Source organism: Aythya fuligula, chromosome 1, assembly GCF_009819795.1.
Source record: "Aythya fuligula isolate bAytFul2 chromosome 1, bAytFul2.pri, whole genome shotgun sequence".
In the NCBI taxonomy this organism is placed as follows: Eukaryota; Metazoa; Chordata; class Aves; order Anseriformes; family Anatidae; genus Aythya; species Aythya fuligula.
The window spans coordinates 43,496,924-43,641,102 of record NC_045559.1 but is presented as its reverse complement, the minus strand read 5'-3'; the positions used below and the strand labels follow the sequence as shown (position 1 = coordinate 43,641,102).

Here is a 144,179-nt window from a genome sequence, read left to right as displayed (position 1 = left end):
CACATCACTGCATCAGAGTACTTAGGACAAGCAAGCTTTAAAATAAGCCCTCTCTTAAAAGTTCCCTGCAGACACCAGTCTCAGGGAAATGCACTGGGATTTTGTGCACTAGCAAGCAGACCCCAGGCATTTAGCACAGCTGGTTTTCAGGTACCCTCTCATACAGTGTGCTTTATCAGTCTTGTCAAAGCAGATGATACGTATTTCTCTCTATATAAAGATTCCACAAAAGGAACAACCCAAAGATACCTGCATATACACCCTCCAAAAAAAAAAAAAAAAACAAACAACACAACAGAGCAGTAGCATTAATGATAATAATAAAAGTCACTCTGTGTGGCGGATCCTGATCCCAAGTTTGCATCTGCAGCACAATACAGCATGCAACAGTTGGGAAACATAGCCACATTCTCCTAAAGGACAATACTATCTTCAACAGTATTTTTTCTGTGAGATACAAGATCCAGAATGACCTTCTGTACATTCAGGTGAAGAACAGAGCTCAGACAACCTTCACTTCCTACCAGGTTATACAGGCTTGGCAAAATTCCTTCTGACAAGAAAGTCAAATTCCTCAGAGAAAACCCATGCTCCTGAAAGGCTGTACACTTTACAGGCATTTGCCAAAATATCTCTGACTCGTTCCCTAAAGCAAAAATCCCAGGAAAATTGTGTTCCTGAGGGTTACTGGGTCAGAAATCCACAATAAAAAAAAAAAAGAAAAAAAAAGAAAAAAAAAAAAAGATTGCTTTTAATGTGAAATGAACGCAACTGCTTTATAGAACAGTTTTAGGAGTCCAAGCCAAAAAGACCCCTGCCTTTGTAGTAAGACAAGCAGAGTAAGAAATCAAAGCACATTTTGCAATCATCAGCCAACACAATTTCATCAGAATCAAATGATCTTCTACAGCACATATTTCACTTTAAAAAGTTGCAGATTTGAGTGTTTGGCCATTTTTGAATTTGAAATTCCACCTTTAAAAATGTATGCAGTGCTTTGTTTTTTCATGATCACATTTCTTGGTGCTAATTTGAGCTGTTTGTTTGTTATTAAAAAACTAAAAAACTAACAAAAACAGCAAGAGTACATATTTCACCACTGAAATGTTAAGTACCAATAATTTCTAATATTCTTCCAGGAAACTTGAGAACACTACATGCTGCCTCATCTTCCCAAGGGTAATTTTAAATACTCTGGCTGGATATATTTCTGACACGTAAAATACACATTAAAAATACCTCCCTTTGCCAGTTTCTAGAGAAGCTGCAAGAGGGGGGGAAAAAAAACAAGGTTTGCTAACCCAGCATCAAAAAAGTCTCTACAATTTCAAATGGCTAGTGTTTGATAGTGTCTAGTAATGTTATTACAGTACAAGTCATACCATGGTACTAAACACAAGTGTTCAAAACCTCGTTATTACCAAACGTGTGAATGCTGTCAACAAGGTACTAAGTTCAACAGTTGAGATGGCTGTGCACTACACCAAGCAGAACTCAAAGCAGTGTGTTTGTGTGAGAGGTAGAAGAATATTTAACTAGTACTACTCTGAGCACTAGATGTGATTAGCCAACAGGAAAAAAAACAAACAAAAAAAAGAAAACAAAAACACCACCATGAGATGTTTAGGCTAGAAAATTGAACAAGGCATTTTGTCCTCCCCATGGCTAAAAGGATTAAGGTACGTTGAACCCAATGCTTGTTGAGGTATAGACCTTTTTACAGGCAAGATATCTGCAAGCCAGACAGTCCATGTCATCTTGAATACCTTTTCTTTTGGGAGGGGGATGAGACCTTACCTGGGTAACTGCTGAATGAGACACGGCCGGTCCTAGTGTATGGGTCAACTATATTGAAATTCCAATGCTTGTATATTCTCAGCGTGGCCGCATATGTAAACCAGCTGGAATGGGCAAAATATATGTTCTCATATCCAGGTAGAACCTGGAAAACAGAAGCATAATGATGAACCATTTCAGGCCCTACCATACTCTGCATGTTTTGTACTTGATAGAAACCAGGAGAACAATTTGTTTTAAGCAGTCTAACTGCATTGTTCAAGAGGGACCAGATTCTCGTGTTTTTTAGTTGTGTACTGAACTTTTTTAATTGTGTACTGAATTTTTGAAACCTTTGGAGATAGTTCTTGCCAATGTGTTGCTTTCAAATCTTTGTCATTGTTCAAAATGAAACAGTTTAGGGTTTTTTTTTGGAGCACCCGTGTACCAAGACATGTCTTGTTTCCCTCTTCCTCTTAAATGTTTGTAGTTATGCACTCAAATCATATCTCTACAAACATATCAAACATTAACTTAGAACATGCTCTTTCTGTGAAAACACCTTTGGGAAATTTTAAAGCACAGAAGCGAATGCAAGTAGGTATGTATTTTGAAAAGATACATATTGATAGTATGTCTTCTCAAAGCATTTCCCTGTTTCTAAGACTTATGGCCACCTCAAACATTTTGTTACAGTCAAATATTGAATGAATGCATCTCAGCTGAAGATAAATATGGTTGCTCTGGAATACCTGAATCTCCATACACTGACTAGATGTTTGACAATTTTAGTAGAAAAATTTAATTGCAGCCATGATGTATTAGAACCTTAGATTTTAAAAGGGTTTTCTTCCTGTCATTATCCCCATGGGAAAGCTAATCCAGAATATCACTGCTAACACTAAGAAAACTTTTTCTAATTTCTGGACTGTATTCATCCACCATCCACCAGCCTCACACACCCATTTGTTCTTATGCCAGCACTAAGTAACCTTTTCCCTACTTACATTCCCAGGGTATTTGTAAACATTCATGGTATCCCCTTCTGACCTTCACTTGGCAAGATGAAATAAGTTACTCTCATCCAGTTTCCTCTCCACAGTAGCTTCCCATTCCCCAGTAATTCTAATAGCTTTTCCACTGTCATTCTCTGTGGTTTTTATTTTTGTTGTTTCCCCTCCCTCCAAGCACCAGTGAGCAAAACTGGACCCAGAATGCCATGGAGGTACAAATGGTAACTACATAAAAGTGCCTTGATCAACAAGGGTCTCTTCAGGCACATGCAATATGAACAGTGAAGACTACAGAAACACAGACTCATGGCATTTTGAATCAACACAATCGCTGGAGCTGAATTTCTTAGTGCTCACCTTGATGAGTGCAGAGCAGTGACCCATATCCCACTGGTATTTCCCATGACCTCCTGCATCCACATTGCATTGTCCGCTCCTCGTAGAATACTCAAATAATGCAGGAATGAGGTCCAACAGGTCTCCAACTGCATTCAGAAACTGGACATCAAAGATGCTCAGGGGCTGAAGAAAGAGAGAAGAGACCACAACAAACACTTTCAGACAGAAGCATCAATCAATAGAACTCAGCTGTTAAGAACTTTTTCCTTCTCAAAGCAATCTTTTATACTTTCTGCAAAACACCTGTTCACAAGACCCAAATGCTAAAATTCAGCTTGGAATGAGACACTTATGTATCTTTAAGTGTCTGGCCCTTGTAGTGACATTACCAATGCTAACATTGCTGAGGACAAAAAGGAGATGCTATAGCAGTAATTTAGGAAACCTCGTGTGTCTTTGCCAACAGCATATTACATTTTTTTCCCCCTATTTATCTAGATGCCTTTGAAAAGCCTTACATTAGCACACATTCAGGTGAGCTCTTGGATTTTATTTTTTTTTAATAAAGACTGCAATTAAAGATCCTCATGTCTGAGAAGGAGGAAACGAAGGAAGCGAGATAGATACATTAACAGTACTAATCAAGCATGGAACAAGCTGAAGAGAGGAAGTCAGTCAAAAGGCATCCCACTACAGGATTTCAAAAAAACCCTTATGGTTAGAGAGAGCCATGGTTAATTATGCACAGATCATTTTGCAATCTTCAGCATCCTCTCTTTCAATGCCTCTTCAAACATAAAACCTTAACAGTGGTCTAACCTCAGCCTTCAAGGACCGTTTTCTAACTCTTTCCTGTTCTTGCTTGCACCATGCTTTTAGTTAAGGCAAGACTTAAGGAAAAGACAGAATACACATCATTGTAGCACTATGATTAGTAATTTTAGAATGGAATGTAATCATAGAGCAAAGAAATATGTTGCTTGCAATACAACTTGCTGTTATTAAACCATAAAGCTGAACAAACCCCAATAAAAGGGAGAAAAGGACAAGGAAAAAAAAATAAACAACTAAAACTACGTACCATGAAAGGCCCTAACAGCAACTCTAGTTTGAGGGAAAAAAGTCCGAAGCAAATTTGAACATACGTTACACTGTTCTAGCTCATCGTATTTTTGCTGTCATAAACAGGGACCAGCAGAGGCCACAACTGATAAAAATCAAGGGATGTACCTTTGGATAGTTTCAAGCAACTCAGTGGTATGAATCATTTGCAAACAAGTCCCAGCAAGTGCTATATTACTAGAATCCATACAGACAGACTTGCTGCAGTTTCAGCACTTTTTTCCCCCATCCAGCCATACTAAAAGGACTGCAAGCCAAACATACTGTGAGGCAAAGCTGTTTTCCAGTGTTTAATTTACAGCCATAACTGTTACAGAAAAGTCAGGCAGCAAAGTAATGAGTGAACATTACCACCACGAGGGGGAGGAAATAGGATTGCATGTGAGAATGCTCAGCCAGCCTTTAGACATTTTAATTGTTCTTTCTATCCATTTATTACCACTCCATATTCTCCTCCATAAAACCTGCCTTCATTGTAATATCTACTGACACTGCTACAGCATCACTTGGAATTGTCTATATACTTGAAAAGTTTCCTACTTATGTGCTATCTTGTGGTCATTACAAATTTAAAAAAAATAAAATCATTAAATACCAGGAAATCCATCCAAACCAGAACAAAGGTACTATGGAAGGAAGCTAACAGCATTATAACCACAGAAAGCTGGAAGGAAAGACCCTTTTGAACAAAACAGCAAAGATTATGTAAATTCTTAGTGTTCCACTGGGTGAAATTGTTTTCTCCCAAAGCCAGGCAAAACAAAAGAGGAACTAGGTTGCTAAGTACCCATCAGAGTTGTGTTTTCATTCCCCTTTTGAGAGGTAAACAAGATTAATTCCAATATATTTCCAAGAACTCATGACTTAGCTTTGCTAGGATAAATCTGGTTTTGTCTGATGCTAAGTGACATCAGAGAAGTCCGACATGCTCAGTGCACAGAGTTTCTCACTAAAACAATGCATTCAAACACAAGACTCAGGCATTAGCAGTGTATGCCAAATCTGATTATTTCAGGAGCAGCCTGATAAATCTTCCTCCCACTAGGCTGAGAGCCCCAGCTGAGGAACACGTACACCTGATTTTCCAGGGTATATGGAGAAGTCTTCCCTATGAGAAGATCATCTGAGGCCACCAGCAAGAATTACATGAGTGTACATCATAACAAGTACATAATATAGGGCATATTATAACCTCTTGTCATCCACGTTCTCTCATCTCACATAGCATTGTAAGGAAAACCCTGGTATGCATGGTTTACATCCCGAAGAAGAGCAAATGAATGCACTAAAATGACAAGCAATGAGGTGATATAGCCATGACATTAAAGTCCTTTAGCTAGAATATGTTGCATATCCTCTGAGATATTATCCTGAAAAGCGAGAAAGATCAAATTGAGTTTTCCTTTCCCACTGTAAACTTACCATCAGCTTGAAGGAGAAAAACTTAGAAAAGGCAGCAGATAAGAAAACAAGTCTTAAATGCGTGTCTACACGGTATAATAACATAGACTAGTCAGTCTGAAACAATTGCTTTCCAATGACCTCCCCATGCATGAGCATTCTCAATACAAAATAAGGAAGTACAAATAGAGAGCTGTCCTGGAATCATTGTAGTATTTAAAACTCTTACACCTCCTTATTCAAGAGTAATTTCCCTGTGTGGACAAGCCCAAGATTAATCACAGCGTTGGTAGAGCATTAGGCAGATGAAAAGCCTTAATGTTCTTTGAGTGCCCCTCCTTCAGAAATCATCCTGACAAAAGGGTTGGGTTTGTTTACTGGATATAAAATGTTGCTAAACCAGATGGAATAATTTCACACTTTAACATGAAAATGTATTCAGATTTTGACATCATTATTAATGATACCAGTAAACATCAAATTTAAAGTACAGAAATTTACACTACACATTGCCTTCATGCAGATCTTACTGGAAGTATCTACCTAGAACAGCCCTGCAAGATGTTGTTTAATGCAATTAAAAATTAATAATAATAAAAGAAAGAAAAGTCCACTATTATACATATGCTCCATAGATAAAAGAATAAAAGGTACATGCTAATGCTACTATTAAACAGTTCTGAGTCCAAAACAATTTTCTCTATAGTAAAGCCTGGTTATTCATGGCAGATAATGGTTCTACAATGTTCAGGTAAGGCAATCTTGAAGCTGGGGAGGAAAAGAGGACACGTTTCAGAGTGACTTTTATCTATACTCACACAATTCAACACTCATTTAAGCACTATGTGGATGTGGCATAGTTTCAACCTACCACACATTGTACAGGACAATGCAAAGACAGATCTTTTCACATGTCTTCACCACATAAGCACACACCAGTTAGTCCACCAAATGTAAGACTTCAAACACTTACAAGTTCAAAAAGTGTATATAGTGCAAATAAAAGTCCTTGGAACATGAGATGGGTAAGACTAAAAGCAGATTAGCTATTCATAGAACTCTTGTTCCCATTCTTCCAAAGAAAAAATAGTTTTGTTCAACTTCACCTAGTGCTCAGTGTAGAAATTCACATTCTTTGCAAATACAGACCCTTTTCTCCATCCAATTTAGATCTTTTGACCTATCCTTAAAGAAATCTTTAAGATCTTTATTTCCTGAAGGGGATCCAAAACAGTAGTAAATACATACACAAACAGCACTTATGTGGCTTACTCTCCTCAAAATATTCAAAAAGAAACATGATATGCAACAAGCGGAATTTCATGTACTTTTGCAGTGTTGTCAAGAATCACCTTGATGCCAAGGAAAACCAAACGTCTAGGTGAAAATACAGCTCTCCAAACCATACTCAGAAGTAAGAGACTGATGTTAACTTTCTAGCTCTGGCAAACAGACAAAACTTCAGTGCAAGTGACAAATATGCATGGAAAATTTTTGGTCCCGTATATTTTTATTCAAAGCAAACAAATTTAGCTTTGGGCACTATTATCTATGAAAGAAAAAGAAAGGAGTGGAAATAATTCCCACCATCTGCTCCAGGCACATCTGGGAAAAAGAAGTATTTTATATAATATATATGTGTATATGTACATGTGTCTGTGTATATATACAGACACATGCATAATATCCACTGCATATAACTGAAGAATAAAGGACACAGTTATTTCAGACCGAACCATGTCTGAATTTTCCTTAAATGTACCATTGTATAGGTGTGCTGGTGACATACGATATGCCCTGTCTGAAAGAGGATCAGAATGATTTGGTCGCTTCAGAGGGCAGTGATTTTTAATATCAAACACAGACATAAATGAAAACACACTGCAGGTAGGATGTTCCTGTCTATTTCAAGAAAATAGCTCAGATACAAGCTAGTTCTTTTCCCGTCCATCTGCATCTAAAGGATTCCAAAGCAGACAAAAAAAAATGATGAACCTTGCAGGGCTCTACAGTTATAGATGCTGTGAAAAGGAATGAATCAGTTATTTTCCTAGAAAGTCAAGGTTTCTTAATAAAATCCCTGTAATTCAGACTCAACAGGATGGACCTTTCCATCACAGTCTTCTCTTTCAGCATGAACTGGTTCCTGCTAAGGAAATGTCCAGAATGAGAACTATGCAAGAGATTTTTGCATTTTACCAAAACCTAATTGCTTACAATTCCTTACTGCCACCTTCTCTAAATTCTTGGTATGATGAAATCAAGACAAAAAAGGGTCAACTGCAATTACTCAAGTCTTCCCTCTCACAATGAGGAACCAATTAGACGTACTAGACTTATGGGGAAAGCACTATAATTACCGCAACTCTACTGGAGTAAAAGGAGCTCTGGTATTGCATACAAGCTGATGATCCTGGACACAATTCTATCCAAGTTTAAAAACAACAAGAAAAAATAATTTTCAGGAAAAAAAAAATAAAACAAAATATTACCCCATTTGGCCTTACACAACACTGACCATACAGTTTGCAACAGGAGACTTGGAAAACAGAAAGCAAGACACAATTTAGCAAAGAAAGATATCCTGCAAAATCTAGAAGCTTTGAAGCTCTAACGACTGGAAATAAGAACAAAAGCTTTAACACAGTTCCTATTTGCTGATTCATACTGTTGCAGCTACTCTTTATACCTACAGTCATATGCTCAATAACAATTGTAAAGTGAGGACAGCAAACACCTTAGAAGTGTCTGTCCTTCCAACATTCACACTGATACAAAAGCTAACCCCAGTCTAATCAGCAGGTGAGACGCCAAGAGTTCTAAGTCCAGTACAAAGACCTGGGGTGACATGACAGGAGTGCTCAATTACACTACCTGCACTGCACAACAACTGAAATTTTTGTTGAATGACATGCAGAATGAATACTTGTCACTAATCTTTAAACACACTTTTAAAAAAAATATCAGATTCCTTTTTCCCATCTTCATCTTCTGACATCCCACACCCAACTACTAAAAAAGAGATGTGGTAATCTTACTGTTTGTTTGTGCAGTTTAGCCCACTCGAGGGCTCCCATGTACAGACCATCCAACTGTGCAATAATATAGCCAGCATGCCTCCAAAAGGGGTCATCCTTATTATTTCTGATTTGTTGTCTTGTCCATTGATCTTGTTTCCTGCAGAGGAACAAACAGGTTGGGGTTTTCTTGCTTTTGTTTTAGAGTATAATTGCTATTGCAGGGAAGGGGCAAATGTTGGCCTGCATTATGACCAAGATGATCAAAACCTTCCTAGTGTTTTGAGGTAAATCATGTTCTGGAAATCCAGTAGACATGGATGAAGGTTGTATACTCTGGGTGCAAATATTCAGATCCATGCAATGTACCCTACAACCGTGTGCCTCTACCTCCATACATTGTTTCAGCACCAAAGAGATGGACTCTGCCTCTGTGGGAGACCCACCTATAGCAGATCTAGCATCCCCTTATAGTCAGTAAAGAGAAACAAGCATTTGATTGTTCACCTGACCTATTTCCTTTTAAATGCCTACTCTATAAAATAGACTGACTTTTAAAGTCCTTACTTCTCTCCCCTAGGTACAAGTGCAACCAAGGCTTTCTGCTGGCAGTGCTAAAACTTTGCTTAAGAACCACTGCTATTCTCCTCTGAGGAAAAGGTGGGAGGCCAAACAATAATTCTATGTGCCAAATCCAACCAAGAGGTTACTAGTCGAACAACCCAGGTTTACAGCACAAAACAGAAGCTGAACAGACCCAAGGGCAAGAGCAGTCAACATTAGAAGGAACTCGTAGAGTTCCCTCCTTTGCTGCACACAACGAGGAACCTGAATTTTTAGAGTAAGTCAAGACCAGATAAACACAGGACCAGAGACTGTAATCTATCTGGCATTATGTACAGCAAGAAAAAAAAAAAAAAAAAAAGAAGAAAAAAAAAGAAAAAAAGAAGTGAATGAATCTGGCAAGGAAACAAACTCTTCCAGCAGTATATGGCTGATAAAACCAGCCATATTTATCTACCTGAAAGTAAAAAGATACAAGACGTATGTCAGAGGAAACAGGAACATGATCAGAGCATTCACAGCTATGGCTTTCAACACAACACAGTAGCCCATATTGAGACTGCTATAAAATAAAGCAACACAGCAGGAGTCCAGAATACTGGCATTAGAAAAAAAAAAAATATACAAGGCCACCTACTATTGCCCCCTCCATCACAACAATGCATCTTGGGGAATACAGCCGCTGTTATGAGTTATACTGAGGAAAACAACACAAAAAACAGATATGATAGCTACCTCATCTTTCTCACAGAAAGGACAGCAATGCTGAAGGATACAATGATAGGAAGAGAGTGCTAAGAGTTTTTTTTTCTAATCTGTTTTGATACACTAAAAACAAACTAGATACAAATGCAATAAACAGAATTATTCAGATATGTAGCCCCCTTGCTTCAGGAAACAAAACAAGGTAAGATGTAAAAATTAGTCTGCAGACATGACCAAAGCTTCACAGAAGTATTCATAATAGAAGAAAATACAAGTCTAAGGAGACTAATGTAAGTGCTAAATACAGTTGAGTCTCCTAGTACCTGTCCCGGTTCTCCCACCTGTAGCTCCCCAACAGCGTAGCTGCAATATTTGAGCAGAATTACTGTTGATTTATACCGCTGAAGAAAAAAAAGGATTCAGGACTTTTGTGATTAGAACAGAATTCACATCAGTGGTATAGTAAACAAAATTCTAACAGTGGAATGAAAGAGTGTGTTAAAAAGACTAAGATGCCAAGAGACCACACTGTTCAGTGTAACATTCAAAATACCAGTTTTTAGAAAAGGATTTTCACTAGAATAAACTTCATAATTCATTGGTGTTATCCACACCCACTTGCAGTAATATCTTTAAATATTTCTTTGAAAGAATCAGAATTGGGGAAGGATATATGACCTTCTTAACAAGTTCAGAATTTTTCCTCACACACACTAATGCCATGCAGTCAGTGGAAAAGTAAACATATATTTTCTTTCACCTATGAGAGAATAAAATTGAAATATCCTTATATACATCAATCATAAGTCTTGAAGAATTTATTTTCTAAGAACTAAATACATACGCCATGAAATTCTGGACTCCACTTCGAACGGTGGGATTCTTAATTAACTGTGGATACATATTTGCAGCATGGTCATACATATGCCTGAAAGAAAAAAGGTAGTAGAAATCACTTTTTTGCACCTTCCCTTATTCCTCGCCATCCCATTTGTCAGCAGATACTGAGAGCCATGCACCACAAAGTCACATTTTTCTAATCATGAAATGGTATCGTATCTTTAAGGCATGTCAAATAGCAAAGTTAAAACAAGTATATTGTTTAAATTTAAGTCAAAATAAAAGTCCTTGCTAATGCTCGCTCAAACTGCTCTACAATGGAAAAAGAAGCAAAAGTGAGATGGTACAATTTCATAGCAAAACTTCACATTCAGGAAATCTCTGAAGATCAGAACCATCTTCAAAATTCTAGCACATTAATTTAAAGCATAACAGAAACGGTTTACTGGAGAGCTATTCAATTTGGAACCAAGAGAGCATGGAGATGAGAATATTTGCTGATTGAGTAGTGAGAGAATTTTAGCCTGGTATCTAGCTGAGTTTTTGCTTACCACTGACCATGATCCTTTCTTACATAAGCTAAAAGCCTCTAAGGTGTATGTTAATCCTATGCATTCCCACAGACTCATGACAGCCCTAAACAGATTCAGCTGCATGGAAACCAACATTGTTTCACCCCCACACCCCCCAAGCCTCCCACCTCCAAGCTGAGTTCAGTTAGCTGTTTCATCACCATTAACTAGAAGGAACAAAAGGTTGAGTTTCTGTTTGTTTTAGTTGACTGGTTCGCTTGTTTGTATTGAAGTAAAGCACTTTACATTTCATAACAAAATTAACTGACAAAAAGAGCTCAGGAGCCCAAAAGTTATCATCGCCCTTCAATTTTAGGTCAAATCTAATTCATGCATCTGATTCACAGAGCTTTTGAATTTTCTCAGTCCATTAATTTTTCCTCCCATCAACATTTCTTAATTTTCAAGTTCAAACTGAGCCAACACTTTTTCAGCTACAGAGTCAAAAAAAAAAAAAAAAAAAAAAAAAAACACAGGGGGAGGAATATTTAGTTCTAGGTGGAATTCAGCAGGAAATTATTTTGCTGAACTCTCGAGTAGGTAGAACTAGATCAGTCATAAGTAGAATTATCTCCTACCAAGTTCTGAGGGAAAGAAAGCCAAACTAAGAAGCAAATGCCAGCCTCAAGGAAAGAGCATGCTAGCAGGACAGGATTCCCTCTATTAAACAAGGGCAACTTCCTCTGGGAGGAATGCTCTTTCTCCCCAGTTTCTTTCAGAGTATAATTAGAGAATGCACCCAGAGATGACTGAATGGTTTGCTGATGATTAGAGATGCTGATCCACTGACCTTCTTCCTTCTCTTTTTGTCCCCTGCCCCAACCTCAGCTGTTTAAGCACAACTTGATTGCATGACCCTGCTGTTTCTTATGTCAGCTCTGGTAACCCTCTGGCTACCCAGTCTAATTGGCCTGCATACATTCAAGCAAAACCCTAACCCAACAAAAAAATGTAAATAGTAAAAAAATGTAAATTATTTTTCTGGCAGTTTGTAGCTTGAATTAGGTTTTTATGCTTGTTTAAGCAAGAGAGGTAGTATACAAATGCAACTTTCTGCTATGTTAGTAAGTGAATCAACATGAAAGTGCTTGATCAGTGCCTGGGCAGATATAAGTGAGAGGGGTTGGATCTGGGGAGTTCGGGCAAGAGAGGGGAGTGCTCAGTAGCTTCACACCATCACACCTTTCAGGAAACTCTAGCTACAGTACCAATTTTAGTTCTACAGTTAGCTGTTCTCCCATTTAACACAAGACTACACGCAATGATCATAACCTATTTCTTGAAGTAGACAAAGTTGAAGAAACTGATCAACATTCTGCACCCCTGCAGTCACAACAAATTTGGCAAATAAGAATTTTAAGTAATTTTAGGAAGGAAATTATAGCATAATTTATGCCATACTACAAGACAGAGTTCTGATGGCACTAGAAATGGGGAGGGAATAGCAGAAGACAGTCCATCTGGCAGATGGTCTTTCAGGGACAAGAACCAGATTAAGAGAATAAAAACAGCCAGGATACTACTCTGATCAGACTTCTAGGTTCAACTGTGTAGTGGGTTTACGTGGCAAGGTTTTGGTAGCAGGGAGCCATAGGGGTGGTTTCTGTGAGAAAGATCTAGAAGCTGCCCCATGTTTGGGAAGGGCCCCATTGTTTTCCAGATCCGAGCCAATAAGCGATGTTGTTTTGCGCCTCTGTGAGAGCATATTTAAGACAGGGAAAAAAACGCTGCGCCACACAGCAGCCGGGAGAGTCAAGGGAGTGAGAGAACAGCCTTGCAGGTGCCAAGGTCAGTGTAGAGGGAGGGGGAGAAGTGCTCCAGGCGCCGGAGCAGAAGTCCCCTGCGGCCTGTGGTGAGGACCATGGTGAAGCAGGATGTCCCCCTGCAGCCCATGGAGTACCACGGTGGAGCAGGGTTCCACGCTGCAGCCCGTGGAGGAGACCACGGTGGAGCAGGTGGCCCTGCACCGACGGAGGCTGCCGCCTGTGGAAGACCCCTGCCAGAGCAGATTCCAGGCCGGACCTGTAGCCTGTGGAGAGGAGCCCATGCAGGAGCAGGTGATCTGGCAGGAGCTGCTGCCCGTAGGGGAGCCAGGTTGGAGCAGTTTTCTCCTGAGGGATGGACCCCGTGGTACGGTCCCATATCTGGAGCAGTTCTGGAAGAGCTGCTGTCTGTGGGAAGCCCACGCCGGATCAGTTCATCAAGGACTGCATCCCGTGGGTGGGACCCCACAGCACAGGGGACGAGAGTGACCGAGAAGGAGCGGCAGAGAAGAAGTGCTATAGACTGACCATAACCCCCATTCCCCTGTTCCCCTGCGCCGCTCGGGGGGAGGAGGTGGAAGAGGGTGGATGGGGGGAAGGTGCTTTTGTTTTTTTTTTTCCTTTGTTTTCTCACTTCTCTCGCTTGTTAGTAATAGGCAATAAATCTTACTATCTCCTTATGCCGAGTCTGTTTTGCCCGTTAAAATAATTATTGCGTGATTTTCTCGTCCTTATCTCAACCCTTGAGCCCTTTTCACATATTTTCTCCCCATTCCTCTTTGAGGAGGGGGAGTGAGAGAGCGTCTGTGGTGGAGCTCGGCTGCCCACTCGAGCGGAACCACGACAAACTGTCAGCCATACTCTCTTCATTTGGTGCACTTGAAAGGTATGCAACACAAGGCAGATTTTATACTTGTATCATCTTTAAGCAGAGATAACCGGAGTAGAGAGTGGATTGGTTCAAAATCAGGGAACTGAAAGCAGCTTCTTTAATGGGCTTCCCTCTTGCATATACTAACAGAAGCCAGACAATTCCTCGGATTGACTGATTAATCTTTTAATGCCCAAGATTTTTTCCTCCTAAATTCCCTGTGACTTTTTTTTCCCTTTAACGTTTCCATGTACATGGCTTGCATATTTTGTAAGGTATAGGTATTATCCTCCAAAGTAAATTGGATCATTATAGTAAGGTAGTGCTTTGCAACTGTATCTAACAACAAAAACAAGGCAATTACAATACTGGGACAAGAATTCAAAGTCTAAAAACAGCAAAGCACAGCTATGTTCTTCAAATTAGAGAGGAAGATGACAGGACTCGGGTCAGCTGAGGTTGTATCAGAAAAGAGTACAATTAATGTTGCTTCAAATTTAAATACTGCTCTAAGGCACCAAGCACGTCCCAGTTGGGACTGACTAAAAGTATGTGCTTCACGTCACTGATCTGGATGTGTTCTGCTGTTGCCCAAGTACAGTGAGGCCTCAGTAACACTGCTTGTAATGGGGGAAGAGAATTCATAACCCAAGAAAACCAGAGCTAACAGCTTTGGCTGGATGTTAGGATTGGACCTTACAAAGAGGCCAAAGACTGGGGATAAAAACAAATGTCTGGCTCTCTAGATACTCAAATTAGATTTATCCTCCCCCTAAGTGTCTTCAAAACAGACAGCTGTTATCTGAATCAGGTACCTACACTAGAAAGATGAATTGTGCTCTAGAAAATGCCTGTTTCTGTCATCACTGGTAGATGGATCTGACTTGCTTAGATATTGCTTTTTATACCACGAACCTAAAAAAACTATAGCAGACATACATTCTTCCCCAGCAATCTGAGATAAGACAGTCCCAGCATGTCCCGTTTTGATATATATATATATATTTTTTTTTTAATCCATTTATCTTATATTCTGCTTGGGTTCCTACAAAGGACAAAACATAAGCTCTTAAGAAAGATTTTGACATTCTTATGCATACCATCAAAGGCTTGGCTGTGTCTAGAAACCTTAATTCACACCCTAGGTGCAATGAAAGAACTGAGCTAGCTGAGAATTCCTGAAGGTCTCCAAGTTGCAGGCACTGTCAATCCGGAGCTACTGCTCACCTGACAGCTTCTGCAGGAACCTGCACTTCAAACTGGGATTATATGAAGGAATGTATCCTTCCCATTAACACAACACGTGAGACCAGAGCACTCCCAGGACTTCAGGGTTTCTACAAAGAGATACCTTGGGTCATTTCGGCTTCATAGAGTCATGACCACAAATGGCATTGCCACAAATGGATGAGAGACAGCTGGAGACCTTGGAGTTGTCCAGGTTAAGGTAACAATGTACTGGAGGACACCTCAATTACCACACATACCTAGTGTATTCACCTTGGACAGCTGTACCAGAGCCACTTATGGTGGCAGTGCTCATACAGACAAGCAACATAAGCCTCATCACTCTGGTAGTTAAGTGGTTGTTGATGCAAATAAAGTCTAGAACACCATCAAACATGTCGTTACACTCTTCCTTGCTGTTACCAGGACAGATGAGTCCCTAAAAAGGAAGGTTGAGCTGCATGCAGCTACTGTGTGCACTGATGTGTGCAAAGGCAGAATGAGAGTGTTTAGAGACTCCTTCTCATATGGGAAGTCATGACGATGCTAGAGAGCTTCCCTGGAGACAAGCTGCCAGGCTGTCTGATAGCAACAGGTTTACAGTCTGAGAGATGCTGGTTACCTGTTTCACTGCAGGAGAATTGTGTAAACACCCCAAAGAAAAAAAAAATCTTCCTGCATGTGAGTTAGGATTCTGTGACCCTCCAGACAGGATAAAAGAGAAACGGAATTCTGAGAGTAATCTTTCAACATGTGCAGACTTAGTGAGTTTGCTTCTCTGTGCTTCAAAAAGTGTCAAATCCACTGTGTAAGAGAACTTTATTGACTTGCAGTTTACTGAATAAAAACACCAAGATTGTACACCGAAAAGCTGAAGTAATAGGTCCTCTGTCTTCTCAAGGGTCAGAGGATTCATTTTCGCTCCTTAGCTGGAGCATTTTCAATAGATATTCTTAGCTTCAAAGAGAAGTCCTTTTATCCAAAATAGCTTCACAAGACAGAAAATGCTTATATTCATAACCTCTGTGAGAAATATATTTCCACTGCATTTTCCATGGTACAATGGGGCAAAGATAGCCAAAAAAACAGATGGTACATATAATATATGATAGTCATTTTAGAGATGGGAAGCATTTTCAGGCTTTGCACTGTCAGAGAATTTCTCACTATGTTTTCTGAGGAGACCTTTTTGAGAAAATCAAGGCTTTGGCTACTTCTGGTTTTGCATCTTAACCCTTCAACTTCACACTTCAACTCCTTTAAAACAAGTTCAGTTAAGTTCCCCACTTCACTTAAAAGCCCAAGTCTCAAAACATACTTCTCCAACCTCTTCCTTGACAGAAACCCTTAAACTCTTTTCTGAAGACTTTAAGACCTCTGTTTGTTATTATTTCTGCTACATCTAACTCTCTATGATGGGCCATTTAGTGGCAGAGCTGATAGCCCTGCAGTAGCAATGGCTGGGGAAGGGAGGGGAAGGAGGAAGAAAATCACCTCTCCTAAACCTAAGCGTAGACTAAGACATCAGATTATGTCAGACACTGTTTCACATTCAAGCTATGTTTAAAGGAATGGGTATATAGTTAAGATTGTTTAAAAAGTCGGCAAGGAAGACTTACATATCTACTATGGAGGCGCTAGTAGACCAGAAGTGTGTTTTTTAAAACATAATTTGTCATCTGATTAGTCTTAGTATGGATTGGGCTGTCTACATACTATGACAAAACTTAAGTTTAATCACTTAAAGATGAGTACACAAAGACACTGAATAAAAATCTGTCAAGTAACACCCAGTTGTAAGGAAACTTGGAAGACTGAGGGGAGATCTAATTGAAGTATATAAATATCTGAGGGTAGGGTGTTGAGAGGATGGAGCCAGCCTCTTTTCAGTTGTGCCCACCAACAGGACAAGAGGCAACGGGTACAAACTGAAGCACAGGAAATTGCGTCTGAAATGAGGGGGCACTTTTTGACTGTGATGGTGACAAAGCACTGGCACAGGTTGCCCAGAGAAGTTGTGGAGTCTCCTTCTCTGGAGATATTCAAAACCCGCCTGGATGCCATCCTGTGCAATGTGCTCTAGGTGATCCCTGCTCGGCAGTGGGGTTGAAGTAGATGATCTTCAGAGGTCCCTTCCAACCTCAGCCATTCTGTGATTCTGCAACAATATTCTCATTTAATGCCATATGTAGTTTACATAAACTGTCTAAGTAGTCCATAGCAATAACCTCTCATGCAAATAATCTAAAAACACATATCCAGATCTCTCATGTACTTCATTCTCTTTCCTGCCTGGGATAAATGCTGTGCACTCAGAACTCTAAGATTCCCCTTCCCCCTCCCCCAAAGTGTTTTCTTGATCAACAAATTATGCTGTATTAGGCACACAACAGAACTTAGTCTTAGTAAAAGAAAAATTCTTAAGTTCATAGAGGAGAAATAGAGCCTTTGCCAACAATCCACATGTCATGTGCTTAGTCATATCACCAGCTATATCCCACCAATTCTGCCTTCCTGCTTAGTAACGGAAAGAACTTAAAAAGAACAGAAAAAGCTTGTCTGGATTCATAACATGCACAAAACAGTCAGTTTTCACAGATTTGCATTGTGGGAGTGTTTCAGTCCCTCATTCATTTTCCACAGGGCTTTCAGGAGTACAGTGACCCTTCTAGACATATACCAGTCTACCTCCTGGCCTTTCAGTGTATCAGCCTCTTTTTTTTTTTTTTTTCAAAAAAATTTTGTCCAGGAGGGATAAAACTCCCCATGTTATGAAGCTTCAGCATCTGTTCTCCCCAGTAGTTTCTTGACAGCGCTTGCTGAAAAAGACCCTTAAGGAAGCCCTGCAGCCTTTGCCTCTCCCTGACTGATCTGCTCTCAATTCTCTCATCTATTGGTCAGTCACCTACCTCCAGGCTGGGGAAATAACTATTCTTTCTGCTACCCCTTTTGTAATTATTTACAACACAAGGCTTACTCACATCATTACACATATGCTATTCTGTGATTACATTACTTAACCAGAAATATTGATGCAGTACTCATTGTTCTCACAAAGGTGAGAACAGAGCCTGCAGGATGAGAAGACAACACAAGGCAGAAACCACATCTTGATACTGTAAAGAAGATGCTGTATCTCATACTTGTTACGAATTAAAAGAACAGCACACAACCACAAAAGTGTATGGTTTAAGTGGATAGGAATGAAGGGAAAAGAAAAATAAACACACTCACAGAAATCCACTGGAAGTGTCATAAATTGAGTTGCTTCCTGAGGTACTTACGGAGCTGTGAGATAGCCTTCCAAAAAGCCAGCTGCATACATGATGTCTTCATTGCTTAAGGTCTTACGGCCATAGCCTGCTCTGATCTCCAGAACTCCCCAACCTGTTGTCTGTATAGTGTTGTTGTAGAAGCCATAGGCATCTCCGTTCCTGTCCAGTGTATTCCTGACCTGCAGTGTTTTTTGAGCTTTATTCCAGTACACAGTTGCGTAACGGATTTCTATGGCCAAGAAGAAAGAAGGCAAGGGAAACAAAAACAAAGACAAGGGAAATTAGTGTTGCAATAAACCTGAAAAGCAACAAGTACCATAGGAACTTCATTTTACTTAGACACTGATGACTGTTACAATGCCTGCCAACAGGAGCACTGTTACAGGGGTTGGAGAAGTAGTTGCAACAAGCACAGGTTTCACTTTAAGCCTGGTAGCTCTAACTCAGGTCTCAAAGAGCCCAGGCAGATATTATTGAACAGCCACATTAAGATTGATGCAATAGAGCAGAATGGGTTGGTCGACCACCCTTTTGGAAGTCTCACTCAGTCTCTGTAGACTGAGAACTACCAAAGTAGTTACTGCAAAGCAAGATTAAAACAAGGGAAGAATGCGTAGGTACTTCCTCTCCAATAGTGAAATGCTATGACAATATTTTGGCAATTTAAAAAAGTTAAATTTGGTAACTTTCCAACACATTTGATTCCACCACGCAAAGAAATACCGATGTTAACATACTGAGGAGTGGTATGAGAACCAACTAGAGTTTTACCAAAAAAGTTTACAGTTAAATATTCTCATGTTACTCTTTTGGAAATTATCTACGACTCTTTCAGTCTAAAGTTCCACCATAGCTGAGTTTTACATAAAATTCAAAAAAGTATTTCCTTACCTGGCCCAGAAGAAACCCTGGATGAATCTCACTGAAAGCAATTTTAAAAGATGGCATGCCTGACCAATTACTAATGATTATAGCTACTACCAACTTAATTTTCTGCTTAGAGATTCAGGAGACAAGTTGTTGTTGGTTTTTTAAGCTTTCTGGACAGCTGATCCTGGAGATGGTATTGCCCAACAGAAGCACTAGAACTTAGTGGATCACAGACTGAACACGCAAAGCACACAGGTATGCAAACCTTTCTATGGCACACAATACCTATCCCCCAACTGGAATAGAATCAATATCAAGTGGTAAAGGAACAAAAAAGAACGTCATTAGACTCTTCCAGAGATCTACCAGGGCTGCTGTTTAGCAAACATTCTTAATGATTTGGGTTTTAATCCCAGTGAACTGAAGAATTAAGAGCAAGAGTTAACAGCTTTCAGAAAAACCTCTAATCATAGAATCACAGAATGCTTTGGGTTGGAAGGGACCATAAAGACCACTCAGTTCCAAGCCCCTGCCATGGGCAGGGACACCTCCCACCAGACCAGGTTGCCCAAAGCCCCATCCAGCCCGGCCTTGAACATCTCCAGGGATGGGGCATCCACAGTGCCAGGGCCTCACCGCCCTCATTGTGAAGGATTTCTTCCTTACATCTAGCCTAAACCTACTCTCCTTTAGTTTAAAACCATTCCCCCCTTGTCCTATCACTGCACTCCCTGAGTCAAATCCCTCCCCAGCTTTCCTGTAGGCTGCTTTTAGGTAGTAGAAGGCCGCTGTAAGGTCTCCCTGGGGCCTTCTCTTCTCCTGGCTTCTCTTCTCTCTCACCCCCTTCTATGAAGAAGAGTTCTTACATGAGTCTATTTAGAGATGAAGTCATTTCAGGGACTTGGAACACAGTGTTTAAAAACATGTTTTATTATCTGCCAGGTACTGAGTCTATTTAAAGGACTGAGACATGACAGACCTTAGAAACCTCTTCAGGCTGCTGCAATAACCTCACTTTTCCGTTGCCTTCTTAACTATTTTTTAGTAATTTTTAGTAATACATGAGGTAATCCCTGATTTAGTTTAAGTGTAAACATGGGAATTGCTCACACTGAAAACTCCACAAAAAGGAAAGCAAGATGATGTGGCTTATCACTGGAAACAGACAAAGGCCATCTTAAAAGCTAAAACTCCTAAGAGCACAGAGGACAGGGAAAGTAAGGTCCTGTGAACAAGTGGTGCAGGGGGTCATGGCACAGAGCACAAAGAGCCTGTCCAGCAGTAAAGGGTGAAGCTGACTCCAAGCAAAGCAGTCTGCTGCATAGTAGAGAAGAAAAGACATGTTGTGCTCAGTACAGACATCTGAGGAACAGGTATAAAGAACAAGGACAAAACAGGGGAAGAGAAAGATGCTCTCCATAAGTGGGGGGGTACACAAGCAGTCAAGAGGAATCAGGGCAGGTAGGTGTTTCTATCAGTGCCCACAGACTAGGTAGGCATGCCAAAGAAAACTTCTGCCTAAAGCAAAATAGCTGTTGTTTTCTTTAAAAAAACAAAAAAAAATAAAAATACTGTTCAGTCTGTGTTGCACTGGCATCAGAGAGAGACGTACCCTGAACAGACGTACTGTAACACGGGAGGCTTGTTTCTTTGTTTCATTGTCTGCCACAGCATGAAGACTCAGAGCTGTTTTCAGAAGGCAGAACAAACTTCAAAATTACCCTTGGAGTTTGCCCTGACCCTAAATTCTCTACACAAAGAATTTAAACTGCAGAAAATCAGGACTGGAGGAGGATGTGAGAGAAATAACAGCATGAAAATACACAATGATTTGCAACAAAGGCAGAGGCCTTTAGAGGAACAGCAATGAGGTATGTGCTGTACATGTGGCAGGCACAAAAACAATGCTGGAAGACACCATCTTCCACTACTGATTTTTTTTTTTTTTTTGGCAGCTACTCATGTGATTTCACCTCATTCATTTTTGTGTCAGTTTCTGACAATCTAACAGGTCTGGTCTAACATGTCAAAATGCCTATAAATAGATGTAGCAACTTCATATAAAGTAATATATATATTTATATAATTTATAACAATTACTGTATGGTTATATAAGTTTTTATATTGCTACAGATGCAGTTAAAATTGCAAGCTTATAAATCGCTGTACATTTAAAACCAACTTCCACTACCACGTAACCAAAGCATTTCCTATTACAATTTTAATCTGTGTTCATCTAAACTAGCAGAACTACCTTTAGCAAGAAAACCGTCCAGAACTGAAAAACATAGCAGAATACAGATATCTAAGAACCAACTGCATGCTTCCAAAAAAATCCCATGCGTCTCTCACAACAACATGAACCTTTATCTAGAATAATGCTGGCATTTTATATTTATTTTTGAAAGGTGATGCAGAGACCCTAACATTTCTTATCCCAGCAACTGTATTGGTAAGACCTTACATATGAACCAAATGCAATGTCTCCATGAATCCATGATAGAAGGATGATTTCTAGAAGATTTAGACTTCCCAGTGTGTAGCAGAGAACACTGGGAAATTTCAACCTATTTCCTGCTCTCAGGACTCGGAAGAGCAGAAATTACTGTGGTAATTTAGGGTAATTCCATACCTGTATTGCTCAGAAGGGTTAACCTGAGTAAAAAGCAGAAGCAGACACTATTTATTGCAATGAATGACTCAAAGTCCCTGCAGACTGGGTAGGTCAGTGGAGTCACTCTTTCCCTCAGTGTAACCAGCAAGTCAGAACTGCATAGCATTGGCAATGCGCAGCTCCACCACAGCCACCAGTGCGCTGCATGACAGGGGATAGAAGTGATGAAGTGCAATGACAAAATAAGCCTATAAATACGTAAGTGTTCCTTCTCCTTCCCGCAGGCAGTAGGAAATGGGAGAAGCCTTTCCTGAAACTGCGGGGGTTGGAACTGGATGATCTCTGATTATCCTTTCAACCCCAAGCATTCTACGATTCTGTATTTTTGCCAAACAGGGATCCAGAAATAGGACTACAGTTGGCAGAGTGCTGGAATTTCTTCAACATGTGAGAGGTATTTTGCAAAGATTATACCCTGAATAATGGAAAAATTAAGTTTCAGATGTAGTTACGAAGTGGTGGTATCCTTGGCATTTCAAACTGAAAAACAAGTCCTTTCTCTATCTTTTTGGCTCAATACAGGCATTGCCAAGGTTATGTTAAAAGTAGAGCTTGTCTTTCAGTGGCAGATGCAGAATGGAAATACATACACACTTGACAGAATACTGAGAAAACAATTACTGAGGGGACAGAGACAAGATGAAACAAGGTGGAAGATGCTGTGAAGAGGATATGAAAGAGTAGTATTAACTTTCAGTGAAAGCACAAAATGGGCAGACAAAAAAAAAAATGCAGCAAGATGGCCCAAACACATTATTTGATAACTGTCACTTACACGTATTAAAATAAATTAAAACTACAAAAATAACATCTGACATGCCTTAAGAACACCTATAATATCCTTTTGAAAATATGCTACAGGTACTTTTCCTTATGGTTTTGCCAACTTTAAGTTGTTTTTAGAACGTATCATGCATCTAGACAGTCTATTTGACCTTGTAATTAGAGAAAATAACAGAACTTCCCTGAAAATAAAACAGCCCCAAAGTTTGGGCATCGGAATTAATATTCATATCTTTCCATACTTGGAGCAGTAAGTCCATTGACAAATAATGAAGGAAACACTGGGGACATTGTCAATCATGTTATGTATTTGAGGCTACATTTAACAAGCTAAATTAAGTTAGAGTGAACAAGTGCAAGTGTCACCTAATAACAGGAAAATCACTGGATTTATCAGCTACTAATTTCGACTTCCATTTTACATGTTTATTTTTACCTCTGGTTTTTGAAAAGTGAAGCCTTTTCATTGAGGTATTAAGATGCACTTACTAGTTTCAACCTATACACTTTCCACTAACTAAGGAAGCGATCCTTCCATTTCACTGAGAAGTTTTGCACAACCCAGAAACACAGTAACACTAGCGCAAAGTTGCACACCTCTCATCTTCAGTACAGCCTGTCCTACAACTACTGTTCCGTTAGATGTTTATGTAAATGTTTCAGGTCAGCCAACAACAAGAAACACCTGATCTGATATTTCTGTTTGGTTTTGTAATTTGAGAGAATTTGTCCTATTTTCCCACCAAAATTTCAGAGCCATCCTTCTGCTTAGGAAGGTTGTATACCCCTGAAGTACAGCTGCAATTTTACACCACAGATATGACTGGAATCCATTACAAAATGAATGTTAAGTACTTCAGGACTTCTTTAGAGATTAGCTTAAACCACATAGGAACTTAACGTGAAACCCAGTAATTTTCAATTAAATAACTAAATGCTTTCTTGTTCTGCTTGAATACAAAGCTATTTGCATTTTCTATTCTACTAACCTTAATTCATCCTATTTCCTCATTCTTTTCAAATTTAAGTAATTTTTCAATTTGTCTCCAACAGACCTATCATTATTTGAAGCCTAATCCCCTGATTTGTGCTTACATGAGAGAGAGAAGCAATATTCAAATAAGCGAACTGAGATGATTTACGAGTTTGAATCTTGTATGACTTTCGTGTTCACGAGTATACTTAATGGTAAAACCCAGCTGATACAGAAAGCTTGCCAAAAGAATTGTAGGTCTCCAGTGTGCATCATGCACAGAGGAAACAAAAACAATACTTTCACAAGTAGCTTCAGTGAACTCTTAGTCCCTGAAGTAATTTTTACCAGAGAATATTCCCCAGAAACACAGTTTCCAAACTGTATAATGAAGAATCTCTTCAAGGAGTTCAAAATACTAAAGAACAATGAATGAAGGTGGGAGGAGAAAGAGACTGATAGTTCAATGCTGAAGGCCAAATTTATTCTATTAAGTAGCCTAAAGGCATTTCAATTTACTACTTCATAGTCTTCTACCTGTATATCAATGGTGTGAGGAATCAGCCAAGTATTAGCTGAAACTACTTCATATCCTACGTTTCCTTTTAATTCCTTTGCACGCTTCATAGTTGACCCTTCCTTCAGTCCTGCTAATGCAGTAATTAAAGTTTTTGCCAATTCAAGTAAGGTTTGAAAAGCAGGTCTCCAAGACGAGATAGGATTGCCCACAAAATGAGGTGCTTGTAATACTTTGGATGTGTTAAACCAGCTGCTACCTAATTTTATCTTGTTCTGTGGCAATTATTAAGCTAACTAGGAATTTCCTAGAAGACAAGCAGTGAATCCAGCCCTTAAGAGCTGCAGAATTCATTAAAAGCAGAGAGATATGCCACTGCTGAGATTTGCTCCCCAACAACCCTACCCTTGCAATCAATACCAGCGGTATCCAGAATTCTCCGTTGGGCATTGTGCTCTGAACGCTGCTGTCGCCAACCTTTACTGATCCCCCACAGGCAGCTTTGCTTTCATATACTCCACACTTGTTCAGCATTTCTTAAATTCCCTCCTTTAGCAATCCTTTTCCCTATCCTTCCAGGTGCTGGGTAACCCATTAAATGCGCTTTGAAATTAGAAAAACCAAAAATCTTCATACATCCCTGCCACTTCTTTTCTAGCACAGTTACGTACCACAGCATGTGTCCATAGCCAGAGTGTTTCTCAAAACCCAGGCAGAAACTCCATTTTTAAGCAAGAAGCCAAGTTTCTATGGAAGACTATAAAGATCAGCAACATGTGCCATTGTGCCATTTACCAAACTCTGTCTGCATCAAAATTTGGCTCTGGACTGATAGGATTTACAAGAATAAAGCTCAAAGATCAGGAGGCAGAAAGAGTATGGCATTCCAAGGAAGCTCAGAATTGTTGTGAAAGTTTCAGTCATTGGATTAAGAAGTTTAATTGCAGCCTTATAACTTTGGCTTAATATATATATTATATATGTATATGATTTTAAAGACTGGAGAGCATAAAAATAGCATGGAAGTGGTGTTTCTACCATAGAAAACAATGTCAGATTTTTAAACCTTAACCAGACCCTGGCAAATTAATTACTGTAGTGGTAGCACAAGTCTCTCTGGTTGGAAAACACCAGCTCACGCGTAGGTACGAGTTCTGAAACTAACAAAACAAACTGCCGGCAGCCCCAGCCAGCACCAGCCACATCCCAAGCGGCTCCCGTGCGAGCATCCCGCACCGCCGCGGAGCACGGCTGCCAGCCCGAGGCTCTCTCCCATCCGTCGAGCTCACTTTAACTTCCCTCGCCCATTCCGGGACGAGGTTTTGGGAGCCCACGTGAGGAAGCCTGACACCTAGGAGGTGCCGCCGGCACGCCTGCCCCGGCCGGCAGGGGCTGGCCGTGCTCCAGCAGCCCCTGCCCGTCGCCTGCAGCCCCCTCCCCGGCCCGCAGGGCCCCTCCGCGGGCTGCGGGGGCTCAGCTCCTGCTCTCCCAAGGGGCGACGACCCCCCGCAGCCGCCTCGCACCTTTTTCTAAGGGGTCACAGAGTGTGTATGCGGGGGTCCCTCACTCTCGGAGCCAGCCCGGGAGGAGCCCGAGGCGGGGCGCGGAGCCCGGCGGTTCCCCCCGTTTCTCGCCGCGCTGCCCCCTCCGGAGCCACGGCACAGCCCCGGGCCGAGCTCCGCTGAAGGGACAGCTCCCCCCCGGCTGCCCGGCACCTTCAGGGCCCGGAGCAGCCCCGCCGTCTCCCCACCTCACCTGCTCGGCCCCCCGCGGCCGCCCACAGGAGGACGAGCCCCCAGCAGCAGCAGCACACGCCGCCGCCGAGCCGGGCCATGCCGCCACCGCCCCGCGTCTCCTCTAGGCACCGGGAGGCGGCGGCGGGACTTTAAGAAGTTCCCTCGCCCAGGGCAGGTCCCGACGCTGCCCCCGCCTCCTCCGGCGCCCGCCCCGGCGCCCCGTGCTGGGGTTGGCCCTGCGGGGGCGAGGGCTGACCCCGAGCCGGTCGCCCCTTGCGGCTCCGGGCTGTGCCGTGGGGTCGCGCCCGGCACCGCGCTTCCCGGCCAAGGTCTCGCCGCGGTGGCTTGGGGGCTGCGGGGGCCGTTGGGGCCGGGTCGGCCGCCTGCCCCCCGCCCAACCTCCCTGGCTGTGTTTCAGGCCCCGGAGGTTAGGTTCGGTGAGGGCCGAGGCACACACCGGCCTCGAGGGGCACCGGGCTCGCTCCGACGGCTTAACCTCCGGGGTTTGCTCCGGTGAGGCCCCGGGAGTGAGGTGGTGTTCGTCAAACCACACACTTGACGAAGAGGAGAAGCAACTTCTCGCCTTCATGGGCCAAACCGCTGCGTGTTTCTGAGCAGAGGAAGGATCCGAATCCTTGGTTTGACGGCCATGGACCGCTCACTTCCCTTGTGGTCCTTCCCTGCCCCACTGGCTCAGATTGTTTCTGGAAACTTCCCCAGTGTTACTCTACCGCTGTCATAAAAGTGCCACTTTTAGGACTTTGTATTCTGGTAATTGTTTAAGATAGTTAAAATTTGATACTGGTGGCCTGTAATAGCCTCAAATTAGAGAGGTCGCATGCCCAGCAGTTTGGGCCAAATAGCAACTCTTGGCCTCAAGCCCTGGACGAGAGGAGTAAAACACCATCGGCTGCAGGAACCATTCTATACCCATCACTGTTCAGGGGCACTTTTCAGTAAGAGAAAAGGATGAAACTGAATTCCTTGGGTAGGATTACAACAGGAAAAATAAAAGATTTTTTTTTTCAAAAGTTCTCTGTGTACAAGAGGTAAACAGCGCTGGAAACTGGCGGCACATGTGAACTAGGATAAAAAGCACAAATATACAATGCTAAAACAAGAGGTGTGTACGGATGTATGGGAAAAATGAAATGGAGACAAGAGGGGAGTCTGATCAAAGCTGCAAAACTCTTGATGTGTATTTTGAAAAATACACTTCCAACTGCTCCCAGCCCAGGGACTCACAGATTGATTATTTATTGATTGATTTGTGAGGTAAGTTCAAATGAGCAGGTGATGATGCTGGCAAAATCCTTTCCACTTGGAGAGCAAAATTACATCTCAGGCAAGATTTTTTGATATAATGTTTCACTGCTTAAAAAAAAAAAAAAAAAAAAAAAAAAAAAAAAAAAAAAGAATGACAGGGACTTTGGTGACAGATTTCTAATGAAGAGGGCACTTTGATCTAACATTTAATATCAAGATGCAATAATAAGACATTGAATATAAGACAGATTCAAGCCAGAAACCAGGTGCAATTTAAAGAGGGTAGTAAAAATGATTTTGTTGTGATTTATGGGTAACAGAAATGTACAGGGACAGAAGCAAGTAGAAAAGAACCGTGTCAGAAAATTGGTCGATCAACTCAGTGTTAAAGTTATTATTTATCTTCAAGGAATTATATGAAATTTATAATTTGAAGCATAGAGGAAAGAAGGGCTGCTGAAAACTAACGACTGTCAAAATTTATTGTTGTAGTGTCAGCAGCCATTTGCTGAATAATTTTTATCTTGGGAGTGTCAAGGATGAAACCCATACAACTCCTCTTTAAAAACAGACTTCAGTCATTTCAAAGAACAAAGCAACTCTGCTTAATGTAGTAGGAGTGGGCTTCCTCAGGCTCAGAGGGTCCAACACTTGTCACTGCCATTATAACTATGTTTGCTGAGTGTATCAGATGCAGAAACCAGAATAGTCTAGTGGTGCCAAGTATCGCTGCAGAGCAGCAGTCACACCAAAGAATGCAGACATGGAGACGAAGCTTGTTGAGTGGCAGCTTGGGCCAGGAAATAGCAGACGTGCTGACTTCATGCTTTGCTACTGTACTGATACTCTTTTCAGTACGTATCAGTTTTAGAATACCAGTCATTTTTTCTATCCTCATCCCAATGAATGCTTCCATTAGGACACAGACAGGAGCAGTAATGGTATGTTATTAGTGCCAGTCCAAGTTTAAGATTGCTTACATAAAATCTGAAACCTGTAGCTGTTGGTTACATGCTGTCTGCTATTTCATTCTCCTGCTATTTCTGGAATTTACATTCATCAGGCAATATTACGAGCCCTACAGCATAACCTGGTTGAATTTTATAACCTGTGTATGTACACTTACGTTGTTTTGTTGGGTTTTATTTTTGGAGTGTTTTAATTTTGTGTGTGTGTTTGCTCAAAGTCAATTTAAGTCAACAAAGAAAAAACGCAGACAACTAGCTTGCTCTTTTTTGACTATTTTAAGATTGTTTACTTGGACAAACATGATGTTCAAAACCATAGAAGAATGAATTTGAATAACAAATTACGCAGCAAAGTTTATGGTTTGAATATTGACCAGTGCTTGACAACTGTGAAAGAAGTAACTCTTCTTTGAAAGCTACCAGTACACAAAAGCATTCTGCAAAACTTTTGCTCACTAGTTGTTATTTATTCATGTGAATGCTGGTTTTCTTTTACATGTGTCTGCTGTTCTTTAGTTGCTTTTTAAATCTGATTATTAATATAAATGCCATGGTGTGAGTTAATGAGTGAGTCATCTCAGTAAAATGTGAGTTCTGTCTGGTCATGAAATTTCATCCAAAAGTTGAATTGAAAGTTTCTGAGGTTTAAAAAATACAGATAAGTTTATTTTCTTCATTTCTGTTGCACTTCTGGTTTGAGGGCAGAAGCAGAAGTGGAGGGAAGATATGAAAGAGTCTGTTTTTGCAAGATTTCTCGTTTCATTTTGTAGGCCCAAGACATTCAGATAAATTTTAGAAACCATACAAATTCTGGAGTTATCTTCCAAGGTGAATAATACAAATGCTATCTCCTGAGCAAAGACAACTCAGTTAAACAAAATATGGAAGACCCGGGGGAAAACTACAGAAGAAGCAAAAAGGCAAATATCCAGGACTTAGACATGATATGTTTAATGTTATTTTCAAATATATTACAGCAAATCTTTCTTCAAATAAAAATGACAAATTAAATACAACATTTAAAAATCATGACAAATTAAGACTTGGCTATGAATATTTTCATAAGTGGATTATTGAACAGGCTATCACATTTAAAACACAAACCAGAACAATAAACCATCTTCAGGACTTGTGTAAGTATTTTCATTTCTCTCAAATCAGACTGTATGTGTCCTTCTTGAGTCATCTGACAATTTGGACATCACAGTGAAGAGAGGTTTGACGTACTGCTAGATGTACTATCACCTTTGAGTGGTAGAAAGTATGCCTGAAAAGGTATTTTCTTTCCTCTCCAGCTGAGAATATAAACTGAGAATATAAGCCTCCAGCCTTTACATGAAGTACTCAAGAGAGTTGCTGCAGCTTTTTGAGTCATACTACATGTCCAGTTTTAAATATATGTCATAGAATTCTCTGTGCTGGCCAGTTGAAGGTATTCCAGGGTACCTGTTCGGTAGCTTGCTACCCGTGAGATTGGCCGTGTCTTGAACCCTTCTGTTTCTCTTTTCTTAAGAATATTGGTTATCATCTCAGCTAAGTCATCTTTTAACCGCTGCTGGTTCTCCCTGAAAGCAATGGGATGAAAAAAAAAGTCACTGATTTGCATGTTTTTAGTGATCCTCAGATCTCAAATGTTTTTCAAACATTTCTATCCCACTTTTATCTTCGTGTTATCACACACGACTGATACAATGTGTAGGCAGAATCCAGGTTTTGGATTTGGGAATATAACTCAGGAATTACATGTAATTTTTCCAGATAGTATGGGTTACTGTCTTTGCAGAGGGGATTTGTGGCAGTGTCATTATCTTATAGTGTATCGTTGTCAATGAAAATCCAGATAGTATAGATTACTGTCTTTGCATGAAAAGAAAAACATAAATTAGATTCACTCTCAATCAAAGTAGATTCTATTTTTCAACACCATTACTGGTACCAGTACTGCCACTGTTCAGTTTCAGGTGGTCTTCAGTAACAGAGTTGCCACGTTTTCATAAATTTCTGCAGTGTGCCTGGCTTTTACTTTAATACTCTACATATGAGAATTTTAAGGGGCAATTTTGTGAGTCACAGCCTATATGAGGAAGTGAAAACAAAAACATTACTGAGTGCAGTGATCCTGCTTAAGAGGTATTTTTTTCAGCAGTTGAATTCCAGAACTGCCAATTCAATCATTCTGATAGTCTCAACTGATCATTTTAATTCAGGAAAGTCCTGAGATTACAAAAGAGATGTACCATAGAAATAGGCATGACTGTTTCCTGCTTAGCCCAGAGACAAACACTTGTATTTTGCAATTAAAAAAAAAAAAAAGTTCACGAGATTCTGTAGTATATTAAAATTTTGATTGTTTCTGTTTTGCAAATGTCTTGAGCAAACCTTTATCTTTCTCTTAGCCATCTCTTTTCCCTTAGGTAGGAAATAAATAGGAATAAATGGGCAGAAAATTTTATCTCTGCAATGGATTCATCCATTAACATATAATGTTAAGCCTTCTAACTACTGAAGGCTAGCTGAGTGTTATTAAAAACAAAAAGCAACAAGTGCCAGGGAAGAACAGTTAAGCCTAAAGTGCAAAGGCTGGGAATTTCTTTTCCCTTGTCATATGTAAGGACCATCTTACACAGAAGGAGGTGTTGGGAGATTATATTCCTTGTCCTCGGTACCCGTCAACCAGTAGGTATTCTCAGTTCCTCTGCCCTAAACAGGTATGACAAAGAAAAGAAAGCACAATTTAGGGATTAGACTGCAATTTCCTGTAGTTCATTTACTTAAATAATTCTGTATTGCACACTGTTGTGTTTGCCTTTGCTTGTTTTCAGTAAATGATGCTCACAGCAAAGGATTAAAAATCAGACGTAGGAAGAAGAATAACGGGTGAGATGCAGCTGCACTCCATGCACCCTGTTCCATGACCTGAAACCATGGGAGAGATGAGCTGTGCTACCTGCCATTAGCTCCCAAGTACACATATCTGCGTGGTTACACAGACTGAAATAAATAGATAGGTAGGCAGTCAGATATCAGAGCAAGAGCAAATTAGCTATAGATTCAGCTTCTTTTCCACCAGACTGATTCACTATTACCATCACTCTATAATTCTCTGATATAAATAGTATGTTTAATTTATTCTCCACACCTTTACATTACTTTATTTACAAGTTGGGCAGCTCTTCATTGCTTGCATTGTCTCTACAGAAGTGTCTTCAACAACTAGAGATTATGATACCAATTGATCTGTAATCCTTGTTTTCCCAGCTGTTAAGTAGCAGGGTACTCTCAGCTATATACTTTTATAGTGTTCCTCTTCTCTCTGCATGCATATGGTAAAGGTTACCTTCAAGTATGTTTCTCCTCTCATTTCATACTTGAATCGGCAGTCTGTTCTTTTCAGGATGGCAACTGTGGAACCACTTACATGTATCCTTAAAGCTAAAAATTAAATAGACAGTGAAAGTTCAACCTGAAAATGTGTTTCTAGTGTTTAGATACCAAAAGGGAAAAAGAATAATTGAAAGGTATCCTATAAAGGGAATAGCTTCTGAAGACACTGGGCAGAAGGAAGACAAACCGGCTCTTGGCACAGTTCCCTAATGGCATAGTTGAAGAAGTAGTTGCTTCAACTTAATATATGCAGTTGGCATATTTACACAACAAAGCTGTAATACAATTCTAGGTTGAACTAAAATCCAAAATTCATACAGTAAAATTAAATCCTAAATACATCAGTAGCATATCTTCCAGAGGAACTTAGACAGCAAAAAACAGCCTATGTACTCCCTGTTACCAGGGCTGGAACAGGAACAAGGAACAATTCTTCATTGCTCAACAGGACAGTGAAACAATTGGTAATCAGAACAAATAGGGCTTCATCTTTAAAACATCTGTGAGCTGATAACAAATTGTTCTGAGCTGAAAACAGACACTTCAGTCACAAACTAACCAATAGCCTTTGGTCCTGTTACCCAACAGATAAACCTAAATCCTTACGCAAGCCAGTGGATTCCATCCGTGAAGCTGTGTTCACAGTATCTCCAAACAAGCAGTAACGAGGCATTTTTATTCCTACCACACCAGCTGCACATGGACCTAGGAGTGGGATGCAGAGAATAAAAAAAGGTTGGTCAAGATGCTATTTACTTGAAAGATGTCTCTCCCTTTTGCAAAGCACTGCTGGAGCAATGTGTTCCTCACCGATGGCAATGCTTCCTACCACTAAAGTATCTGACCATCTCCCATTCCTCTTCAAACCCAGCCTAGCTGTATTTAGCTTGCAGAATCCAGTAAGAACATAAGGAGGATGCTGCTGCACAGTATTAATTGTATTTAAACACAATTTCTGTGCAGGAAAAAATACAGATACTGTCAGTTTTGGAAGCAAGAGGAAAAGAGAAAAAGCATTATTATGGAGGGGATTCATATTGGTGCCTCAAGGGGTATCCTAGTGCCCCAGTAGCTTTCATTCATATGTTGCTCCCCTGGCAGCTGGTGTTCACGTTATTGTTGAAAGAAGCAAAAATGAAAAGATAAATTTTCCCCAAATCCTTGGGCTTGTTGAGCTATCTGCAGTTCCCCTTTGAGGAAAAAAAAAAAAAAAGAAAAAACAAAAAATTACGGATTAATTAAAACACAGATTTCCACATGGACTCAGTCAGAAGTTCTGTCTCCAAAATCATAAGACACAGGCCTGTGTTTTGTGGCCAGACAAGCATATCTGGCCATGTCTGATCTCCGCTTTGGTCAGGGAGGAACAATCTTCAAAGGCTTACAATTGACTTAATCAAACCAGGAACAATGGCAGTTGCTTTTCCTAGCTACTGATTTAAACTATGAATGGATATGGGCTATTGCACTATAGGGGAGCAAACTAGCGGCTTATTTACTTTTTTTACTCTTCCCCCCGGGAACATTATTTTCAACCTGATTCTTCACGAGGAGAGCAGTTGCTTATGATGTGCTACCACAACTTCCATAGATGTCTATTCTATTAAGTTCAAAAGCAAGGAGACTATGTTGTCATTGTTGAGCTAGCACCACTGTGTACCAGAGTGAATTCCAATGCGAATCCAAACAGGCAGACCAGGCAGATGTCGCAGCTCAAAGGATCCCATGAAGCTAAGGATGTCCAGAGCCATCATGGAGATGTCAACTGCATGACGGTTGCCATTTCTCTTTGGTAAACCACTCACCACCATGTAAGCATCACCAATGGTCTCTACCTGTGAAAACACAATTAGAAGTCACAACCTGCAGACATAGCAAAACGCATATTTAGTTGAGAGCAGAAAGTTTTTATCAGATCCTCTTGTTCATGATTAAACATGTCTTCCTTAGCCAGCAGAATTGTTTAATTTAAGGTAGCTGACACCTTTTTGGTATATGAATGCTTATAACTGTACACAGCATTTAAATTAAGGAATTTGTGACCAGCTGGTATATAAAGTTTGCTATACATGTAAGCTGGCACACGAGCATACTGAAATTGGTAATCTTGGCCTGTTTGATTTCTCTGTCCTCTGGTTGTTAACTGAGCAAAAGTGAGGAGCTAATCACCTTGTAAACATCATGATGGTCAAGAATGTGGTCAAAGTTCTTGTAGATATCATTCAGCATATCTACCACCTCCATAGGGGTGCTGTATTTGCAGAGTGTGGTGAAGCCAACAATGTCACTGAAGTAGATAGTGACTTCTTCAAATAGCTCTGGCTCTACCAGACCAGTCTCCTTCAAAGATTTTACTACTGGCCTGTGGAAATAGAGAATGCAGGAAGACAGATGAATACTCTGTGTTTAACATTAAAGGTATTTTCTCACGCAACTCAACCACATCATAGCTTTCTGGGTAGGAAACATCAAATAGCATGCTGAAAACTTCTACTGTAATAGCATTTTAGATGTCCATAATGACTTTCAGCCAGGGACCTCAAAGCACTTACTAATATTAGTTAATTACAAAATCCAAATGTGCTAAGATCATAGCGATGAGGAAACTGAGACACAAGCAACTGAGCTTCTTGGCTAAGTTCAGAAATTAGGAAGTTGTGTCAAATTTAAAACTGAAATTCAGAAACTGCAGACTTGTAGCCCCACATTCCACCTGCACTTTTGTTCCCAGTAAGTAAGAACAGACATCTTTTTTTCCGTTTCCCCAATGCAGAAGTAATTGCAACCTGATAATTACATCAACTCATCCCGATTTCAGATGAGATATCATAGTCTGATAATTTTATGGAACAAAAATTCAATACCATGACAGTCAATATCTGTTCAGAGAGACTTGTATTTTCTTGCATTTCTAACTCCAGGAAAATACTTGTTCCTACTGAGATATTAAAAGACAATAACTGAAAGAGACCCATAAAATATAGGTATTGCACAATGCTGTATTTCACATACAATGAAGATTGTAATAGAGTGGTGAGAACAACAAAGAGTGGAAGGAAACGGGTTCCTTGTCTCTCAGCTTGCACAGACAAATCATTTCAAATTTTCCCCAAAACTGGATTGAACAGACTCTGTCTTTTCAGATGAGTCACAAAATCAATACCCTCACAAGATAAATACCCTTGAAACAAGCAATGAAGTACCATGATAGTTTTAGTATTCTTAATGTATGCTATACCAAAATTACTGGGATTACCAATATTACAATATCAATAATACTTGTCCTATACCATGCTTACAATGATGAATTTACAATAATTATGTAAAATTAAGTTTTCAATATTTCAAAATACTGTGAAGTTGTTGAACAGATCAATACACTGATAAAATGAGAAGGACTCATTTAGTCATTCTTACTCAAAAAAAAAAAAAAAAAAACTTCTTCAGTGTTTCTAACATTCAAGTAGGACATGTAATTTTATGGGTTAGGGTGGTACACACAAACATGAAAGCGTTCATCTGTTGTGATAAAATGTTAGCAAAACATATCTGACACTATTAACACTAAGAAGAAGTGAATAAAAATGTCCTCACCATAGTTTCATCCTTTTCTAGGCAAATACATTTTATGGATGACCAAAGATACTTTACACTGGCTTCCTAACTGAGATGTTTTTCTTCCTTGGCTTTGATCATTACACTATAATTGTACATCAGATCAAGTTTATCTAAGATCCTACTTTTTTTCTTTCCTTTTTTTTTTTTTTTATTTTAATTAAGGCATCAAATCAGTAAATCTTTTTAACTCTAAGCACATGCCGAATGGAATTGGAGCCTCAGGCAGGGAGGTTGCCAAACTATGCTCCAATGACCTATATGGAAAATCAGACCAGGAAGCAAAGTCTATAGAAAGCCTGTGATTCTGTCCAAGCAAAGAAAGTCATGTTTTTCCTGTAGCTACACACTGTCCTCAAATGAGCAGTACAGAGAGACAGAAGAGGTACTGTGAGAATTGATGGCAACTCCTGAATTTGGCATTTTGTCTGTAAAGTGGGAAGAATTAGGACAGATTAGGACAGATTAGACAGTAGCATTTCATTCTCTAAATTGAAGAAATATAAGATTAATATTAATCCTAACCTTCACTCTCCAAGAATCAGGTGATATATTTAAATAAAACGCCAGTGAAAATCCTGCTGGCCAATACTAACCTTGGAAGTAACATGAAATTAAGCCTGTCCGCTCTGTCTCGCTCTGCTTTGTATAGCTCTGTCCTCTCCTCCACGAGGTGCTCCAGGTTCCGGGAATACATCTGTAGACGCCGGATCAGGGTATCCATGTAGCTTTCATTGGTCTGGCCATGGTAGTTACTGGAAATAACAGAAATGCACAGGAGCCAACAAGAAGGGATGATGGAAGTATATTGTTGAAGCAGGCAAGAAATGACCAGTAGAAAACTCCAGTGTTTAACTTCCATGTAGTCAGAATGCAAAGTGCTTAAAGCACATCATTCTTTTTCTTGCTTGGAGAGCTTATGTTTATGAATCAAAAGTCTGTGGTCCATGCTTGTCACTGCTGCTAATTCTTAAAGCGCCTTCAAATCACTTCACCCTGCTAATACTGTCAAGTCCAGGTTATCCTGGGTAATACATGAACATTCATTTGTAAAAAGTAACTAGCAAGTTCAGATCCCCAAGAGGAAGCTAAAGAAGATGGGTAGAAAACTGCATGTAATATTTAAATGGGGACTTTAGCCAGAAGAATTAAGACAATTTTGGGGTAAGTCTGTAAAAGACAAAATAATTCAATGGAACAATTAGCAGCCCATAAGTTAGTGTTGCTCACGAGATTTTGCAGACTCCAGCCATAAACTTAAGCTCAAACTGGAAACAGAGGTAGGGTAACATGAGCTAGTCATAACTCCTGTTTGTCTGAGTAGTCTGAAATTAGATGGAGCCAGGCTGGAAGACTCAGATTAGTGCTCTGTCTAACTGGACTTTAAAGCCACTCTTACTTTAGCTAAGTCTTTATGTCAGGGACACACTATCATGCATGACCCTTCATGAGGTGGACTCCTTGTTCTCCCCATGTAAAATGACATAGTGTGATTACTGTTAGTGTTGGTTAATACAGAGAACTTTAAAAACTGAGGAGTAATTTCCCAAGAGAAGTGATTAAAAGTTCACTGTTTGGACATCTAAATAATCAATTCAGGCTAAACTCTTAGGAACAAGGCAACAGTGGCCAGGTGAAAGGTCTGTATAACTTCATAGTGTTTATTCAGGTATAGCCCTTATTATCCCACAACTTTATACCTACAAAACTCTGTAATTAACTCTTCTAATGAGGTACAACCCAACACTTTTAGTCAGCTTAATTTGGGACCATCTGAACTCATTTATGGCACAACCCAGCTCATCCAAACTTTCTAATCATCATCCAAACATTTATGTGCCTTCGTTTCCCGAAACTTGGACAACATGACTCACTATGCAACTCTTGACTAGAGACAGGGGGTGAATTACTTGAATGTCTTGAATCTCTAATTATCCAGCTTGCAACTTTCACAATGTACCAATTTGAGGTATGGCGATCATCTCACCCTCACTCAGCTAATACATGCATAGATGCACATGTACACATATGTACATATGCATATGCACGTGTTCCCCTAATTTTCTGGCAAGGAGTAAGTCTAAGTGAAGACACTCATTTTTTCTACTGATTGAACCATATTCACATCAGCTTACACACTTAAAAGTACAAGCTTTCTAACGCCCAGAAGGAGTTTGGAGCATCTTGAAAAATGGAGCCTCTGATGCTCACCTGAATATTTTAGCCAGAATACTCTCAATTTTCTTAAAGTCAGGTCTTTTCTCTGGATCTTCTTCCCAGCAGCTCTTGACCAGTGTATATACCTTCAAACAAAAATTTAAGGAAGTCCAACTGAGTAGTGGGTATACAAGGATAATGGTGCTAAACAGCACTAGATCATTAGGGAATTTCCAGTTACTCTTGACTAGCAACATATTGAAATGTATGACTAACTGTTATGAATCTATGAGTAGGACATCTTAAACTTATGCAGGCATCTTAAACTTAACTCTGTAGTGTCTAGTGACATGCTCTTCACTTGAAATTTCAATACATAAATGAAAGGCAAATAACTAGATCCTGTCTTGCAACTCATGGCAGGTATGGCTACTGACACGGAGGTAAATGCTGTGGTAATTATATCTCCAATACCCTGAGTTTGGGATTTTTCTGAAACTGGTGATTCAGCCAAAAATTATGGGTTTCATCTACTGAGTATGTTGATGTCTGCATCTGCACCTGAGCAAGAAGCCTTAGGGGCAATATAACCTATGGAAAGAGGTACATTTGAGATGTGATTCATCCCATATTAAACCTATCCAGAAGAGGTCAGAAGAGTGGCACCATGTAAGTATCCATTTCTTTTCAGAGACTATGGAGTAAACAGATCAAATAGAGATATGTGCACTGGAGACTTCTAAAGCTACTTGAGGCAAATCCCACTCATAAATTTGATGTTTAAAAGCTAGATGCCTATGAATACCATAGTCAACCTAAGTAATATTTGTAATCAGTAGAGAGAAAGGCATCTTGGACTAAAAATATACAACAGATCCAAGTAGTCATCTGGATGAGTGTTCTCTCTATCAAATGTAAAAGAGACCTATGGTGACTAGGTCAGATTGAGATTAACAGCTCTTAGATGTCTAAAGGTAGGTGAGATGAGTCCTCTGTGAAATGTGTTGTACTGCCACTAGTTTCCATGAGATATTATCCCTTGTGATCCTCATGCATTATTTAAAGTCCATATATCAGTCTAGCACTCTGGAATAATACCAGATTTCAAAAGACACACCACTGTAATATAAAGATAAGTAAGCAGTACTACTATTTGAGAGCACTTTCAAAAGATAATGATAGTTCTTCCCTGAATTATTGCAACACAATGTATTTGTGAGTATATCAGAAAGCTAATCCATCCTGAATCCTTTCATATGCAGGTCAGACTGCTGTTTTCCCACACACAGTTACACAAGCCTCACAATATGATGATAAGTAATGTTTCATATATCAATATAACACTCTCCTTATGGTATAGCAGTATAACACTCTCCTTATCATATAGCTAGCTGATCATAGCCCTAAGACTGTGCTAAACTAAATAAATACATGTTCCCTTTTTATTTTAAGGCCTTCTTTTACTCATCCAAACTCAATGTAGTTTTTAGGGAATTCCAGAAAGAGAGGTGGGAACATTGTCTGACACATTTGCTTTTTTTTCCACGATAACCAACCTAATGAAATGTGCAAATTCATAAGGGATCTAATTTTAACACATGTATTAGCTGTTAAACCATCACTAGGAGAAAACTAAAGTGATGCTGTACAGAACACACTAAAGAAGGATGAAAAAATGTTCACGAGTTGTGTTTTGTTTCACTGGTAACAACTGTAGAATACTGTTTCTTCCCATGAGGTTAATGCATTTGGCATAAAATGTGCATAGCTTTCATCCTCCCATGATCATGAGCACTAGTTTGGCCAGGACTTCTATCCTTCACCCAGAAAATGGCTTAGTTAATTATTAGCTTACTTCCATCTCTCTTTCTCCCGCTGTTTCTAAGGCAAGGTCTGGTCGGAAAGGCTTCACTCCTTTGCCACTCTCCACTCTGTAAAGTTTCTCTAAAGCAAGAAAAAAGATGCAAAGTTTTAATCAAAAAAAAAAAAAAAAAGAACATTCCTTGTGGATAGCGTCCTATGATGTGTTACAAGTCACTGTTCAAACAGAAGCCTTGAAGACAGTTCCTTTCTCTTTGATGTGAATTTCAGCTCTGAAGCTTTTCTAAATAAATGGCACAAGATCAAAACAGGTTGGCTTGAAGGCCCCTGTAAGCAAAATGAATAGGAATGTACATGAGTATTTATTGGTCACGGTAGACATGGTTATGGCATCTTCCCAAATGAAAGTTAGGCATTATTAATGTGCCTCTCAGCATAAAGTATAGCTATAGTAAAAAACAAAGCTAGGAGCCCACTAGAATACTGCAACTTGATCAAAAGTGTGGAGAACCACAATTCTCATCAGATCAGTTCAAGTCATCCTCTGGATGCTCAGCTTCCTTAAAACTAGGATATTAATATTTATGATACAAAAACATTGCAGTTGTTAGCTCATTTGTACTCATATTCATGAAATCCATTCTATGAAAGTTATCTGGATTCTGAACACATCAGAATGCAGGCTGCGTTTGCAGAGCAATTTAACCACAGTGACTGAGAACTAAAGCAAAAAAATTCTCTCTCCCTCACCTCCAGACCTCCAGAGTTCTGGAGAGAGGGAGTACATAAAGAGAAGCACTTTTTGACCTCTAGGGAAGAGAGAGAAACTGCAAGTGTGAAATACATATATTAATAATGTGTGATTACATTTGGGAGACAATTTTGCCAAAGAAAGCATATAATGATGTGAGGAAGGCTTGTAATTGTGATGGTATGTCTAGAGTAGCTAGGGATGCCCAAGCATGCCTAGTGTGCATGATCACCCTAAAAAGATGAAGTAGGTTCCAGCTTTGCAGTACAGAAGTTACAGACTAGAGAAGGAGTAGGAGACTTTAAGAATCTCCAAAAGTGGAAAGAAGTCTCCTGTGGACTAAGAGACAGAAGAACCTCTGTAAGCCTCATGTATGCAAGTGGAATGTGTTAAATTTCCATGCTGCACATACACCTGAGAGAGGAAGTAACAACAATTATTAGCAACACTGCAATTAGCCAGTGGCAGAAAGTAGTGGAGCAAGGAGGCAACGTGAGTTGAGTGTTGGTACATGACAAGATTTCAGTCTTGAACAGTGAATGAGGTGTTTCTGCAGAAGAGTGGAGCAACAGCTGGTCTAACAGCTGTCTCACAAAGCAGTCAGTGAAGAGGACTATGACCTAGTTGCTTCTATACATTATAAATCCAGTTTTGCATCCTCATCCTCTTTGTGGGACTTCTTTTCACTCATTAATAAAAATAGTATTATATGTTAAGTTAATCAATACATGTTTGCAGATGAACATGTAATCAATGCATGTTTGCAGAGAGAATTAGCTGAGTACCTGAAAATTGAGTTTAATTTTCCCATTTGTGGATGGAGGCTAGGTACAGAGTTTTTTAAACTTAAAATTCAAAGAGTCTTTGCTGCTGCCAGTGAAGTGCTGCAGAAGTGGTTGTATCAGTTGTCCCAGGTTATCAATATCATGTCTTCTAACTTGCAGAGATTAATTTCTGATAGACTTTCTTATTAGTTCTGATAGACTTTCTGCAGGAGACTTAATAACAAATGAATCTAATGTGCAACGGGGATGTTTCCTTACCTATTACAATGACTCTAATTTGGTATTCTTTCCCTTCTTTTTATCTTAGATATTTGAAAATTAATGGTCACCCCAAGCCTGAGCTACTGTCTTCCAAGGATCGATGATGCCATAAACACATTTCAGAGATATCTGAGTAAGTATGGTCCACCCTCTTGCTGATTTCTCTTGGCTAATGAATTAATCCAGACTTTTAAATGAGTAGCCACTTCAGAAATATCTAATAAGTCATCCCTTTCTGTTACATGAAATCTGATGAACTGCTTAAACCACGCTGAACATGTTTACTCAAATTGCAGAATCAAAACCTGCAAATAACATCAGAAAATTAAAACAGCAATAGATAGCTTAGACATCCACTAATGATTTTAAGAAAAAAGCTTCAGAGAGAAAAACAATCTCCTTACTCAATGGAAAACTTAATATTTTCACTGAAGTTTGGAAACTAGTTGTTGTAGTTGTTTGTTTTTTTTTTTTAAAGTTACACTGAATCCAGACTCAACACAGGACTTACTGGGTTTTAGTCCCAGAAGGTTTATTGCTATCTTACTAAACATGTTGATATGTGTGACCATCTCTAGCGGCAGACAGCCTGCACCTAGAATTGCTAAAAATACTTTCAGCTGGACGGATTAAATTAATGCTATTTGAATAGGACAGTTTTTCTAACATGACAACCATAGTGTCTGAGGCTAAGACAGACAGAGTATAACTTCTCAGAATACAGTTAAAAGAATACAGTTTGCTATGGATTTGCTTTGCAAGTCAAAATCAGGAAGGAAAAGCATTAGTCTTTCCTTTCTCCATCTATTTTGGGGATGTTTGTAAAATCCTTGCATTCATGAGGATTGTGGCAGCCTCTTCTCAAAGATAAGGAGTAGAAGGACTTCTCTTTTCTCTATGCTTTTTTATTCATATGCAGTTCAGGAGACCATGTGTCACACAGCATAAAGTCCTGAAGAATTTGGTCAAAGGGCAACCGGCATTTCTAATCTCTCTTAGATCTGCTTTTATATTAAAAAGTTGGTGATGTGAAATACTGTATTTTCCCGGATATGAACATAGATTTGCAATAATGTGGGATGATGAGCCTGGCCCAGATGTTATTCTGAAATGTTACTCAGGAAAAGAGCTATTAGGCTGGCCAGCTGCTGCTCTAGATGTGAGGCGGATATATCAGGATGACTCAGAGATAAAGGCAATGTCTAAACTTGTTGTTGGTAACTATCACTAGGAAAATCCCAAACCCACATGCATTTATGGTGATTGTAATGTTGTAATAGATAAGAATGCATGGATTCTGGACACTTGGACTGTCTGGGATGTTAGCCATAGTGTCACAAAATGCACAAAATGGGGTTTAATGGGTGCACTACAAGATGATATTTTTGACAGAAGAGAAATTGCTAAAGTTAACTTTGACAGGCTGGAATAAAGTCTGAATTGCCAGTTTTTAAATGCCAGCTGTTCTCATGTCATGCTGCTGAGTTTTTGTTGTACTGTGTTGACATTGCTGATTTGTGATGCCTAGTTTTAGTGAATTACTACTGCACAATGTAGGGCACGACTCAATAGAAAAAATTGATTCTTTAAATGCTACAGTAAGTCTGGACAACTCTGTATAATATTAACTTCTGTAATGCTGTGGCAGAGGTGGGAGAGGGAGGAGAAGGAGCAAGAAAACTCAATAAAAACCTTATTTACAGGAAGAATAATGACACTTGCCCCACAATGATATCCCTCAAACATGCTCTTCGTTCATCACACAGTGAAAAAAGGAGTGGTTCAAGCACCTACAAGAGACAGTGCTTTTCACAAAAACCTGTGGGGAATGGGCTTCTTACAGCTACAACATCCTGCAGGGCTACAGCGGAAGAGAAATTTGTGGATTTACCTTTGGTGTCTCGGCAGTGTCCGCTGTAGAAAGTCTCTCTGCGTAGGATGATTTCTTGGGCAATGATCCCATAGCTGTACACATCACCCTTCTGAGATACATCAGCATGACGGAGGTGCTCAGGAGCTGTCCACAGGTCTGAAAATACAGATGATGGTGGGAGAAAAAGTAAATGAGCAAGGGAGAAAAGTAACTGAGTAAGGTGACTGAAAGTAACCTTACTGAAGGTAACCTGACTGAAAGGAACTGAGAAAAGTAACTGAGAAGGGTGATCCTTCTCAGCATAGCCATTTTCAATTTTTTATGTTCATACCAAAACCAGAGCCTACTGCTACTGTTTATTTCCCCACTTAGCAGTTATTTTCAGAGGCTAACATCAATACAGGTTGGATAAAACTCTTATGTGGTAGTTTGCAATTGTTAAGGAATTTTCTGAAGCTACTATTTTCCACTGTTGGTGCAGACCCTCACACCTCCAAAAAAGTTGTGTTTATTGGCAATGAACTTGCTTTTCTTAGCTACCTCACATGGGCTTCTTAGAAATAGCCCATGCATTTGTATAAGACTAAGGAATGCCAGTACTAATAAAAAGAGCTGAGGCATAAATTCTTGAGCCAGACACATGGAGTGTGTTATACAAGATGTCAGATGAGAAGACTGTAATATTTCCTGGTGGCCCTGATATCATGACTCTACAGAAATAATCCCCAAGTGCCTTTGAGCTTGACATAAATATTATCTACTCATAACCACTTTCTTTCTACAGAAATTATTAATCTGTATCTCTAGTGTATCAAGCACTATTGAATCTCAGGACTAGAATAGTGCTACGGTATGACAGTATGGCATGAAATGCTGATGATGTATCATAACAGACAGACAGTGACCCTGAAGATAGTGTTATGATATCAGACTGCAACGTCCAGCCACAATGAATCTGTAGCTCTCTTGTGAAGCAATAAGTTTTCTTTGAGAAAAGCAGTCTAGTAGCCAGAGATTTTGTGGTTGCTTGTCAAAGTGTTTATGAGCAATGAAATAAAATAAACACATTAAAATATTATAATAATATAAATTTAAATGCAAAATTTGCAAAACAGAGAATAGAACATTTTCATTCAGTGCACTTTTCCTACTCTTCTTTTATGTTCCCATTGCAACTCTTGAGTACACTTATGTCTGAATGTAATTCTTTTCTCTCACTGTTACTGCTTATTTGAGCTGTTAGTGGGAAGCCCTTGGATGCTGAAAATATTTCTTGCATCTCAGCCACATATGAAACATCTCCATCTTCTCAAATATAAGTTGAAAATTCATTTTCTCCTTCCTTGTCACCCTGAACTGCCTAATTTGTTTCTCTACCTGCTCATAATTCTCTTTCATTGTGTTATTTAAGTAAGAGTTTTCAGATACAATTTGTAATGATGGCTGATACATGAAACAAAGTTGTATTGTATGTTTTGTACTGTGTACAAGATGTAATTAGGCCCTACTCTACTATGAATATAAGAAAATTCCACTGGGTTGGAAAGCATGAAGGAGAGTCTAGCTGGGTATTGTTTTTACCTTTCCGTGGAGGGAGAATTGAATTACAGCCAAAATCAGTGATCTTCACCACCATGCGATTGTCCACTACACAGTTTGTGGATTTGAGTCGACCGTGAACTTCTGTTTTGCTTGAGTGCAGGTAAGACATCCCCTGCGATTGATAATAAAAGAGGGAAAAGGCAAGACTATATGTGAGACACTCAGCTGTTACCAAAGTCAACAAGAATATGAAGTATTAGCATAGCATGTGTCCAAGTAATTAAATGACCCTCATCAGCAATACACATGCATAAATCACAAATCCCTGTCATGGAGGGAGAAAAGTATTATTTTACAGAGAAGACTTTCCAAGATCACAGGAGCAGTCAATGTTAAGAAATGAGGATGGATCATTAGAAGGATCATGTCTTAACTAAAGATTATCCTTCCTCTTGGTTAACAAAAGCCTGACATAGCATCTTGGGTTTTGATGAGATTAGATCACAACTGGGGATTAAAGAAGTTTATTTCCTCCCTCCCACAGAAGCTTTGATTTCAATTACAATAAATGATTTTTTTGGGTGGATCTAGTACAGATTTGTTGGAATGTCAAACTAAGTATGGTTCCAGCTATGCATCCAACCAATGGTCACCAGAGGTAAGAAGAACTGCTTTTTATGTCTGTATCATCTCTGAACATTACCATTCACCAGAGACTCCATTTTAGAAACACTGCAGCAGATCCTCTTCCGCAAAGCAGAGGACCATAGCAGGGACAATGTATATTAGATGATGTACTATGACTTATATAGGGCAGGAGATCAGACTAGATAGTCATAAGGGTGTCTTCTGACTAGAATGTTAATAGCTTTTTCTGCACTAGTCCATATATATCAGCTATCTACGAGCTAAACTGGGAAGTGAGTACCATGAGGATGGGCCAATATAATTTCAGCTGTACGTCCTGAGATTCTGACTCTTGATTCATAACACACACGTGTACAAAGCTGTGTAGTTTGCTACTTTTTACTTATCACCTTCAAATTTGGTTCATTTAGTCTAAGACATTGAATGTGGTATAATACTTGGGCCAGCATGGAGGTGTAACACAGGGCCAGCACTGATTCACATATCAGGAAAAGAATATTAGTAAGTGGGTGTAAGATGAGGAAGGAAGTAGGTATGCTAATTTGCACCCTCTTGCTATTCTTTATTCTGTTTCATCTCTCTCTTCTGCAGTGCTTTAGCTCACACCTACTTTCAGCCTCCTGCTGGTTGTTTTTCTTCCTACAGTCCTCTTTTCTGTAGCTCACTGTATGAATCACAATCTATATTCTGTGGAAGCCAGAACAGGTATGTTTTATCTGCTTAGTTTCTTCTGTGATTGGTCTTTCACTTAAACTCCTACATGTGCAGCTCATCCTCTTGAATGATAACTGACAGACTTTAATCTGGGTTACATAAATCATGTGGTCAGGCATACACTACAGGACATGGCTGTTTTTTCTCTGCTTTGGTACCTTTCTCTCCTTGGGAATGGACCAGTTAAGTGCTACAAGAGATCACTGAGACATGAGCTGAGTTTTGGGCACAGCAGATGCATGTCTGAGACACAAGCAGCCTGCAAGAGATGCAATCCCTTGAGAATGTGGTTGGACTGGTTATCCTGGGCCTGTCTAGACCCTGACAAAATTTACAGAGACTGTGTTCATGCTGTATCCAACGAGCATGTTTCTTGATTAAGCATTTTTTATCATGCAGCCCTGCTGACACTATCCAAGATGTTTTGCCTGATTCAGGGTTTATTTGCTCCAGCTGTGCCTTCTTCCTGTTCCTGCTTACATCAACCAGGAAATATACCCATTGCTATAGCAGAATTCCTAATCAGCTTCAGCATCAAATGACAGGCAAAGGTGATTTTGATTTCCTTATACCAGGGCTTTCTTTTTAACAATTTCTGGAGGCAGAAGTCTCATAGATGTGCCTGATAACATTTTCCTCTTTCCTTCTAACTATGCTGTGCAGCTACCTGAAAGCTACCTGAAATCATACCACAGTATGATTTTCAAAATTTATACTGACTTTCAGTGAGTGCAGCACTTCTAAATCATTGAGGCACTCCTGTAACCTCTGTTATGAAGCTTTAGTCTGACTGAGACTTTGGAGTAAAACACTTTTCCTGACACAGCACTAGAATATTACAGTCCCTTGCACAATATCCTGCAGCAGCCCCTTATTTAATAAACAGTATTGCAATGACAATGCATGCACTAGTAAATGCAAGGCTTGATTACCACAATGCCTTCTTAGCAGACCTTTCATCAGATCTCTTTTGTCACATGTACCCAAATCCATGTAGCTACAGGTGGTGCCATCAGATCTAGAGAGAGTGTGAAGGGAAGGCAAGGCAAGGCAAGGCAAGGCAAGGCAAGGCAAAGGAGCAGATCTATGGTTTTCTCTTTGCCTACCCCACCACCTCCAGAGGACTAATTGCTGCTCTAGGAATAGTTATCGCTTGGCTAGCTATTCCAGGGAATAGAAATTACCTAACCTGTTCAGAAACACTGATGCAGCAGCTTCTGTGCCAGATGAAGAGTAGGGGAAATACAAAGATTGTTTGGGCAATGGTAAAAGCAGAGTGTTGGAAAGTGGTGACGTGGAGAGGGAGAAGTGTTTCAAAAGGAAGGCAAAAGAACTGCAGGAATTGCTTTTAGGGATGTTAACAGCCTAGAGAGATGGGAGAGGGCTTGAAAAGGGCAGGTGCTGGAGTGAGGGGAACAGGACCTGAAAGGCCATGAAGCAACTTAAGTAAACCAAGAAGCTGATCAAGTAAAAGGAGGGTGCCTGGAGGTAGGAAAGGCGCAGTTTGGGAAAACCAGTACAAGAAGTTCATGGTAATGGCTAGGTCTGAGAGGCACTATCACAGCTTCAGGTCAAGGAAAAAGAGAGGCTGGCAGGTCATCCAAATGGCTGTAAGTTGTCAGATATTCCTGAGTATGTATAAGTTTTCAGGAAGGTTTTGTGAACCATCTCTCCTAACATGGCTAATATAATAATGCTCAGGAGCTGTTCCACAGAATGAATGCAGTGTTTCACCCACCCTCAGAGCCCACATCCTCATTACCAATGGTGGAGTGAATGACTGGTTCTGAAGTCCTGGTCCCACCCCATACAGTCACTGGATATTTGGTCACTGCCTTCAGAGGGACTTGGATTTTCCCCCTCTCTCATAAACAAATCCAGTGCCTATCATCATTTTCCTCGGAAATATCTGAAGGTGAACTGCAAAGGGTTAAAAAGTATCCCACTTTTTTGATATGCTAAAAGGAGGAAGGGAAACTGTACTGCTGCTGTTTAAAATGAAACTTAATGCTGAACGTTAACTGAACTTGAAAGTCATTAACAAGGCCAACAAACTGTGACAATTTGGATTAAGGGGGTTTTAGTAAAGAGCAAGATTTTCAATATCTCTTTAGAACAGACACAGTGGAGTCATTCATCATGGAGACCATGTCAGAACTGAAGCGTGTAGAGAAATGGAATGACTATCCAACTGCAAACCAGCAATAGGAAGAGGACAACAGTCGAGCACTAGCAAAAGGAAGAGTTAAATCTCTGCATTGCCAGCAGAGAGATAATATATGTGAATTGCAAAGTTTCCTTAACTACTAGCTAATCAGATGCAAGTCTCTAATGAAAAATAGAATTTGATTTATTGTGTGTATTGATTCTTCCTACTACAAGGACCTAAAGTGCAAATATCTGCTGAAAGTTACTGAAAGCACGTCTTGGTTTCTGTACAGGATGAATTTCTTCCCTCACTGCCCAAAATGGATTGCCGTAGTGAGAAACTAGACTCTGGGGTGAGTGAGAAAATCAGGATGCAAAATAAACAGAGCTTGTTCAGAAAAATAAAAAAATGATCCTCTCTCTGGGTACAAATTACAATAACGCCATCATTTTGAAAGAATGAAGTTTTCCTTTACACTCCTTACCTGAGGCCAGTCAGCACAGTGTGTTTTGCAGGTCTTGTGACTGCCCAGAAGTCACAAGAATCAAAGCCCAGTCAACAAATGGTAACCCTCTGATTTTTGGGTCACATTTCTTTGGGGCATATTTTATTATTTATAAATATCCCAAAGAAAATCTGGCCCCCATCTGTTCCTTCAGTCTGAAAGCCACTGGCTCTTCTGGCCTCCTAAACCTATTACTAGAGGAGGAAATGGTGGAAGGGCATACAGTTCTAGCAAGGAAAGAAAGATACCCTTTCCTGGTTGCTGCTCTTCTCCAGAGGATCCATTTTGCAAGAAAGGACAGGTTGATTAACGTTGCGCTGTCAGCAGCCCACTTACCTTAGCAATGTCGTACATGACAGAGATTTTAAATTCCCAGTCCATGAATGTGCCATCAGGGTAGGAGATTTTATCATTTAAAACATCCTGTAAGGGAACGAAAAAAAAAATGGCTCTAATCTACACTAGGAAAAAAGCAGAAGACAAGTTCTGAGTATTGCACAGCCTTTCAACCAAGGACTGAAAAGGACAGCGAGTACATGCACTAGAGCGGGAGTTGACTCAGAAGACTGAGAATATGAAATAAATTTTAGATTTACACAGAACTAGAAAAGTGAGGGCTCCAGAAAAGAGGCTTTGTGTAATTAAAGGTAAATAGTGAATTTGCTCTTAAAGCCAAGATAAACCTTTGATAAAGCAAAATTGCTGAGACAGAGTGAGTAAGGTGTGTAAGAGGAAGGGAAAGAAATCTGTGTTTTGTGCTCACAGTTCAGTTCCTTCCAATTAACTCATTGCCTTATAAGTTCAAAGTAGACTGTTCCTTTATCATAAAGATTTACAGTTAATTCCAGCTACTGTTATTTCCATTGCTAAAAGTAAGCCTCCGTGAGTTTACAAGGAAATAACCGGGGATAGAGCTGTTATTTTACGCCTTTACTGTGAGTTTGTTCCAGAGTTCACTGCTACTGATGAGAGTCTTTGTATGGACTCAAAAGCAGAGACTAGTTGTACCTGCAGAAAATCCAATGCAACCATGCTGTCATGATTAGCTTTGAAATAATATTTGTAATAATAAACCCTAAATATTTCCATACTCTAGCTGGGTAACAATTTACTGCTTCTGTTTATAAATTGCTGTCCCTTACAGCATGGGATTTACCATATTGTATCCTTAAACCATTTGTCCCTTATTAATATGGAATATACTGTTTTTTCTGTCTTTTCAAACTCTGGGGCCACTGCAGGGGCTGCAAGAGCATCAGCACAGACAACAGCTATGGCTTGGAAAATAAGGGAAACATGATATGCTCCCAATAGGGAAAACAATACAAATGCTGTCTGCTGCTCTTGCCTGGGCACAGCTCTACCTGTACTCCTTTGCTTGCACCTCACTGCATGCTTTGGCTGCTGAGAACCTTCAAGCTGATGAGAGTCACAGCTGAGAAGTCTAGGGAGAGATAAGCAAGGGAGAGGGACCTGAACATCAGAAACCTGTCACCAATTGCATAGTCCACTGCTGTTGCATGAGAGTCAGACACAGAGCAGATTATTTTTCTTTCTTTGAAATTTGACCAGTGGGGGGTAGAAGGGAACATGCAAAATTCTTTACCCGCAGAGAACCTCTTTCACAGTACTCAATCACTGCAAAGATCATGGTGTCTATCTTCACAGTGCCATAGAACTTGGTCAGGTTGTAATAATCAATCTGTAGAAGCTGGAACAGAAACATTACATCTATTTTTAAAAGCAATCATTGTTAGTACAGAAACACAGGTCAAGGATGCTTGTGTGACAGGACTTTTTATCTCACGCTCTGATAAGATGTAGGAGTTCCCTTTGAACCAGTGTGGACTACGCACTGAGTGAAGGCATTTGTCATTCCAGAGCCTTCTGGATTAGGGAGATAAGAGTGGTTGTTGCTGGTTTCTGCAAGTTAATTCCATAGCACACTGTAATCTCCATTATTGCCTCTCCAGTCAAACTTCACAGCTGATCAAAATAGCCATTATGAGAGACAGAATGTTGTGAATCAGTCAGCAAATGAGCAAGTAATAAAAATGTAATGATGCTGCATGATATTATGGACTTTGTCCATATGTATAGACAACTGTAGTTTACTTTGAAATATTTTAGAGCTTATTGAATTCAAAGTATGGCTGTGTCATGTAAAAAGGAAAATTGTTCATTCAAAAAAATGCAATACTGCAGCCAAGTTCATCTCTCATGTTGGAAGTGTCTATGCGCAAGTCAGCAGAGAGTTACTTATACTAAAAGATCTGCACTTGGCACTCAGTAATAAGATTTAACTACAACATTCCACTACTAATGAATTAGCACGATACAAGCAAAGAGAGCACATAGTCTTTTGGCATTGGCTATAAAAATATATTTAGCATTGCTTTATGACAATGCATTAATTACTTAATTCATCCTCAGCTTCACTGGCTTCAGACTCTGAGCTGGTGATGAGATCACAGAGAGAGAGAGAGAGGTCACCAAGTGATATACTTTGAGGAATTCATTACCCATCCACCTCACAAACATGCAAAAGCACATGATTGTTGGAGTTGTTGATCAAAAGCAATGACTTTACTCATTGGCTTCATCCCACCCTGCAGAGTCCAGTTGCTGTGTGCAACATTTACCTCATTCAGTTCAATTTTTTGCTTCTCTGTGAAATTACCATCACTGTTTTTGAGATCCTTTAGAATCACCACCTGAAGAAAAATACCAGTGGAAAATAACTGTAGTTTTAATACCAGAGCAATTCATCCTTCTTTTCCAAGAAATGCCCAGACAGAAATATTTCAGCAACAACTGCCTACTGCTTTGCTGTTGGAGTTTCAGTTAATCAGCTAGTGAGACATGGTGTTTCATTTCCCTCAAAAGATTTACTACATAGATAGGAACTATTTAGAACTGTCAATGATGCAGATTTTAACTCAACATGAGTATACCTTAATCAGGCAGATAAGACAGCTCAGATGAATGTACAAGAATTACATGTAAATGACCTATCCTCTATTAATACATTAAACTCTGTGGTGTCATACTGTATCTATCAGATTTTTGTGCTGTTTCCATTTCTGCACTTTTGGACCAGGCCAGGGTTCATGGAGTCTGATATTTTGCTTCCTGGCAGAAAGCAAAATGCAAAGCACCCAATGTGGCTTATTCCTTGCAGAAACTCAAGCCATTTTGCAAGGTCAGAAGGAAGGAGTTGTCTCCTGAACTCCAAGGAGGTGCAATGTCTCCCACCAAGAGCTCTCCTAAGCAGAGGAAGGAAATGTATAGATACTCAGGTCAGTTTACCTTCTTGTCATATTTGCCTTGGCGCAGTCTCTGGGCGGTGTCACGTCTCTTATCTTCATCAATCTAAAAACAAAGAAGGATCATTAACTTGCAATTATCACCTGCTCCCCACTCGGCAGCTTCAGAGAGAAAGAAGTCATGTCAGTATGTGCCATAAGGCACATAAGGCTCTCTCTAGGGAGTGCCACTGTATGCCACAGAAAGTGTAGGGCATTCACTCCGCTCCCGCAGCTGCCATGGCCTCCACCTTCTGCTTCTGTGCAGTGACTTTAACAGATCCCAGTCCTACCACAGACATAGCCTGCTCTGTAGTTGGAGCATGCCAATGCACCAGCACGTCTTTAGGAGACAGAATCCAAGACCTAGCCTTGCGCATCATGCTCCTCTTACCTTCAGACTGACATGGTTTGTCTCACTGGTCTCCAGAGGCAAGATTTTCTCAGGTGATATGTGGGACCATTTCTTCCGCCGACGCTCATTATCTCTCCTGTACTTCCTGTGAAACAAGTAAACTTCAGAATATCCTCCCAGAGAACTGAAACCCTTGACAGGAGATTAGGACACGGAAGCTTTGGGATGATGCAAGGATGAAGTGTCAGGTTGACAAGGCTCAAGCACAAGCCCTGTGTCTCTCATACAGTTTTCCACTTTGAGGCTGCTCTTATTCCCATAACTTTGGGAAAGCCTAAACGCTGATTCAGTACCATAGATGTAGTAGAAGAACAGAAGCGATTTAGCAGAACAGCTGCTGGGCAATTGCCAGAGCCTCAAGGGAGGTCAGAACAATTTAAAGTACAAAGGGCTGTCTGGGTTTTATATGGTTTTCTCCTCTATGTTATTGAATGTACTCTGAAGGGAGGTGCCTCAAACAAACATGAGCCAAAGGAAGTCATGGCATCAATGCTGGGTGGTAAGAACTGGTTTGAATACAATGCCAGGAGAGGAGGTAACAAAAGTGTTGTGATGAGATCCCTTTTTGTGTATGTCCCCTGTATTCTGCATGTTTTGTAAAAATGAGGGAAGTGTCCTTGGAGCTGGAAAAAGGAAACTGCAGTCTCGGTTGCAGAACTTCAGATCAAAAGCTGTCTTCTCTTAGAGAAAAGCTGCAATTATACTGATACTTATCCAATTATCTGTTTACCTGTGCAAATCCTTCCTCTATACAAAAAAAAAAAAAAAAACAGGAAACAGGACTGACTAGAGCAACTACAGGGGAATCCCAACACACTGATGACTGCTGGCAAATGCTCCAAATGGGAGAACTGATGGTATTGACTAGTAACGTAAAGGTTAGATTTTATACATCTGCAAATATGAAAGAGCACAGAACGTTTTACAAGTCCAAACAGTCTCCAAACTTTTGTCAATTTTCATAGCCATTTCAAACAGATTAACTTTCCCTTTTTTTTGTCTGTTTATATGTTAGTGCTTATGTAGGAAACAAGAAGCTCTTCAAGGAGAAATCAAAGGCATTTCCTAGGAGGGAAACAGTTTGAGGACAAACTGAGGGACAAGGGAGTTGGTACCTTAGAATCAGCAAAGAGATTATCAGAACCAGAATCACAATTCCCGTGAGCGTAAAAACAGCGATAGTCAACACATGTGGGCCTGCAGAAAGGAAAAATTAGAAAGTAAACAACTTAATGGAAGACAGTGAAAAATAATAATCTTTTTCAATTTAAGAAATTACCCTCACACACACATGCAACTTGCAGTAGCTAAGCAATGATATTCTTTGGTCATATCCGAGTTGAGAGGCTTAGGTAAAGCCCAGCACTCCCTAGAGATGACATGCAGCTGCTCTCTTTCACTACAGGATGAAGCATGGCCTAGAGCAGTACAGTCTTACAGTCCCACTTGAGGCATGGGCACCCTGTAGGGAACCCAGTTGGGAGGTGAATCTAACAACACAATCCCTCACATCAGCTCAGCAGCAGAGCTTCCAAGTGTTTCTCCTCTTTAAAAAGAAACAAAAGTAGTTTAGGAATAAAAATGACCGCTTCTTAGTAACCACATTCTAAAAAATTAAACTGACAGATAACTTTGTGAGAATAGATGGTGGCAGCAAACCCAGGATACAACTCCCTGTGGGGTAGGGATGTACATGGTATTAAGGGGTTGGCCATTTGTAATCAGTTACGAGAAGGAAGGAAATGTTTTCCCCAAGCATACCCTGTGTTTAATACAAAATGGGCTTTTGATTGACTCATTTAGATAAGGCTTTTTCTGAACTGGGAACAAGGACTTGGTCCCTACTGTTTTTATCATTTAAAGCAATACTCAGTGATGACTTTCTGAGTTAGGCTTTACAACGTATGTCCTTTCCTTTCCAGTCCTGCTGAGCACCTGCCTAGCAAGAAAGACATGTGCCTCTCTGGCAGTGACTTTCCCACAACCATCACCTCTGTCCCACAGTCTTTACTGAAATACTCTGCTTCAGGATGGGATATGCCTGAAAACCACAGGTTCCATCCAGAATTTCAGCTGATACAGAGTACAGCCACTTGTGGATTTGAAAGGCATTTCTTGCAAGGACTTGTTATCCAAGGAGAGGTCAGGATAATATCTTGGTGCAGCCTTTAATATATGCAGACTTTTCAGCATTTCACAGATGGGTTCTCCCCTTATTGACCCAGGTGTTTAAAGTCATTCTATAGATGTTATAACAGAGTTTAAGAGTCAGAGCCCATTTATGAACTCCTCTTGTAAATACTGTGTTGGGATAACAAGTGCTACTGAGTGGACTGTGCTCTTCAATAGCAAGTACTTACTCTATGGAGGGAAATTAATGTGCTGGCAGCACAAAGCTAATGCAATGTTCTTGGAAACTGCCAGGTGCCAAACAATTTAAAAATTGGTCTGTTCAGGCATCTGAGGACTTAGGACACACAGAAAACATGAGGGTACTAATCCTGAGAAGGCAGGCAGGACTGACAAGGCTGGGAACTGACTGTATAAAGTTGTAATTTCTACTCTCTTAATGTATAACAGTTAAATGACGCCTGATATTCCTGTCTTGGTTCAGTTCATAGAGCTCAGGGATACTGGGGAGGAAAGCTATGGCCACCAACCTCCTTTGAAAAACAACATGCCATTAGAGCAGAGCTTTGTCTGGTGGGCACACATCTAGAGTGCATCTACACCACTCTAAGAGCCTCTCAGGCAAAGAAGGCAGAGGAAAATCTGTTTTTGCAGATCACCGTGTTGGTGATGGTTAGGAAAGGAGCCAAGCTACTCAGCCTTGCTGACACTAAGGTATTTCTGGATGTGCCCAGGAAGAGAAATAAAGGCATACAGGAAAACGATAAAGAATAAAATAAAAATAATAAGATATAATAAAAATTAAAATGAAAAGCAACGAGATACACACTAGCTGCCTTCAGGCAGCAACTAAGCAAATATTTTGAACACACTATTGTAAGTGTCTGCATCCAACATGGAACTCAGTTTAGGAACTCCTCTGGATTTTGGGCCCAGCTTTCTGTCTTTTTTTTTTTCTTCTTTTTTTTTCTGTGCCTCACATCTCCCCACCTTCCATGCATTTATGACAGCATCAGTCTCAGGGTCATCAAGTAACTGTTAATACTAGTCTCACGTTCTCCTTTGAAAACTGTCTGTACTACCATTCCCTCTCACCAGTAAAAGATATTGTCAGCTCCATAAAATGACATATACATGAGAACTTTTGAACCAACTTCTTAACAATTCTCTGAGACTTAAGCTTTGTAAATAGGGATTTATAGCTCCAAAATCATCAGGCTGAATTTTTGTTAAGGAAGCCCTGTGGGACTGCATTATCCTGTTCCTGAGACTCTGCTCCCACCTCCTGGCTGCTGGTGTTACAACTTGCAAAAGCATCCCACAGCACAGAATAGCTGTTTTTAGGTCGCCTGGAACCATAAACGTTTGTGTGGTGAAGGCAGACCTTCTCCGTGCTTCGAGCAAGGGTTAAAAGTTTCTGAATAATTGCAATATGTGGATGAAATCCCTAATTTTACAAGATGCCAGGAGGGAGGAGGGTAGCAGAACTGGGTCAGCTGTTCTCAATTACAGATTAGGAAGGAGCAGGGCTTTGTTTGCTGCATTTATTCACCTCCCTGGAGGAAAAATACATATTTTTGGTTGGAAAGTTTTGAATGGCTTTGGCAAGGCATAGTGATTACTTAAATTTTGGCTGTAAGAAATTGCCCTTTGGGGGGATGTATTTATTTAGACTTACTCTGAGGAATGCTTATTTTTAAAAATGAGAAAACAAAATAATCAAGTGCCTGTGGGAGGCGGTTTTGCTTTGGTTTTGTATAGCCTGGCCACAAAGTCAGGCCTTCATTAAGCTTTGAATATTAAGCTATCAGTCTGTAGACACAAACTTTCTGCAATTGCCAAACATTTTTCTTTAGCCTTTGTGCAGCAGCTTTAGACAAGGACATATTCAAGGGAATGTATCAAAGATACGGAGATCCTCTGATAACACAGTGCATGTGGGGCCCAAGGGATGGATGAGAATGGGACTGGAGCAACACTGAGAAGACTGGGGCCTGGCAGCACAGTGCAGGGAGACCCTGAGCTGATGCATGCAGGTTGCCGTCTGTACAAGCAGTCCTTGCAGTCATACCAAGGAAGACCAAAGTGGTGACCACAACTGCAAGGTGAGAGCTCTGCTCATCCCAGAGCTGCCTAACCCAGGTCTTGTCAGTGCTGCTGAATCTTCTGTTTCTTTCCTGTGACAGCTGCCTGCTCCTGGCAGCTCCCATGGGTCCCTGCAATGAACCGCTGCTCCTGCTTCTTGTAGGAGGGGCAAACCCTAACCTGAAACCATTTGATTTACTTTACTGAGGAATAAAAGAGCACACCTCAGTGTGAATGCCTTCTAGCTAGCAGAGAGTGCTAGTTCCTCCACTTATCAGTTTGTGTTATAAGATTACCTAACGGAGGTAAGCAGCTCAACAAACTAACGGAGGCCTTAGGTAATCACTGTGGTACCTTTGGACACTCACTGGTGGGAATGACTCAGGTAAACACTCTAACCCTTGCAACCACTGCCACTGCAGTTATTTTTATCCTGCATATCATACCTTGAAGAATATGCCTTTCTGTTGCCAATCCCCATGTGGCAGGAGTCCAAACAGAGAAACAATCCCACTCAGCTCTGATTAACAGGGCTGTACTCAGCTATGCTGAATAACAAGGGGGTTCAGCTGCTCTATCCAGGAGTCACCAAAAACTCAAAAGAAAGGTGATGATTTCTGGGATTTCAGATTCAATGTCAGGGTGGAGATCAAGCACTAACCTAGTTTCCCATTTTCTTTCTGCAAGGAGCCAGCTCTTCTAAGAGACATCTCCAGATAATGAGAGAATAGAGCCAAGCTGTGAATGGGAAAAGAGCTGATCCCCACGCCCTTCCCTCCTCCCCCTGTCTCTGGTACTGGGTTGTCTGATAGGAACAGGCTCACACCAGGAAATTGTGGAAAGGAAAAAGCAAAAACTCCCTGAATCTGCACAGTGCTATGTCCTCTCTACAGCTCCCCGCAAGGAGGATAAAGGGGCAAGCAGAAGCCACCATGCTGCACTAGGGATATAGAAATGCAAAATCAGATAACTCATGATAACCTTAACCCTACTGTTTTTCCTGAGCAGTCCTTCAAGCAATTTGCAGCATCACGATCTTCTAGTGAAACATTTAAATCCAAGCTGACCTCTTCTCAAACATGTCACAGCACTCCCCACAGTCATAGGTACTGTGTGGCGTCTTTAAGAGACTTAGTGCCTAAAAAGAAGTGCAGATTTAGAGATGGACTGGGTGCAGAGACCATGGGGCAGGGGAAGGAATGGTGCTGGTCTGGTCTGTTGCTAGCTCCTGGCTCCCTGGCTGGGGATAGCTGGAACTTAGGACTGTGGAACCTTTCTTGGAAGACAAGGTAGGTTTAATAGGTATCTCACCTGTACTTGGAATATCACTAGGCAGCCTGTGGTTCCTCCAGATGAAATCTGGACTGGCAGTTCCCACACGTGTCTTGTTCTTGTGAGTGTCGAAATACAGAAGAACTCTGAACTGTGGGTGTAGGAGTGAAGAAATGCAGTCAGCAGTAGTGCTCTCCCTTGTTTGTCCCTTGCTTCAAACTATTTTTAATGAATGTATTGCCCTAACTTCAACAGAGTAATTCTTGCTCTTTCTGTTACAGTAGTGTGTTCTTCAACTTAGCCATGTATTTGGCTTCCATATTCCTCCTCATTACTTTCTTTTCCTTTAAAAGAAATGCATCAACCTCACAAAATACTAGCTACACTTCACTTACTGAATCACTGGATGACATCAGTCCTGTCAAACTCCAGCACTCCTCTCATGACCCTCTCCCAGCATGCCCAGCATGCCTCAGCATGCCACCACTTCTGCTGTGGTTATTTTCATCATTCTTATGCAACAGTGCAGGACATTTTGTTTCTTCTTTCATATACAAGGTGGAACAGTTACTCCATGGACATACGTACCTCATTTGTAGACTGTGATGTGTACAGCACGGTCAAATTGGTATCAATATCTCCAAATGCATCTAGAGTCACAGGACCCTGTGCACCTGTGGACACAAGGAATTAGTCAAGAAGGCTTGCATTCTCAGAAACACATATATGTGGCAGGAAGAATGGGATAAATAAAAGGATTTCTGATGCCCATGATCTTTCTCTTCTTCATCTACATGCTAGCACTCATATCAGCTTAGTGTGGCACTGCTTCTCCCTTAATAGCATGCCACATTTTCTCTACAAAATCTAGTAACCGGTGTTGAACTGACTGCATTGAAGAGGAAGGTCTCCCTCTAGCCATAGAAAAGATATATTTGTCACATTTCTTCAGCATACCAAGTATGGCAGCGTAACCTCCCTTGAAAAGACAATTTTATAGGTGAGAAGGGAAATAGCCTGTTTCCCTCTGCAGTTTGAATCTATCAGCAAGAAAGGAAATGTAGAGGTACTTTCATTCCTCTTACTCTTTTGAGAGCTATCTGCTAGGCTCTAGCTAAATTATTTTAACCAGGTTCTTTTTCCCTTTAACCCCTTGTCTCCTAATGTCAGCAAATGTGCACATTCAGAAATTGCCTGTGTAGCACATTCCAAGCATTTTAGGGTGGAACCTTCTAAGTCCCTCATCATTCACTTGACTTTGTTCTCATGAAGTCAGGCATTTCAACAAGAGCACAAGTCATGCCAGTACCCAGCACATGAAAGTCTCCTTGGGAATGACCCCTTTCCACCTTAAAAACTGGTGCTATTTTTTTCATGGTTGACCTTCTGTGCATAAAAATAATTATTGCATGAACTCTATACTCTGCCAGCCCCCATACAAGGAATAGTGAAGGTGATTCAGTACCTTTCATTTTTAGGATTTTTTTTATACTAAACCTATAACTAATATGCCTCATTACAGTGAAAGACTAATTTGAGATAAGGAAAAAGGTCCCTGCAACTTATCTTTCAGACTTAGAATGAAACTGAAAAGACGACTTCACTGATATTCAAAAAAGGATGCAGACTCCAGGAATAACTAGCATAAGTAAGCTTTTTTTTTTTTTTTTTTTTTTTTGCTGGTTTTGAGATACCACAGTTAAAGAAAATATAAGCCCAAAATCTTAGGAAAAACTGGGAAACTTCTATATGTGTTCTCTGAAAGGAGGTGGGACGTATACAAAGGTTTGAGTAGTCATTTTTGTACAGATCTCTGATGTGAACTGACAGCTGGGACTTTTAAGCCTGTGGCCTACAAAAGCCCTCTGGTGCTAGACAACTTGTAAGAACAAGAACGTTGACCGAGCCAATGCATTGCCAGCTGGCTTACGCTTTCATCGTGGGTACCCAGGCCTACAATGGCTTTGTGAATTGGGAAAAGGTTGAAACTAATAGGTAAAGCTTTGCTAAATGGACTTCAGAGTTGTTTGAACATCAATCATATTTCATAAGTATTGGCCTCAAGTCAAGACTAGATCTTTGGTACAAAGCTTAGAAATGACACTGACTCAATTTAACAACCTGAGGAGAGCTGAAAATGAGACCTGAATGCCAGGCTGTCTGTGGAGAAAGTGTAGACTCTGAAACCCACCTACACACTTCACTCTTCCAGCTGCCTTTTCATTTGCCAGATAGTCTACCTACAGAGAGTTCAGTTCTTTGTCAAAGGAATAACACTAGATTCAGGCCTCGTCCCTGTCCTCAAACTCTGCTGTCCAGGAAATTCTGTCTCTTCTACTTCTCCCACCTCTTCTTAGACAACAATATTCTTTAATGTTCTTTCTACTTCAGATCAGCATGAAAAGGCCATGGCCCAGAAAAGTCTGGATCTCAAATCAGCTGTTGCTAATTGTAATGTTACAAATTTTTATCATTTCAACTTTCTGCTTCTTGTATGTTGCATGCACTGAGGTAATTCTGCACATGACTATTATGTAGAGCTTTTGTTAGTACCAAAGATAACATATTTGAAAAAAAAATATATTAAAAAAAAAAAAAAAAGAAGAAGAAGAAAGAAAGAAAGAAAGAAAAATGAGAGTGGGAATAAAACTCACTGAAGGTCTTGGACTTTTTTAAAATAGCAGGGGCTTATCCTAAGAGTGCTTAAAAACAAATTTCTTTCCTTTCTTCAGTTCAGTGAACCCTGCTCATGACTGGTCATTTTTACCTTCAAATGTGGTATTTCGGAATTCATTGATGAGACTGCGAGGTAACACGGGTCTCTGAGAGGAGATAAGTTTCTTCAGAATACGCCCAAAGAGCAAGACTGCATTATAATAGCCAATAACAAAGTCATCTTCCATCTAGAAGAGAAGAAAAAAAAAAATGACAATTTGAGAGTTCATATTTCTATTTTAAAGCTATGATATCTTAGTTGATCTCCATTTGGCAAAAACTCCAGCATGGAGGGCCAGAATCTGAATGATGGGCAATGCCATATCAGCAACGTCTCTTGGAAGAATAAAGGTGAACACAGTATATTTTTGGTGTATGAAGACAGGCAGTTGGGGAAAAATTTATGAGGCCCACGTAAAGCATTGGCATTCTGATCATTGAGCAAAGGATTCAAGAAATCCTACACTGTAGGTTCTAGGCAGGTATGCTCAGAAGGACCCAAAGCCCCTGGCTTTGCATTAGACTTCCTGTGCAGATAATCTGATATGATGCCAGTGAGTCTGGGCTTCCAGATGACCGCAGCTCAGGGGCAAGGAGCTGTGCCAGAATTTCCAGCTGTCTGCCATGGAGCTGGTACCCAAAAAAATTTGAGCCCAGGCTGGGAGATCTGGAAACCCTGTAAATCCAGCCAGAAGCTTTAGGATCTCTGCTGAAGAGCTGGAATTCAAAGCCACAAATCCTGGGAGGAACTCTCACACAGAGTCTGGTTCCTGGGTAAACTTCAGGAATATCAGTTTCACTGAACAGTTACAGGATTTGGATAGTTTCTGCTTTTCAGGAAAATTTTATTTATTTATTTTTAAAAGTATTTCCTAAAGAAAAAAAAATCCCATTTTTTGAGAGTTTGAAAAACTGGAATGTCCCTGGGCACAAGCAATAATGGTTGCCACCACTTAGGCATATCTGCACACAATAAAAATCTGATCTTTCCACACTCACATCCTTATTACAGCTATAGATCTTCCTTTAGTGATGTTTTCCAGTTACATAAGATTGACAGTCACCCAGAAGTGGAGTCAGAAAGTCATGTATCTACAAGTCTTCCCCAAGCCCCATGAACATGACACTTGAAGAACACATGAAAGGCTTGACTAGAACTTCACAAAACAGAAATATGAGATCCTGAATGTTTGCCTTATGACGTATTTTTATATCATTGCAGCAGAATGAAATGTCATTCTGCATGAATTTTCTATTGCATGAACATGAATGAACTGAAGGCAATAATCAGATATAAAATACTGTGGTTACCAGGTTGCTGTCCACAGTCTTTGCAGTACTTAAGCTCTGATTAGCTGGTGGCAGAGTCAGGACAAGTACATTCTGCATGTAACGGGCTGAGGTGTTGTTTCTGAAGTATGTGTTCCTGTAAAGCAAAGTGCAAAACCCCATGAGTCAGCAATATGGGCAGTGGTAACCATGACAGAATAATTCTCCTTTCCCCTTTAAACTACTGTTAAAACAGTAGTTACATAAATAAAATTTCATTATAGACAGAACCCTTCACATTGTTCATTCCCTCATGCCAGCTTCTGTGCTTACCTACATTAAAAGGTAGTATCAATGAGATCCGGTAATCTGAAACACAGAGCCTGCAGTGCATTATTGTTATTCCTGTAACTGTTTGGTTTCTGTCCTGTTTGTTTCCTCCTTCCTGGAACCTACAGCACTGGAATTTGTAGTTTCTTACTTTTCATATTTCTGACCTCTGCTGCATTCTTTTACATGTTCCTCTAATTTTGATATTTCCTGCTAGAATTGATCACAGCAGAAGTTGCACTAAAAACATTTAATAGGAGGGCATAAAACAACTGGAAAGATGCAGAGGACAGCTTAGTGATTTGTTTAATTCAGTGAGATAGGAAAATCAGGGGAAAACAAGTGAATTTGAAAACTATGCTAAAACAAGCAGGAAAGGTTGTAGCTTTCAGGTGTCTTTGGTTTCACCATCCTGACAGGGCATCTGAAGTGCTTCCCAGACTGGCAACCACTGGATTCACATATTACAGAGGAATTTAGCAATGCATATTAGTGTCAAGTGGCAGCATCTGTCACTTCTATAGCTAGACTGATTAAAAACTCACTGTGTATGAGCCTTCTGTAATTATTCATGCTTGATCATCCTTTTATTTATTTCAGTAAGTACTGTATTAAGAGCTTTTGGAGACCACAGGCTCTACTCTCTAGCCATCCAGTGAGATCCTGACTACACAACCCTCTCCCTGCCTTTCTCTGAATCTCATGACTTTTACAAATCCCGGATAATTTCTAAGTGCTTTTCATTCAGTTTTGGACTGAACTAACTAGATGGAAAGGAACCTTCATTAGAGTCCATCAGATTGGATAATTCTACAGCATCCCCCCTGAGGGAGGCTTAAACACTGTGTGTGTGTTGTGGCTGCAACAGGACTCAGATCTGACAAACATTTAAATTCATCACTTTGTCTGAGGGTCTTGACACCTGTGGAAACATAGGACCTTGCCTACTGTCTTCTATGGTTCAAGTCTGGATCTAACATAAGTCTGTATTTTGTTTCTGTTTTACAGAGATGAACACGGTTTGAGATATTCAGGAAAACCAGAGGGGCATGTAGCAAATTTAAGGAGAGCGTCACATAAGATGGTCTGAGGCATCTGGGTGTACCAGAGGATAAATATAACAGAAAAATCTGAGCATGGTTTTGGGCTAGGTCAACTAGCTTTCTCCCAGATCATGAATTCCTGAGGCAATTAGTAATAGAAAGATAAAATTAAACAACAGAATAGTTAGGCTGAATACTAAGGAACATTTCTGAAAAGTTAGAGTTATGTAGTTACAAAGATGTTGCTCATTGGAAGATACAACTGTACCACCCTTTTAAGTCATTTAAAAAGGAGTAAGTAGATCCTAGAAAAATATACTGTAAGTCATATTTACATTATTTTCTGGTTGGATAGATTGTATGAAAAATTTACAGTCTTCATGTGAACAGCTCATGGCCATTCCAACTTTGGACTCTGTGATTCTCTCAGCTTTCTGCACTCAGTCCATAGGTTGAAGTTAACTCTACTTGCTCTGGTCACTGCCTTAGAAAAATCTCATGTGAACTAAATGGGATGTTGTAGAGGATGTGCCACAATTTAAGCATGAAACAACTTAGATAAAGGGCAAGATGAGAGGAAAGGCAATGATGAAAAATATTTTGTGATAGCATTTCTTCAAAAAAACAGTTCCATATGGAATATTGCCATTATCTCTATCTTTCAGCAAAGTGCAGAGAAAAGAAAAGCAAAAGTGATACTTTACTTGAAGAGATCTATCAGGATGATAACGATGTCCTTATCCACGGTCTCTGTCCCTAGGTCTCTGCTGACATCAGCTGGAGTACCACACATGATGATCACTACAGATTGAGCAAGAATGGGGACAGACAGGTGAAAGATACAGATTAGAAGAGGACATTCACCTTCTCCATGGTGCCTGAGAGGCAAGCAGAGTAGCAGTGCTGGGCTAAGGCACGTTATCCATGCTGGGCTGGGACCGTCTGTAGTAAGATGAGGATATTTGAGAGAAAGTCAAGTGGTAGAAGGTGCCCCAACACCTGGTCTATCTTATGTCTGATTGCACCAGAGCACCGCCATTATCTCACTCAAATAAGCAGTGGCAATTCTGATGTAGTACAGGCTACTGAATATGAATTTTTCTAAGTCAAATGGCATTCAGGTAATAGTTTGATTGGTTTACTTATCACTCTTGTACTCACTTGGCCTGCTGATGCCTGGTGCTTAGTCTTAGTAGAAGATGAGGTATTACTCATCTGTTTTTCTAGTTTAGATGGATCACTTCCAGAAGAAGTGCCCCTTGATGGCACAAGCAAGGCCCAGATATGTATCAGAGCTGCAAACACAGGAATGGTAGAGAACTAAGCATTCTTGTAACATCTAAGGCCTTGCTTAGGAGGAGTTGTGATTCCTGGATTTCTGAATCTTTCACAAAACAGAGCATGTAGGAAGACAACATCATACCTAGGTGGGATATTTCATCCCAGAAGGCCTCTGGGATAGGGAAAGAATTTGTGCCATCTTACATTTGCATGTGTGTGCTTCTCTGTGGAAAGACCATCCTTAAAACATAGCTAAGAGGTCAGTCTGATTTCCAAGGAAAAAACAAATTGCCTGCAGGGAAGGGTGCACCCTCACACTCTCACACACACCCCCCTACCATTGCTTTTCCGATTTCGATCTTTCACAACTCTTTTCAGCTGCTCTGGTGTCCTCAATATGTCCTTGAACTTCAGTTTTTCAGAGAAGTGTGTGACTCCAGCGTCTAGCGCATTCATGTACCTGATAGAAGGCAGGGAGCACAGGTATTGTCAGATAATGGCCAACTCCCAACATGTGCGTTATGCCTGTTCTCCTAAATAAGTCAAAATGCTAGACAGGCTGTTTACAGTACACGATTGTTTGTAAGGCAGAATGGAGCATTTTTATCTGCAACAATAACAGAGAAAATCCTGTTCTTGCTTCAACCCGTTGTGTCTGAGAAGAGATATTCTGTCTAAAATAAAGTTGATGCAGAGGGAAAAAAGAAGAAATTTCTGTGTTTTCAAACTGTTTAACTTTTGATTTAGCAACACTGAGATCCCTGTCCTATAAACTACTAATATCTTTTGCTCCCCACTGTTTTCAGGAATAGAATCCTTAATCATTCATTTGTAGGAACATGTGGTTAGTTGAGACATGATTTGATTTTCCCATCACTGTAGGCATTCACGTGCTTTTATACCCACAAGGGACAATTAGCCCATGCAGTATAATTTATGTTTTAGCAAAAATGGATTTTTTAAATTAGACAATCAAAAAAGCAAGCTGACAGTTTCTATTAAAGCAGAATGAGACGCATTTTACAGCTGTATTAGAGTGAAAAAAAAAAAAAGAAAAGAAAATGGGCAGAAATACAAAATTAATTTTAAAATTTTTGTTAATTCAGCATTTAAGAAAAGGAGCTTGAAGATTTCTTAATTTTTTACATAAGGTCATGAACAGAAGCATTAATGAAGACCAGGTAAGAAACACTTGGAAAACAACAACTTATATACATTAACTTGCATGAAAGGTATTAAACCTGTGGGACTAAGGGGATTTAATTGAACTATGTGTAGTACATCAGCAATTATAGCTACCGACATGGAGATATAGGGATTGTGGTAGCAAATGAGTGAAGTACATTCATGTTTCAAAGTATGAAAGAGAAGTATTTTAGCAATTACATCATGTTATCAAGTTGCTGTCCATTAAAAAGTAAAAAGGAGGAAACAATAAAAAGTCCTAAATATTCACAAAACAGTGAATTGGGATCAGTTTTTAGATCCTTTAATTCAGAAAACAAAAATGTATATATATATATTAATTCTCCATACAAGATACTCTGTAAGTAAGGTATTTATCACTCTGAAGCCAATACATTTGTAAATTTTCCTTAAAAATTTGTAACTTCCTCAGGTTATGACTTGGAAATATAACAGCTAGTTCCATGAATTCTTGTCAGCCTTCAAACTACATTTATAAAATTGGTAGGAGAAACAAGCAAGCTAAGTATAACATAGCTGATTGAAAAAAAAAAAAAAAAAAAAAAAAAGTCAGAATTTTATGTCCTAAAACTGGAAAAATAATAATCTGCATGAACTGAAAATCAAATAAGAGTCCATAAAGGAAGAGTAGTGATAAGTGTCAGTATATGAAAACATCTACTTGATTAAAATGGCATTTGGTATCAGGCAAGAAGAAAACCCAGCATTCTCAAGAAACATCACAGGCTGATGTTTCAGGTCACAAAGGAAAATCTGTCTCCTATGCTCCAAAACTGGTGAGAGCATAGCTTCAGCTCTGCAGTTACTGGGGGTCATGCTGTTCAAACAAAGATACACTTTGAACTTTGGAAATGTTTCAGAGAAACAATAGTGCTCACAGATTGAAGCAATTAATGTAGAGAAACATAACATTATAAAACCCCTGACCTAAAAAGGCATCTATGGAGACCCTGATGGAGACTCTCATGTCACAATATTTACAGCAAGAATGGAGTAAACATGTTTTTGCAGCAAGGACAACTTTGGGGCTACACTGTCCACAGGAAGAGAAGAAGTTTGAGAATACTTAAAAGTAGATAGAGTGCAATATTCAGACATGCAGTCAGCTCCAAGATGTAATTCATCTTTTCCTTCTCTCATTCCCTGATATCATTAAGGCACCTCTCAGCACATAGGACTTCAATGACAGCCTGTAAGAACCATGCCTGAGGACAGAGATGGAATTTATCAAGTTAAAAGCTGGGACAGAGTTGGATCTGGATCTTACCAGAGGCATTCCTCAGAGTTCTCATTCTGCTTGTAAATGTAGGTAGATTCCCAGGCATTGGCTTTGAATGGCAGCTCAAATTCATTCCAAAAAGAATAGAAGAAGTCATTCACTTTCCTGGCTGGAGTCAGAAGGCGGGTTAGGTTTTCTTTGAAGTCACAGGACAGCCCAAAACTCCCTACAGAGATCAGAGGCAGGCTCAGTATTGTTTCAACTCTGAGGGGAGAGACAAGAGGACAGGTCTGAATGTATTGCTGTTGCATCAAGGCATCTGCCACGTGATTTCTATCCCCAACTCCCTCTCCTCTTGCATCCTGCATTAGCTTAACCTAAAACAGAAAGCTCCTAAAGAACACAAGCAGATTTCAAGGTATCGGCACTGCAGAGCCCTGTTGAATGGAACCACACAGCTTCTCCCACTGTCCCTAATTCCCTGCACAACACAGACATTCTTCATCCAGCCCCTTTGGGTACCAGGCACCATTTCAGCTCAAGGGCTATGATGGGACTCCAAGGGCTCAAGGACCTATCCAATTCTGCTGCCAGGCTCATGTCAAGGACGAGGTGTTGTCTGTCTCAGGAGCTGTTTTGTAAAGGATATGTTTATTTTCAGCAATCTACCCAGCAGCTATGAGATCATCTATATGACCTATTCTAAGGGCTAGGCTAGAAAAACAAAACACAGAAAAGGGGCATAGGAGTTATTTCAAGGAAAACTCCCCACTTATTGTGTCACCTCGTTGATACAAGAAGCTGTATACTTTTAGCAGTTTCTCAAGTAATTTTTTTGCCAACCTACATGTGGCAATCAAATCTTTGGTGCCTGTAGTCACACCTATAGACTGATCACAAAATGTATTTACAAATCTGAGCTGCATGCTCAGGACATATAAAGAAGCCCAAAAGTCTTGGTAATGTTGTGAAGTCAGTTTTGGATGAACAAGGCCATTTTGTTTATTCTCTGATCTGTGATCAGTGCCAGGTAGCTTTCTGCCCACCGATATAATTTTTAATATGGCATGGATTTTATCTCTTTATTGCTGTAATGCTGGAGGGTGAGGGCTTTTCTGCAATAAAAATAACTTTACTCTTACAAATCAAATGAAAAGTATTTTATTTTCACTTTATTTTAGGAGTTGGAGTTAGGACCAGCAGCACTCAGGGAGACCAAATAAGGCAACCCTCAGCTAGCAGCAAATATGCAAAACACTGGTATTTTTTGTCCAGGCAGACAAACATTTCACACAGAATCACAGAATCACAGAATTATTTGGATAGAAGTATCTTCCTAGATGTTGCAATCTTATCAGACTAGACTCAAAATATTCTCATTTCTTTATGTGAAGTGTTTTTTGTGACAGGCAATATTGCCTGTGAAAAGCACCATCATTGTTGGCATTATTATGACAAAACTTTATTTTCCAGGTAAGGGCCGCTTACTTAATTACAGGGTTTATAGTTGTTGCAACAGAAATGATAGACAATAATGCAGACATAAATGATAGAATAAGTAATGTGAGGGAGATTTCACTAATGAAATGGGCATTTTTCTGGCTGACTTAAAGTGCTGTAAAGTAAAGCATGTGTTCTGATTTGCAAATCCATTGCACAGTGGGCAAAGCTGGCTGCCTTATTGTTAGTGCACTTCACTACTTGCATAAATTTCCACTACTCATACTTTTTACTGTATACCGGTTTAACTGTGCCAGAGTCCAAGAAAAAGACTTTGGCATTATTCTGGGCAGCTCTATATCCAGCAGATTAAAGTAAATAAATAAAATATAAAACACTTAAAGTTAGTAGGCACAATGAATAAAATGGGGCATGTTGCATAATATTTTATCATGGTCCTGTACTTAAGAAAGACATTATTATTTTGATTCTTCTATAAATCAATAACGTTCTTTCACTGGTAGTATTGATCTAACTTCTGGTCATCCCGCCCAAGGAAAAGTATAAAGTTAAAAGCTGATAAAGCTTGAGGTAAAAGCATCCCAATCTTGTGAGTATTTCTCAGTGAAACCAAAAGGCTACCAAAGTTTAAAGAGGGGAGAGTGGTTCACATGGGCAATGATATTGATTGGTACATCGTGACTGATGATACACAGAATCACGGAATGTTTGGGATTGGAAAGGACCTTGAAAGAACATCAAGTCCAATCCCACTGCTCGAGCAGGAACACCTAGATCAGGTCACACAGGAACGCCTCCAGGCGGGTTTTGAATGTTTCCAGAGAAGGAGACTCCACAACCCCACTGGGTAACCTGTTCCAGTGTTCTGTCTGACTTTTTTTTTTTCCGTTTGTCTGTTTTTTAAATGTATTATGCTATGGCTACACAAATTCAGCTCGTGCTTTTCCTAATATGTGAAAATTAACATATTAACGTATAATATAACATTATATTAATATATAATACAATGTAATACAATATATGCAGTATATAATACGTATTTAATATATAATACACATATATAATTATGTTATGTTATGTTGTGTTGTGTTGTGTTATACAGAATTACACAGATCCATGTATAATACACTAGCAGAGAGACTTCAGGAATGTTTTAGACAAGAGTTGGGATGAAACTGGCTGCTCCCTATCTAAATACTGTTCACAGAAGATAGTTGGGGTTTTTGGACCTTCTTTTGACACATGAAACTCAAGCCCCTCTCTGCAACTGAAAACCCACCCAGACTCCTGTTGCTGTAATGTCTATGTGCCGCAAGCTAATATCTCCCTTTCATGCTGCAGTTGTTGACAAGTTATATCATTTGAACCCTTTAATAATGAACCAACTGTCAGCAATTAGGAACATTTACCTTCTAGAAATGAGATTGCATCAACAGGCTCTGGGAAGGGATTTTCTTCTCCCTGCCAAACACAGTGGCTGTGTATAACAGTCTTACTGCCTTGACTGTATGCATCAAAGTGTCTCACATATCCTAAACCCCAACGTCTCTGCTGTCTTGTGCACAAGATAAATTTGTTCAACAGTTGATAGCTTTCACATCACAGTACTGGAGAGAGGGGATGGTACTTACGAGACCATTTGGTAGGTGGCATAAGTGCAAGCAGGTCCTATGACAGCACAGCCAAGAGTGCCATTATCCTGCAAGAGATCAGAAAGGGTCGGTAGTGGGGACAGTGTAGGGGACTGGCAGAGAAGTGGATAGAAGATTAAAGAGAACTTTAAGATTTAATAAGGATTCCCAGAATTTACCCTGCAAAAGCAAGGACAGAGTAGAAAAGAAGACATAGGAAGGTTAAGAGAACAAACCTAGAGTGAAGGAAGGAGGATTCACAGAGAGCCAAGAAAAGGCAGGGGACAGAATAGTGCCTTTGAGAGTATGACCTTCATTGAGAGAGAGAGAGAGAGCAAGTTAGGATTAAAATGTCATAATTGTTGCAAATGTGTATAAGGAATTAGAAGCCAAGGCAGTGCTCACACTTGCAGCAGACAGAGGGATTGGAATTACATGATACCGTGTGTCAGAAAAGAAGATTAGTTTTATGTACATATGAAGTTTGTATTAAATATATATATATATATCTTTGAATAACCAGTAGTTTTGTGTGTCGTGAGGGACTTTGTCTTAGCAAAGACTACAGCATTTGATTATATATTGTTAAATGTGAGAATTCAAGTTGGATTGATAAAGCCTCACTGAGAGGTGACATTTATATATAACTGAGAGATATTTGACATGAGAAAATCCACTGAAACACGGTTTCTTGACTATCATGTAAGGCACCAGTTCTAACTGAAGCTTTTCCCACCATTAGGGTATTCATACATTTTCTCCCAACCAATATCTCTGGTTTCTAGTGAGAAGCAAGCATGCAGTTCATCTTTGCCCTCTGGACACAGTTACATGTGTTTTGTTGGTATTGGTGCCAGGCTAATAGTCACTCTGCCTGCATGCTCCAGCTGTCACACAGCTCTCTCCTTTATGCTGGCACAAATATTTGTGTAACTTGATGGAGAACCACATCAGGGAACTGATCCAGTTGGAAATGGGCACCAAGTGTTCCACTTGGGCCGTTTGAGTGTTTGGATTGTGGTTTTTGTTGTTGCTATTGTTGTTTGTTTGTTTTTTTAATCGATTACTTTAGTTAAATGGCCCCACAAAGAGCTGTGCAGATACAATGGAGGTGAAAACTTAAGGATGGAAAAAGTAGCTTGAAGCAGGTGGCTGCTCTATCTGGCACTGCCACCAGATCTCTACTAACAGCCTCTGGGAGGCATTAATAGGGTCTCTCTCTGTATTTGATTGCTCGTCTTCACAAAATGTACAGGAATATCTTCTTTGAGAACTTTGCCTGTTAAGTTTGTTTGAAATTGAACAACAGGTTCAAAAGTTAATATGGAAAGACATACATAAAAGCACAGATGCACACATACTTATGCATACGTGCAGACACACATCAACGCAGAAAGATAGTCTTATCTTCTTAGGAAATCAACCTAGAGAAGCCTGGTACTCACATAGATTTGCTTGATGAGTTCCACACCTTCACAGGTGCTGGTGCGACAGCCTTGTGAGACATATAGCGATGACTTAAAGTGGTGGAAGGTGGCATTGACAGTAACATTTTCTCCTGAAATGCAATGTAAAAGTGAAAAGCCTCAAAAGCTGGAGATAACCACTAAAAATGGTATCCCTCTTGTGACATGTCTGTGTAGTCTCATGCTAAGATGACTTCTATTCCAAAAAGTTACCAGAAAGCCCACCTACCTGACTCCCATTACTTAGGATAAGATAAAGAGTTTGCTCCAGCACTGACTGCTGGTTGTTAGTATTTTCAGTACATACTGTTTTTAGTCTTGGCCATTATTGGAGATATCACTTTCCAATAAAACTGGACACAACTTCTGCAGCTAGGGGACAGAAAGGGAATCATTTCTTTGGAACCTCTTTGTCCCAAGATATTCTAGAGATTGACAGTAGGTTAGTGATACTGAAAGGAGAGGTAAGGTATCAAATGAATAAAAGATCATCTGCAGTGACTCTAAATGAGGGAAAAATATATGGGTGGCAGACTCTTCACAATTTTAGACATAATGTGATCAACATATGGGGTCAAGGGATTAAATTCTTCTCTGAGTCTACATGCTAATCTGGCCAAGAGAGAAAAGGGTCTAATTTTTCGTGTCATAATCAAGCAATTATGAAATAGGATGAATAAGTGCTAGGTGTTAAAGCAAGGACATCTAAGTTATTGCACTGGATGGATTTCTGGTCTTACCTGATCCATGTCAGCAGTTCCCATGTTCCCAGTCCCAACCAAAAAACATGCAGAAAAAGTCTGCCCGGCTACCATAAAAACAAATATAGTTCTGCCTATCTGTAGAGAGCTTCTTTTTTTTTTACAGATGGAGGCCATTATTTCTGTAAGATCTACATACAGTGAATGAAGAACCAAGGAGCCTGTCTGAGAAGCAGTTTGCATAGAAAGCTATGGCAAAAAGTCTAAGAAGAAATCATAGTGGGAAAGGGATTACCCATACCCATTGCCTTACCTGTCAATTCTTCTTGTACTGTTGTCAAAGCTTCCTTCACAGCTGATGTCAAATTTTCAACAGATGATGGGAAGTCCGAGTCAGCCATGAGCATCACATTGATCACATAATTCTTGTTGCTACACTTATTTGAACCAACTTGCTTCAGCAGGTGAAGTGAGAGAAATAAAGGCCAAAGGGCCAGACCCCAAATCAGTTGCTTCATTATTGCTCAGTTTAGACCCATTGTGAGTGTTCTCTCTCTTCTTTTTCTCTTCCAACCCTCTTTCTTTCAGATAGTCTACATCGATGTTGTTTCTGGCTATGATAAAAAAAGATTTCCACACTGTAGATTCAAGGACAGGCTGTACTATCCTTCTCAGGCACTTCCCCGTCTCCTTCTCTTCCTTCACTTCTTGCCCATCCCTCCAGTGTCCTAGGTGGCACTTCTGTTTGTGAAAAACTAACAAGAGCAGAACTCAGGAAAGGAGAGAGGCTAAAGGTTGCTGTGAATGTTTGCTCATGGAAAGGCTGAAGCTGTAAAACTGAAGCATTGCTCGAAACCTTGCCTGATAAGGGCACTAAATTTTCATCACGGTGATGAGCTGAAAGAAGGAAGGGGAGGGAAAAATGGACTGTAAAAAAAAAAAAAAAAGGAAAAAAAAAAAAAAAAAAAAAAAGACTCTTTAAATAGAAATAGAACAAATAAAATAGGAGGTACATTAAAACCTAGAAGAAAACGGTTGCTTAATACGTGTTTGCATTGTCCTACATCTCTCATTATACTGCCATAACATCTTTGCTGGCTCAGATCATAAATCAAGAGTATATTTTGTTCTGTGATAAGCTATCAATTCATTTCTTTAGCTTTTACCATCACAGTACTTTTCTTGTGCAAGGCAAAAATATCTGCCTTGCAGTCCTCAAGAGTGAAGCCTTTATTTCTATTTACAGAATAGTCTCAGCACAAAGCTTTTCCACTAGTACTCATCTAGCATTGCACACCAGAGTGTACAAGGTCTGCCCCTGATATGTTGCTCCCAGGCAGCACAGACCCATCTCAGACTGGTGGGACCAAAATCCAAATTGCAAATGACATCATTAAAAGACACCTACTAAAGGACACTGGGGTATTTTTCTTAGGCTGTCATGAGCATTTTTCCTAAGAATAGTCTCAGGGAAGGCAGGTAGAATAGAGGGGAGACAAAAACAAACAAACAAACAAACAACAACAAAAAAAACCACCACCACCACAAACTACCACACCAGAAAACCCCAAAACACAAGCCTTACAGATAAGTCTGGGCACAAATCAGATGTGCAAGAGAAAAGGAACCAACAGGCACATTTAAATAAAGTGCTAAGTGTTATCAGTCTGAATTTGGGGTGTTTGTGCACACCTACTGCAGCTTCTGTTTTTCTACTGAAATCTGAGGCTGTCAGATAATACATCCATATATTTTTATTACTTTCCTGAGATAATTTTAAAACAAAATATGAAAATAATCACCAATGATGTAAGTAGCAGGGTTTTTGGTGCAATTCTATGTTTTCTTTCCAAGCCTGCTTTTGAAATGTGATGAATACAGTTCAAATATATTTCCACAGACTTCCTACACGACCTTGCTTTTAATACTAAATAACTATTGCTTGAATGCTTCTTATGCCTAACATCAGGGGAAACCATGAACCAGCATTTAAGAGTAGACCTTGAACACCTCAGCACTTCTGGTCTAGCATTTGGAATTAGTAATACAGTAATTCTAAGTTATTGGTCATGTAAAGGTCTGGACTGGTATGGCTCACTAAAGAATGGAATATAGCTTTTTTTATTGAGACCATCTGCTTATCACTGGCCCGTTGTATAGTTATTTACAAAGTGCTTGAAACTTAACCTGTGTAAGTTAATAGAGGTTTTGTCATTAACTTTAGTAAAACAAGATCATTGTATTTTTATACTCTTCTTAGCCTGTCTAAGAGAAACAGTTAGCTAATGTGGATAATGCAAGGGGAACTGAGGATTTTACCTTGCTGGTCACACAGGAAGCATGTAATAGCATTAAGGTCTTTCTGGTTGTCTGTCTAGTTGTTTATTTGTTTGGTTTTCATAGCAGCTTTAAAATGTTCTTTAAAAAACAAAAGGTCTGATCAGCTATAACAACATCAGTTAGAGCAGCATCTCTTTTTACTTTTTCCCTTGTCCCTTGCCTTCACAGTGCCATAGGGAGTTCCCAGTCAGAAGCAGTTATAAATTAGTTGTTGACTTCTCAGCTCCTTAATTGCTAGGTGTGTGTGCAGTCTCTCTGTGTCAAGTCCCATGACAGGAGCATCCCTTGATCTTCTGGTGTCGTGGAGCACAAGGGAGGGCTGCAGTTGGAGTGAAGCAAGTCATCCTCAGTACCAGTTGAACACAACACTTTCCCTTGTAACTCAGGGCTTTATACCTCCGACGAAGTTCCGTGGCAGACTGATCAATAGAATCTGATTCATTGGGTAAGAGAGACAAAGACGAGCTGTTGCACTGTGCTGTGAACATGAGAATTTCTGATACTATAGAACATCATGAGAGTGGAGAGAAGAAAAAGTAGACTAGTGAGTCTTATATGTAAAGCACAGAATTTGATGGGCCTGCCACAAACAAAAGCAAAGACTTCTGTAGGCCCAGGAAATAAGAAAGGTAAGACACCAATGCCCATCCAGTCATAGTACACTGGCTGCAGAATGAAGATAAAACCCCCAAGAACCCAGCCAATTTAATCCAAGGGAAAATTATTTCCTAATGTCCAATCCACCAGATCAGGAGCTTACAAGTGAAACAAACTAGCCAGATGCTTCAAAAAATCTTTCATCTCTCTTAAGGACACTGCTTCCTCTGTCTCCAGCTTCAACCATGAGGCAGGTCTCATACTTCAAAGATTAGTCATGAAGGGACATAGTTTAGAAACCTAGAAGTCAAATTATGCATGGAATGAGAAAAAAATAAATAAATAAAATAAAAAGCCCTTTTTGACTTCTATAGGTGACTGTAGCATAAAGCAAAAGCTTTAATTAGAAATACAGTCTTACAACAGAACTAGAAGTAATGGGAGCATAACAAAGGCAACGTAAATGACTGCCTTCCCATGAAAGAATGTGGTGACATGGAGAAGCAGAGCAAGAGATTAAAAACCAGGAAAAGATGAAAGATAGCCTCTCCTGACACCCCCTAGGATAAACCAGAATATTTATCTCAAAAACTTTAAAGAACATCTAGAACTACTTATTCTGTCTTAAGATTCCAGGTTTAATTAATTTCTAAGGAATACACTGCTAAAAAACTGGATCTGAATTCCTTGATGGATTATTCTATTATTCTGTGGTATCTGGGCATCAATTATTGTTATTAGCTTGTCAGAAAGGTCAAAAACACCCCAGCATTAAATATGTTCACTATGTGTAAGTCAGTCTAAAAAGTCAGTTCTGAGGTGTACATTGGTAGCATCTTTGTAAAGCATTAACAGGTGATGGAAGTCTTCCCTTGACTCACTGAATACAAACCTGAAGTTCTTCACATATTCTGTCTTCAGAAGCACAAAGACATTTAACATTCAGGTAGCAAGGTCCTGCATTTATTTGTCTGAATAAATAAATACTGTTGATTCATTTATTGTTAATAATCGTAGTATCTATGCATATATTGCATAGTTGCAAAACATCATGACAATTCTATGTGAGTGTTTTTACAATCTGCGTGAGATTAGAAATACCAGCTTAAATTGTCTCACCAAATAACTGTATAACGTAATTTAGTGAAAAGCTATTGTTGGTTCCTGATTCTTTGGTGCTTTGTTATGCCCTCTGTTTTGCTGGATAATAAACAACCAGATTTTATAGGGTGTATTTGAAACAGATAATCAGCACTGACTTCCTGATCTAAACCTACTCTGAGTGATCCTCTCAGTCTTCTGGAATATTCACAGACATACGAAGAGTGGAACGGAAACCAGAAGAACAAAAACACCCACAGCGTTGTTCCTCAAGCTTTGTCAACCTGTATAAGATTACTCTCTACAGAATATTTTTCCAGTCCTATCTTATTGGTCGGAGTGAAAGGAATTTTCTCATTTCAATGATTTCTCTTTTACACAAGGTGCAAAACTCCTGAAAAAAATGGCAGTGATTGCTCAGCCTGGATATCTCAAAGTCCCTTTGTCTAGCAAGCTCATGCTGTAAAAGTGCAACTGTGTTCAGGATGAGGCACCAGCTATCTCCAATACCTTTGCCAAGTTCATTTTTTGGGCCTTTTCACTGGCTTGTAGTCTAATTTCATTTTTCCTTAAATGCAAATCACTATTTCCACTTGACCACTTGGAGAGGAGAAAATAGAATATATGGAATGGAAATTTCAGAGAACCCAGAAGAACCAAAAAAATACACAAAAGTATCAGCTACCACCAGTAACTCAAACTATTACTGTGAAAATTGGCACTAACAGCCTCAGTAAATCTGAAGACAAAGTAGACAGATTGCCAGCTCATCTTTCAGGTTTTTTTCTGTCCAAAAGACAACCAGTTTTCTAGCCACTATTTTGTGAAGAAGCATGCATTTTGATACAATTGTCTTTTTTTTTTTTTCAGAATAAAGTATTTTGAGTGTCTCTTTAAATCAGTTTTTCATCTTTGCTGCAATTATCTGTATTTTCAATGTCACTTAATAATGATTGCTATGATCAATTTATCAACCCCACAATTTTACATTATTTTTTTTATTTTCTCCAGAATTGAGAACTTTGAGACTGCAAAATAATCTGAGGTTCCATTAAAATAACAGAGACTGCATCTCTATCAATGCATAATTGGGAAATGTGAAGAAAGGATGTTAAAAAAAAAAAAAAAAAAAAAACACTCTAAAAAGTCATATGAATAAAAAGAACAACAGATACATTTATATATTTATTTCTCAATTACTTTAAAACAGTGGGGGTTTTTTGTTTTGTTTCAGTGGACATGCTTACGTTTTTGAATAACTAAGGTTGTCAATATTGTTTCCTTAAAATACAGAATTTGTAATACAGAATTTGTATAAGACAATCTACCTTGCAGCAGTGGCCATATTTAGCCAAATGAATAAATGTAGAAAACACTCAAACAGCATTGTTTTCAAGTTCTTCAGTGTTATCAAGGCTCATTCCTAAATTATTTTGATTGTCTAGGGCTTTAGCATCTTTTAACCCATCTTTAAAGGCATTTAGAAAATCATATCAAAAAAAAGAAAATAGAGATGTTTCCATTTCTTTTTTTTTTTCTTTTCAGTGTTGTTAGAAGTTTGAGTCAAAAATTTGATTACAGACATTAAAGAAAATGCTACAGTACTGTCTGTGTTTATTTAATCCAGTTTGCCATAAGTCTAGTCTGCCTAGTATAAGGATGTCTTCTTTATTTTTCAAATTTTTTTTTTTTTTTTTTAATAGAGAAGAGCTAGGACATTAAATTATTTTTTTTTTCTATATTTTAAACAGTTGTTGACAATATTTCTACTATTTATATTTGGAATAAAGCAATGTTAATGATGAGAAACATAGCTGTAAAGCAGCTATGTTGACTTACAGAACTAAGCTTTTTTTTTTTTCTCATTGACTACACAAGAACATGGGAAAAAAAACCTTACTCTTTGGGACTGAAGTTATCTCCTGATAAATAACAAGCCTGTAAAACAGCAAATATGTGGGTCACGTGTTGCATGAACCTGATAACATGATAACACAGCATGCTCCTGATCCAGAACAAATACTGATAAGTAGAAATCCTAATTATATTGCCTTTTCCATGGGTTATCACAAGTTTAGGTCTGTCCTTGGAGTTCATAGCTGCTAACATAGATTAGAGTGGAATTATAGTACAGGTGCAAAGCACTGACTGTTCTCATCAGAAGCTACCAATCTAGTTTGAGGAAAAGTACAGACAAGGATAACAGAAGCTGTAATTGAGATTGCATCATATTAGAAGGAGCTTGGGTGGTGGCCCCGTTTTCCCGTTGATCTATGTTGCCACATGCCAGAATATGAAGCTAAATATATCATATATCAAACACGTAGCTCAATGAAGAAAAGCTTCTTCCTCTTAACCCTTTCCCAACTCATACACAGTTTGAAGTGAATATTATTCAGCCATTTAACTTGTATTTTACTTAATCAAAGATTAAGAAGTCTTCCCTCTCAACTTCTGATTTTGCATTCTTTCTCTAAAGGACTGACCATCCCCTTCCTGTGAGTACCAGGCTCAATTGAGTCAGTCTTTTGTTGCTGTAAATCTGAATTACTCCAATCAGCAGCACAGGAGAAGAAAAACGAGATCTTGTGCAAAGATACAGCAGCAACTGGCATTAAATCAACTGAACAATCTCTGTTTTGATATTCAGTTTATCATATCAGGCATTCCTGCCAAACAAAAATGTTCTGTGGTATTAACTAATACAAGACATCAAACTCAGTGAAATATTGTCCTTTTTTAAGAGTAGAAAACCAAGGAGTTCTGACAATATTGTCCTTTTTTAAGAGTAGAAAACCAAGGAGTTCTGACAATTCAATCACAGACCAAACTTTGTCAGATAAAGACAGGATGACAGAATTTCCACTACTCATGAAAGAATTAGCAGGTGATCCTTGTGAAAAGAGCGACAATGCAGCTAAAGGCAGCTCTCAAAATCAGTGCTTCTGCCTGGGACCATTTTACCCAGATAGCTGAAAGCTCAAAAATGCAGTGATGACATTTAAAGTGAAATGTACAGTTCAGTAGAGTCAAACAATATTCTAATATTCACCACAGAAGAGCAAGCAGCCAAACGGAACCACGAAGCTGACCCTTAATGGACTTTATTTCTAGAGTGACAGGACATATTTTAATTTCATCATAAGAATTAGCCACTGTTCTAGGCACAGCAGGATACAGCTTTGTCAACTGACAAATGTAAGCTATCTGTTCTGTTTTACCTTACAAAGGTAAATGGCTCATATGTGTAATAATTTGTGTCTTGGACACATACTTAAGTTTCCTTAAGCTCTTTTTTATTATTATTAAATGTTTCACAGGTTTACACTGTGTGATGGGATGGAGTTATGAGATCTTCAAGCCAGTGCATCCCTATAAATCCATTTGGTAGTGGAGTACTGTGTAGATATTTCAGCCCGAGTCCTGGACCAGGAAAAGTGCATTTTCCAAGACATAGCACTTGCAATGGTTTTCTGACTTGGGTAAGTTGATGTTGATCCAGCTAATCATTCATTACATTTTCAGCTCTGAGACTGACTTGTGTTGGGGCAGTTTGGATCTGCACAATTTCCTGATTGCCATCTCTTAGTTCTGCATACCTAAACTTCCTAAGTGTGATGCTCAAATCCAATACAATATGGGGTGCTGAAAGAGCTGGCGGACATCATCGCGGAACCTCTCTCAATTATTTTTCAACGATCCTGGGAATTTGGAGAGGTCCCGGTAGACTGGAAGCTGGCAAATGTTGTGCTGATTTTCAAGAAGGGTCAGAAGGAAGACCCTAGCAATTACAGGCCTGTCAGTCTCACGTCAGTGCCTGGTAAAATCATGGAGAAGATGGTTCTCGAACTTATTGAGGCGCACCTGGGGGACAAAGCAGTCATTGGTCCCAGCCAGCATGGGTTTGTGAAGGGTAGGTCTTGCCTAACTAACCTGATTTCCTTTTATGATAAGATCACCCGTATGGTGGACCAAGGGAAACCAGCTGATGTGATTTTTTTGGACTTCAGCAAGGCTTTTGACACGGTTTCCCATAGGATCCTACTGGACAAAATGTCCACCATACAGCTAAATAAAAACATCATACGATGGGTGAGCAATTGGCTAACGGGCAGGGCCCAAAGGGTTATGGTAAATGGGGCTGAGTCAGGCTGGCGGGCGGTCACCAGTGGGGTCCCTCAAGGCTCCATTTTAGGGCCGGTACTTTTCAATATTTTTATAAACGATCTGGATGTAGGAATAGAAGATATTTTGAGCAAGTTTGCTGATGACACCAAACTTGGAGGAGTTGTGGACTCGAATGAGGGTGGAAAGGCCTTGCAGAGGGATCTGGATAGGTTGGAGAGCTGGGCGATCACCAACCGCATGAAGTTCAATAAGAGCAAGTGCCGGGTCCTGCACCTGGGACGGGGAAACCCTGGCTGCACGTACAGACTGGGCGATGAGACGCTGGAGAGCAGCCTAGAAGAGAGGGATCTGGGAGTCGTGGTAGACAGCAAGTTGAATATGAGCCAGCAGTGTGCCCTGGCAGCCAGGAGGGCCAACCGTGTCCTGGGATGCATCAAGCACGGCATCGCTAGTAGGTCAAGGGAGGTGATTGTCCCGCTCTACTCTGCGCTGGTGCGGCCTCACCTCGAGTACTGTGTGCAGTTCTGGGCACCACAGTATAAAAAGGACATGAAACTGTTGGAGAGTGTCCAGAGGAGGGCTACGAAGATGGTGAAAGGCCTGGAGGGGAAGACGTACAAAGAACGGCTGAGATCACTGGGCCTGTTCAGCCTGGAGAAGAGGAGGCTGAGGGGAGACCTCATCACAGTCTACAACTTCCTCGTAAGGGGGTGTCGAGAGGCAGGAGACCTTTTCTCCATTAACACCAGTGACAGGACCCGTGGGAACGGGGTTAAGCTGAGGCAGGGGAAATTTAGGCTTGACGTCAGGAGGGGGTTCTTCACAGAGAGGGTGGTTGCACACTGGAACAGGCTCCCCAGGGAAGTGGTCACTGCACCGAGCCTGTCTGAATTTAAGAAGAGATTGGACTGTGCACTTAGTCACATGGTCTGAACTTTTGGGTAGACCTGTGCGGTGTCAAGAGTTGGACTTGATGATCCTTAAGGGTCCCTTCCAACTCAGGATATTCTATGATTCTATGATTCTATGCTCAGCTTTTAAGTTACATTTACTAATTTGCGTGAATCTTCATGACAGGTTGGGTGCTGAAAGTATCAGGAACTTCTGAATGTGCAGCTCCCACAAGTCCATACAACCACAGACAGACATCAGTGGAAACTTAAGAAAGAGGTTCCCTTACCAAAATACAGTTCAAAATTACAGATCTTCACTTCACTGTTTGGAGTCTTTGATTCATATGACTGCTGTTTGCTGTCTTGTGGTAAGCAATAGAGACCTGACAAGAGCATTAAAATGCACCCATGATCTGTCATCTCTCTGCAGGCTAGTTTTTGCTGACAACTTACATATTTCACATTCTTTCATCATGGATAGTCTATTCAGGGCAGAATACGGTTCAGATGTTGCTGAATCCCCCAAAAATAAAAAAATTAAACAATAACAATAAAGAAGCAAATACTCTTCAAGCTCCTTGCTTTTATAGGAATCATTTTCCATTTACACATCTCAGGAGACTGCCTTTGTAGCTTTAGCAGGCGAATATTTCATTACTCTCACTTTTGCAAACCATTTCTCCTGAGATGCTGTCAGATGCATTTTCAAAGGTACAAGAGGCAGAACATGGTGAAGCATCATTATTGAAAAATCATGATCTTACCCAGACATTACAGAAACAGAAGCATGTGATTGTTGTTGGTACAAAGTCCACCTCACAACCTCTTGCTTTATTTAGCAGATGATTTTTTTCCACTTCTTGCCTTTCCTTTTTTCCCCTTTTATTTTTCTTTTCCTCCTTCCTCTTCTTTTCTTAAACCTCACTTTCTACTCTGTTTTTTTTTTTAATTGTTGTTGTTGTTTTTTTGTTTGTTTGTTTGTTTTTTGTTTTAAATTAAAGCCATTACACTCTCTCATGCTTATCTTGGGGTTTGATCACAGGTGTAGAACTGCCCTTTTACTGCTGTCAGTATAGGCCAATTCCCTCTCTCCCAGCAATTCTGTGTGGGAATAAACACGATCATTAATCATGCTACAGCTCACAGCCTCCAGCCTCCAAGATAATGCCACTAGCTAATACAATGGTGATGGCAAGAGCTGCATCAGTTTTCCAGCATTATTAATAGAGTAACTGAATTTATTGACTTGGTTATAACTATAAAGTGTCATCTTGGCATTTCATAGGAGGAAAATATTGTAATATCTGTACCCACTCTGATCTGCATCTTTGTAGTAAATGCCACACCAGACTTGCTACAAATATTTGATGCTAGTCAGAGTTCAGGATTAAACTACTTCAGTCCTCCCCCATAACTGACTTTAGTGTACAATAGTTTTGAATGGAGACTCCTACTGCTCTGAACAGACTTTAGACCACTCCTATATGCAGAGCGCCCACACCAAGCACCATAATGCCAAATTCTAGCATTTTACCCCCTACTTCCATTGACCCCACACAACATAAAGGTAGCAACTCTAGAAGTCAGGAAATAACTTAATTTTTGTGATGTGTTCAAACCCTTGGCCTACCTGTTAAGATGTGCAATTTGCAATTAGCAACCCTTCTGATGACAGTCTGTGATTTTGATTGACAGATAGTTGTGATTAGACTAGAAAATCACCAGCTATTGGGCTATCAGCATCCTGTATACACCTCAGTGTGTAAGCCAGCAGGGCTGGACACAAAATCACAGTCAAAGTCACCACCTCATCCTTTAATATTACTGTAGACCTCACACATGAGGGAATGATTTGACAGAGTCACATCTTTGCTTGCTGAGAACATGCTGGAAGAATTCTGTTTGAGTCATGCTGAATCAGCTAAGAAGGATCCTTGCTATTAAATGTAGCCTCCAGTTCTACTTTGTCTCCACTTTTATAATTGAAAAATAGACTGTAAGTCCAGTTAGAATAGATTTTTACTTTCCCATGTTGCAGGTGAGTTGAAGTTCAGTTGATACTAACCCATATGGAACACATTATCTTTTTGGAGGCAATGAAATTGCACAATAAAGAGGTGTGCTTGTATAAACAGTGCTTAGGGGAATTGCCTCCTGAAGCACCACTAAGGTCAGACTTCTCCCTTCTTAGTTCCCTCTGATGAGCAGAGAGCTTGCCACACAGAAACACCTCACATTTGTTCATGCTGCTTTCCACCGCCACAAAACATTTGGTCAAGAAAGTCCCCATGACAGTGCAGATAGATACTGGGACCCCACCAGTGCCATGCAAATAACAAGGAACTGGTTTGGCTGCTATTTTTATCTCACTTGACACCGTCCCCCTTGTGCCCACAGCTAAACCACAGGTACTGCATTTCTGTTAGCTCTCAGACATTACTCTGCTTTGGATTCACCATGTAAGAATTCAGGAAGCCACTGGGAAACGGCGGAAACCAGTGATGCAGTTGAGAGCTTTCTTTCATTTCTGTTAATATTTTGGCTGTATTTAGTATGTTGGTTCTTAGATCAGCACGATCTTGCAAAAGAATCTATATAAAAGATGATAGAAAGCAATGTAGTCGATACATACTTTCATTTTTATTTTTTTTAATAATAATCTTGTCTAATCATACTTGTGCTTGCATGGTTGTATTTCAGTCAAAAATATAATACCTCCAGCAGTGACATCTCTGCTCCTTCTGTTTCCCTTGTTTACCCAGTTTACTTTGTCATTTATATACTAAAAAAATATTAAATCAAAGTCTTCATTGTTTCCTAGCCTTCTGTACAGAACCAGAATGTTCCATGGCAGTACTGAAAATTACTGTGAGGTATTTACAAAAATTATTATTTTATTTCAGTTTGAAGTGAAGTACTTTGAGGCTTTGTTTAAGATCTGAAAGGAAAAAGACATCTTACAATATCCCTGTCAATCTACATGTTTTTCTTGATTTCATATGGTTTTGACGAGGAGATTCTTACACTTGCAAAGCTGTTCTGGCCTGCAGAACAATTATTTTATTTTATTTTATTTTATTTTATTTTATTTTATTTTATTTTATTTTATTTTATTTTATTTTATTTTTTCTGCTAGGGAATAGAAAATCCTAGACAACTGATAAGAGGATGGATATGTGTATTATAAAAATTAGTTTATATATACAATCTGGACAGCATAAAAAAAATAAAAAGCTTAAATCTCTGAAAAATAATTTCAGAATTATTTATGGAAAATGAATTTCCTCCTGATAAAGATAATACCTTACTTAATACAGAAGAGCTATGAAAGGAAGCCAAATCAGTGGTACCTAATCTTTATCACTTATTGACTAACTTGAAATTAATTTCTTACTTAAAAATCCTCTGTGGGAGAGTAGATTATATTCTTTCCTTTAGGAGAGAGGCCTGTGGTACGAAAACATATTCATAAGCAAGGGACATCAAGACAATGCTCCCAAGGATTCCGGTTGCAGCATAACTTCTCAGGGACAGTTGCAAGTACTGTATTTTTCAAGGGCCAAGCTGGTTTGAAGTGACTGGGAGAATGCAAACATAGGAACCATACTCTGAAGAAGTACACAGTTCTTTATTGCTGAACTAGGTTACAAATGGTTGCAGTGTGCCAGGATATATTTGTACCAAAACAAGCAAATAACAACAAAAGTCTCATTTCTTTCTGATGGACTGCAAAGTAATTTTTATTCTCAAGGAAACAGAAAAGCCAGAAATACAGATACTTCATTAAAACACTCCATGGACAGGTGTTTTGGGTAGTTGTCAACAGTAGCATAATTTATTGCTCCTCTTCACTGGAATTTCTAATGGTGCAATTAAGAAAGTATAAAAGAAGAAAGTCTGGTGAATTATATTGTGTGGTGTTCCTCTGTAATTAGAACAGATCTGTTCTATTTGCAGCAAACTGCAATGTCAGAAATGCTACAAGAAACAAGGTCACTACCAGGATTTTCCAAAGAGATCAAGTACTGTATATTGTTAAAATGTACACAACCTGCACACCTAACATTTTATATTATACTCTCAATTATCATGTTTATGGTAATATAGATGGAATGGCTACCATCTGGTAGTTTTTACCAGATCTGGTATTTTTTACCAGCTGGTAGTTTTTACAAAAAAATATAAACATCCATGTGTTATGACTTGTTGGCTACATAGCATCCTACCAAGAGAATATTACCAGCAACAATCCAGCAAACCATGATTCTTTATTGGAGCACATGAACAGCCCTGCTGAGTCAGCCAAAAGCTCCATCTGTGCTGGTGTCCCATTTCCAGCCCGAGGTTCCACCATGGGAGCTCCTGTTCAGTGTCTCCCTGACTGCTGAAGTTGGCCATGTGAGAGGATTCTAGCAACTAAAAATCCTATTTCTATTCTCTCTCCCTTTCATCATCTACAACCACCACAGGGCAGCAGGCACCAGACTTGTGCGCCACCTTCAGGGAAAGGCTCTTGTAAAGCTACTTGGTGGAAGTCTCATCACCACAAAAACAAAGAAGCACAGAAGAATAATGACAGGTGAGGAACCCCAAAAACCTCATTCACGTTGACCTAGCTCCTCCCAGGGCTGTCACAGGAGAGCAATCAGCCCATCAAGATCAACGGAAGAAGCTCTGTGGAGCACCTTACAGACTAAGGGGCAGTAGTGACTATAAGTGTATGAGACTCATCATGGGATGTCAGGGAAAAGCTTTCCGGGATTACACAAAATTTAGTATGGGATATTCAATAGGAGGAGTAAAGGTGGGAAAAGGGAGGGATCAAGGTGGTTTGGGAAGGAACCAGTATGGATGAATAAGGGGATAAAAGGGGCTGCCCATGTATAAAGAAAATGATGCATAATACACTTCTCTGGCTGTGCCCTGCATCTGATAGGCACAGTCTGTCTTGTCTTCATATTAAATTCCACTTCTAACTATCTTCTTGTACAAAGGGATTCTCTATTCTGTGTGCATGTGTGTGTATGGAGATTTTAGTGCCGGCAACTGGAATTAGACCACAAGTTGTTAGGGGTCCGTGTGTCCGGCATGCCAGCACCTGGAGACACTGAATGCATGCATATTGTGTAGGGGTGTCTGTCCATGTGTATTCACTAGTAAACATGGAGATGGTCTAACTGGCAAGGAGAACAAACGACCTGAGAGCCAAGTAGAGGAGTAGAGACCAGATACTAGAGAGGGTCTGCAAGATGATTATTGAAAGCACGAGGACCTCCAAGCCAAGCACTGGGGTGCCCATGAGGTGTGGGGGACAACCAGAAGACTCATTTACATGACCGTGCCTCTGTGCATGAGGCAACCGCAGCCCAGAGGATCAAAAAGCCAGCTCCTCCGGGCCTGCGGCGGGCGAGGCGGCTCCCTAGGCTGCCCCTCTTTTACCGGGGAGCCCCGGCGAGGGACCGGCCCCCCTCTGGCAGTGCCTCACCCGCACCCGCGGCGGCGGAACTGAGGGGGACGGCGTCCGCCTCCAGCCGGCGCCCGTTCGCCGGCCGCGCTCGGGCCTGCGCCTCCTTCCGCCCCGCCGTTACCGCGGCAACGGCAGCGGCAACGGCAACGGCGGCGGAGCGGGAAACGGGGAGCGCGGGCCCGGCGGCAGGATGGTGAGGGACGGGGCGGGCGGGGACGGGGGGGAGCCGGGCGGTGGGGGTACCCCCGGCCCTTCCCTGACCCGGCTCCGCTCCGCTCTCCGCCCAGATGCTCTCCCGGGCCAAGCCGGCCGTGGGGAGCGCCCCGGCGGCGGGAGACCGGCGGAGGAAGAAGGGGAAGAAGGTGCCGCAGCTGGAAGAGCTCCTGGCCCTCCGGGACTTCACCGGCGCCATCGCCTTGCTGGAGGTGACGGGTCTTGGTCGGGGAGGGTGAACGGCAGCCCCCCGGGGGCCCGGGCAAAGCGCTCACGTTCTTTCTTCTTCCTCTCCCAAGTTTAAACGGCACGTGGGGGAGCAGGAGGAGGACACCGACCTGTGGATCGGGTACTCTGCCTTCCATCTGGGCGACTACAAGAGAGCGCTGGAGGTAAGGGGAGGAGAGCTTGCTCCCCGAATAGGGAGTGGGGAACCTGGGCTGCGGGGATGACAGCAGGAGGATGTCCTGCACGGGGAACGGTCCTGCCAGCCAGTTAAATCACAGACATGTGGTAGGGAGGCAGTTTGGATTGGAAAAAGGTATTTGCCCATGAAAATAGACCTCGTGTAGTTATTTACTCGTATTTAATACTAGGCTCAGTAACCTAATTTGTCCCTTCTAATGTCATAGTTCATGTCCTCAATTTTCAATAAACTTTTTGCAATTAACTTTACACGATTTTGTTTTCAGGTTTAATTATGCCTTTGTCTTCATTGTGTACGTTATCTGTAATATACATAATTTTTTAATTGTCTGTAGAGGTTGATGTCTCTGGCTATTTGATGTACTTGATTGTTCTTCTGCATGTTTTCTTGTATGAGACATATATATTTAATGGAATAAGACATTCTTATTCTCCAAAAGTTTTAAGTTACAAAGAGACATGTTGATTATTCAGACATGCATAAAATACCAATATTTGCACCATACAGTGTTGTTGTGTTACTTCTCGTGCATGAATCCATGTGTAATTCTTTCTCTTTCGTGTTGATTTCTGTCTCCAATGAAGCTCAGTTTGTTGGCAGTCAGTTTATTGTCAATGTCGCTGGAATCCTTTCCACAGTTGTGCCAGCATATTTCTCTACAGAAGTGTTAACAGATATTGTTGCCTACTGTGCTTTGTAGCTTTGAGGGCTGGAATCAGTGTGCACCCCAGCACAGAGAGCGTTGTGGGGACTTGTGTGGTGGTACCCATAAGGCTGCATATAAGCTAGTGAACATTCAGAAACAACCCAGTCTGCCTGAGTGGTGGTTGTCTCATTGCTGCATTCCTACAGGTGTGAATTTCTGCACCCATACGAGGCTGTATTGCACTCTTTTAGTCCTATTTGTTTCGACCAATGTTAATTGGTGGAGATCTCCATTACAATTTGCTGTAAAGGTGTAACTATACTCTGAGAAAATATTTAACAGTCTTTTAACTTGCCTTCCCTGGGAGAAGTGTTAAAAACAGATGATTATTTGAAGTATTAACAAAACAATATAACCATGGTGAAATAGATTAAAAGACGAAATATCGTAATTGTTCTATAGATAACATTAGATGTTTAACTATAGTTAAACGTGATCACATGCACAAGATTAATGTGCAAGGCAGAAATGGAATTCTTATAGCTTCCAAGTTCACAATGCACTTTCCCCTTACTTTAAAAATTAAAAAGGAAACGTCTATTGGGAGAAGTTAGAACTGTTCAGTGTAATTAAACTGATGGTATACATAGTATATAGAATGTATAGCAATAGTGTAGAACATAACATTAACTTAATATTCACGTTTAGAGTTGTCATTTAAAGATTTTGAATATAACAATCAGTGGCTTTACTTAGTTTATATCTAAATGTTAGGGTGTTAATAGGGAGTGGAATTTTAAAAAGAGGAAAAAATGTTTGCATACAAACAAAGAATAGTTGGAATTTCTTCGAAATAAATTCTGCTCTTTGGAATACCTAGTAGGTGCTTATATAGCCAGAGCAGATTTTAAATGCTTCCTTCAATGAAAGAATAACTGTCATTTTTGTAGAAATTACATTGTCTGTGGTGTTTGATTCACCACTAGGTGATGCTATTGCTTCAAGCTTTTAAAAACTACAATCTGCTCTATTTTTCCATCTTCCCATCCTAGTAGGGGGAAAAAAAAGCCAACCATAAACCATGCATACAAACCTTTTTTAAGTGAGAGATCACAAGGCCTATCTTTTCTCCTTTATGATTGATTTTGGCACAGTGACAAATGCTAATATCTTTGTCACTTTGGTGTCATGTGGGAAATGAGCTTGTGTATCTCAGTCTAGTTTCTTTTGGGACTGAACATTGTGTTTGCAATTCCCAATGTTGTAGTGATCAAGGGAAAGAGTGTTGACTGTGGAGGCTGAATTCCCTTTCAGTTATCAGCTTCAAGGCTGCAGTGCAATGCTGTAGGCATTGGTGTATTCTCAAGGACAAATTCCTTGATTATCTGAACTCCTGGAGCATTCTGGAGTGTGCTGGGACCACAGTAAATGAGTCTGGAGAATTCTGAAGAATTTTCTAATCCTCATAGTTACATTACACACAAACCAAATGATTCACAATCCCAAATGCCTGCAAGTGACAACGTACATAGCCTGTGTCACTATAGTCCTAGTCCATAGTTTATATTCTTTATACCTGATGAGGCTCTTCAGAAATTCAGCTACTCAATATTCCTTTTATTTGTATTGATGCTTTCACGTGAGCTAGGCATGCTGGTTGCATGGCAACTTATGGAGAGGTTTGGGAATTGGGCTAAGGTGGCCTCTGTCACCTACTGGGAGAGGTGGGGAAAAAAGTGAAAAACAGACAGACCTGCAACCCCAAGAATACCTTCAGGGAGAATGGCAGCAATATTGAAAATGGCAGCACATTCAAATGTGGTTCTTTTCCTATCGTAGGCACACCAACTGTCAGTTTCTAGGCTGAACTCTAACTTAAGCCTGACTAACGTCACACTCCCCCATGTTAGCAGGTAGAAGCCTTTCTCAAAGGGTATACCACCAACACTTGTCTGGTGGGATCATCACTATTACTGTGCACCTGTTTACAAGTGACCCTGCACTGGACCCTTCTACCATTCACGGTGGCAGTTCCTCGCTGGGGACAGTCAGCTTCCTTCATACTCACAAACTGATTTTTTACTAACGGGGGGTGGCTAGAGACTTCTTGGCATTATATGGCAACCAGGACCCCCCGTAGTCAATGAGAGGATCTAATTAGTTTTGTGGAGTCTTCCATCTCTTCTGTTCCTAATAGGGGAACCCCCCCATCTGTCTTTCTCACATGACTTGTTCGTAGCACTTATCCAGTGTCACCCGAGGACCAGCCAGAATCAGAACATCAGTCTGAATCAATTTCAGGGCTGCCTGTTATAAATTGAAGCATCCAGGACCTAAGAAAGGGAGCTGCTAGATATGATAATGCTTAGCCATTTCAGCCCGTCAGCTGCATGTGAGAGCAGAGCCTTCAATGCATTGTGAGATTTTGGCAGAAACAAACTACAGCAAGGGATTCAGGCAGGCTTTCCTATTGACTGCCTCCCTTACAGCAGAGAATCAGGAGCTGCTCCACCTCTTTGCTTGGACAGGACCTCCTAGCTAACCTGACTTGACTCAGGATTGTTTCAGTCAAATAATGAAGCATGACAGGAACAGGAGTATAATAGGGTAATGGTTCACGCATGGGCAATATCTGGTTTTACTTGAGTGTTTCTGCTGGGACTATGAGAATACATGAACATGCATGCAATGTTCCTGGCAGCTGGAACTAGAAAGTGAAGGATGGATTTTTGGCTCTGGGAAGTTCTCTAGGCTTCTCTGTCATTACTATAATCAGGAAACAAGTATCTCCACACCTCCTTTGAGCACTTTTGAGGCAACTATAAGAGGCCCCTGTGTGTGAGCCTATTGAATAGCTCTTAGGACCAGCATTTATGAGCTTGGAGAATCCTGACCAGCAATGAGGCCAGCACAGTTCTGCTCTGCACCCTCAACATTGCCAGTAGGTGTCTGTAGTCATAGGCAATCTACCTGGCAGCCAGCTTCTTTGGAAAGGTACATTTGTCCCCTGCTAGGGGAGAGAGGTGGAAGGGAGTGGGGAACAAAAAAGCAAGAAGCTGTTATGGCCCTAGTTGGCAAAAATATGTCACAGGTTGACTGTTGGGAAGGCTGTTTGAGTGTGTTGGTTGGTTGGTGGTGTGTTGTTTTTTTCTTGGCAAGGCAGATGAAAAGCTCCTGTGAAGTAGTTGTTGAGAGAATGTAACATTGAATGCCTTTTGTTGAGGGAAGGGGCAACAGCACATAGTCTAGGCTCATAGCCTAGAAGTACAGGGTAGAGAAGACTAATGGTCCTCATTTTTATATATTGTGTTTCCATAGATTGACATTGGTACTGCTATAGCACTTTATTTATTGCTTGCCTTGACAGGCAAAGCCAGAAGATGACTTGTGTTTATGCATTTTGTCTTTTCTAATTAATCTCCCTGAAGCCATAGCCAAAAGAGACCTTTGGGTGCATTTAATCAGAATGGATTTTGAAAGATTCCAGATGGTCCCAATAAAGAGCAGGGGCCTGTCTCTGAGAGCTCTGTGACAGGCCTGTGTCAAGACTGAGCTGATCTCAGTAGGAAAGGCAGGCCTGTGTGTAAATGTTTGTTTGGTTTGTTTTTTGATCAATTAATTTATTGATTTATTTCAAAGTCTTCCTGAAGGACAGCTAGTCCCTGAGGACTAGGAAGACTGGGCTAGCATTCAAGGGCACACCTTACCAATAGCTTCTCTGTTTGGAAGTGCAGTTTGCTTTCACTTGGCAACAGAAAAAAATCTTTATGCTTGCACACTCTAAGCTTCATTGTTTTCAGCGTATGTCTGTTCTTGGAATTCTCTGCCCTTTGGGCATAGCTTATTTTCTGTAGTGATTTATATATATAAAATATGTGTCTTTGCCCCAGGGGAAGAAGACTTCCTCCCATAACGGCACAATCTGGTAGACTCTGACTTGGAAGGGGGAAATCCCAATTCATATGTTTGGAGGAAGAATACGGAGTCAGCAATGGGGTGTGTTGCTGGGAGGGATGAGAGGCTTATGCTGGTTGGGAATTATGGGGATTGCATTCTTTAAGCAGGTCTTGTGAGAACCTTGAATGACCTGGCCTGCTTTTGCCTTATTGGACATGACTGGATGGAGAGTGGGAGCACCAGCAGGAGGCACTTTCACTGGGCTGGTCCTTCCTAGTAATTTAACAGAAGCCTGAAGAGGAAAAAATAGCATCAAGGGATCTCCTTGGTTGTGTTTTTCGTACCTATTGTTATGCAGAGCAAAGATGTTTATATTTAGGAATGTCACTGGTAGCTGCAGTGATTTCTTGCTTCATTAAAAAAGTAGATTGAAAGATTTATCACTTAGTTTTTACTTTTTTTTTTTCTCCACAAACAACAAGAAATGAAGCAATTTATGTAGCAGTATTAAGGGATATATAATGAACGTGGATGTGTAAGAAACATCAGAATATGGTATCCAGTGGCTTTCGATAGCTCTTGGCTGTAAATCTTCATATGAGAAAAGGTGAGGTTAGGCACACTTTAGTATATTTGCTCTAATTACAATTTTATGCATAAGGAAGTATTGAATGTGCCCAGTACTGACTTCAGTAGTCTCCAAACATTTCTGTTTGTGAACCTCTATCAGTAAAAAATTTTTGAGCACAAACATTTTGAGCACATATACAACATAACTGTTGTATATGTGTATTTATTATAAACTATATAAATGTACCAATGTACTATCAATACTAGCATTATTGATATGTACAGTACTACCATATTATGTAATTATAAAACATACACAAAAATAGAAATTAAAAAGATATAAATATGAACTAAACACTATTTTGGAAATACTCATTTTATTTGTTAATGATACAAAATATTTTCTTCCCACACCTCATTGGGTTATCTTTCATGCACCCTCACTTTGAAGATCACTTTTTAAATCTATATTGAGACACTACTTACAGATTTATAATAGGATATTTGACACTTGCTTCAGTAAGTATTCACAGAGATTTCCTGGGTGTTTTTGACTCCTCCTCTGACTGAAGGAGGAGTTAGGAAAGCATCAGAAAAGAGGGAGGAAAGGTTGGTTATGTTGATGGCATTGTAACTGTTACAACATTGACAAAATTCATGCTCCTGCAGTGAAGACTTATAATGTTGCTTGTCCCCATTGTCTGTTCCATCTCTCTAAACAAAAGAGGGCTGCTGAACATATCTTAGATTAAAATGTAATAGTTGTAAGAAGGACAATGAATTTAAGAATAAATTGGTTGATCTGAATAATCTAATTATATAGAATTATTTAGGTTGGAAAAGACCTCTAAGATCACCTAGTCCAACCTTTAACGTAGCACTGCCAAGTCCACCATTAAACCATGTCCCTAAGCTCCACATCTACACATTTTTTGAAGGCCTCCCTGGTTGGTGACTCTACTTCCTTGGGTAGCCTATTCCAATATTTCACAAACCTTTCAGTGAAATTATTTTTCCTAATATCCGACCTCAACCTCCCCTGGCACAACTTAAGGTAGTTTCCTCTTGTCTTACCACTTGGTGTCTGGGAGAAGACACTGATCACCACCTCATTATAGCTTCTCTTAAGGTAACTGTAGAGCCCGATAAAATCTCCCCGAGCCTCCTTTCTCCATCTGAAACAACCGCTGCTCCTTCAGCTGCTCTTCATAAGACTTGTTTTCTAGACCCCTCACCAGCTTCATTGCCCTTCTGTGGACATACTCCAGCACCTCTATGGCCTTCTTGTAGTGAAGAGCCTAAAACTGAACATGGTATTTGAGGTGAGGCCTCACAAGAGCTGAGTACAGAGGGACAATCACTTCCCTAGTCCTGCTGGCCATAATATTCCTGATACAAGCCAGGTTGCTTGCTGTTGGCCCTCCTGGCCACCTGAGCACACTTCTGCCTCCTATTCAGCTGGCTATCAACCGATACCCCCAGGTCCCTTTCCACCACACAGCTTTCCAACCACTCATCTCCCAACCTGTAGCTCTGCTTGGGGTTGTTGTTCCCCAAGTGCAGGGCCTGACACTTAGCCTTGCTGAACCTCATACAGTTGGCCTCAGCCTATCCAGATCCTTCTGCAGCACCCTTCTACCCTTGAGCAGGTCAACACTCGCACACATCTTGTTGACCACAAAGTTACTGAGGGTGCACTCAATCCCCTTGCCCAGATTACTGATAAAGATTTTGAAGAGAACTGGCACCAGTACTGAGTCCTGGGGTACACCACTGTTGACCGGCCTCCAACTGGATTTAACCCCATTCACCACAACTCTTTGGGCCCAGCCACCCAGCCAATTTTTAACCCAATAAAGCATACACCCATACAAGATTTGAGCAACCAGCTTATTCAGGAGAATGCTGTGGGAAACAGTGTCAAAAGCCTTACTGAAGTCTAGGTAGACCATATCACAGCCTTTCTCTCATCCAGTGAGCACATCACTGTGTTGTAGATGGAGATCAGGTTCATAAAGCAGGACCTGCCTTTCATAAACCCGTGCTGACTGGGACTGATCACCTGTTGCCCTGTAGGTGCTGTGTGATGGCACTCTAGGTAATCTGCTCCGTGAGCTTCCCCAGCACCAACATCAGACTGATATACTGTTAAATATATGTTGTTAAAAATTAAATACATTGTTAAATGATGGAAGAAAAAATGATATTTAATACACACCTATGCTTTTAAACAATTAAAAACACATCATCCCCCTCTTCTGTTACAGGAATATGAAGCCTTGACCAAAAAACCAGATTGCAATCCTGATGTTTGGGTAAACCTGGCATGTACCTACTTTTTCCTGGGGATGTATACACAAGCTGAACAAGCAGCCTTGAAAGGTGAGATGTATGTCTCTGATGGAAAGAACTATTTGTTGACTTGAACACTTAAAAGTGTTTTCCAGAGAAAGTATCTGGTGCTTTTTTTCAGAGGAATAAAGGATACTTTTGAGCTGTGTTTTTTGTTGTTGTTTTTTTCCATTCAACATGAGAGTTTTAATGCAGTTTGCTCCCTAAAAATAGCTTGGGCAGGTGGAGCAGCTGGAACTGAAAGAAGCATCTGGAAAGTAAGTTCTCTGTTTAATTTCTAAATACAAAACCCAGCATATGCTGACCAGCAGCAAAAAGTTACTCTTCTTTTGACTGATTCCATGTCTCTGAGCCAGTGCAGATGAAGCTAATTAGGATAGTGATACTATCAAAAAATAAGCATATGAGAGAATTCAGCATTCTCTTTTATGTGGACAAGAATTCTGTTTACGCAGTTTGAGTGACTTAGTAGGTGGTCTTACTGCCTTGTAGGTTAGATATTAGGGATCTGATTCTTCAAGACGTGGAGTTTGCTGCAGTCGCATTATTACGGTTCCACTCTAATCTGAACATGCATGGGATCATTGAAAAAAGAGAAATGGAAATTAGATTCCAAGGCAATTTTTACTGCCTAAAAATGTTTCTGCAGTTTAATTTTGTTACCCATCACTTTCCATTTATCTTAGTGATTTATATTGTTTCCCATTACCATTGTATCTCAGTGCTTTCTAAGTTGAATTAATAGTGATGTTCTCAGTCAGCTTCTGACTCTTGCCTTTTTAGGATAAGATTCTCAATGAGTCTTTCGTTTTCTTTTTTGTTTCTTTCTTTAGTTTTCTAGTCTTGGGCTGAAAATAGTTAGAAAAGTGTATTTTCTGCTACTGTGGAGGAGCCCCTCCAAAGAGGACAGTTTTATGGCATTTTTTAGAAATAGTTAGATGCTGGTATCTCATTAAAGTCCTCTGAAAGAACATTCTGACCTTGATTCCCACAACTGAAAATGGTTTGTTTCCAAAAGTAAAGTTTCCTGCAGGGCTTTGTATTCTGTGTTGTTGATTTGTGATCTGTATTGTTCAAGAAGTGATCTGTGTTGTTTAAGAAGTGTGTAAAATTCTAGTATTCACAGGTAATAATTTTGTCTTTAAAGTACCACAAGCTTGAGGTTTGGGAGATTACAATCTAGGATTTGAACTAAAAATAACTGGACAATAGATCCTGAGGTTCACTATACCTAAACGATGGAGAAAGCAAGTGGCTGTGTCCAGTACCAGTTGGAGCCTGCTCATTGTCATCAGCTTCACATAGTGCGAATTACAGTAATCCATTCTAGAGATGACAGATGCACAGCTGGGCATGCATCTTTATTAGCTGTGAGCTGGAAGTGAGGAAGGTTAATGTTTCCCTGCCCCTCAGATCAGTTTAGCAGCATGGCGAGTGGTAAGGTACGTGGTGCGGTTAGTGATACTCTTAACCACTAACAGAAAAGGGCAGGAATATTAAGAAAGGAGTGCATGACACAGGGAAAGTAGCTGCAGGAGGGAACAGAAAATAGCTTAGTGCTAACACTGGCAATGTCAGTTCCTGATTTTTATGTAATTGTTTAAGTAGGGTAGCATGCCTGTTCTTGTAGTGAGATGCTAAGCCTTTCTCTTGAGTACTGTAATACTGATGCTGGCTACTTAAGCTTGGTGGGGAGGCAGTCCCAGCTGAAGATTTGTAATACTTGGAAGCTTTCAATGGAGAAAAGACAAGTGTTGTATATTCCCCTTTTTTCACTCCTGTCACTTTACGCTTTCCGACATTGTGGTTGAATCATTTTATTTTCACTCAAGATATATCGTCTTTCAGTGCTTTTAGGATTTTTCAGTTGCATCAGTGATGATTGTTAACAGCTAAAGCCATGGCATCTTGTGATTCCTTGTGTTGTTTTGCAAAGATCCAGAAGAAGCAAAATATTTTCTTGGGTAGTGGACACAACAGGTGATATCTCTAGAATATCGTTTATCCAGTACTGTCTTTAACACTGCCATCTGAATGACAGATATCATTTGTGTTGGGCTGCTTACCATTGCTGTTTCAGGATTATTGGACCTGAATTTGTGCATACTATTTGCTGTTTATTGATGCAGTTGACATGTGAAGCCCCTGAAAGTGGCATGGTGCTAAAATAAATGAGGGAGAAATAATTTATTTTCAATTATAGTTCTGGATTTCTACAGTGTTGAAGTCTGCATGAAAGGGAACATAAATGTCAACTAGCTTTCTGGAACAGTTTTTCCACATAAAAATATAACTATCTAGAAATCAAATAGAAGTTCCTTCTTGCCACGTACTTTTGCTGCTGCTTAAGAAAATTGTTTGCTGTCTGAGGAAAAATATGCAGGACGTTTAAAAATTAGGAAATTAGGGTGAAAAGCCATGAGGTAATTATTGTATTTCACACAAGATAGATAGTTTGCATTCTCTTGTGGAGTGAGGTTTTGTGTTTACTTTATACTAAATGTGAAGTGTTCTCTCAGCTTGTCATTACTTAATTAAATCTTCTTGGTACATTCTCTCAGGAAAGAATAAATGTGTATATCAAAAGTCATATAAACCAGAATTGCTCCAACTATAACTTAAGAAGTATAACAAAAAGTCAGTAAAGAAGAATCCTTCTTTGAAGGTTTTTCATTATAGTTGTACTTCGTCTCCTCTAGGCTTTCTTCCAAATTCCTTTCCAATATTTCTAGCTTCTTCTTTTTCCCTGCTGTCCCTTTACATTATGGTTACTAATATTCCTGGTTTTGTGATGAAGGCAGAGTTACTTCAAGTCAGCTACTGTTGTTTTGTAGTCGTCCTGTAGCCAAGTTGCCAAGTGATGCTTTGTTTATTCCTTCTGCATCTGTGCTGTCATGCGTGGGTTGAACAAATGTTTTCCTTAGTGTGTGTGAGCCCATCCAGGCTTGAGAGAATGAGGCTGAAAGTCTTCATCTTGGCTTAATAAATAATAATTAATTGTTATTTTTTCATTATAAAACAAAATAGTTTTATGTGGCATTCCCAGGCCATGTGCCTTCAAGAAATAAATGACAAGGACCAGGAACTCAGCCTGGCACATTTGCCCAGAGAGCCTGGCAACCTAATCCTAGTATTTAAAAGCCTGTACTGTGCTCTCAGAAGCCATTGGCTAGCACTGCATTAAGAAAAATACAAGAACCAACAGTGTTCTGTTAAACCACAAAATATATGCCAGCAAATGTGATTTGCACATAAGTGGGGCTGCAGTTAAATCTGTTATGAAAAACAGTCTTTTTAGGATAAGCATGGAATTTTACAATTAAATTTAAGATTCATGCACAGACAGGGTTGTGTTGCTTAACCAGTCATGAGAGCATTCTTTTTGTTGTTGTTGTGTTTTTTTTTTTCTTTGTTTTTCCCTCCTTCTATTTTTTGATGGCAAAACTTTATAATTACTTTGCTTCTTCACAACTCTGTGTGTGTCAGCTCAGAATGTGGTTCAACTGAACAGTGAAACTTCTCCTTTCAGTCTCTACTGGAAGGAGCAGTATTGCACAAAAGCAGAACAGAGATGGGTTAGTAAGAACAGTGGCATTTTCCAAACCCATTTTGCTTATGCATGCACTAATGCTTGCCAGGTGTCAGATAGTTGTCACCAGTGAAAATGTACAGTTACAAGAGGGCATGGAAAAACTGCTGTGTTTTCTTTTTCTGTAGGCTGCATGTTCACCTATGTGCAAAATTATCTGCTTTCTGCTAGTATTGTATTTCCTGAGAACAGTAGTTCATTTTCATTGCATTTTAGCTGTATTTTTTGAAACAGCAGAGTTTGATATGTGGAACTTTCAAATTGCACAAGTGAAAATATCAGAAAATAGATATTTTAACTTTAAAAACTACTAATCTTATTTATTTTTTTTTGTTTTGCTTTCTAACACACAGTGGAATCTACTGAACGAATAATTTATTGTTTTTGTTTCAGTTATCTTCAAGTTACTCTGTTTAGGCACAACTGAGATGAAATGTGTATGTATTGCAAGTAACTGAGAATAGTTGAACTGACTTTTAAGTTTGAGAGAAAATAAAAATATTTTGGGAATGGGAAAATTTCAGAGAATTTCCTCTGCAGATTTCATGCAAGAAAATTTTGAACAGTTGAGCTATTCAAATATGTGAAAGTGTGAGCTTCGCTGTTGGACCGTGTTTTTTCCTCACATTTTTCCCTTACCCTTGCAATTTCCCTCCACCAACAAGACTGTGGTTCTGAGGCACAGAGAGTTTCATTCAGATGCTGTGTTCAGGTGAGCAAGGCATTCTTGCTGAGGAACAGTGGAAACAGGGTTTTCTCTGGTTTATACTTTCTGTGTTATCTGGGTGGAACTTTCTCAGAACTGTTCCATTCCTACCCACTCCCAGCTCTGTATGTTTAGGATGAGTTCAACACTTGTCAGCATGTGACGTGCTTCTGTAGAGTATGTGTAGGCATTATGCTTGCTAGATGGGTTTTGTTAGTGCTGAATGCGTGACCAACATTGCCTTACACCTTTACAAGAGGGCACAAATGCCAGATTGTTCTTGACTATGTTCCTCTTACTGCCTGTGGTAGTAACATGGAACCCACCAAGAGTCTGAGCTGACATTTCTGGAGAGTTTCACTTTTGTTTAAGAGTTAGTGAAGAAAAATGCCTTCACACTTATTGTGGTTGCTTATTATATTTTAACAAGTACTTCAAGTAGGTGTCCGTTCAATGTCAGCACATAAAAGACAGGCGAAGACTTTTAAGATCCACATCAACTATGACTTTAGTGCCTTGAACATCAGCACAGATCACAACAAAAAATCTAGCATAGAAATATTGGTGTGTTGTTAAACTAGAGAACCTGTCCAGCTCCTGCATGATGTCTTCAGGACAAGGCCAATACTAGACACTGGAGCAGGGTCCAGTTTATTGCACTGCAGCATTGTCATTATATTTGTTACGATCCTTAGATTGCTCAATGCTGAGTTAAACAGTCTCCTTCTTGAAAAAGTAGGATAGCAAAAGATGTTTGTGCTTCTTTGTGGCATTGATAGGTTGGTGACAATGAAATTTGATAGCAGCAAGTAGTAATAAAAGAACAAGCCTACTGTTCCTCAAAAAATCATCACCTCTGATGAGGCAGTTTTATCATTTCCTTCCCTTCTCCAGTGGTTGACAACAGCTATATCCGATACTTAGTACCAAAGTCTACCTGAAAATTAACGTGACCTTGTATATATGTCTCTCTGTCTTCCTCAAGAAATGCATTTGGCACTGAGAGAAAAGAAACTACTGATATTTAATGTTTCCATGGTTCTGCTTACTATATCAACAGGACTTCAACAGGACTACATTTTTTGGTTTATGTACCTCTTCTTACTTGGCTGGTATCAAGTAAAAGTTTCTTATTTTAAAGAATATCAAATGGATTGCATCATGGGATTTACAAAATAGGAGTTTTCATCCTCCTCCATATGCCCATGCACGCCACCAGAACTCTGTTTTTATCTTTTGCCTGTTTTTAGGTATAGGATTACATGGAGTAACTCTAGTTTTTGCCAAGAAGTAAATAATAATTTTAATGTCAGATCAAATGCCAGAATCAAGAGGGCAGCACTACAGTCACTGGTTGACCAGTGAAACAAGAATTCCTCGGATTCTTGAGGCAATGTCACTTGCAAGTCACTTGGAGTGGAATTAATGCTAAGACCTGTTCAGAAAAAGAAACAAAACCTACTCAAAAAAAAAAAAAAAAAAAAAAAAAAAAGGTTGTTGTCTGTACTGTTTGCACTGTGATTATACAATATGTTATTTTCAGTGTAAATTCCCCAGTCTGTCCTGCTTGTACTTTTGGAGTCTTTGATGACCGAATGTTTTGAGTTGTAAAAAGCAGATATGGTTGGTTTAAGTTTCACACAAAAGCACATGTGGGGTCCATGTGCAACCCTCTGAAACTTTGGTACTGAAACCTGTGAATTAATGCTGAGGCACATGGGGAGTTGCTGTGGTATCACTGCTGCCAACATTTTGAAGAACTTGTATTTAAATTAAGGTACTCTAACCTTCAAACTCAATGGACAAAATCATTTCTGGAATGTACTATGATGTCAATTATAATATTACTGCAGCTTACACAATATTGATTATAGATCAGAAAAACTTTCCATTCCTCAATAATTAGGCTAATGAGAATTCCCACATATATCGTAGATTGAAGACCATTTAGCTTCGTAACTACTTGATGCTCTATTAGTAATACTTTGCAAGACGTTTCGGCTTTGTGAGAACTCTCATACAACCTTTTCCTTTTGGTACTCCTCTGTTCTAGCAGTTCTTTAAAGGTAAAATTGACTGTCCTCTTTTTCTAGAATAGTTGGTACAGAGGAACACATTTTAATAAAACAGCTTGGAAAGGAGGAGTGGGAAGAAACAATTTCTGTGTCGAGCAGAAGTAGGTAGAGAACCTTACAGTGATGAGAACAGCCTGATTTTTATTTGGCATTATTCACTGGGTTACAGAGTTTCCTTATTATGTGGAGAACAAGTAAGTCTGGAAATCCCTCTCTAAACTGCTTTTCAAAAAATCTAATTTATTACCAGAAATTTCCATCTTTGAGAGGGAAGAGAAAGAGGTTTTGGTGGTTTGAGCCCTCTTTCATGGTTTAGGATGTCAGAAGAATTATAGCCTTGTGTTACAGGCCATTGCTTTGCTAACTCTGCACTTTCTTGGACTCATAAACACAGTAAGTAATTCTGCTTTTTGTAAAGATTCCATGTAAATCCTTTCTGTGGTACATGGGTTGCCAGCTGGTTGGTCTGAGCAAAAATGAGAGTGCTCATTAGCTGAGTAGGCTAAAAAAAATACAGGAAACAAGGGAAGGCTTTTTGGAAGATTGCTCACAAAAGAAGTTAATAGTTCTGTTGGCCAAGGACTTTTGTCACTCTCAGTGATGCACGAGGCTCTCTCTAGAGACTTAAAACTCCACAGTTAACATTTTGTGTCATATGAAGTGTATTAAATAGAATTCCTAAACCTGCTAGAGCAAGAAACTTTGTGAACTTCAGTGGCACTAGAGAGCCACTCCTCTCCATACGTTAATTTGAATCTTATTTGCTCGGAGTACAGGATTCATTCATGCACCTTTTGTTCCTAAGGACAGAAATAATATTAGAGCTATGTATGCCAAAAGGCAGCAGCAATGGAATTTGCAATACCCTGAAAGTTGAAAAGATTCCTAGAATTATGAATCTCAATTTTCTTCAAATATTAAACATTGTAGAAAGAACTTCGGGTTTCTGTTGCTGCTTTCTTACTATATAAAAGATGCTGTGCTGTGTGTCACTTGTGCAAAAACACAGAATTAACCAGAAGGCCCTGCAGAGAAATGGTCATGTAATTCTTGAAGTTGTAAGTCTCATGGAAGGCAGAGGCCAATTAAAAAGTATTTTCATCAGGGATTTCAAACAAAATGGACAGGGAATGAAGATGGGAGGCAAGAAAGCATTGATTTTTGCAGGACTGTTGAGAAAGGGAGTTAATAAAAAAAAGATTTCCTATGTTGTTCTTTGCACAGATACTTACTTAATGAATCTTCCTTTCAGCACCTAAAAGTCGTCTCCAGAACCGTTTACTCTTTCACCTGGCACATAAGGTATAATGTCTTTTCTTCACTCACACTTCGTTTTGTTTTCTTTTCAATTTGGTAATGTGTAATTTATGCAGGCAACCTGGCCAAATAATTAAATATCTGTGGTGGCAGGAGAACAAAGGTTTTCCACAACCACCCCACTGTATTAAAATGTAGAGGAGAAAGTAAGTGTGAAAACAGGATCTCAGAATAATTGCCCTCGGCAAATATCTACAGTCTTACCACCCATTTCATGTAAATCATAAAATAAGAACTCGATGGTATTTTTGATTACAAGGAACCTAGGATTTTAACAGAATCCCAAGTGTATAAGCCACTATTTTCTTTTTCTTTGAAGTATACCAAGATTTCCTAATGCAGCTGTGTTATACTTAGCAGTTTGACCAGAAAGGTCCATATGTTATTACTGGTCCTCTTAAGTTGTTCAGTATCCAAGAAGTAATACTGTTTATGGCATGAGATTTACTTTAATTTCAACAATTAAATGACTATTTCGCTTACCACACATAGCTGTCTTCCCTTAAATTTGGTTTCATGCCATCATGTATTATACCTAACAAGTAATAGGATACTGAAGAGACTGAGTTTTGGGTGGAAGAAAATACAAATACTGAGTGTTAGCTTTGATGCTAGATTCTCTTTACTTGAATCTCTGTAAGTTTATGGAAGTAATCTTTAAACGTTTTCGTAGTGGCATTGGCTCTTACAGATGCCTATGATAAAGAGAAACTGAATAATTCCTAGTTCGTATAGTTAGTATTTGGGAATAAAAGACTTTATGAAAGTATGAAGCACACTGCATTTAGTTCTGTTAAGCAGTTCTCTTGCCTTTAGACCAGAGTATCAATGTGTGACTGTCTCAAAAAGGGAGAAAGAGGATTCGAAGAAAAACAGAGCAGATAAATGTTTTAGATGAAGTTGAATAAGATATAATTTGTGTATAAGAGAAATTCATAATTCCTGCTGCTGAGATTAGCAGAACCAGCAAAGGGAAACACTGGAATAAGTGATTTGAGGAAAGTCATTGCTGAATAGCCTCAATTTTACTATTGTAATACAAGTATAAGATGATTGTTTAACTCTGGTGCTTGTTTTTACCCTTGTGTGTTTGTTATGCATTGAACGACAACACTTTTAAAAACAAAAGGTTTAGTTAAACTGGAATTTTAAAGCGATGATGAAAGTGAACTTGTTAGTGCTGTAAAGAAGTATTGTGAAGATTAATTCTTGCGTGTTGGGAAGGCTTGTGTTTTTCTGATGTTTATCCATGAGAAAAAAAGTTTTGGATCTATAAGCAGCAAACAATCAGCTGGATTGAATAGTAACTGTCAAATCTTGTGTTGTAAAATTCTGGTTATGGAATAATTAATTCAACTCTTCCCCTCTTATCCAGCAAGGCAAGTGACATGTAATTATGTCTAAGTCACACCTTAAAGGAAAATGTGTACTTAGTTTTAGCCTCATATTTATCTAGTTTCAGCTGGTCTGCCTTTTAATGTTTGGCTTTCTCCACCAGTCAAATTAACTTTGAAGTAACAGAGTTCTTCCAGATGTTAAAAATGAGTCACCTGCTACTTGCCAGCAAGGGCAAAACTAATCCAGCTAATTAACTTAAAACGTATTTCTCACTGAACTCTTCTGAGAATGTCACACCTTCTGTTTTAGTTCAGTGATGAGAAGAAATTGATGAGCTCTCACCAGAATCTGCAAGACATTACAGAAGATCAGCTTAGTTTGGCATCTATCCACTACATGCGGTCCCACTACCAAGAAGCTATTGATATCTACAAGCGCATTCTTCTTGATAATCGGTTGGCATCTCTTCTTTAAACCTTGCTGCAGTGTCTCTGGTTTTGTTGGTATTTAACTCCAGTTAGTTGCTTGCTTTCTGAAAGTAGGAATTTTCCCCAATTACCGTGCCCCTTTCCAAGTGCAAAATGTGCACAAGTTGCAGACCCCTCAATTTTGTTTATTGCAAATCATTGTTGAAAACTGCATGTTTAAGGAAGAAGTTAGTTCTCTATTGCTTTCTTTTAGTGATATTTTCTCGTAATTCATTCTGAGAGCCTTCTTTATTTTGTTACTTATTTCTTCTGAAATCACAAATGGTTATGTACCTGCTTTCTCTCTCATGTTCTTACTCTTTCTCTGATGACCAGCCTCGTGACTCTTGCTTGTGATTGTTGATTCCTCTTTTGCTTGTAACCTTTCATATTGTCCACTTTTGACCTTGTGTCTGTCTGTATTATCCAATCGGTAAAATTCTTAGTGTTTATGTAGAGAACTCCTTACATTTCTTTTAGTCTGGAATTATTTCCATTCTACTTATCCTTCATCACACTGTTTTTTTCTATCATATTCTGCAACTTCTGAGTTCATAATTTAACAAGGAACAAAATGAATTCTTAAGTGGCTGGAAATATGGTTTGGTAAAATAGGAACTGCTGCCCCAGAATATATAGCTATCTTTTTGAAGTCCAATTCAGATCCATTCAGATATTTTCAGTTTTATGTCAGTATTAAATGTTTTTGCACATACTGCATAGAAAATCTTATTCTGCTGGGCCAAAAGTACAGTACTTAATTTCTGTGGATTTCCTTAGTGTGAATTACCACCTTTTCAAAGATTTGCAAACCAACAATTTTGCACGTAATTCTTTGAAGTTGCAATAGCTGACGTTGATAAAACTCATGTACATCTGTAACTGGATCTCTGCAATTTATATAACAATCTAGAGGTAGAAAAGTACCCAAAAAGCATTTCTCGGAAACCTCAATTTTGATGTGTTTGTAAAAGATGTATAGAATCTAGTAGATTTAAATGTTGTCTTTAATCCTCTTTCCTCTGCTCTGCAGGGAGTACCTGGCTCTGAATGTATATGTGGCCCTATGCTATTATAAACTGGACTACTACGATGTATCACAGGAAGTGCTAGCTGTTTATCTTCAGCAGGTTCCTGATAGCACCATTGCTCTTAACCTTAAGGCTTGCAACCATTTCCGACTTTACAATGGGAAGGCTGCTGAGGTATCTGTTGGACAGCCCTTGCTTGCCTTTGTTCAAGATCACTTAGACATTACTTTTCATTGTTATCTGTATTAATCAGTAATTTTGATAATGGCCTTTTATTGTGTCAGTGTGTCCTCTTAGAAATTCCATGTATTTCAGTTTCCCCGGTATTAAGCCACCTGTCCACATGCATGCACAGTGGTTTTAACAGTTTTCCTGGTCCACTTTTGACCTAGTATCTATAAATATAACCCAGTTGGTAAAAAGAATCAAGTAGAATTGGGAAGGCACAAATCTTCCAGTGACCCAACACTGCTGGAGATGTTGTTGGATTTAGGACTAATATGAACTTTCATTTATGTTTGTGTGCTTTTTTGTTTTCTCATTAAACTTCTTGATGTATGTAAATCCAGGCAGAGCTCAAGAACTTGACAGACAGTGCCTCATCATCTTTTGAGTTTGGCAAGGAACTCATTAAGCACAATCTGGTGAGTAATGTATTTCCTGGATTTCGTATGGTCTGCTGTCATTTGTAGAGCTTTTCCTGATGACTTGTGAAAGGGAATATTTTGTGAACTGCAAACCTCTGAATCTCCACTGCAATATTAGTCCCATTCCAGAAAACCTACCTGCATAATCAATGTGCCCTCAAGTGTTTTTCTTTTTGTTTTGTTTTGTTTTGTTTTTTTCCCCTGGCATTCTTTCCTTGTCAGTTTGAGATGGTGTCATGTAAATAAGAATGTTGTTGCTTTTACCCCAAAGGCATATCAGAATAATTTATGGCCTGTAAGAATACCCTTGCAAAATTATTTTGTGAAGCCTAGTCAATAAAGATACTATAGAAGCAAGCAAGAGTGCATGCCTCTGAACTGTTATTTATGCAAATACAGTATCAGTGGAATTCAGATAATTGAGGAAAATGGTCTTTATCTAAAAAGTACTTTACAAGGAGTTCATAGGGAAAAAGATACTGATACAAGCCAAAGTATTTGTGTATTCTTTACTAAGAGTCACTAATCACCTGCTAGTGTTCCCCACAATGGTATTACTGGCACTAGCTGTTATTTAATGATGGCCGGTTGCTTGTTTTATCATTTTTCAAGAACAGTCATAACAAGCTAACTCTTTGTTGTTTGTTTATTTGTTTGTTGTTTTGTTTTCTTTGTTTGTTCTTGTTTGCACCAAGAGTTAAAACTGATTTCAGAAGTTAACATTCTTTATTTTGAGTGTTGGTCTTTTTGTCAGGAGGTTATTGAATCAGTATATTAGATTTTGTTGTAAGAACAGTCATGTAAGATTGAAGTATAAAGCATTGAGTGTTCTTGATTATTTTAGGATCTTACAGCATTCTATACAGATGTAAAGTTGTTAGCCTGTTTTTTTTGTATACATTAATACATCATAAGCAAATTAGAATTTTGTACGTGTTCTCCTCACTTTTATTCTAGGACATATTCTTAAAAATGTGTTATGTATCACTGCCTTGAGCTGCTAAAAATGGAAATCAGTTAATCTCAGCTGATGGATTAAATGCTTAATATTCTTTAGAATAAAGATTGCTTCCCATATTAATTTTATTGTTATATTAAAGCAGGGATTACACTAATGCCAGTCCCATTGACCTTTTCCTGCTATTATTATAGGCCTATAAGAACTAATTTCATTGAATTAAGAGATCATAAACAGTATTCTAATACACAGTTTTTCAGTACTCTGCTTTTATCTGCAGGTTGTGTTTCGAGGAGGAGAAGGGGCTTTGCAGGTTCTGCCTCCTCTGGTTGATGTTATTCCTGAGGCAAGACTGAATCTTGTGATTTACTATCTCCGGCAAGGTAAATACACCTTCCTCTGGCTCATTCATAGCTTCAGGGATGACTTTTACTCATCTGATCAACTGATTACTCCTTGAAATGCTTTTCTTCTTCTTCTTCTTTACAGTAATATGTAATATTTAAAAGTCGTAATAGTGTATCTAGATCAGTTAAGAATTTTAGAAATCATTACTTCTAATGACTACAGCCATGTCTCCAAAACTTACAGGGTCTCTGGTAAAGATGTTCTGAACTGGAGTGACTGAAACACAAACTTGTGTCTCATTTTTTGCATTGCTTTAAGGTAGAGAGTTTTAGGGGTTTGGGCCAGATATCCAGTCTTAATCTCCTAGATTTGCTAGAGAGTTTCTGTCAGAGCCTGAGGAACGTAATTGTGTTAATGGTCTACACCAATGAAAACCAGGGCTGCTGCAGGGCTTCTTCTCATACCCTGCCAGCTACCGTGAGTAGTGTGATCCTGTTACTTGCCTTTGTGCCAGCATTTATGCTTGTGCAGGCTGGATGTTGGTGAGGTGAGCTAGTCCAAAAAAAACCACCCCAAAAACCAAAACCCTATTTCTAACTTTTTATGAAATTAGATTATTTTTGACTATTCTAGTACGTTGTGCTGGCTTAATATGTGACTGTTTAAGGGGATGGGTAGGAAAGCAGATGTGTTGGTCAGGTGTTGAATTCTAGCCTGGCAGCTCCAATGTATATTGCCTTAAGTCACCCTGGAATACTGTTCCCACAGTGTATGGCTGATATGTACCAGCAAAAAAAACATGTTTTGTTGATAAGGCTTGTTCTTATAGGCAGACTATAATGCTGTATTAACAAAATTTTGTCAGTTCAAAGGGCATCTTTGTAACATTTATGATCTTTTCAACTACTTATTTATTGGGGAGACATGAAGTTGTTTATTGAACTCAACATTTACATTTAAACGTCTGTAGTAGTAGTGTTTCTTGCTTGTTAGAATTAGTATCAGGTAAGAGCTGCTGGATAGATTTTGAAATTTTCATAAGGAAAAGATGAAGTCTCCCTCCAGAACCATCTTACCTTATCTTCCTTGAGGGGTAAATAAATATGAGAAGAGATATGACAGGAGAGTGATGTATTTATTATCTTGACCTTGTACTGTTGAGAAGGTGTCCACTGGATTATGAATAAGGGGCCAAGTCATCTCTACTAGGAAAATTGTAGTAATAAAGAAGCTATTACTCACTCCATGTTTGTTATTTGAGTTGTAGAAAACCATCACCACTGTGATATAAATTCACAGTGATTTATAGTTACCTTTCTCCTTCTGTCTAAATGCTTTATTTCTTTGGCTGTGTATTGGGGAGCATTGTAGAGGAAGAGTGATTTGTTCTAATACAGTGTGCTATGGTTTGTCATGCATTCTAACATGTGGTATTTCAGATGATGTGCAGGAGGCTTATAACCTGATTAAAGACCTGGAACCTACAGCTCCACAGGTAATTGGAAATTGATGTCATGGTACATAAAGACAGAGGTTATAAATAGATATGAAATCTGCCACATACAAAACTGGTGTCATAAGGACAGCTTGCCCCATTCCCACTCTTAAAACTGTAGTGATTTATCCTTTTATCAGTCGTAGGCTTAACACTCATGTATAGAGTATTGTATGTATGTACATGAGTACGTAGCATGTTTAGTACTGCACACCTAAGAATACTACCTAAGAGTACTTCAACTAAGAATACAACTCTGTGTTCAGACTTGGTTCTAGGGAGCCAACCATTAGTTCATATTCAAAAGCCCTCTTCTAACAGTTCTTTGTTACTCCTGACTTGGTGATGGTTACCAGCCCTGAGATCTGCTACTTCAGATGCTCATGTGGTTTGTCCTGAAGCCATTTCAATAAAAATGAGCAAAATTAAATTAAACAGATTAAATAATACGGTTTTTCTAATCCCGTCTCACTTTTAACTGCAATGAGTGAAAACTGCTACTGTCATTTTCTTCTGTGGCTGTTCCAACATCTTTAGTCTCTGATTTATTCCTTTTTGCAGTTTGTTTTCCAAAGATCACATAGCTGGGCATGAAAGAGACCTTTCATGAGTATGTGTGAGGATTAAATGGAGGGAGGGAAAAGCTAAACCTTGAGCACAGATCTGGTGATTCTGTGCTGAGGATATCTTCTGCTGTTGCTTTTTACTTCCTGCATTTTTCACTAAAGCAATACTTACTTGAGCAGCTTTATGCAGGTATTGCTTCTTTAGCCTCTGTTTTCCCCCTGCACTTTTCCCATACATGCTTAGGATAAATGTCATTATATCGATCTTGATAACCCACTTGATAAATTTTGAAATGAGAATCTTTATGCTTTTTTTTTTTTTTTTCCATTTTCTCACTCACACTTGAAATGAACTCCCCATTAAGACTTGCAAAACTACTTGTATATCCTCCTGCAGTTCTTCTCAAATTTCCTCTTTGTCATGGGGTCTGTAGAATTTAATTTTGCATCTGTAAAAGAATTGTACTGAAATGATTACCTTGTATGCAGGCTAGTATTCTTAGATTGTTTCCTTACACTCTGTTTTTGTTCTTTGCACGTCTTTTTTTCCTCCTTTTCTCTGTTTAGGGCTGTCTGAGTTTATCAGGAGTACTTACTACAACAGATTGATAGATAGAACTCTGAATTATAAAATTTAAACAAGACAAGTAAGTCTATTACACGCTGAGAAAATCTTGCTCTGTGAAGAAACCATCACCATAGCTCATAGTAGAGATTACAATGTACTCTGCTCCTATTCCCCGTTCAGTAGAATAGCATGAGCACAAACCTCTTGACATTTCTACCCTGATGAGAAATGCCATGCATTTTGGTGCATGGTTGGTGGTGATTATAGGTAACCAGTGTGCATACTAGAAGTGAGATCTGTGCATTAATATAACAATATTGCACTTGATTATTGGCCAGGCAATGGTGAAGCGGGCATGATACTGTGTTCTGTTGTAACTTCTGGTGCATCATCTTTGAGCATAATTTTTTATCAGAAAACACACTTCCTCTCTGCAGCCCAGATATTTAACAGTAGTGACTTGTAACCATGTACAACACCGTGCTGAAGCACTTTTTATCATAATAACCAGCTATCTATTAAACTGAGTTGGGATAGAGTTAACTTGAGGAAGAAAATGGTGTACAAGTAGGCTGTTCTGTGTCTCCTGAAATCTTCCCATTGTTCTCTCTGATCCCCTTTACTTTTTTTTCCAGGAGTACATCCTCAAAGGAGTGGTAAATGCAGCTCTTGGACAAGAAATGATTTCAGTGAGTTAAACCCATGAGGTTCTCCAGCTTCTTCAACAGTAGGATGTGAACAGATCTGTAGGAACTGGAATAGATTGAAAGGGGCAGTCATTTCACATTTAGACTGCAAGATCTCCAAGTCTCATCATCTTCCTCCCTGCAGTTCTCAGTCCATAATGAATGAACTGCAAATCTCTGTTACTAGTCCTGAAAATAAATCAAGCTGAATTTGGCTTCCCCATCCTGCTTTCACAACCCTGTTTGCTTTCTACTGTATTCCAGTGTATCTGGGCGCATACAGTGGCCTATTTTACCTTTTCTGGTTTTACTTCATCCACAGTTTGCCTGCTTATTGTGCTTCATTTCTCTCAACTATCTGTCCTCAAAGTGTATTTTTACTGTCTAATGTAGTATCAACTCTGGAACTCATGCTGGATTTTTCCTCTCCTAGAGAGATCACCTGAAAATTGCTCAGCAGTTCTTCCAGTTGGTGGGTGAATCAGCCAGTGAACGTGGTATGTCTGAAATGTTCTTTCTCCGTTACGTAATCCCTCTTATGATATCCAAATATATACCCTCATATCTTCATCTAACTGTTGACTGTTAGCTTGCTTAGTGCCAGGATTTTTGTTGCTATAATGAGTAACAGAAAGTCTAACTTATGGTGTAAAATAAATTTCCAAGTTTAAATTAGAAGGCTCAATTTATTCTAAACTTAGTATATTAATTTGGCCAGAAAAGAGGCTATACTGCAAACTTCTAGTCTTCACTGATAGACATTGTGGCAGCTTGTCTTATATTAATAATATCCCCTTCATAGAAACAGAAGACAACAGCATAATTGGATGAAGTGCATGGTAGAAACACTAAGAGGTACAAATCTAGGACTGCTAATGAAAGCCTGCAAGCCTATCAAGTATGTAGAGTCCTAGCACAGTGTGTCCCTGGAAGTGAGGGATTAAAAGAGAGAGAGGAATTTGGCTACAGAGGGAAAAGGTGTCTCTGGGAATAACTTGCTGGTCTAATTAAAAAAAAATAAAAATTAGGAAGCTATAAGTGTTAATATTATTCTGAAATATTTTAAACCAATCTGCAAAACAAGACAGAGAGGCTGAGATTTAAGATATGATTAAGGAACAAAAATATTGTCTTGTTAGGAAGGTGCTTTTCAGGGGGATAGGCAGGAAGGGAAACAGCCTGTGGGAAAGACTGGTACCATGTAAACCTGACTGGAAAAGTTAGTACTGCAAGCATTTTTCACTGTTATTCCCATTTAAAAACCTTTGTCACCTTTTTTAAAAATGTGAAAGAGTGTTGCCAGGTAGAGAAGAGCAGGTAACTCCTCTTTTAAAGGCAAAGTAGAATGATTTCTGTATCCTCAAATGAAGGACAGGTGGAGGGCAACAAACTGTAGAAAGGAAGAAGAAATAAACAGAGTTCAGTTGAGGTAGGACATAACAGAAAGCAAACAAATGAAAACCAAATATGCAAGTGTTTTTGTACAAATATTAGATGTTTTATAAGGGGATGAATACAGTGGAACACCCGCTTTTAGAAGAGGCTGTAGAACTAAAATCATTTAAAAAACATGATTGGAGGAACGTAACATGTAGGATATTGTTCAGATTTAATCTCCAACTGGGCGTTACAAAGTAGATAATGCCAGTGGAGAAATGGTTGTAAGCATTACAGAAACCTCTCAAAGTAAAATAAATATGCTTTCTTTATCTGTGAGTAACATAAACCTGTTTTAAATTGCACACTCAGTTAATATGATATACATAGCATTGAGGCTAAATTATTCACCAACCAGCCCGGATGGCAACAGTGATTGACATATTAAGGAGCTTAGAGATTTTATAGATAATTATATAATAGTTTGAAAGTTCTGTTCTGCCCATGCTGTCCTGGTAGATGCAATGACATGGCATGATAGAGAGACAATAAACTTAAATGCTAAGTTTTCTTCTTTCTTAGAAGGAGCACACAAATGAACAGGTGACTTCTAACCAATACAGAGATTATTACGTAGAACTTGATTTGAAATATTATGATCAAAATCCAGTTCTATTACAATGATCTGAGTATAGTCAAATTCAAAATCCATTTGTTAGAAAAAGAAATTAAAAAAAAAAAAAATCTCCAGTACTTAATTTTTAGAAGGGTAGTTACATAATATCCTTTCTCATTTGTAACAGAAAAACTGTAGTGAAGTAGCAGTGAAAAGGATAAAGCAAACCTAATACAAACACCTGCAAGAGCCTTTTTTTTTCCCTAAAGAAAGGGCTCATGTTCATAATTAATAAGCCGTAAAATAAAGACATGACTGCCTTTGCCAATGGTACAAAATTACTCATTGTAGGAGGTATGAAAGCTTCCACAATGATGAAAGTTGTGAAAGAATATATGAGGCTGGATAATAATACGCAAATTAAATTTAGCTGTGATAAATACAAAGTAGTACATATGAGGAAAAAAACTTTATTTGCAAAATTATTAGGAGCATCAGAAAAGTTGAACAGTCATAGGGATTGATGAGGAAAGAGAGAACAAAACAAAAATCATTTCTGTGTAATTGTTACAGATATAGTTCTCTTTCTTGAATATTGGCTGCAATTCTAGTTCTTACATTTCAGAAGAATATGGTAGAACAAGAAAAGTTGTATAAGGACAGCAAGGATAAGGAAAAGGGGATAGCTTCTTGCATAAGGAGAGACCGTGTAAAAGAAGGTACATGGCCTGCAAGAGTGATGACTGAGTTTAGTTATGATCATGATACAGAACATTGTAAATGATGGGGTGAAGATGAATAGAGAAGCATTAGTCACTGTACCATGCAAAGCCCAAAGAGCATTGAAATAAATCATCGGGCAAGGTAGTTAAACACAAACAGCACAAATTCCTTTTTCATATAATACAACTTCTTGGATATAGAATCTTGCAAGAACTAAAAGATGTAAAGAAAGTTATAGAAGAAAAGTACATTAGCTGTTAAACTCGAAGTTTTCAGTTGTGGTTAGGAACCACAAATCTGTCAGAGCAGATTGTTGGATGCTGGGAGAAGCTTCAAAGGAAGTGGCATTATTTACCATAGCGTGTATTATATGTGAAATTAGAATATATTCTTTCCATAGCCATATATTCTTACTAAGAAAGCTTATAAGCCGGATAGACTTTGAAATACACTCAATACGATCATTTTAATGTTTTTTTAAAGTTACTTAGCTTATTAACCATTATGTTGTGTATTTGTGGTCATTTCTAATACGCTGCCTTTGTTTTGCTGCATTTAGAATGGAGAACAGACTTCTCACTGTTTGTACACTTGGGCTTTCACTAAGTTGCTAGCCATGTTATTCAAGCATGTACATCATACTTCAGCACTTCCCACTGTGCCAATCCTAGCAAGGAGTTGCATTGTCTGTTTGAGATCTTTATCAAATTACTTAGCTGCTTTTCAGCCTTAGAGTGGAAAAGTAGGTTGTGCTCACTACAGTGAGGAAAATCTTATGCTCTTTCTTTTCTTGGAACTGGGCCTACAAGGCTGCTGACTTCAATACGGATTATCAAAAAATGATTGAAATGAAAATGTGGAATATTTTCTCAAAACAAGTTTCCATCTTTCTGACTTGCTCTTGCTAACTGTACAAACCTTATGACTAGACGAAAAGCTGCAAGAATTTTTATTCTTGCATTGTTTTGCAAATATTCTTCACAGTTTATGAAGAATACTGTGTCACGTATTTGCAATGTCACTTAAATTGATCAATCAAATCTTTGCTGTTAATTACTTCTGTGACACAGAGGTTCGAGGAACATAAAGCAAACAGATTCATTCTGAAAGTCCTTTCCAACATGAGATGAAATGCTTAGATGTATTGTAAATTACGTAATTTAAGAGGAGAGGGGACATCCAGAAGCAAAACCAAAACAAAACAAAAGCAGGAAGCACAGCATAGCAGTCAATACTCACCTGTTAACTGCAATAAATAGCACACAGAACAGCAGCTGTGTTTTACTATTTAATAAAAATTCATAATCCCAAATGGCTCATGAAATAGAATTGGCATTACAAAGGAGGATATAACTAGACTTTTGCAGGTAATTCACATGCTGTAAGTAATCTTCTCTTAAGTGTCTCAGCTTGGTAGAAAATGAAACGGAGATCAGATTTCTGAGATAAGTTAAGGAGGAAGTGGGGCAAGAGGAATGTTAATGAAAGTAAACGGACAACAACATTTCCATTAAATACAGTGTTTCTGGTGCTGAACACAAGTCTTAGAAACTACCCTATTTACACTGCCAACATAGTGGAGAATGGCACTCCTTTCCATTTTCTGTGGTCTTCTTAGGACCAAGTCAGGCACCTCTGGTGTTGCATGGGAGGAATGAGACATTTCTTCTGGACTTGGTGCAGTCTTTTCTTTGAGGTATTCTTGGGTCACTCTAAGTAATTCTTCAGAGTGAGAACTTTTTCCTCTTCCTGCGTAAGACACGTGGGATGGATTAGAACTATAAAACTTTTGTTCATGTTATCCATACTATTAACTGCTGATGTGTATGACATTTACAGATGTTTTACTTTTTTCATGAAATCTTTCATTAGGGATGTATGGAGGATTATATGCTGGGATAACATAACTTCCTGCCAAAATGTGGATATGAGACTAGATACTAAAACACAGAAAATCTCTCATCATATATGGGAAAAGAAAAGCACGGTTCTAGTGATTCATTTTTACTGGGAAATATATTCTCAGTTTTAAGTCTTTAAATGTTCATTTGTTTTTTTTTTTGTTTTGTTTTGTTTTATTGTTGTGAGTTTGAGCCTCAAAAGTCAAATATGAGGGAACAAGGGCATTCCTGAGGTACCTGCATTCTCATTGCAACAAAAAAGAATAGAGGAACAGAGGAAAAGTTTCTCTTATTGTCCCATCAACACATACATATGTCACAATGGGTATGCCTACATGTTAAAAAGGGCAGATGAATGCACAGGCCAGTCTCTGCTCCCAGGTAAATACTTCATAAATAACTAAATGATTCTCTTTAAATTTGAGAATTTAATGATGTCATTCAGCTATGGATAAGGATGGATTGTCCCTTTATGGAAATTACAGGACACCCACGCCCAGTATCTTCTGGCGCTATAAAATGAAAAATGAGAATATTTTGCTTTCTTCTGAAATATGTTTTAAGATCTTATATAAAGCTTTCCAGCAATAATTATTACCGTACGTTGAAAGGTAGAATTTGCAGCTTTCCAGTGGATAGCTATGCTTTGTGCTGTGGTGCAGAGTCAAAATACTGGTCTTCAGATATATATTTATGTATACAGAAAATATATTTTAATTTTCTGGTGAGGATGGATTGATGATAACTATCTTGAAAGAGCAGATTACTTCAGGGCTGTTGGTAGCCTTAGGATCTTAGCTCCTGTCACCTCCCCAAACAGCACAGAGCAGCATGTTCTCTAATGATCATTTGATGTAGTCATTTGATGTAGTACCCTACTTATGCTTATATCTTCCCAGCTGCTACTTGGGTTCATCCATCTCTGAGCAGTCTCTGCTGGCTGGATCAAAAAAGAGTTAGTCCTAGTAAACTTGCATCAGAATCTTGCTTTGAAATAGTGTTTCAGTAACACAGCTAGCAATTTCAGAGTACATGACAGCGAAGTTAATGACGACACAAATGTCTGGAAAGTTTACTGACACTCATTTGAGTTGATCCGTCTGACTTATTTATGGCTTTATATCTTGTGAGCAATGTAGTAATCCCAAATGTAAGAATATAAATGTTCATACTATATTTTAACCTGTGAATGTATTCGATTTTTTTGATAATGTTTTCAGTGTCTCCAATTTGCTCTCCTATTGGAACTAAAATTAAGTATGTAGAGCTTCTTTGTCCAGGATAAGTGAAGAGTAATTTTAAAGCAAAAATGGTATAAGGTTAGAGTAACAAATTCACGCTTTGTATCATGTGTTGTTTCCTAAGAGTCAGAATAATTCACATTAAAATAATGCTGCAAAGATTGTGTCATGGAAAAAGTCCTGTTACTTAAACAATTCATCTCTGTAGAATGTGCTGGTGAATGCAGTCTTGCAATAGTTATTGTATGCTGTAGAGAAAGTTGACAAGATGATCTAATAGCTTTTGTAACCTCTAGTGTAGTCCTTTTCCTGAAAAGGCAAGTTACACTATTTTTAGAAGTTAACTGCTTTCATAGTTGCCAGCAAACTTGACAGTGATTTCCATTACCACATAATTTTTAAATTCTACAAATCTTCATTTCTCTTTTGAATTTTAGATACCATTCCAGGGAGACTGTGCATGGCCTCCTTCTGCTTTCTTCTTAGGCATTTTGGTAATGTCCTGCTTTACCTTAACTCAGTCAAGGTTAGTATTTATTTAGCATTGATAGTAATATAGTGCATAGTATCACTACGTATGGAATTATACCGTACTGTGTGAAACAGCATGTAACCAGAAAAAGGTACAGAAACACAACAACAACAAAAACACATGAACAACAGCGGCACATAGTTGGTCAATACAGCAAATGGATCCAAATGTATAGAAGCAGTTTGTAAGGTGGCATTGTGCAGCATGGTGGAGATGGTGGTCTCAACACACTTGTAACTTAACCATTATCAGGCTTTCTGGTAGCATCACAGAAGAAGAGAAAGAAAATTAAAGGAAGACAATGAAATAATTTATGGATATTTATGGGGCTGGGCAGCATGGAGGAAAAAACACGTTTTTTTTTAAAGGTTTATCAAATGAGTGATGGAGATAATTTTCATTAGTTAAGGACTGGGGACATGAGTATGATGAACAAGAGTATGTAAGGAAGATAAGACAGGAAGGATCCTGGAAGTAATAAAGCTTATATATTATAGAGAAAACGGTCACTGAAGAGCTAAGATAATGTAGTGTTACCAATACCAAAGCAGTGAACTAAGATTGTTATTTTTGCAAAAGTAGTCTGAGTGGTACACTGCAGGCAACGTTGCATTTTTCAAAGTGAAAGGAGGAGTTTGCAGTTACCATACTGCAACACTATCAGATCACCTGTATGCAATGGATAGAAATAGTTATAACTTGCAGATAGAGTCTTAGAATGGTTTGGATTGGAAGGGACCTTAAAAATTGTTTAGTTCCAACCTCTCTGCCATGGGCAGGGACACCTTCCACTAGACCAGGTTGCTCAAAGCCCCATCCAGCCTGGCCTTGAACACCTCCAGGGATGGGGTGTCCACAGCTTCTTTGGGCAGCCTGTTTCAGTGTTTTACTACCCTTATAGTAAAGAATTTATTCCTCATAACTGATCTAAATCTACCCTTTTTTAGTTTAAAACCATTATTCCTTGTCCAATCACTACACTCTTGGAGCCCCTCTCCTGCTTTCTTGTAGGCCCCCTCTAGGAAGGCTGCAATGAGGGCTCCTTAGAGCCTTCTCTTCTCCAGGCTGAACAACCCCGACTCTCTCTCAGACTGTCTTCATAGGAGAGGTTCTTCAGCCCCTTGATCATCTTGGTGACCCTCCTCTGGACTTGTTTTAATATTTCCATTTCCTTCTTGTGCTGGCCCCAGAGCTGATCGCAGCACTCCAGGTGGGTCTCACAAGAACAGAGTAGAGGAGAAGAATCACTTCCCCTTGACTTGCTGGCCACACTTCTGTTGAGGCAGCACAGGATGCAGTTGCCTTTCTGGGCTGCAAGTGGACATTGCTGGCTCATGTTGAGCTTCTCATCAGCCAACACCCCCAGGTCCTGCTCCTCAGAGCTATTCTCAATCCCGTCTCTGCCCAGCCTGTATTCGTGCTTGGGATTGCCCCAGCCGAGATGCAGGATCTTGCACCTGACCTTCTTGAATTTCTGAGGTTTGCACAGGCCCATCTCTCAAGCCTGTCCAGGTCCCTCTGGATGGCATTCCTTCCCTCCAGTGTGTCAACCGCAGCACACAGCTTGGTGTCATTGGTAAACTTGATGAGGATGCACTCAATCTCACTGTCCATGTCACTGACAAAGATGTTAAATAGTGCTGGTCCCAATACCAACCCCTGAGGAACAGCACTCATTACTGATCTCCACTTGGACATTGAGCTGTTGACTGCAACTCTTTTGAGTGTGACTGTCCAACTAGTTTCTTACCCATCAAATGGTCCATCCGTCAAATCCATGTCTCTTCAATCTAGAGACAAAGATATTGTGGGGGACGGTGACAAATGCTTTGCACAAGTCCAGGTAGGTGATGCTAGTCGCTCTTACCCTATCCACCAGTTCTGTAACCCTGTTGTGGAAGGCCACCATATCTGTCAGGCATGATCTGCCCTTAGAGAAGCCATGTTGGCTGTCACAAATCACCTTATTTACCATATGCCTTAGCACAGTTCCAAGAAGATCTGCTCCCTGATCAATGATCATGAGATACTCAGTTATTAAATAAGATGTGAAGACACAGAGAAAGACTGGAGTCTCATTATGGAGTTAAATGATTGCAGTTTTGTTGCAGTGATGTGAAACTAGAGTAGTAAGAACTCTGTATTTGGTAGGAAGAAGAATGAGAATATAAAAACAAACAATTAGGGAGATGCACTAGGTGAGAGAATTATGATGTTCTAAGGAGGGTGAGACCTAAAGAAAAAGCATGTGGTTGTGTTGGTGCCAAAAGCAGTTGATGGGTGAAGAATGACAAAGGTGTAATGTTTTTAAACTTTGTTTGGGAAGAGACCATGAAAACATCCCAAATGGTTGTAGCCATTGGAATGGCTCCACTATAGTGGCATGAAGAGATAGATACCCTTCACTCCAGACTGGAGTATGTGTGTGTGTAATTGGAGAACAAGAGCACTAGAAACTAGCAGTGAGATTTGTTTTGCCTAACTTAAGCCATCTAAAAGTCAGGCTTAAAAGTCTGACTTAGGTCCCAGGCTATAGTCAATGTGGACAGATGTTAATTTCCAGACAAGAATTCATCCTGTGTATTTCTTACACTTATCTTAAATGGAATGAGTCACTCCACAGAAATGCCCAGCTCTTTCCATTTGTTTTAAGAAGTTCTTAAACAACTAGTTCTAACCTGAAAAGGCTAAAGTTATATGAGATTAATTACTACCTCCAAGGTATATGGGAAGGCTAAGAAATCAGAGAGAGAATAGTAGCATCTTGGGAGGCAAATGGAGTCATCATTAATACTGGAAAATAAGGCATAGTTAGTGTTTGTAAACGAAAAAGCCAGAAGTGAACAAGACACTAAACAGAAATTAAGAGGGTGAAAGTGGGCAGTAGGTTGACCAGAGGGTAAAACAGAGTCATGAGATAAGTGTAACAGGGAGGGGATTAGGTGAGACAATTGTGAGGGTATAAAGGAAAATGTTGTAGGAAGGGTTTGAAAGAAAATCTGAAAGGAAAAAGAAAAGCACAGAATACTCGGTGTTACTTCATACTATGCTGGTAAGATTCCTTGAAGAGGGAAATACAGATCTAATGTTTAAAAACTGCTGGGAAGGAGACAGAAATAGTGACAGGCACAGGTATGCAAAGTTTCATTCTTGTTATATTTATCAACTAGAAGAAGGAGTGTTTATTCTGTTAGATTTGAGAGAAAATATTTTATGTGTGCATAATATATATCTGTGCAACATAAAAAGGTTGCAGTTCTGCTGAAACAGTCAATAAGGCTATATCAGAATGTGCCTGCATTGCGGAGCCAAATTATGGTGACATAGATGATCTTACTTCTGGCACTTCCAAATTTCTTAGTGTTTTCTCATGGGGCTTTTGTGTTCTTTTAATTTTAGCATTAGGTGTTACCACTGTACTAGGAAATACCTTATTGTATTTTATTGTTTTGCTGGTCTTTTGCTAATGGTGACTGATTTCAGAAATTGGTAGAGAAGTTCTTAAGCCTGATGTTGTTCGGTGATTTTGGAGATCAACAGGAAATCATGGCTGACCATACAGATAGAAGCAGTGCTGGTAGGTAAGAAGAAAAGTAGAGGAAGTTCTGTGTGGTTGTTGAGCTGGAAGTGTTCGAGCAAAATGTGTTTTTAGTATAGCCGAATGGAAGGCTTAGTTTCTTGGTTAGTGCTGTGTGACTTCTCCAGCAGAGTCAGGGATTGAGATCTAGATACTCAGACACAGTGTAAAACAACCATCTTTTAGGTCTGGATAGAATTGGAGCCAGGAGTTGGACTCAGTGATCCTTGTGGGTTCCTTCCAGCATGGGATAGGGAGGGGAAGGGCTATTTGACTGCTTGGTCTTTTGTTTAGGGGGTTTTCTTTGTTTGTTTGTTTGTTTTTGTTTTAAATTAGCTGTTTTGCTGCAAGTATGTATCGTTACAGTTGCACATTTATTACATATATATGTGGATCTCTGCTTGCAAACTGAACTCCTCCGCTCATAACAGCAGTTTGTCAAAATCAATCAGTAGAAAAGAATAATGTGCAACAAAAGTCTGTTTATATTTCACGTACAGGAAAGCAATGTTGTACATGCCCCTTTTTTCCATACTCAAAGATGCATTTCTATTACGTAAATTGTCAGAGGGTGGGATGTACTGTTAGGGGGCTCTTTCATAGACCACCTTTTAGAAAGCCACAGGCATGCAAGTATGTAGGTACGTATGATCTGCTTTTCCTATATCTTTGATCTGCTATCCAGGTTAATTCAGTGTTACATATTTTCCAGGATAATATAACAGTTTGAAGTATTTACAGGATAAAGTAACTAGGGAAGAAACCAAGAGCAAAACTTAAATGCAGCTAAGACGTTTAAAATAAAGCCAATTTAAGAAATATTGGCTATATATATGTATGTGTGTAAGCATACACATACATGTATGTTTATTGAAGCTAACAATGACTGTCAGATTTAGGAGTGTCAGCGTACTAACATTTTGTGTAAACTTGATTTCAGAAATTTGCTTGACTGCACATTGCTTACCACAGCATGGTACCAGCTGCAAATTATAAGCACTGTGTTTAGATCAACCAGGTGATGTCATTCAGTAATACTTTGATCTTTGTGTATAGCAGGTTAACCTAATGGCCACTTGATCTCTGGGACTTGTTTTATACTAGAGAGATTTAGTGTGATAATAACTGTAGTCCTTTGCTTCTACAGTATGTAACACTCAAATTCTGAATATATACATGTCTTCAGCACTTCAGCACTGTTTTGACCCATTTTTAGGCTACGTTTTTTTTGTTTTGTTTTGTTTTGTTTGTTTTATCATTCCCTTAGTTTTCACAGTTGTAATGTGAATGCATTTGTAAGGGTGAATCAAAATATTAAGCTAAGTAAAGAAAGTTCAATATAAAAATGATTGATACATTTCATTCCACAGTGGTTTATGTTTGTTTGAAATACTGGACACTCCTTCCTGCAATACAGAAAGAAAGGTGATTCAGAAAATTATTAGAAATTGAAATATTGTCTTAAGAGATTTGGAAGATAAGTTATATTTGCTACAGAGAAAGTAAGAAAATAAAATGATACAAAATGAGGATTAGAATAAATGAGATAGATTTGAAACCTCCATTTGTATTCTGAGAGAATGAAAACAAGATATGGCTTGCTGGAATTGCAGTAAATTCACAACATCTTTCCTAAGAAAATTAATTTTGTCCCTCAGAACACAGTTGGTTTATGAAACTCATTGTCATATTTCATCCCCAAGGTTGCAAGTTTGGAAGGTTTTATAGATTGTATCTAGCAAGCTGCAGAATGATCAAGCTTAAGTAAAATATGTATTTCTTAATTTCATGAAGGGGTTTATAAATACTGGTACTTTGAGACATAATGCAGTTGATAAAGAGCAAGGACTAGGACAAACATTTTCGGCCTACTAGTGCTTTTCCTTTTGAGGTCGTTGATCCTCACAGTTTTCTAGCTAAGAGTAGCCATTAGTCAAATTTAGCTAGGTCACTCCTCCTCTTCACGTCACAGGGATGCAATTCGTTCTTCCTGTATCGTTTTAAAGGCAAGGTTCAGGTGACTTTACAGTAACCTTTGTGTTTCATTGACAGAAACCAACTTCAGTAGAATCTCTGCAGCTCTTTAAGTAGAGCTGTGCACTCTGTGAAGATAGTTGCACGATACTCTGTTAGGAAACACCACCTTCATCCATGATTGATTAAAAGCGCTGTAGGCATGAGAATGTGTCAAAGGACACCTTATTATAAATGTATTGCCAGCTGCCCTGAGGGTGACATTATAACACTGAGGATCATCTGAGAAGACAAGCTAATTCAAGCTCAGCTGAGGTCTGGCCACAACGAATGCTTCATTGTTCAACTGGGTATCTGAGTGACTCATTGAAATGGATGTCTCTCAGAGCACAGTTTTATGGAAAGATTGAAGACCGGTAAAAAGACCACAAAAGGGTAAAGTCCAGGCATATAATTTGTCAAGAAAAAAAAAAAAAAAAGAGAGACAAAACATTTAACTGTCCTGAATGTATTTTACTATGAACACGGGTTCATTTCTACCACTCTTGTTTTTGCAGCAGTTCTGGTCTCTGGCACTAATACAGCCAGGATAGAATGACAGTTTTGAGATTGGTTGCTGACAGAGCTTCTTTTCAGTTTTAATTCAAAAATACAATGAGGCATATTTGAACAGAAGGAACTATTCATGCAGTAGAACTAGCATCTTGCTTACCAGCTTTGCTTAACCTGAGACTTGTGCTGATTCATACAAAACTATCATTGAGGAAGAATACAGTAAAGTGTTGTAATTCTCATATGGTGAAACCAGTTAACTCACCCTAAGGGTACTGAAATGTTTTCACAAACTGAGCTGGTGATTTCCCCACGTTGGTTCATCCTCATGCTTTCACACAGCTTGCTGTATTTGCCAGCTCTTTTGCACCTCAGCATGGACTATTTAGGTGAAACCTAGACATTTGGCAAATGTTGGCAACTCTCACCTCTCCTCTCAAGGCACTAGCTTGACTGATGTATGTGGGTGGACTAGGTCCGTACCCTTTGCAACTGCCTGTGACAGGGAAGGGAGGAGGTTCCTCAAGTGTCTCTGTGTAATGGAAGAAGATGAGAGCCCTGACAAAGGACCTTGTCCTTTGCTTTCCGTATCTTTTACACAGTCCCAACTATGCTTTTTACCTTCTCCTCACTCTTAATGAGGGAACATAACAAAGTTATCTAAAAACCGATCTTCCTAACATAAGTTTTTTTTCTCTTAATGTTTTTCTTTATATAACACAGATATTTGTCCACACACTTTGCTGTAATTGTACCCAGGAAAGCTTTTCTTGCAGTAACTATGGACAGTGGACAAACAGTCTTGCTTTTTTTCATGGGTTCTTCCATAAACCTTGCACCTCTGCTGCGGGGCAGGGAACCTCAGTCCCATTCACACTTCTTGTTGTGGTATCACATTCTAGTTTACCTATACTAGGTCTGTCGGTGCAGTAGCGTGGTGACAGTGGTGAATCTAGAACATGTGTGGCTTTGAGTTATTTTGAGTTGTACTTTAATGTGGACATCTGACCATGATCAAAAATACAAGCTATTTGGGTCAAACACAAACATCAGGCTAATCGACAACTAAAGCTTTATTTCCTACTTCGGCCCGTGCTGTGTTTCAGAAGATATTCAGCCAGATGATCCTGATCTATCATTAACCAGGTGTGCCCTGTATAATATATTATGGGAGAGAAAAACCTAGTGTTGTACTAAGAGAAGGGTACCTGTAAGCAAGACTTGAGCTTAAGGAAGCCCTATTACAACGTGTGTTCCTGTACTGCAGCTCCACCTCTATCCAGTGCACGTGTCACATAATCAGATCCACAGGATCTCTTGTTGAACTTTGAGAAGTCTTGGAGAAGCAAACTGTTCGTCTCCTTAAGCCATTAGAGGCTCAGCTGCCTATTTACCACCCTAGTGGTGAAGTAAGTGTTAGGGAGGTGAAAGAGACCATGGCAGCACAGCATGTCTTCACATGCACAGAGTGAAAATTACACCCATAAAAGCCACCACTGCAATTTAGAGCTTGGAGCGTTCTCCAGATCTCTCATGGTTAACACTGTGGAATGTTCCAGCTGTGTTTGTAGTCACGAATGTAGGATGGAAAGGCAGTCCATAATTTTCTACTCACTGTTTATAAATGTCGTATGTTCATAATGTGGGTTTTTCTTTTTCCTTCCTGTTGTCTCAATTGTTGTTGACTCAGATTTTGGGGGGGGGGGGGAGACGGTGTTATTTTTAATGTTATGATACCATTGGAGGTTGGATTTTATTTTTTTTTCCCTTCTGTGCGACTTTCTTTTCCAGAGTTACTTCTACAATGATGACACTTTTAACTTCAACTACGCCCAAGCCAAAGCTACCATGGGCGATTTTAGTGAAGCTGAAGAGGTATGTATTTACTTTCTTTAAAAAGCAACAATGGAAATGTTTCCCACATACTCCCCTATTTCCTTCCTTTTCTCTCTCTCTACATCTTCATGTTGGTTGAAAATAAGCAAGTTCTGTGGGACCTTCCTAGAGGAACTGAAACTCACAGTGAACATTGTTTAGAAAAGATTATCTTGCTAATCTTGTAATATGAGGTATACAGGGAGTCATGCCGCTTGTGGTGCGTCACAGGAGTGCTTTGCAGCTCACTCTAATTGATCAAAGAATGCCTTCTTAATCAGATTTCCTATGCTTTGTCTAGGATTCCAGGCAGTCCTATTGTTCAGATTGACTAAAGTATGCTGAACAAAAGACACTTAATAGTTAAGAGCTGCTAGGTATCCCTAGAAATTTGTGTTTAAAAAGCAAAAAAACACACCATCACCACCACCACAACAACAAAAAACCCACATTTTCTTCCTTTGGGAGATGTGGGAGGAGAAGAGGAAGTGCTCACTATCTTATTCAGCAGCATCCAGATGCAGCTGGAAGAGATTAACTTCTACACACAGCATTTTTTGTGTCTATGTGCAGTAGAAACTTAATTACAACTAAAATATGCAGAAGCAAATAGCTATTATGAAGATGGAAGCAACATTTTCCACAAGACTATCAGAAGACAGACCATAAAAAATACATGTAGTCTGAAGTGAATCATACAATTTTTTTCCCCAGGTTTTCCTGCCTTTTATTTTATTTTATTTTATTTTATTTTATTTTATTTTATTTTATTTTATTTTATTTTATTTTATTTTAATTTTATTTTATTTTATTTTAACTCTTCGGGTCCCTGGACAACAGAGATCTTCTCCTTCCCCCCATTTTTTCCAACACGCCCCCCCTTAATTTCTGTGACATAAAATTGCATCTTTCTTTAAGAAAAATATCCCAGACTGTCAGGCAAAATGGATATATATTTGAATTCACCTAGTTTATTTTAGGTAGCTCAATGAAAATGCAGGTGAGTATCTTTTGAAACTACACTAGCAGACTATGCTGAAACCTGAGACTTCATAAAAAAGATAATGCTGTAAGACAACTTCAGCTGCAGCCAAGCAACAAAGAAACACAAAGCTCTAAACTGCTGTTAATCCACATTTGTCCTACATTTCTTCTTACAAATAATTCTGTACAAACTTACATTATGTAGCTGATGTATTTAAATAACTGAATTATGTAATTAAATTGATTAGCGTGTCCTAGCATCTGATCTCTGACTGTGATGACACTTTCATACAAAGATTACCCCTTCCCCATCATCTCATAAACTTGTAAATTAAATCTACATATAGCAGTTTATATACATAACTCCTTAAACAGTTTACTTCCCTGGCATAATAAAAGAAAACCTATAACAAATTGCTATTCACAGTGATAATGCTTTTTATTTTTTTTATTAGGGTGTTAGCAGTGTTTAATCAATAAAAATGTCAGTAATTTGTGGAACTCACTGTTCCAGTACATACATCAGGAATACATAAAGGTATTTTGATTTTTTTTGCCAGAAGCATCCTAGTATAGTTATAGATATACTGACAGTGAGGCATAAGTATATTTTTTCTGCATATAAAGCCAGAGCACACTTTAAAATGTCTAGCTTCCCACATGCACACATCACATCCCTTTCAATGTAGAATGTAACAAACCTGTGTTTGTACAGTAAGTTACAAAAGACTAATGTTTAGCCTCAGAACCTTACTGAAACCGAAAGGCTAAGAAATGGCTTACTGCTCACCTAAAATGATCTCTGACATGTATAAGGAGGAAAGGCTCTTATATATATAGTGAAACTTCTGGTATTTCAGGATGATGCTAATTTAATTGCTTGCTAAACAAACACATTCCAAATAGCTTTTCCCACAGGCCCAGTGTTCCTTTGTGCTGTTTGTGTTGCACGGCCGCCCACTGGCACTTGTTCAGAGGAGGCCGCACCCTCAGCACAGCTTGGCATTCTGAAGCTGCAGAAGTCCCCTGATAAGCATTGTAGTGTTTGAGACCTTCACCTACCCGACATAGCAATATACCCCCCTGCACTACACTTCCATACCCAACCTCTTTTCATGAAGCCGTTTTTTGTGTGGTGTAAGCCTTACCTGCACACTGAAACGAGGCAGGTCTGCCTTCTGTTTGTTTAAAAGTACATGCAAATATAATCTTTTATTTTCCTTCTTCCTGCAGGCGTTCCTTTTGATCCAGAGTGAGAAGATAAAGAATGATTTTGTTTACCTTAGCTGGCTAGCTCGCTGCTGTGAGTCACTTTACTCTCAATATTGCAGAATACAGATCCTCCTCTATTGCATCAGTCTTGGCAATCCACTCTCCTAATTGAATTTAATGTTGTAGGTGGATTCAGAACTACGAAAGTGAAAAGCTGATTGCACTAGTTACAGTGTGGGTGGTTATTGCACCTTTCAAATGTCTGGCTTCACTAAGCAATTACTGCTTCAGTGCAGTGCTGTTATGGTTCTGTCAATGCAGCTTTGTCCTAACCAATGAACCTTTTTCCTCTCAATTGTCTACCCAATTGTATGAGTGAAGATTTTCTGTCTTAAAAGACTGGGTTACAAATCTAAATGTTCAGAGTAAAACACCAAATAGAAGGAGCAATGCTGGGTCAGGCCCAAGGGTCTGTCTGATTCCCAGAGTGGCCAGTGTCAGATGTCTAAGGAAGAGAAGCATCAGGCAAGCATATGTGGTATTTTTCATTGTACTGTGTTATACTTTGCATTGCCCAAACTCCAGTGCCCAAGGAATTTCCTTTATAATTTTCATCATGTTTTTTTCTTCCATGAACTTGCCCACTCCTCCCTTGACCAAAGTAAATTTTTGATATACTTAATGCTCTATAGCAATTTTTATTCAATATTTCTGAACCAGTTTTTAAAACATTGCAGAGTACACCTCATACAGATACATCCACAGCATCACATGCAAAATAGCATGGAGGCAGGTTTTTTCTAATGACTCAGCCTGAGACTTCCTAGGCTTTATTTTCCTTACAGCATCTTAATACAAAAATGTTCTCTTATCATAAACAATTTTGAGTAGTTGTGCTTGGAATGTAAATATGTACGTTTCAAGGAATTTTGCCATATTGCAGATGTGGTTAACATCTCTAATGTGGTCTTCCCAGAAAGGCACATAACACTTACAGATGCCTACCTATGATTCTATTTTAGGACATGCCGGTTTGTTTGTTTGCTTCATTAAAAAACATTTCATCATTTCATTTCTGGTTATATTTAATGTTTTATATGTGGCTTTTTTATAGGAGTACTCCCATTGCAAAGGGAGTACATGCTTGTTCTGTAGACAGTGTTCATCCTTTTGATTTTGCGCTATAGTAGTTCTTTGACATACATCTGGCAGTGTAGGACCAATTTGAAGGTTCTAACTTTTATAAAAGAGGTAGAATTAACACCATGGTATCAATTAAAAATTTTGTACCAATTTCATAAGAGTTGCTATTTATTCTCAGGTGTGCCTTTCATCATTCTGAATTCCTACTGAAGTTTCAGTAGGGATGCTGTATTCTTATCTGTCTTAAGATTTTGATTTTTCACTCCAAACAGCTGCTAGAATTCTTTGCAGTTCATTGATGAGTATAGTGATCTTTTAGTGTCAAGTATGTAAATTACTATTAGATCCTTCTGGATAAAAGCTGCAATGGAAATTACAAAGCGTTATAATACATTCATGTCAGAGTATGATTAGGTATTGAGTCATAAACAATTCAATCCTGAAGTATTTCCAAAGGGCAAAAAGCACCAGAGATGCATCTTAGACAGTATTTTTTGTTTTATCCTGTTGTAATACTTGTGTTCTTCCTTCCAAATTCTTCATTAAGAGAAGGTAAAAAGCCATTGAATTACCACGGTAGTCCGTTTCTCCAGATAGATGGGTTTGTATATGGAAATGATGACCTGGCTGTTTTTTGTTGTGAATATTATCCAGAGCTGATGAAAGAAAAATCTAATTTGATGTCTTGCAGCTTCCTAAATTAGAAGTGCCTATAAATACTGTGATTTTGTGTTACATGTTTGTTATTGGTGACTCCCACCTATTCTTCAGAAAATCAATTTTTAGAATTATTTATATTCAGATGTTCTAGTAGAATTTCTGCTAGTTGAGGTAGAAGATTCAGATTCTTTTATTTCTCATTGTGTATTAATAGTGATGTTTAAAGGCCACTGAAAATTTCCAGTCAAAAAAGGAAATTTAAAACTAGCACAAAATCTCAGGAATTTGAACACGTTTTTCTAGCAGATGCATACTGACACATTTTGTTATGCTTCTAGTCTGTACAGGCATTTTTTTCCACCACTCCTTTAGTGTGTTATAAATCATGGAAACTGAATGTTTAGATCGGAGTGGGCACCAATTATTAAAAACTTTATTTCAGTGCCAATTAAAATCTTTCTGTGTATAAGAACACAATCCTAAATCTCACCATCAAAATAGATTGCCCCAGTTCATTGTCCTGCTTGAAATACCTTCTCTGATGCTTTCCACTCTGTTTCTTATTCACATCTGAAATCATGCGATTTGTGCTTATTGCTGTATCTTTGAAATATGAAGTAAGATATAAACTCCATAATTATTCTTCTTGACATTGGTGTTCTCTGATGAATTGCTGTTATCACTAGAAAGGCAAAAGATAAGGATGAGTTTCCCTTCCCAACCTCATACACAGGGTGAGGCATGCATTTACATTGAGCAAAGAGATTCAGAAACATTTATTCCATCTTCCATTGAGTATTGTATGTGGCATATTCTCTTCATGATCCCAGTTTTTTGTTGTTATTGCAGATATTATGAATAAGAAACCACAGTTGGCCTGGAAGCTCTATCTGAAGATGGAGACCTCAGGGGAGTCCATTAACCTTTTGCAGCTCATTGCAAATGATTGCTACAAAGTGAGTCTCTCTTTAATAATTAAAAAAAAAAAAAAAAGTGGACCAGATGATTTCTTATGTCCCTTCCAACCAGGGCTTTTCCATGATTCTGTGATTTAGAGTTTGGTGTACAGCATGTTAATTCCCTGATGGCATTAACGGACATTTTTGTATACTTCACATCTTTGTCACCACTCGTTGCACTTGTTGTGCACTTGAAGTTGCACAACAGGGGCATGGTTATTAATGCAGGTAAGTTGGCAAACATTTTAACCTACAGGCCTTCTTGATAGGCAGTCCACTGATTAAAATATTGGCAAATTACTGCATGCTTGAGCTATTGATAACAAGAACAATAGTATAATTTAGAACTTGGGATTCATCATTGATAGACAAGAAACTTAAAAAAAAAAATCTAGCATAGATTCAGAGATGCACCTCGTGCTGCATTTTTTTCTGGGACAGTGATACTTTTCCTTAAAGCTTTTAATGAGAACTGTCTATTCTTTTTTGTTAACGATAAGGAAATGGAAAGAGATTTTCCACAACCAGTATTTTATCTGCCCAAGTGGGGCAAAGAGACATGGTATATGCATGTAGTCATTAAGAATTAAACTAGTCAGTAAAAATGGTGGCTTACCCATCTACAGCTGGATCCATGCTAACATATTACAGTTCTTTTGAACTGTTTTTAAAGGAGACTCGAAAGAGATGAGGTTAGACTAAGCAATCTAACGTTTTTAAAAATGAAGCTAAACAAGCCAACATCCACTTTAGCAGGAATGCTTTGAACATTTTAGAACAAGATAAAATATATGCTACCTCACTTGTACTAAGCTTCTAGATCATGTTTACTAGTTCCAGTGCTTCATGCTAATATACTGCTGGCCCACCTCCAAATTCTAGTTTATACAAAGATATGTTAGTAAGTGAAGAGGTCTTGGGAAGCTGAATGCAATTCTGCCTCAATTCCTAGAATCTAATTCTTCAGATTGTGCCTATACACATTGAGACTTAGCTCAGATTCAACTTTGATGCTGTTCTGCAAAGCACGTAAAAGAAAGCTTTATCCATAGGATGTATATAGAGACTCATAAAGACCAACAGGTTTGAGAGGAGTATAAATGTAGGAGGAAGAAAAAGTGATTGTCCTGTACAAAGAGTACTGCTGTGCAAGGTGTTCGTAGACAATAACAGGATGCTCTATCAGGCATCTTCTCTACCATCTACCAGGAAGATTGCGCTTTTTGGGACCTAGAGAAGTAGCAGCGCAGTGACAGGAGAAAAAGATGGTTTTTGGAAGAATCATCGGGTTGAGGCACTGGTCATCCACATTTCAGAATGTGTTCACCAGAGCTGGTTTTATCAGAAGGTGGACCAAAGATATTTGAGGAGCAGCCATTTTATATTTAATTTTAATTACATATAGAATGTGAAGACAGATTGTAATTTTGTGATTGTGAAAACAGAGTAGTTCATTGCTTTAAGAAGGCAGATCTGAGAGGAGCAGAACACAGGTAATAGGTTTAAACTTGATGGAACTGCTTCAGTGAAGACTCCCAATTTAAGTGAATACACAAGAACTAGCAGCTATTAGGATAGGCTTATTAGAGATACATTAACAAAACTTGCCATCAAAGAGAAAAGATAGTAAACTGAGTTCTATTGAAAACGTCCCAATGATTCTCAGTTCAGCTAAGCTCTCCAAAGAGCAACAATACCTGCATACTGAAGAACACAACTATAAATCAGAAAATCTGCCTTACGATTTCAAAAGCATTCTTTTAAAACAGAGGGGATTATTTCAAGTATTCCATCCACCATCCCACACTAAAAGTCTTTTTGCTCAAGCAAGGGGCTGTTCCCTCTTGTATTTACCTTGGCTGCAATTTGTGAAACAAAGTTGACAGTCAGAACTTGTGTAAAATCTATCTACAGGCCATCTTAAGTCACATTTATATCAGTTGATTACTTTTCCTAAATTCTTCTCAAACCATATTGTACACTACAGGAGAAGCAGCTCCACACTTCAGATTTATCTAGAACTTTTAAAAAATGCACTGTCAGGACTAAATTTTTCTGGCTATTTATGTCTACATATGGCCACAGATGACCAAGGAATTTCATTTCAAAGGCTATCAAAGTATGTATAATTAATGCAGTGTTATAACTTGTCTTTCTACACTACCAGCTGTTTCTACCTTTCCCATGAACTGGCAAGGCCTGTATTGCTTGTGTCTATGTAGCATTCTCCAGTTGTTTCTGAAATACATTATACTGGAGGGCTGCAGACAGCACCATAGCTGTAACTTAAGAAGGTAGTCGTGCCAGTCTTCATTCAACAGAATGCTAAATGAATGTTAATGGAGCAAAGCTAACAGCTATCAGAGAGTAGGTGTAGCTGGATGTGCCATTGCTATCTATTCTGATAGAAGTTGTTTGATGAGGAAGCTGGCATGCAGGACTTCTGGCTAATTCCTTGCTTCTTTTACATGAAATAGGCCATCCTATCCATATAGGGAGCAGTATGTGATTTAAGGTGAAGCAATTCCTGCTTTTATGTGAGATAGAAAGAGGACATTAAATTGGTATCTGCTTAATGGACCTAAATCAGATGCCATTTTGGAGAGGTCAGTATTTCAGTAATTTCTTTTTAGCAGAGATGTCTGTTTATAGTGACCATATTTATTCCCATTCAGTTAAATCACCTGTGGTTAACATCACCATGTATGTGAAGAAAATTGAATTATTCTGTAATACCTATGCTTCTCCGAGTAAAGTATCCAAATATAACTCCCATAGCCTAACCTTTTTTCTTGTCAGATGCAGGCTTCCAGCTATCAAAGAATAGGAGGTTGTGTTCAGCCTACCTTCTGTGTGCGCTTCAGGGAAGATGCTAGACACAAACACCATTTCTACTTGGGCTTGCCCAATTGAAGAACATTCACAGTCATAGATAAGGTTGACATGAGTTATAATGACTTCAAAAGCCACAGTTACTGCAGTCACTCCTTTCCTACTGACTATTATCAACCAACTTGTTTCTTGTTCCCATTTACAAGTAGAGAACCTAAGGCAGAAAAAAATAGAGTACATAATCTTTCTATGCTTGGGAAAATTTCAGGTTATAGAGTCACTGAATCATAATTTTTACTGTACTGTAAGTACACTGAAATATAAAATTTAGCTCTGAGTTTAACCCAAAAGATGTCAAATACACCTTTGTGACCAACTCTAGATGAGGAAAACGGGTTCAGTTTTAAAATGTTTGGACTAGTTTGAGTTGGTATTGTATCAAGGACTTTGGTTGGTATGACTGTACTCATATGTATGACAACTCATACTTTAAAAGTTAATGCTGTTAGGGAGGAGAAAAAAAAGAAGTAAAGGTAGGAAAGATGTTCTGTTAGCTTTTGTTAAATGTATATGATCAAAACAAGAACAGTGCTGATAATAACCAATTAATAGAAGTTCACAATGCAGTTTGTCTATAGTACCTTCAAAGACGTGTAGCAATAATATCATAATACTACCTTTTTCCCTACATAGAACTGAAATGTGCTTGTTCTGTGTCACTTGCTGCCAGCAGAAAAACATAAAAATAAATGCATGTTGCTTCTATGACTTAATGCTCATTGCAGAAAACTGAACTCAGAATTTTTGATCCCCTTCTGAAAGATAGTCATAGAGTCAGGAATACATAATATTTCTCTTCTTCTGCAGATGCGTCAGTTTTACTATGCAGCCAAAGCATTTGATGTTCTGGAGAGACTGGACAGTAATCCTGAATACTGGGAAGGCAAGAGAGGTGCTTGTGTTGGTGTCTTTCAAATGATCTTAGCTGGCCGAGAAGCAAAGTGAGTATTCTTTGTTTTATCTGCATTTAGATTATAGTTTTCCTATTTCCAATTAGCTGTAAACTAGAATCTTAGATTTGAGTCAGTATTCTCATCTAGTTCTTCACTGACCTGTTGGTGAACAGAAACTCTGGCCAGTGGTTCTTTACGCAGTATTCAATTTGAAACATATCTTCTACGTCAACAGTTATAGAATATGTGGTAGAGAATATCTTATCAGTGAATGCTATGAATTGTTGGCAACCAAAATATATTGGTCGTGCTACTAGGAGGAGCTAAGTTATAAATGCAGTATGTTTGTATCCTGAGGGAAAAGACCTCATTTCATGTTGATAGCCTAAGAATGGAAAACTGTCCCATGACATTTTAAGGTTCATAGAACAGAAATAAGGAAGTGTTTGCTCAGCACTTGAGGAAGGACATTGGTTTCTCTAAATAATGAATAGGTGAGAGACCACTAAAATTTGCTTTCTGAAAACTGTCTGTGTCAGTAAAAGATACACATTGATGAAAGCTTAAAGGAAATGATCTCTTACTGATAATTTTGGTTTTGGCTCATTTCGTTGAATGGGAGAATGAGAGAGAGTAGTGAGGTTGTATTTAAGAACTGTTCCCTCGTGAACATTCTGCTGTGATGCCAGATGGCCATTCTCTCCTGACCAAAGTTGCTATTTCGTACATGACTGGAAGGTGTGTATCTTGGCTTCTGTACGTTCCTTGTATTCCCTTCTCTGCTGGAATAATCTCATTAACTACAACACCCTTCAAGTGTCCTTTCTGGCAAGTACTGCAGTAGAAGCAGTAAAATATACATAGCTTGCCTGTTTTACATTATGAATGCAAGTTCTGGCTGTAAAGTAGCTAGCAAACTGCAGGTTCATACTGGTTTATCCTATTGGTATGGTTTGTTTCCATGCTATTTATTTATTTGTAAGGTATAAGGTGCTTTGGCACCATTAAACTAGATGTTGCCTTATTGCAGATTAGCAAGTAGCGTAAGAGAAAAATAATATTTTGTTTAGTTCTGGGGAACTGATTTGCAAGAGTAAGGGTTTACATATAAATGCGTACATAGACACACACACACACAATGCCAAACAAAGTAGTTACATTTTGCAGGTTTTTACTTTTAATTTCTCTCCCTGTTTCAATGCACACAAGACCTTTCCCCCTCCTAGGATCTAAACTATCGTGCATTTTTACTTAGTTCTGCTCTGCAGATGAATGGATCTCTCTGTCTAGGAACCATGTTTTGCAAAATAGTTTGGATGTGGGTGCTTGTTTATTGTATCAGTTGGTTCTCACACGCATTTAAATCTTCGCTTTTCACATTTGTAGAGAGACTCTACGGGAAGTAGTGCATCTTCTGAGAAGCACCGGCAATTCTCAAGTAGAATACATTATTCGCATTATGAAAAAGTGGGCCAGGGAGAACCGAGTCCCTGTCTAAGCCAGTGTCATAAAATGATCTGTGTCAACTACCATTTCGTTTGTGGCTGTAAGATGTGGGTCTTGGCTTCTCCTGTGCATTCCGGGTATTTTCTTCTTTGCAGGACTTTAGGACATCAAGCAGGCCAGCTGAGTAATGATGTAGTTCTGTGAGACTGCAAAGCATTCAGCAAGTACTTTTCATTAAAGTCTGATTGGTATTTTTTCTCTTATACCTATCTCTATTTCCTCATTCCAAGTTTCTCAGGGTTTTTAGTACTCATTCCAACAGTCCACAAATCAAAGTGTTCTTCAGATGTTCCCCAGATTTCCCTGCACAAGTGACTGGAGTGCTTTGTGGTTTTTGAAAAGTATGTCTCCTGACCTCTGGAGAAGAATAATTTGTTAATTGACTGAGACAAGTCTACTGCAGCAAGTGATGGAATATGGCAAGTAGAAAGCATGACTGTGACAACCAAAATAGGATATCTGATAACACATAAAGAATTAACATATATTACCTGCCTGGGGTAAAATACAAATCATATTTTGAGCACTGGCCTTTTCTGGATAAATCTCAGCAACTAAAGACTTCTCTTTTTTTTTTTTTTTTTATGTCCGTAAGGATTGTTTTCTTTCTTACTATTAATTCTGAAGATGAGAGTTAATCAGTGCCAAATGCCAAGATTCAGAATGGCTTACTTGCTTTCTAGGTTAGTAACAAAGCATCTTTTTCAGAGCACGGAGGTTTGACTGACTGGATTGTTCCATCTTGCTTTGAGATTTGACTCAAAACTCAAAATCAACACTGAAAACGTTTATCCGTGTTAATGTAATTCATGTGAGTAATTCATTTAGTTTCACAGTCTTACAGATAAAGGAACTGTTTAGAATCATTTTCTTCAGCTTTTACCACCCTAGTTACAAATATATTTATTATCCTTTTGGAGATAATTACTCTCATGTGCGCTAAGGGAGAGCAGTTAGGAAACACACAATTCTAAAAGAAGGCAACAGTTGTAACATAGAAATGTATTATATGGTTTGCAGTGAAAAAATCTTTGTATTTTTTTGTAAAAACAAAATTTGCAATTTGTAAATTTGTAAAATACTTCTGAAGTATTTTTGTATTGGAGGAGGAGTTTGAATACAATATTCTCTGCTATCTGTGCTTTAATTAAAGCTTTTAATTGAATCTGCAGTTGAATGTTGGTCTGTGTTGCTTCATGCTGAAGGAATTGAAATACTATATTCATTTTGCTGTGGAAAAGGGTAAATCTGTGACTGGTCATTAAATGTTTGTTCAGTAGTTATTCAAAGGCAAGCCAGTGGCCTTGGTCCTGATTTTATGATGGTTTGAAGCTGATAATAAGGAGACTGGGTGTATATGTTCCATATACACCTTTCTGCCATATAACATGTCAGAGTTTTTTTTACTGTTTTAAGCAAAAAATGTGGGCATCATCATTCAGATATTTGGAAGCACGCTGGTAGTTGTGACTATTTGCATTTACGTAAAAACCTAGAAAACTGATAAGCAACAATAATAAAGTCATTCAGCAGGGGTAGTGGCAACAATACACTGATTCAAAAGAGAAAGAGCAGCATTATGTATTTTCACTGAAAGCGGTTATGAAACACATTTATCTTGAAAAAGCCATTTTTCTCTTCCCTACCAGTTTAATTAACTTGGAAACAGATCAGGAATACTGCTGTAAGTCTTGGTACAAAGCTTCAAAAAATCATGTTGGTGGCTTTGTAGCAGATGTTAAATGCTTCTAATTACTTCCTTTATTGAAACTTAACCTGCAGGAGAGCTGCAGAGCAGCTCCAAATCCATTGCACACCATTTTAAATGTTGGATGAATCTTCTGAAGTAAGTGTGATGGCATTACAGCACATGAGCTTGGCGACTAACTTTAAATTCTTTGTCCACGACCAGTGAAGAAGTTTTTGAAAATGTCACCTTTGTTCACTGTAGTCACAAAGTCATATTTAATACACTAAGTAATGTGGATTTTAGCACAGTGCATTTTTTTGACTGATAATATTTATAATTTAAGGCATAAAGAACTGCGGACTGCAGGGTTTTGTCTTGTGCAGTGATGAAATAAAAGATATGTTATATATTGTCCTACTATTTAGAGTCTTGGTAATACAGCAGATAGGTAAGTACTATTAAAATGCAGAAGAAAAGTCCTGAAATATTGGTATTTATTTTACCTTTGAATTGTGTTCAAATAACGTCTTTCACTATTTAATCTGAAATAATATTTAAATAATAAAAGTGTGATAGAAGTTGCCTTAGCTGATGCAGAAAGGGAATAAAAAATGTCTAAAGCAGTTTGTCAGGTGGTTAGCAGAGCTTTATCCCTGGCCTTTTCCATATTTCCCCATACTGTAGGAATGTAAGGAGTTGCAGTAATCTAAATAGGGAGGAAGATGTGGAGAAAAACTGTAACAACAAAAGGGACTTACATAGAACAAGCACACAGTGAAGAATGCATGTGCAGAGTCAGGGAAACTGCTAAATTTATTGGGTCACTAATAAGTGAATATAAAATTGAAAACAGCAGTATTTCAGGTAATGCAATGAAAGAGAGACTAAGGCAAAAAAAATTGCTGCATCACTAGAATTACAAGGAAGAGTATGGAAAACACAGCTATTTCTTTATACTTTGAATAAATATCTAAATCTGGAAAATAGTACACACAGTGCACAGAAGGTACTGTGTTAGCAGTCATATCTAAACAGTGGCAGCTAGAGAAACCGAAACCAAAACACTGTGTAACTGCTTTTAGTTGGGTGCTGACCCATTCCTGGTAAATAAGGATGATGACCTTAAGTTTGGTAATACCTCGACAACGTTTGTGCCAGTAATATCCAAGTGAATTATACTACAGGGTAGACATTTATCCTTTCTACTGCTGCGAGTTCCAGGATAAAATACACTTTGGCCAGCATCTGAACTGATACAATATAGCAGCAGCCCTCTTGTATTAATTCTGGAATCTAGCATATAATTCCTAAATGCAGCAGCAGCTGGATCCAAGTGATGTACTAATCTGGAGGTGGCAAGATCATTGTGAAACAAAGGTAATCTCATATTCCAACTTTGACCATGCACTCTAGCAGGCATTTAGGTCTACGTGGTGCCTTCAAGTTGAAGATCTCTCATTGATTTTCATAAACGAGTTGTCTAAGTTTGAATAAGGAGCTTGGCCATTAGATAAAAAGATGGAAAACAAACAGTTAAGTGTATAGTTGTTGTTACATGTAGTTTCACTAGATGGGAGTTATACATACAATGAAGAAAACACCTGTATTTTTGCTTTTTGGCTTACTCTTTAAAAAAATATTTCCTCTATTATCTCCAGAAATAATTTCCAGTCACCCTTTTTTCACTTTCATTTCCAGACTTCCTTCCCCACATTTAATTTATTCATATGATTCCTGATTAAGTAGATAACTACATGAAAGCATCACTGGTAACCATTAAAATCAAGCCTTCAGTGGACTACTAGATAATCTGTTCTGACCCTACATATTGTAAGGTGGTAGATTTCATCTGCTAATCTTTGTATTGAATCCAATAATTTGATTTTCCATAAAAATATTTGCCAGAAATGCTTAAAAGGTGGGTAATGAAAGATCCATTTGTTCAAATTCATAAATCACCTTTGTTCTTTTAAAAATGCACCTTAATTCTAGACTCATTTTGTTTGGCCTCATTTTCTATTATTTTCTTCTAGTGTTCATGTCTGCTATGTTAAATAGTCATTAAAGACTGGCGTTCTTGTTTTTGTTTTTGTTTTTTTTTTTCCCTCTTGAGGTATAAAATGCAACCCCATCAACTCTGTATTAAAAAGAACATCTCTTGTAAGGATGTTTTCCAGCTTGGAAAACTGGCAATCAGTTTGTCAACAGATTTTTTTTTTTTTTTTTAATGTGGCTGTGTAGCACTGAGGGTAATTTATCACTGTATGTGACACTGGAATATGTTCCTCCATACTGCTGCTCACTATTCTCCTACGAGTGTACTCAAAGACTGTATTCACATTTTTTGCCATATTATCACAGAGGGAGCTCACATTAAATTGCTTCTCAACTGTGACATGACATCTAGGGTTTTTCCAGAACTATTATTTTCCAGGATACATTCTACCTTTCTGAAGAATCACCCTACCTTTAGCTCTAAGAAAAATGTATTTTGTTTGAATGCTATCAGTTTTCCACCTTACACACATCACTGCATGCAACTATTTTAGCCTCATTCATTACTAATCTCTTTCTCTGCAACCTTCTATTAGTGCTGTTTTGCATTTATATCTGAATGATCATGGGATATGCTGAATCATCAATTCTTCCAGGACTCTACTAAGGTAAACCCCCAAAACATTCTGTTAATGACTGACAGCTACTTTTCACCATTTGTCATTCTCCACTCATTTAATGTGTGCCTTACTAATGCTGTTACGCTACTCTTTTAAATCAGCAATACATTAGAAATGTACGTATTGCATTTGTATAACCGCTGCACAGCTAAACTTGTAGAGGATCCATGTCATCAGAGTCAAGTATATTCCCATTCATTCTTTATTACATCAATTTTACAGTATCGCAGACAGATTATTGGAGATGGAGTCCCATTGTTTAAAGCTGCTTGCAAAATTTTAAAGATATTACTACTTTCCTTTGTACTCAGATCACATTTAGAAGCCAACCACCAAAAGCTTACTTTTGAGTTTGTAGGTTTTGAACTTTTGTTTCATTTGCAACAGATAAAGTAGGTACTTGACATCTCTGGGCAATGGTCAGATCCCAAATTCCTTATAGAACTTGCTTAATTGATAAATTACACTAGCATCTATTTATAGATTTAAAAATAAAAGTCTATGTTTAATAAAAGCTTTGTTTTTTAAGAAAACTGAGTTTATTCTTCGAATTAAAAGAGAACTTCTGTTTCAATTCATACTTAGACTCTATTGTGCGTAATTGCCCCACATTATGTTATCTTTAAGGTAATTAAAAATAACAGATGTGGTAAAGTTAGTATGGCCTTTAAAATGTTTTTACAACTAGATCCTCAGGAACCTGCAACTTACTGTATTTCTTGTCAAAGTAGCTTATGGGATAGATTGTAGCGCTTCTCAGATGTAGCTAAATCAAACAGTGGGATATGCTGTCATCTCTGAATTGCACTTTTATGCAGTCCTCAAACTGCACTTTAAGCTGGCCCTTAACTAGGGAAGAGTGATGAGCCTCAGACTTCACCATCTGTTCCTTGATCACGGTAATCAACTTTCAAGTGGTCAGTTCTGTGAAAAACGACACACAACAGTGCAGAATTATATAGAATACAATATCATTTTAATAATACAATAACGTAGAGATGGCTTATGCTACATAGAAAAGATCCAGGCTTCAATTCTAATAGTTGCATTCCACATTGCAATACTACAGCTTTAATTTTATTTGCTGATTCTGTACTTCTTAAGAATGATGGGGTCATTATGCGTGTCTGCTCCAAAGCTACTGGTAATCTTTGCCTTGCCTCTCATAAGAGTGTGCATTGCCTTGCCTCTCATAAGGGTGTGCATACAGGTCGAGGCCATTATATGGGTAGCCATCATGTGATAAAAACTGATCATCTAACTTCGCAGAGCTGTTCAATTAAATAATACTACATGAAGTAAATGTCCCTCTATAACAGCAATCTACCTTTCTATCTACGAAAACTTTAGAATAATCAAATTGGCAAATCTGATAAACAAGGTCTTAAACTGTCTGGTATATTCGCACTACTGATGGTTATCAGAGTAATTGTATTCTACAAGTTCAATCTTACTTTTGTCCGACTTATTCATGAAGTCACAAGTGCTTTAGTTGTCACTGAACAAACTGAGATGGGAATTAGTTGTATAAAAAACAATTGGTTTTCCCCACCACTTAAAAGCAGAAGAGCTATTTTCTGGTCAGAGCAAAGTAGTTTCTGAGGCCAGTTTTACAAGACTTCCCACTCAATTTAGCTAGCTATTCTCAAACAGGTCTTGTTGTAGTTTCTGTTTTTCATTTCTGCATGTTTTCCCTTCCCTATCAAGTGTTTTCTCTTCCAATCTACCCACTAATATGTGACTGGCCTTACAGTGCTGTCATAAAGTTTTCCACCTATCTCTTCCTCCCCTCATCCCACCTCTTACTTGCCTTGCCCTACTTCACAGAAACATTCTAGTTAACATTTGTTCAAATTTATAAAATATGCTAAATCCTATGGAGGACTACAAATGAGTACGACGCTTACGAAATAAGTAACTTTAAAATCTCTTAAAACCATGAGGAAGTCTTCAGATAAGTACTCAATATAAGCTAAATCCGACTGTATAATTATTTATAAGTGTAAGGGGGAATTCTGTCAAGGCCGGGAAAATGGCATTTGAAATACAGCCATCATGCAGAAAATGTAGATTGTTCTCACAAGCATTTCTGGTATGTAGCAGCCGCTCTTCTTAAAATTCTCACTGCTATTGCTGCTACACTTTAATATTCTGAAAAGTCTTTAAATTTCATACATCTTCTCAAAATACAACATGAGGTGGTAAGAAAACAGAGTTTAATAAAATGCCATTTGTCTGTTTAAATTATTCATGTATGGAAAATCACTTTTCACGAGTAATTTTTCAGATGCTATTTTTAATATTGTGGCAACTCAAAAGCAGCTTTGTGTTGGATCTGCAGGCTTGGTATGTAGTTAATTCTTGGTGATGAATATGTGCTTTGCTTTTTGAAAGCAATTTGGCTTGGAAATAAAATCATGGAAGTATGAAAATGCTGAACTGTGCATGCAAAGTGTACCTTGACTATTCTGATCATAAGCTTATATGAATGTTAAAAATGTTGTAATTTGTTTATGCAATCACCCTCAGCTGTCTGTGATAACGTGTACTTATTTAGATATAGTACTTTATGTAAGGCAAAGCAGTTCCCAAAGTGCTGAGAGGCACTGAAAGAGGTGGTTAGGAAATTGGAGTTTTTGTAAAACCAGTCTGAAAGCCAAAAGAGAAACTAGAGAAGAAGAGGGAAAAAAAATATCTTCCAAGGTCACAGCCAAACACTACTTTGTATGCCAAACATTTCCTAGAAGGTTGTTTTGCAATCATGTAATATATATAATTCTCCTTTTTGGGAGGGTGAACATGCTTGAAAGTTGTTTCGTGAACAGTGACTATACTTTTAAAAAATACACATTATAGTATCTAATACATGAAAGCATTTTCTGATAATTACTAAAATATTTATATTTTACTAAACCCAGGAAATACCACCATGTGCGTGACCAAGGCCAGTCAGGCCTGCAGTGTGACTGGGTCCATTTTCATGGGCACCGTGCAGCAGTATTTGTCTTGTCCTAGGTCAGCACTTAAAAGAGAAACCTCAACAAGAGCGTCTATGGCACATTAGCTTTTGTATCGCTGAGAATTCCTTCCAGACCCTTTTACCCCATTAAATTACTAGTGCTTTTAGTGTAGAATTGCCATTCAAGCAGAGAATTCTATACAAAGCCAATCTTTCTTATTCACGTTACAGGTAGGTGGGGTAGCTACTTAAAATTGTGACTCATAGATACTTGTGTGCTTTTAATTACTATTGGAAGAATAAAACCAGCAGACAGCGCTGTGAAGATAAGACAATAACCTGACTCCAGAGTTTCAGCCAGGCTGGTAATCTTCGGCTGCCTCCAGGGGTGCTGGCCTGATGGAACAGGCTTTTCACTCAGATAAGTATCCCATTCAGCAAGCATCTTTAAAGAAACAGGGCAAATGAGAAAAAAACATGAGACACATGACTCTTTCCTGAGCACATAATCCCTTTCAATCTCTGTAAATATGTAGGTGTTTTTACACTGTAAAAGGAGCAGGTATGAATCATAAAAGAGCTACCATTAAGGAAACCTTTCTAAAGGCAGCTGATTTTAAATTTTAAACTCAGCTTAAGCACAGTTCAGGTGACATTGTCACAATCAACATGTTACAGGCAGATGATCCTTAGTTCATTGAGTTCTGCTCTCTTTCTATATATTTATAATAAAAAAAAAATACTTTTGTGTGTGTGTGTGTTACTGGGCACTCCTCCACAGAATCCCGTGTTTATTTCTGATGTATTTCATCTTGCTACTCAAAGAAAATTCCAGGATTTTAGGTAAAAGGTTATTTTATCTTTTGTAGTTTGTTTGTTTAAATCTTTTTGTTACTACTTAGAAGTTTTTTTTTTGTTGTTTTTTGTTTTTTTTTTTTTTGTTTTTTGCCTTGTTCCTTCCTCTTCCTTAGCAAAAGGTGTATCTGCAAGGAGGAATTTCCTAGTGATTCTAGATCTCATACTAATCTTCGCTGCTTGGCAGAGTATCTCAGATGCTGATATTCCCTAATTAATTTCAGTTAAGACACAGAAGCCACACACTTCACCTAGGTTCATTCCTACTGGAGAAGTTTGCAGCTTGTTTGTCAGCCTCAGCTGAGTATTACCCATAACATTAGGAGAGCTTAAAGATGAAAGTTGCATACTTGTTCTAGCAAGGAATCTTAACAACAGAAGCAGAAACAATTATTAACAATTAAGTAAAAAATAAAATGTAACAAGAAAAGTGTTCTTATCTTGCTAGTTAGAATTGATTCTGGTGCTGTTACCTGAGGGAAAAAATTACCAGCATTCTGCTTGGTAAATGCGCATACTTAAGAGCTGATGTTTAATGTTAGGTAGAAAACTTAAATCTCACCTCCTCTTCAGGATCAAAAGCTCTTCCCAAGTTTGCTTTTCCTTGACTGAGATGCAGTTCTTCTTTCCATTTTCTCTCACCATTTTTCTTGCTAACCTGGCTTATGCTGCAATTCCATGGCAATGCAGCTTTTGAAGCTTTGAATTTTCTCAGAGGTTCCTCTAAGTTATGATATTCTGGTTTTTATTAGCTTAGATTAAAGGATATTACAGTATTCTGTAGATCATAAAAATCACTAATCATGCAGCAGTAATGTGAGTTCGAAATTCTCTTTGAGAAATTAAACGTGAACAGTAAAGACAGTAGATTTAGGTAACACTCACCCTTTGGCTGGCTGGGGAACTCACACCACTATGATATTCACAGTCCTGTAAATCCATTTGCTTTTGTAAT

General features: G+C 39.0%; 3 protein-coding genes across 4 annotated transcripts in view; 1 reads left to right on the top strand and 2 right to left on the bottom strand.

Moving 5' to 3' along the window:
* PLBD1 (phospholipase B domain containing 1) overlaps positions 1-26,136 on the bottom strand; it is a 37,869-nt gene extending 11,733 nt beyond the window's left edge. The window contains exons 1-6 of the mRNA XM_032207410.1: positions 26,058-26,136; positions 18,495-18,714; positions 10,782-10,865; positions 8,690-8,828; positions 3,147-3,311; positions 1,798-1,942 (exon numbers count right to left, since the gene is read on the bottom strand). Of these exons, the coding sequence (XP_032063301.1) occupies positions 1,798-1,942; positions 3,147-3,311; positions 8,690-8,828; positions 10,782-10,865; positions 18,495-18,714; positions 26,058-26,136 (832 nt within the window). The remainder of the gene's footprint in view (positions 1-1,797; positions 1,943-3,146; positions 3,312-8,689; positions 8,829-10,781; positions 10,866-18,494; positions 18,715-26,057) is intronic.
* Positions 26,137-29,662: 3,526 nt separating this feature from the next.
* On the bottom strand, positions 29,663-72,524 carry GUCY2C (guanylate cyclase 2C). The gene is made up of 27 exons (XM_032204663.1): positions 72,308-72,524; positions 71,285-71,397; positions 69,840-69,907; positions 66,796-67,011; positions 64,661-64,782; positions 63,746-63,842; positions 61,711-61,825; positions 60,452-60,587; positions 58,275-58,358; positions 57,724-57,843; positions 53,313-53,394; positions 52,177-52,282; positions 51,787-51,849; positions 51,120-51,191; positions 50,084-50,188; positions 48,814-48,900; positions 44,501-44,633; positions 42,938-43,075; positions 39,284-39,372; positions 37,483-37,574; positions 35,868-36,026; positions 33,826-34,018; positions 33,317-33,491; positions 32,263-32,361; positions 31,610-31,704; positions 30,896-30,972; positions 29,663-29,837 (listed from the first exon to the last, which is right to left on the bottom strand). Exons 1-27 carry the CDS (start codon positions 72,522-72,524, stop codon positions 29,663-29,665), a joined length of 3,228 nt encoding a protein of 1,075 aa, XP_032060554.1.
* Positions 72,525-86,680: 14,156 nt separating this feature from the next.
* Positions 86,681-135,248, top strand: TTC26 (tetratricopeptide repeat domain 26). 2 transcript variants are annotated; one of them, XM_032207990.1, is made up of 18 exons: positions 86,681-86,725; positions 86,820-86,957; positions 87,045-87,137; positions 94,553-94,667; positions 102,260-102,309; positions 103,972-104,117; positions 105,163-105,334; positions 105,730-105,804; positions 107,046-107,148; positions 108,553-108,608; positions 110,378-110,431; positions 110,862-110,925; positions 116,724-116,812; positions 124,713-124,796; positions 127,014-127,083; positions 129,645-129,751; positions 133,454-133,587; positions 134,926-135,248. In XM_032207990.1, the coding sequence occupies exons 1-18, from the start codon at positions 86,723-86,725 to the stop codon at positions 135,035-135,037; spliced, it is 1,665 nt and encodes a 554-aa protein (XP_032063881.1). In that variant the 5' UTR covers positions 86,681-86,722; the 3' UTR covers positions 135,038-135,248. The 2 variants fall into 2 exon arrangements, with proteins under 2 accessions (XP_032063881.1, XP_032063882.1); XM_032207991.1 differs by lacking the exons at positions 86,681-86,725; positions 86,820-86,957; positions 87,045-87,137 and adding an exon at positions 92,279-92,322.
* Positions 135,249-144,179: the final 8,931 nt, after the last annotated feature.

What these genes read in the sequence shown, in the direction of transcription:
- GUCY2C (XM_032204663.1), bottom strand. Translation starts at nt 72,524, where the DNA reads ATGAAGCAACTGATTTGGGGTCTGGCCCTTTGGCCTTTATTTCTCTCA. An exon ending in AAGGCAAATATGACAAGAAG is followed by an intron (nt 51,192 to 51,786) that starts GTAAACTGACCT and finishes ATTTTTCTTCAG; the next exon opens with GTGGTGATTCTAAAGGATCT. An exon ending in ACACTGCCGAGACACCAAAG is followed by an intron (nt 39,373 to 42,937) that starts GTAAATCCACAA and finishes TTCTTGCTTTAG; the next exon opens with AGAAACTTTACAGAGTGGAG.
- TTC26 (XM_032207990.1), top strand. An exon ending in ACTACAAGAGAGCGCTGGAG is followed by an intron (nt 87,138 to 94,552) that starts GTAAGGGGAGGA and finishes CTTCTGTTACAG; the next exon opens with GAATATGAAGCCTTGACCAA. An exon ending in TTGGACAAGAAATGATTTCA is followed by an intron (nt 110,432 to 110,861) that starts GTGAGTTAAACC and finishes TTCCTCTCCTAG; the next exon opens with AGAGATCACCTGAAAATTGC.